Source organism: Ambystoma mexicanum, chromosome 11, assembly GCF_040938575.1.
Source record: "Ambystoma mexicanum isolate Mex_15411 chromosome 11, UKY_AmexF1_1, whole genome shotgun sequence".
In the NCBI taxonomy this organism is placed as follows: Eukaryota; Metazoa; Chordata; class Amphibia; order Caudata; family Ambystomatidae; genus Ambystoma; species Ambystoma mexicanum.
In genome coordinates, this window is record NC_090934.1 from 416,326,637 (window position 1) to 416,470,815 (window position 144,179).

The window sequence follows — 144,179 nt, forward strand, 5'->3', positions numbered from 1 at the left end:
GCGTGTCTCTGTGGTGCGTCTTATCCTTCCGTGCTTGTTAACACTGCCCCTTCCATAGCATATTTAGACAGTTTCTTCTGCACTAACTTCGCCTCCTCCTGCTTTCTTCGCCCTTTTTCCTTGCGCTTTCTTGCATTAACCTGCACTAATGTACTATTGTAAGTTGAATTTCTGACCATGCTTTAGCCTCTATCCCCACCAACTTCTTCAGTTGCTTTTGCACCTGCTCTGGTAACCCTTGACATCATACATGTTAAAATAAAGCCACGGTTTTGTCCCACGGTTCTCACGTTTCATGTCTCCATAACTCTTGAATAGCCTGAATATATTGCAGGGGGTCTTTGTCTTCCCCCATTTTGCGTGCCATCGTGGCGCTGATACCAGTGTCTGGGTGTGCCATGCCGCTGCTCTCAATTCCTGTATTGGGTATACTCCCTGTGCCCCTGCTGCTGCCCCTTTGTTCCCATGTTCAGGAGGAGGAGCAGAAATGGGGGGCAAGGGCTTTTCTCCTGGGGTCCCTTGTTGGCTCAGCATCCATTGATACTGCGCCACATCCCATCCTCCATCGTCTTGGAACATCTTCCAGAGCTTGAATATTGCCATACGATTGCTTAACTTTTTTCCCTTTTAAACCTCTTGTATGTGTGTGTGTGCGACGGTTGCTGCACATATTTGGAGAATCTCCTTCCATTTGGCCGTGGCTTAGACAATGTACCTTCTGTGCTTTGTGTCCATTCCATGCTATATTTACAGATCTTGTCCTTATATTGTGGAAAAGGCACTGCAAAGATGCTGTAGGGGCATGTCCCCTGCACCTTTTCCACAATACATTGCTTTAGTACTTACTTGACCTCAATTCGAGGTTTTCGACACTTCCGCTGTTATTCACATAATGAAATACAGTTTATCTTATTTTTCTTCAATTTTACAGATCCCAGTTCTTTTCACAACATCACGAGCCTCTCTGGCTCCCAACCAACTTCTTAGGGGGGCTACACACACCACCATTCTGAAATTCTCTGCCTCCTTCGGCACACCTACCAATCTTGTGCATGTGCCTTCCTTGCACCACCACAGACCAACCTACTCCATCACTCCTCGATTGTCAAAAATGAATTGTGCATCTCCTCGTGTTCTCCTAGTCCTATACACAGACTCTACTGGTGATGTCGCCTCTACTATGAGTAAGTGAAAGATAGAAATCGCTAACAGAGCTCACAACGACATTGTCACAGTATACTGATATTTTTAAAAACACACCCAACATATATCTGCAGCCGTCGTCCTGCCTCCTAACAGGGGATATCAATATTTTACATGCTCAATCTGTACCTACAGCGTCGCCTTGTAGAAAAAATGCCTCAGAGAGACTTAACCAGAAGAACAACTTCCACAGTTGAAGCTAGCCTCTATTGCTAAACCCTATGTACGGGGGTACCATCGTCTATGACCCGAGCTAAAACGCCCCATCCACAGGAAATCCAATATTTACAGAACTTCTGTCATCTGTACCCTTAAGTGAATAGTCTAGGCCAACTGACAGAACCTTTTACCTCAAGATCAAATGTTCCCTAACCATGAACAAATTACATCTACCTCTGCTCCGTTCCCAACTATACTTCACAATACTCAACAATACTTACAACAATGCTAAACAATACTCATGATCACCCCGCACCCAACATCCTTTTACCGCCCCCATTAATTGCTCTGTGACTGAGTCAATACTTACACTCTGTGATCCAATGAGGCTGCTCGGCTAACGGCTCTCCCCAAAACTGCCACACCGCCCTTCTAGTCTGCTGGGCTCCTCACAGACCGTAGGAAGGATATTTTCCAAGGTGGCTTCTGATGGCCTCTGCATGGAGTGCACCTCCATGTGTTTCTTGGGTCACCTCACAGCCATCCAGGCTTTGCGACGGATGAGGCGGCTCTATGCCGAAACAGGCACAGTGAAGCATCCCCTGCTACTAATTTGTAAACTATGGTATACTGGAGGACTGAGGTTCATGCTTCACAATTGCTGTTCAGCAAAGTACCAAGGGCCCAAGGAACCCTCCCCGGTAAATGACTGAGGACTCAGCCGAGGGCAAGTTAGAACTCTCCTTTATTTTCCATAACAGACAGGGATCATAAAGGAAAATAATTCTCGAGCAATCACAGCTCCTGAGCTCGTCTCAGGAGTTTTTGTTACCAATCGACGTCAAAACATAGAACCATTACCCAAAACCTACGAGCCCATACTATTGGGTGGCTAGGGTGGTAGTGCCTATAGACAGCACCTATAGAGGTTAGCTGACTGATCCTTGCATATCAGGTGGTCTCGCCTGAGACTTCCCCAAAAACAATCTATTACATTGTTGCAGGGTCACAGGACTACCATTGGCCCTTGCCCTTTGCCATCCACCCCTGGGAAATTCTTAGGTGCAAGGGAGGAAATGCGACTCTGGCACAACAAGTTGCCAGTATATACAGGAGAAAAAAGTGTCCTGAACTAATGGACGCTCGCATTCCCTGCACACCACATTTTGGCTGTGTCCAGGATCAGACATCCTATCAGACACAGGTGCCATACGCATAGCAGGACCAACAACAGGGGCCAGTGCAAATGCACCCACCGCAAGGGCAATCGCAAAAAGCACCTATGCAGATACAATGAACGGAGGGCAAACACTGTTCTAGGACCTAGCACCTAGGATAGTGGGTATCACTGTGGTAGGAGGGAACCCTTTTACAGGGACAGCTCACAGGGTTACTTGATGGGTTCAGTACAATCAGTAAGACCAGACCCCAAAGAGTCGATGTGATGATAGGAGGCAAATCTTTTTCTTTTCTTGTAGATACTGGGGTGACTTGCTCTTGTATAAGGGAGGGAAATTACCCAATGTCTGGTATTGCCAGGAATGCTCAAGGGTTCTCTGCAGCTACAAATGTAGTTCCTTTTACTAATAAATTACCTGTTTCTATAGGGGAATGTGACATGTCTGTCCCCGTGTTATATTTGCGACAATCGCCAGTTAAAATTCTGGGTAGAGATTTGATGATGAAACTTAACATGGCTATTTCATTCACTGATCAAGGAATAGTGTGCTCCACTCCAGGAATACACTATTTGAATGTAGGAGAGTTTATACTGGCATTTACAGGACAAGTGGCTCTACGACGTGTTACAGTAGATCCGGAACTTTTCATGTATGAGGTGAGCAGTTTATTAACATGACTACCTGGATTAGTAGTGAAGATTGTGAGGATACCTGATGACTTTTTATTTAGACCACAGGTACCTATGGATGAGGAAGAAGGGCAGAATATTCCAATATAATTTGAAGCAGCTATAGTACGAGGGGAAAAAGCAATGCTTGAAGGAGTAGATGACAAAGGCAGAGCATGGAGAACAGTGATAGCTCTTGAGGAAGGATACAGATTGACTGATATAACAGATAAAGATATGTTCCGAGATGAACGTATAGATGTTGAGCTAGTGTTTTTTATAAGCATTACATAATGGACAAAGAATAAAGTTTGATAAAAGGGAAGTTACACAGCGAATGGTACTGATGCGTCAAATACCAGTGTTTTTTCAGGAAGACATAGAAAAGGTGGCAAGTGTCCTTTGGACTACTGGCCCATATGACGTAGGCCTATTGAAGGGAATAGGGGAGGTTAAAATAAAACTCAAGCCAGGAGCAATTTTACCCTGAGCAAAACAGTACCCCATGTCTCAAGAAGCTGATGAAGGCATATTTGAGACTATCTCAGCATTGATGAAACACGGAATCCTGGTGCCATCAGACTCCTCATGCAATACTGCAGTGTATCCCAATAAAAAATCAAAAGGGGGGTCGTGGAGATTTATCCAGTACTTGCACCCTCTTAATCAGATTGTAGAAGCAGAATTTCCACTAGTTCCCAGCCCTTCAGCAATATTGTGAAGTATCCCAGTTAAAGCTAGGTATTTCACAGTGATCGATTTGGAGTATGCGTTTTTCTCAATCCCATTGCACAAAGACTCACAAGATCTTACTTACTTTTACGTTCATACAAAAAAGACCACAACATACTCATTTGCCTCAGGGCTACTTTCCGTCCCCGTTGATTTTCAATAGGGTCCTACAGATGGATTTTGGTAACATTGAATTCAAAAGTGCAGCAATTCAGTACGTAGATGACATATTAATCTGTAGTGAAACAGAGGATGAATGTAGGAAGGACTCTGTTCAGTTAATTACTGTATTGACAGACAAGGGATACAAAGTAGATCAGGAAAAATTACAGTATTGCCAAGAAGAGGTTTTTTTTACATAGGCCAGTTAATTTCACATAAAAGAACGAAAGTGACACCTGAGAGACCTGAGGCTATCATGAAAACAACAAAGCCAAATACAGTGAGGCAAATGCAGCAATTTCTGGGTCTATGCTATTAATGCGGGGCCTGGGTGTTGGATTACAGCACATGCACAACACCACTTTTTGCAAGCACTTAAGAAAGCACACGCTGGTACGGAAGAAATGGAGGAAGGTTTTGAGGAATTAAAAAGAGCAATGTATACAGCTCCAGTTTTGGGAATTCCCAATTATGGTGAAGAGTTCTATTTGTTTTAGCACACCAATGGATCAGTAATGACAGCAGTACTTGCACAAAGAAAAACACAAAGGTATTACAGTGGGATTTTAGACCGGTTATGAGAGGACATTTTCCATGCGAACAATCTTTGGCTGCTGCCGCATTTGCGATTGAGAAGCCCACAAGTATTACTATGGACTGCGCAATGCCGCTATATGTGGAGCACACCTTATTTGCCATTTTAGAGAATCCCAAAGGGGCATTGACAACACAAAGAGCTTCTGCATATGAAGTATTGATTTCTAATCCAGCGATTACAATTGTGAGATGTAAAATAGTGAATCCAGCCACGTTTGTAGCTGAACCTACAAAAGAAGGTGATCATGTACATGATTGCACTAACTATGTTGGATTTTATGATGATATAGCCTGTGTGAAAGAAAATGCTTTAATGGGGGGGAGATTCTTTTTATTGATGATTCATGAAAAATTGTTCAAAGTAGTGGGTAGAGGCATTCAGGATCCGCAGTTGTAAGATACAGATCAAATGGTGAATTTGAAGTAGTGTTGAGTGCAAGACTACCATCCCATTTTTCAGCACAGGCAGCAAAATTTGTAACGCTTATTGTTGCGCTCAAGAAACACAAAGGAAGTGATGGTGTACAGTGACTCTGCCTATGTGATGTCAACCTTACACGCACGGCTGTCATATTGGAAAAGGAGGGGTTATGTTATGCTCACCTGGTATCCATGTGGACGTCACGCAGCCGGGTGCTCGGTGGTATACTTCTCAGTGTTTCCCAGATGTGATCTGCAGGGACAGTTCTGCCTGAAAGTACAGGAGGACTGTGTTCAAGACTGACCGATCGAGGTAAGTATCCTCCCTCCACCCCATATGATCTCAGCTCTTCTGGACCCTTTCCTCACCTTGTGGTAGAATTAAGTGTGCTCTCCGTCCTGCCTTCTTTGCAGGGCCGCATTGTCTTTCATGGGCATGTGCGGTCTAGTTACTTCACTGACACCGGCCCGGTTGATGTATTTCAGGTAGTTCTTATTGCTGTTCTTTCGTATTGTTGTTATTCCTGCATGCCTTTCTTTGTTTAATAATGTCTCTTTTCTCCCTTAGCTATGCAGAGCTTCAGTGCGGCAAACTGGCTTTGTTGAGCCTCGCTGGTAAATGATGGCGCATAATGAGCACTATGATGCGGTAAGTAAGCGCTATGCGCAGCGCTGCGATGTCTTGCCTTTGCTAACCTGTTTTCTTTCTTTTCTTGTAGGTCGCAGTGTTCTCCCACCGCATGTGGAATTTCCAGTGTAATGCCAGACGAGAGGCGACCAACCAGGTAAGCCTTTTGAGCAGTTCGTAATTTGCAATGTCTCTAATTCCTTCTTTAATGTTGCCTCTACCTTCCTCTTTCAGGTCATTCGGTCCAGGAGGCGTGTGGATTCAAGGAAGCTGTTCACAGGAGCTGCGAGACGATAAAGATGAAGATTGCAGGTAAGATGCTGCTGCTAACGGTGTTCCTTTTGTCTCCTTGCAGGTTCTGCTTCTCCGAGGCTCGTGGGTATAACTGGAAACGGTGAGCGTCACGTTGCAAACTGCAAAGTAATACAAAGCGTGTTGTCTTGCTCGGGTGTGGTTTAAATAGCCCCAACAAAGTAGTCCAGGTAAAATAGTCCCTAGGCCACCACACCCAAAACACTATACCGCATAGCTTGGTTCCTAGGAACCAAGCTATGTGGATGCCTCCATGTTGGCTGAAAGCCTCAATAAAGTAGTTCCCTGAACACATGTCCTTCATGGTGTATGAGCCTGGCCCCAAGAGGGCTTTTGAAGTGGATGTCAGGCCCTAGAGACCCGAGTCCTGATTCCACCTGGCTGATGGGCTTGCCAGTGGGCGTCGTGACAGGTTATCACCATGCAGACGGCACTCCAGTGCAATATGCGTCTTTATTGTACAGGCTCATTAAGGCACTACAACTCCCAGTGGCCATAGCGATTGTAAAATGTGCAGCCCACACTAAACAAACAGACTTGATTTCTTGCGGAAACGAATCCGCAGATTTGGAAGCTAAACGGGTTGCGTATTCCTCAGCAATTTCAAGTTTCGAAACTGAAAATGTTAAAGAAGTATTCAATACAAAGCATGATGATGCTGTCAATTACGCAACTAATAGAGATACAGGGTAGAGCCCCACAAGAAGAGTGGGAGCTATGGAGGCATAGGCGGTATTCTTTAACCCCAGAGAATCACTATGGAGACAGGAAAGCACTGGAAAGCCAGTGATGCCAGTGGCTTTACTAAAAGATGCACTTGAGCAGCTGCATTACCCCATGCATGTAACCCGAGAAAGTCTTGCTGCCACTATATGCGGAGAACTGGTTTGTTCCCAATTTATTGGAATACGTTGCACAGTTCATTGTGAATTGCATTGTGTGTCAGAAGTTTATAGCTGGGCATACACTAAGAACAATCAGAGGAGTAATACCCCATCTGAATGGCCAGTTTCAGAGTTTGTATATTGACTACGTCGATATGCTGCAGACATGGACATGTAATGGATATAGGAATCTATTGGTGGTGGTGCGTCCCTTTTCTCGATTGATCAAAGCCGGTCCTTGTACATATCCTGATGCCACCTGTGCAGCAAAGTTCTGAGTGCATGAGGTATTTCCGAGATGGGGTGTGTGCGAAGTATTAAGGTCTGATAATCGGCCACCTTTGTCAATGACCTATTTGAAAAAGTAGGGCTTTTATTGAACATAAAGCATATGTTTTCTTCTGCTTATAACCCACAAGCTAACGGGAAATGTGAAACGCTCAATGGCCTTAAGGAAAGAATAGCAACGATCAGATTAACTTTGAAAAAGGGATGGCTATATTACCTACTCCTAGCCTTGTATACCCTTTGAAATCAACCAGGTACAGACCATCACTTTAAGCCCCATGAATTAGTAACAGGGTGCTGCATGAGGACGCCCCTCACACACCCATCTAGAGTCAGAAGTGATGCCCAGAGTGTAGCACAGACTCTTGGTGAGGAGATGCACGATTATATAGTCCATAAGAACCATAATGGGGTGCTCAGAAGACCATCTTGTAACTTCTAACAAGGTGACATTTATATGAGAATGCAGTCAAGTGGTCTAATCAGAATATACTCAAGCTAAATTCAAGGGTAAGGAGTGCCCTTGACCAGTCCTCCTATGAATGGAAGATGGGATGTTTTAACTCTATTGAGTTTCAAAACCTTTTGGAGGGCATAGTCACTGACTGATATTGGGGCTGCCCAGGGGAACAGATGTAAATCAGCGATTAGACATACCCATGTCTTTATTTCAGTAGCTGCTGAGGAAAAAGAATTTATGAGGAGAGAGATCCGTATGATAAGGATCAATCACCTTGAGCAAGCTATATGCAATGCCCTAATTAGAAAGGTGAGACAGGCTTACAGGGACCGTTGTTAATCACACAAGCATATTGTTTTACAACAGGACGCAGAATTGATGCTTGGTATACCAATGAAAGCTGTTGTGAGATTGTTTTGGTTTCTTGTGAATGGCTAAGACCCTAATTACGCTTGATCCCAGCTCAACTGCATTTCTGAATGTGCTTGGGTCAAGTTCTTTGAAGATATATTTGTGCCCCCTGTGTTGACTAGTGATATCCTAACTCTAACCTCAGCTAAGAAAAACGATGGCTGGGACCCTTATTTAGATCTGGCCATTATCCATGGTCTAATAACGAGATCAAAGTATTCCCGGGCACCCGGCCCTAATGGCCTAACTAATGCTACCTTTAAGGGTGACCGTAACCTCTGTTCCAATCTCCTGTTTTTGGAATTTAAGGATATCATCAGCACAGGAACTACTCCTATTTTATGGAATACGGCACACGTGGTCCCGATTTCCAATATCATTGAACGATGCTGACTGTAAAATCTTCTCGGCATTCCTGCTCTCACACTTGGAAAAATGGTCATCTATCCACCATCTGCTAAACCAATTCCAGACTGGTTTTAGAAAGGGCCACTCAACTAACATCAACGGATTGGCCCTGAAATGTATTCAAGAGGAGGCTTGGAATCTACCAAGGGGTTGCATGTTTATGGCATCAATTGATTTAACTGCCACATTTGATTCCATTGATTGAGAAAGGCTTTGGCCCAAACTAAAAAAGTGGGTGTTGCCGGAGGGTCTACTAAGATTTATTGTGGGGGTCTATGAAAACTGTGGTATCCAGGTCCGATTGAATCAGAAAGGGGATCTATCTTGAAGAATCCGTTCTTTCCGAGGGGTGAGACAAGGCTGTGTTTTAGTGCCTTGGCTCTTCAATCAGTATTTCTCGGAAGTAACTATATCCCTGGCCAATGAGGGCCTAGTTGTACCAAAAATTGGCAATGAGAAAATTGTTTGCTTAATTTATGCAGACGATATTTTGATCTTTGACTGGACTAAGGTAGGGCTACATAGATCGCTGAAGAAATTCAAAACTTTTGCTAATGATAAAGGGTTAGTTATCAATCCGACGAAAACAAAGATCCTTGCATTTAAAAAAAAGAAAGGCCCAACTAAAGGTTTTGTGTGTTCAGTGGGAGCTATGCCACTGAGGCTGGTTGAATCAATCCGGTACCTGGGCTTTCAGGTTTTTGCCTCTAGGTACATTAAATCTGCGAATGAGATCTTGTCACATAAGGCAAAAATCATGCAGTCCCAGGTTCTCCGAATTGATCGTAAGTTTGGTACATTTTCCTTGAAGCCTTCGAGGATGTTCTATGAAGGAAAAATAGTCCCTAAGATGATCTATGGACTGGAGCTAACATCTGAGAACCTCAGTAATGTGTTGAACAAAATTGAGGGGAAAAGCTGGAGGCACATCTTGGGAGTCCCGAATGCAGTACCAAACGCAGCCATTCGTTTTGAGTTGTGACTAGTGTCATTATGGGCTCGGGTTAAATGGGCTTTGCTGGTTCTTTACTCTAAAATTATTTCGCCCGTACCCGATTCTCTTTATCAGCTAATGTGGCGAAATCTCGATAATTCCCAGGTACTAAAGGCTTTAAGACTACGAGCAGACTTAATCCTGGCTGATATTGGGATGACGGTAGAAACCTTAATAATCCGGTGAGGACCAAGCGGGCCCATATTTGACCATGATTGGACAGTGAACACTGACCAATTCCACTCTTACCCATTGATGAGTCATCTGACAAATGAGCATGGAAGACGTGGTACTTTATCTAGGATACTGATACAATTCCCTAACAGATTCTATCGAGGTATTCTCCTGAGGGTAAAATGGAACCTGTTCCCCACTCGAGAAATCCAACTCAGGAGTATTTACGCTCTGGAGAATGCCTCCTGTAGGTTCTGCCGTGGTAAATTGGAAACTCGTAGGCACCTGGTCTTTGAATGCTCCTCCTTACAGGGCCTTAGAGCTAATTTCCTAAAGCAACTGGCTATGTCTCCTTATCTTCATGACGAAGACTTAATATGGAAACATTGCCTTCACAATTACAACATATGTGTAGGGCTGGCCTTAGCTGGGTTAATTAAGTCTTTGCATTTATAGGCTGGAAGAATTCGACCAGAAGTATTGGGACATGTTATTACAAAGCCTTTTTGTACCAGTTTGCTCTTTGATTATTTTTGGGAACTCTGGACTACAGAGCTCTGATTTTAGGGAATATTTCGATTGGTTGTACCACCGGATCAAATAATTGCTACTTTTTTAAATGTGAAATTTCTAATTTTTGGCTTTTTCCTTTTATTATGGTGGTATTTCCGTTTCTTTTATCTCAGTTATGAAACAGTTGTTGATTTTTTATGTGGTTTTCTGTTTGTTATTGATTCTAAGTTTTTTGTAAAGGTTTGAATTAACCAAATACAAATAAAAAAAAGCATCATCAGTACAACTCATTTGGACCCTGGCTGAAGGTACTGTCTGCCTTATGACTTCCACCAGTGAAGGAAGGCCAGGATTTCCAAAGAGGGAAGTAGGATCCCTCCCCTAAGCATCTGCCAGGTAACAAAGGGAGATACTGAATACAGAGGACACTCCAGCAGCTCCAGAACCGGTACCTAGCCAGCACCCAGCGTGCCCTGCAAGGCTCTGCAAGCAAGCTTCCTAGGTGGGAAGTGCCAGAGAGTCTCTGAACCAAACCAAGGACAAGGACGGTGCCAGAAACACCCTCCTCAGCTTTCTGCCGTTCGCCTTAAAGGACGACACAAGCCCAGTGAAAGCTAGGAGGAGTGCATTGACAAGCATCAACCAGTGTCCACCTTTAAGTACATTTTGGAACCAGTCGAGCCCCTCGGGCTGCAACTGACTGCACCGCTGACTGTTGTAACTCTGTAGTCGCTAATGTCATCCGAGACGCCTCGACCAGTGCTTCAGACTTGCCAATAAGCACTGACGCAATGATTCCTGACCCTGAGCCACCGTGTAGGCCAGCCTGCAGCTGTCTGCCCAGCCTCACTTGCCGAACTGCCTGCCGCCTGATACCCACAGCTGTCTTCATGTTTTGAACTCTGCGCAGGAGCCGCAAAGCGCCCTGAAACCGACTCCACCCTGCTGAGACACCAAGAGCTTCTACAAGCGCAAGGTACATTGTAGTTGTGTGCCCTTGGTCCTTCTCCGAAGGTCCCTAGTGACATTTTACGACCCATTGCTCTCTTTGTGTTGAAAAGAAGTATCCTTGAACTAGTGCGATTAATTAATTTACTGACTACCCACCTGCCAGAATCCAGAGTGCATCCCTTTTCCTTCTTGAAACTGTCTGTACCCTGCATTCCTTCACAGGGTAGGTTATGTTTTGTAGTGTGCTAGAATTGTCTGTTGGATAATAATAAAGTAGATATTTTTTATACAGCCTTGACTGGAGAGGTCTCATTACGAGGCTGGCGGTACCCGTGCCTGTAGTACAGGCACGGCTGCCTCCAGTATTCATTTTTTTACAGCACCCAGAAAACTGTAATTACCGGGTCATTATGACCTTGCCGGACCCGGTAATTGCCTTTTCTGGGCCCCGGAAAAAATTCTTCCCCAGTCCCATTTGAGCCCCGTAGAGCTTAATGGGAATGGAGAAAGTGGTAGCACCGGTACAGTTAATAACGGTACCGGTGCTACTGTCATGTTCTGCTCGCAGGTGCCGGTACGGCCACCAGGTCAGACCTGGAGGCTGCAAAGGCACCCGCGAGCAGAACTCGTAGTTTGCCGGTACGGTAACAACGGTACCGGCAAGCTTACCAGTACCATTGTTGCTGTACCGGCAAACTCGCAATGAGGCCATTGGGTTATAATTGTATTTTATCTGTGTTACAACGAACCAACGAGCCACGACGTTACGGAGATAAGCCTGTCCTTCTGTCCGGGTTACCAGAAAATGGAAAGGGAGGTTCATAATTTGCTTGTGTTTACAATGTGTTAGAATCCCTTCTGGTGTACTAGAGGTGTGGGGCTGATTGATGGTTTAGAAACTGATATTCAACCCTGGATCACTGGTGCACGGGAAGTTGATTCGTCACAAAGTGCCAGAAGGCAAAGTAAAAACTGGTACTGGATTATTATAGCCAAATTGAACGCAAAATGTTGGCATTTATGCTAAGGTTTTTTTTGTTGTATAATTATAGCTTCAATGTCAGCCTATTAGTGGCTGAGCGGCACATGCCAGTTCTCCGGTTTGTACTATGTACCAGCTGCCAGAGAAACGATGAGCTGGCAATGCCATCCCAAAGCGTGAGTAAGTGCCCTCTCTGAAGGGCAGACTCCCTCGGTTCCTCGTGTATTAATTGGGTTGTGCGCTGATGAGGTGCTGGGGTCAGAGGTCGGGCGCCATCTCATTGATTTCCCTGTAACTGAGGTAGAGTCCTGATGCGGGCGGGCAGTTCATCGCTGCTGCTATTTCCCAGACCGTATCTATCCACGGGTCAGACAAGGCTCATTAGGGCGCCAGCAAGGCTTCAAGGCATCAGGCTGACTAGGGTCTTTTTTTTCCAATTTGGAGCCGTTTAATGGGACGTACGGGCCGGATTGATAATAGGCGCAGAGGGAAAAGTCAGCTGATGGCGGTGGCCGTACTCTGGGATCTATCGCCTGAGCCATCCTCGCTGCCCATGAGTAGCCCTGAACATACAGGCCATAGTTGCCTTTCCAACCTCAAATGAGCGTGGCATTGGCAAGGTAGTAACTCTCTGAAAACATTTTGAAATTACATACCCTACCTATTGCAGACGAACAATGAATGAGGCGAGCACAGAGATAATTTTAAATGCTTTATTCACAGGTAAGCATGCACGACTGAAGAAGTGTGGGGTCACATTTCAACATGATTGGAGCACAGTTTGAGGCACCCGTGGGGTGCATACCTTATAATGGAGACGAAGAAATACAGCCGCCGATTATCATGAGAGGAGCAGCCACCAGCGAGTTGAAACACTAAATGCCTGCTGAAAAGCTGTACATTCTTCTTTGTCAGTAAGCGGCTGATGTGGAGGAACCGTTGTTAGAAAGCACTGAGGTGATATCACCTCTGTGCACGAGGGAAGTGACAATTGGAAGGGCTCCAGCAAATGCAGCTTATAAGACAAGAGCTGCAAATCACATTTTTAAAACCCCAGAACGAAAGTAATATAGAAAGTAATTATATTGCTGTGTTATAACACTGCTGACGCGCAACATGGGGGTAGTTGCTCATGCCCTCCCCCCTAGGCTCGAAGTCTCCTTCAACAGAAATTATTAAAAGACCTTGGCGCTGTCCATGCATGTAAGTAGCTTGTCGAGTTGCAGTGTTGCCGGACTCGCGAATGCTGGTTGACCCACTGCAACCATCACGCCTAGAATGAAGCCCGGCTGAAGATATGTGGGGGCGCACTCCAACATGATAGTTGGGGGCTCCCTTTGCTTAGAGCTGAAAACGGTCTGAATATAATTAAGATGAATAAATATAGCAGGTAGTCATAGCTGCCGTTTATCATGAGACGGCCAACTAGCAGGGAACTGAAAAACGAAAAGCCCACTGAAAGCTATAACTCCTTTGTAAGGAATTAGCTGATGTGGAGGAACCAGCGTTGAAAGGCAACGAGGTGGTAACACTTCTGCATACCCTGAGGGAGTGCCGCAAAGCACATATATAAAGCCCCAGAACAATAGTGATATATTGGAATATATTGATGCGATATGCCACGAGGTGTCATATCGCCATTAGCACCCATGTAGTGCGCTACACGCAGTGCTTAAAGTGGGCCGGGGCCTAGTGGGACTGAGCCGGGGACCTGCCGGGGCCCTGCCAGGGCCCCCGTCCTACAGCAACATTGGCGGGAATCGTGGGATGCATTATACCGTCGCGGCCGCAGCTGCGATGGAGATGTGCCTGCAATGAAGTCAGGCAAGCTGACAGAAGTGGCAGCCAGCCACAGCAACGCTGTGACTGGCTGCCACTTCCGTCAGTCATAGTAACTGCATCTGGTGACCCCTGGGGCGAGAGGTCACCACAGTCAGTTACTCACTTACTGTCCCTTTGTTTCCCCAGGTTGCCAAGGCGTCTTTAACTCTCGCGGAACCTGGGGATTCCTCGACATATTTCGAGGTTTATAAAAGATGGCTTTGAAAGTACACATTTCAAGCCATCTTTTATAAACCCGAAATATTTAAAAAAGATGGGCTGAAAACTAGTCAAACCGTAGGGTATGCACACAAATATATATAAATGTTATATATTTGTGTGCGTACCTTACTATGGTTTGTGTACTATGCAAGCCATCTTTTCTAAACGTAGAAATATATTTCTATGTTTAGAAAAGATAGCTTGCATAGTACACAAACCATAGTAAGATACGCACACAAATATATAACATTTATATATAGTTGTGTGTGTACCCTACGATTTGCGTACTTTTTAGGCCACGACCCTCCCCACAAGCCATGCCCCCAAATGAGAGCCCCCCCCGATTTCTTAGCCCACTCAAAGCCCTGGTTACACGGGTGCTAAATGGTTTAAAAAAAAATAATTTTCACTCGTGAACGGAACGCCTTGCGGTGTCCGGTTCTCATAGAGAAAATACTATACCAACATGGCCGCCAGGGGATTGGAAGGCAGGGCTCCATATGGAGCCCCTTTTTCATTTCCATGGAGGTCACTCGGGAAAGGGGCTGCAGCGGCAGATCCCCGCTGCCGCAATCAGGTAAGTGGGAGGGGGGAAGGGAGAGGGAACAAAAAAAAACAGGGTTTGCGGGGGAAGATGGCGAGCGGGGGTGCCAGCCATTAAGCGGCTTGCAACGTAGGTTTTTAGCCTGCGCTCCTAGCCACTTGATTGTCTGGCTCCCCCGCCTAGGGTGCTAATGCTGGGTAAAAAGACTGCGACTGGCAACATGGGCTTATCAAAAAGTGATACTATGGATACATCTTTATACACAAATACAATATCAATGTCTGATAAAACCTAAATAAAGGTCATTGCTAGTCTAAGAAAATATATGTGCTCAGAGATAGAATGCTGGATGCAATGTTCAAATATAGTCTGCTGGCTTAGTTTATTGATGATTTTATAGAGTATCTAAAAGCATTACATGGACATGAGTTGAATATCTTCAGACTCATATTAAACATAAAAACCACCAATATGTGTAATCGTATCCCACCACAAACTATAATACATATTGCTCAAGCCTGTAAGCAGCAAGGAATGTTCAGAAATAATGACAATCGTTCATAATCCAGGGTTGTTGAGGCCTTCTGGAGGTATTTTCAAACATAAACATTTTACACCAACTAGTGTCGGCTTTGCCCACTATATCTGGCTGACTTCCTCAGGAAGAAGCTGAAGAGGGAAGGTAAGCTCAGTGTGCAGATCCCAAAGTCCTCATTGAAAGTTCATAAGACAGCGTATTGATTTGGCTTAAAGTCCCAATTTATTGTTAACAAAACAGCCTACACGTGTTTCGACCCTTAAGGTCGTTATCATGGCTGTACATTAATCATAAAAATAAAAATAAAATGTTCGTGTATTGAAATAAAAGTACATGAACAGAAATATTTTTAACATATAACATAGTAAAGCACATGAAAAAATAATAACATACCAGTATTCAGTGAATGGTTGAAGCCAATGGAAAAGAACAATGTTGATCCAAAATAAAACAAAGGGAAAATCAAAATTAGTGTGAGCTTAATTAAGCATCATTGTTATTAAAAAGAAAAGAAAAATTAGGTTTTCACAATTAGTGATAGTGCGCATGTGGGAAACTGCAACATACCGTGGTTCCAAAGTCGTGACGAGCAGATTGGTATGTGAAGCAAAAGTTTGTTGCCTAAATCAATGGTGAAATAATATGACCCTTAATAGTGTGTACAAATGCGTAACTGATTCAATTAAAGTAATAAATATTATTGAACATTTATTTACGGTAAATTAAGGCAATATGCAATGTTACTGATGGAAGCAAATCGTCTTACCCTCCAATGGGTATGTGTCTTTAGACTGAATTGAAGTATCTAGGGAGTAAAATTGTTTATAACAATGTAAATGCTGGTCATAATGTATAATAAAAATCTGTCAATAATCAAAAAGTCAGAGAAATTGACTATACCTGAAGCTATTTGCTCTTGGATGTAAAGGGGTTAAATCCCAATAACAAAGTAGCAGCAAATAATCAGCTTGGGAGCCGTCCGGCAAACCCAGAGTATGGGGCTGCTAAAATGCGCTATGCGATTGCGCGTGTGACGTCACGTGTGCATGCACCGCGACTGACGTCACCGCACACGTCTTCAAGTGCAGCCCGTACATGTTATGTGTAAACAGAAAAGAAACATGAGAAAAGAATTAAGTATTAGTGTCTTCTCAAAGCTAAGTATAATAGAAGGTTCAAAGTCTCTGAAGTAAATGTTTCAAAAGCAACAGACATTGAGTGATTGATCTCAACTTGGACACAGTACGTAGCTAGTATAATTAGCATACTTCACGTATATTATGTAGCATTCAAGGCTAGTTAAATTCAATGTGAATGGTGAGGCCAGAAGTAAACGAAAATGAAAGGTAAATGTGCAGATTCCCAAAACACACTGTGGCCACAGTTGATTATGATAACAAAGATTTGCAACGAATGCAGGCGCTGATAAGACAAATCATACAATCTATACATGAGCTCTCATTGACAACATATGACGTGTGTTAAATACTAATGCCAAATGGTTCAAATGTGTACAGCTTGAACAGAGGCAGAACTGAAATTTGACATTATCACGTCATGGCAAATATAGTGAACATCCATAAATTACAGAAATGCTGAAGAACAAAGCATGTGATATCAGCTGGCAAGGCAAACAGAATAAAAAGTGAAATGCATAGAACAGTGTCAACAGTGGCATCTGGTACATACTCATAGAAAAACATGCATTTCATGATCCAAATTCAATCCAAGTGTAGTGCATCTGAAATGGCAAATAAGTTTGCATTCAAGCCTCCTGAGTTTCATACAAAGGTCGCCACCCCTTTTGCTAGTTGATGCTCTGGCTAGACCCAAAAACGTATATCTAATTTATTAGCTAATTGATGTTCTGTTTGCCAGTGCAAAGCTAATGGTAAGGTACCACCAGTTTGTTAAGGCTTGACAGATGTTCTCTTATACGAATTTTCAACTGCCTGATCGTGCTTCGTATATATAGTTTTTTACAGACACATATGATTGCGTAGACCACACATTTGGTTTTGCAATTAATGAGATCCCATTCTGATCTGCAAAAGTCTGACAGCTAGGATGGGCATACTGACACTGATTACAATTGCCACATTTGAAAAAATCCTTGTGGGTTGCAACCATGTTGTTTGTCTATGTATCTGTATCGGGAGGATCAAGAAAGGAAGGATTGAGTCTATTGCGAAGAGTATTGGCCTTAGTAAAGATGAAGTTGGGCCTGTCAGAGACATATGGTGTAAGATCTGGGTCCAATTTTAACAAATGCCAATGTTTAGAGGCAAGTTTGTACAAAGTTGAAGAGTCACTTGTATACTGAGTGATTAAAGAAACAGGTCTTTGCTTGATGTCCAAATGAGATTTGGTACCCAACAAATCCACCTGTTTAACAGATTGATATATCCAGAATGCTTTACTTAATAAAGAGGCTGGATAACCTTGTTACCTAAAATGAGTGGTGAGCTGTGTGCATTCAGTCTTGAAATCAATATACTTTGGGCAGTTCCTCCTGGCTCTATAAAACTCACCACATGGGATATTAAGTATAGTGTCTCTTTGATGACAGATTTTCGCATGCAATATGGCATCAATAGATGTAGGTTTGTGAAAAGTTCTGGTTTGCAATTTGTTTTCTTCGATAAAAATTTCCAAATCTAAAAAAATAATCATAGTGGGGATTGAGTGACCAGACAGAGTAATTCCAAAGTTGTTAATATTGATATGAATGACAAAATCTTCAAATGAGCTATTGGTGCCTTGCCAAATGATTAAAACATCGTCTATGTATCTTTTCCAACACACCAGTTTGTTTTTAAATTCAAGTTTGTCAAGAACACAAGTTTCTTCAAAGTGTGACATAAACAAGTTAGCCAAAGACGGTATAAATTTGGCGTCCATGGCAACACCTTTTGACTGTAAATAATACACATTATTAAAGAGACAAACATTGTTTGCGGGGGTAAATTTAAGAAATGATTTAACCATTTGAATATGACAATGGTAAGATGCTGATGCATTGCGGAAGATATAATCAATTACCTGAATGGCTAGATCATGTTTGATATTAGAATATAAGGCTGAGACATCAAGGGTAGCCAGACGAAAGGAGGGTTGCCATACAACAGTTTGCAGATATTGTAAAACTTATGCACTATCCCTAATTTAGGTACTCATTTTTATGACAAAAGGTTGAAAACTCTCATCAAGATACTGAGAAATAGCTTCAGTGACCCATCCGATGCTACTCATAATAGGCCTCACTTCCGGCAAGTCATTAAAATGCTTGTGTATTTTTGGCAAAAAATACAGAGTGGGCATCGCAGGGTCAGTGATGCTAAGGAATTTTTTCTCATCATCTGTTTGAAATCCTGATGCATGCCATTGATTAATTAGAGATTGAAGTTCCAATACAATTTGTTTTGTGGGATTTTTGCTAAATTTGACGTAGCAGCCTGGTATCTGTAAATGTTTCAATCCCATCTGAATATAATCCGCTGTATCTAGTATCACAATATTGCCACCTTTATTGGCTTCCTTGATGGTAATGGTAGGATTTTCCTCTAGTTGTTTCAAGGCTAATATCTCTCGTGTATCCAAATTACAACAGTGAACTTTTTTAGATGGATTATCCAAAAGACTATGTAAATCCTTAAGCATCGCCTTATGAAAAGTGTCAATGATATTGTCAGTGCCAAAGATAGGTGTACATTTGGATTTCGGTTTGAACTCCATGATGTCTAAATGTCTAGTTTGAACATGAATGTCTGACATGATTTGTTCTCTAACTGGAGGTGAATCTGTGGTGAGAGATACCAGTCTCTCAATATGATCAATATCCAGCATGGTACGTTGGCTAAGCGGAGGTACTGGTTGTTTGGGAACAAATGTTTTCACCTGAGTAGCAAAAACATTTTTTAATTTCCGTTTCCTAGTGAACTTAAAGCAGTCTATCTGTAATTGGATGAAGTCTGTACGTTTGGAAGGAGCAAATGAGAGTCCTTTGTTAAGAACCCTTATTTGATCATTAGTCAAATTGTGGTTGGACAGGTTGACAACTAGATTGGCCTAAGTCACCTGCTCAACTGTTTCTTGGCGTTGGCCCTTGTTAGAATTCCTGTCCGGCCTTATTCTAGATTTGCATTTACTTCCCTGCTACCCCTGGCATGGAAATAGGTATTTGCATATTTTGCAACGGGGGATCTCGAAATCTTACTTGTTTGGAGTTGGTAGTAGGTAGGCTGCCCTTTTTTGTAGCGTCTGATTTGCTCTAAAAAAAAAACTGCCACTGGTAGTGGCAGTATCGGATTTGGGAGTTTCAGGGCTGGAGGGTGAAATTTCTGCATCAGAATCAGGATCTCAGCTAGTCAGACTCGTATTGGTTGTGCTTCCTCGTGATCTAGATGGAACAGTATCATATATAGTTTGAAATGTGTACACTCCATCTTGCCTATAGTTTGATCTTGGAAAAACTGGCGGTCGTAAGTAGACAGTGCGCTAGTTGATACCACAACTATAGGGAGATAATATGGCCTGCTGCATTGGCACCCTTCCACTGGCGCCCCCTAGTGAACTTACGCCCCCCAGTTTTTCCTATTCGTCCTCAGGTTGCATCGCAATTACCTACCAAGACAACATGTATCCATTGTCAATAAAATGCATTAAAAAAGAATGAAATGCATTCAAATAATAAAAGCGCATTTGATGTATTCAGAGAATACGCTATCATGCAATATACCACCACCACCTGGTTACTCCCAGAGACCCGCTGTAACTTGTGCATTAAGAAATCAAGTGACTGGTCACCTCTGCGTGATGCATCAGACCAAAAAGTACCATGGACGACTCTCCATACCAAGTTTAATGTACAATGGTGTTTTCAATCAAATTATCACACTGAGAGACACATTCAAGTTGTTTCTGATACTGGCAACATGGGGGAAGTTGCAGGGGGCCATGCTGAGACCCCTTTCAAATGAAAAAGTTGAAAGGCTCTGATGCCACCCCTGCCTAGAATTCCCCAAATCCTAATGTTCTACGTGTGTGTGGAAGGAGTGTGGTTATACAATACAACAAAAATCTTTCTCCTTGTAGAAATTTTGCGAAATTGGTGCATTTTAAAACTCATTGAACCTGGTCAATGGCCAGCATGTAATACATCCTTATAGACGAGCAAGGGGGTCATTGGGCCTCGTTATAAATCTTCTGGTCCTGAAACCATGGTGCCGGTAAACTCCCCAGCACCCTTATTTCCAGACCGTCAAACTATGAGACTGCCTGCTGGAGCCGCTGTGCCCAATAAGTCTGACCCTACCAGGCACAGTGGGCCCGGTAGGCAGACAGGTCACGGAAGTAACGGTGCCGGTGCTTCCGTGTCCCCACTTCCATAGAGGCCTATGCGACTCTATGGGAATGGGGACTTAAATTTTCTTTTTCTTTTTTTTTCTTTATTGTGAATTAGCCAAGACAAATCTTGACTTTTTACACACATATCAATAATAGACAACTTCATAATAAACAATATAACATTCAATTATTTAAATTATTAAGAAATGCATCAATTCATGGTAAACGTAAATAAACATACAAAATATTCAAGTATAAACAACTGATGATTCTAAAAACAAATTAAACTCTCTACCTAAATGGACCAAAGGGTTCAAGTTAGAGGACTTTTTCCCTCACCTATTCTCACCATCATCTCGCTTTCGATTCTCTAATGAAATTCTACTCTTATTAGTAAGTTTTAAGACCTTGAAGATCACATTCCTGACAGATGTCCTTAGGGGATGCTTCCCTATCTTTCACATGCAGGATTTCTAGGATTGGGAGGATGTTCAGTCTAAATCTGAGGAAGTCAACCCTCACACTAAGATCTTGAGACCTCTTCAGATAAGTAGGCAATGAGGATCTAGGCTTGTCAAACTCAGAAAGGGAGGAAGACAGGTTTAGTGCTCTCATTCTCTCAATCAATCAGATCCAGTCTCCTTTTTCAAACTCTCTTTGGATTTTAACGGGTTATCACCAAACTATCTACATCAGAATCTACTTTAGATAGAATCTCAGTAGATCTATCCCTTGGTGTATTTAGAAATCCATTGTCTCCCTTCTGGAGCTGTGTTGCCACATTTTCGTAGAGAGATAAAGAGGGGGCTCAAGAACCTGTCTGAATTCGGAGATCCATCTCCATTCCATCCATGCCAAAAGTGATGTCAGGCCCAATTCATTGCAGATAGAGGCTATAGGGACTGAATTAGAAAGGTTGAGTGCTCTCTTCCACAATTTTGATTCCAATTTATCCCAGTCGATAGCGAAACTCTGGGGACTGCATTCCACACCAAATGTCAGGGAAGGGACTACTTTTCCTACATAGCATTTTATTAGGGGGATAGTTGAGAATTTACAGAATTTATCATGAATTTTAATCATCTGAGAACCTAGGTTCAAAATATTGATATCCAAATGATCAAAAAAGGACTTTTTGGAGGGATACGCACTAATCCTTGAGCCCAGATCCATGATCCCATTCACTATCGGCAAAGCTTGGTTATCCATCTGCCAAGTAAAGGATTTTATCCTCTTCCGAGGTTTTTTAAATATTACGATACTGGATTTACGTGGGTTTATTGTTAGTTGGTTTAATTTAGCATAATGTGCAAGAGCGTTAAGAAGACGCTGTAGACCAATTTGCGTGTAATCCAGGATGGCAATATCGTCAGCATAGGCTAACCAGGATATTTTTGTTGTTCCCAATTTGGGGCTGGCCAAGAGTAAATTCTGGAGCCAATAGAAGAGGCACACCAAGGACAGATTAAAGAGAAATGGGGCGACTAGGTAACCTTGATGAGCGATTCTATTTATCTCGATTTTTTGCGATAAATCGTCAGATTTAGATAATCTGACGCGAAGAGTAGAATTATGGTGGAGTTCAATCAAGATTGCCAACAAATTGTTGGGCAAACCCCAACTCTTCAATTTGCCCCAGAGCAGATCTCTATTGATGATGTGAAAAGCCTGGGATAAGTCCAACTAAGGCTCCGAACAAGGGATTCCCATTCTTCACAAAGCAGCCTGAGGTGGCACAACTGAAAACCAAACCATTAAGAGAGGTGGATAAACCTTTCCTAAATCCTGTTTGAAATTTTTTGATGATCCCTTTTGATTTTGCCCAACCTTCCAGATCTCTCAAGACAAGACCTGCAAATATTTTACCGTCTGCATGTAATAAAGAGATTGGCCAGTAAATAGATGAGGCTAAACGATCACCTCACTTATATATATGTAAGATGATTGAGCTTTTTCAAGAAAGCCGGGCTTCTTCTAGTCTCAACTATTTGATCGAAGAGGCCCTTAAGCATTCTCGCCCAGATTATGGTATTAGTCTTTAGTATTGCATTAGTGAGACCATTAGGTCCTGCGGCTCATGACACAGATGATTTAGTGAATAAATTCATGATCTCCTCTTTTTTGATAACTTTTTTTAAAGCGTTCACACAGCCCGTGGGCATCGAGGCGCTGTTACAGGAATTGTTTTGTTTTTTTAGTTGCGTAATTGTATATTTTTTTTTGTCTTAGTTGCATATTTATAACACGCCCAGAGGTTTCTAAGTGCGAACCCGGGGATCGAACCTGTGTTGCTTTGTGTCGTCTTGCTTCCAAGGTGTGCACGTTGCTGCTGAGCTATCCTCCTGGGATACTCAAAGCTCAGGGTGTTTCAATCTCATTCCTAGGTTCTATGTATTCAGGACAGACATACACTTTGTCGAAATGATCAACCAAGGCCTGTACTTGAATTATCGCATCCTGCGGTTGATTGACTTTGGGGTTTATCCATGTGACTAAAAATGCAGTGAATTTTTAAGGCATACAGCCTTTAGCATTTCCTCCCTGTCTTTCTGAAACCTTAGAGTCCTATGAGAACTCATCCAGTTCCTATATGAATTGTTGATCGCTCTGGCCTCATCCCTTCGTTGGATTCCATTGTTCTTAGAATGTCTTTTTATGAACCTCAGCAATTTTCTCCTCTCTCTCTTTTTTACCAAAATCTGTAGGTCGAAATGATGTCTATGGGGGTGGCCTATTCTTTGGGGAGCTGTGCTGGGGGAATAAAGTTTCCAAAGTAATTCCACAAAGGCCCAGGAACACATTGTAAAGACAGCTCTTGGTCAGAAAGGTTTTTGGCATAATTCACTAAGTTCTCATTCAAGGTTTGTCCCCCTTTACTAAATCTTACAAACCTATTTCCTGCCGAATTTAGGACTATCTTCTAGAATGATCATCGGACCCCATACTCCCGTGCCACCCCAAATGACGCCTCCATCATACCATGATCACTGAGTTCACCATCTGTAATTTTAAACTTAGTGCAGCTCTCAATCAGACCCCTAGAGACAAAAACGTATTCGATAATTGAGTGGAGCGTTCCCCTCCTCCAAGTTGGAGCCACATGGATATCACCACAGACATTTCCGTTTAGTGCCCGGAGGTCCCACTCCTCCATGAACTGACTCCAAACATTACCACCCAGTATCTTTTGATTGCCCTTGCCTTTTACCATGGGAAAAGTTCCCAGACAGTATGAATTAAAGTCACCCATGATGATTATGTCATCCATTGGGAAGCAAGCTGTAGCCATGATAAGTTATCCCACAGTGATTTGTACAAAAGCGGTAAGCGACGTTAGGGCAGGGTTCCAGTAAATATTTACTAGTAACTATCCTTGAGTACCAAATCTGTGCTTCATCATGGCTCCAACAATCATGATGCCTAGAACCTCCTCAGAGATGAGACCTGAAGCATCAAAAATCAAATTTCTACATAATATACAGAGGCCACCGGCAGGCCGCCCCACGCCTGATCCACTGGCCAACTGATGGTAAGAGGAAAAAACATCTATGTCAAAAGCAGATCTCAACCAAGATTCTTGGAAAAAAATGTAATCAAAAGATCCAAACACATGACATTTCATAGGTTAATTGCAAAAGGAGTTGAAACCTCTCGAATTCCAGGACAAAGTTCTTATCAACAAGTTGGTTAGAGATTCTTCTCAGCAAGCCCAAGTTTAAAAAAGATCTGAGACACTAACTCTGGTACCAATTCAAGTACTGTTGGAGGTAATGACAGGGCTTTAGCTTTCACCTGGGAATGAGCTGGTTGAGCTACATTGAGTTGGGGAACTGGGGTTAGCCCTTCAAAATCTCGCAGATCTTTTGTTATCATCAAACCCCTCTGGCACCACTCTGACTTTTCCCCTAGTATGGACTCCAACCCCAATCTTGATCTCAACACCAGTTCAGCAATATCAGTATTCGATAGGTGCAGGAAACCAACCCGCTCAATGTCTGCAGTAGTGATATATTTTAAACTTGGGATGGCTTTCATCTCAGAAAGAATAAGACAACGATTTAGAGGAGGTTTGTCTCCATTATTCAAAGTAGCACGTGACAAAAAAAGGATTAAACCTTGGGATAGCTCCTTCTGTTTGTCAGAAGTCTGAGGTAACGTTTGATTCCTACATATGGATCTAATAGTAGAAACCTTCCTTCTCAGTTCAATGCTTTGGTTATCTCCAGTGTGTCCAGTGGGGACTTACATTTTACTGGTGCCTGACTTTCCGGGCCGTCAGACTTGTAATCTCCCAGTGGCACCGGGAGGTCAGATGCTGGTAAAATGTCACGGGTCCGGCGGTAGCCCATCTGTAACACCGGCAGGGTTACTGCCGGACTCGTAATGAGGCCCATTATGACAGGATGCAAGGTCATTATCCCAAGCGAGGTCTATAAGGCTATTACCAGGATAACAATATAGGTTTCAGAGTTGTGGTTAAGTGGAAAATCTGTAATAGTGAGTCAAACAAATACTCAAACCGTGTTAGTAAATTAAAGAGCTTTTATTTTGCAATATTTAACGGTGTCTTCAGAAGTTAAGCACTTAAATTGTAAACTTGGATCAACTGGAAGAGTTTTGCCATGAACCTGCATTATGTCTAGGGTAAAAATAAACTGTTTCTCTATAAGAAAGTGTAGGAAACTGGATGTTGTAGTAGGGAAAAGATCCACACAGAAGAAAGAGTGTTTTTTTAAACAAAATACTACCTGGAAGTTGCATTGCTCTCTCCTTTTGAAGTCAGAATATTAAGAATGCAGTCAATACCAGTAGTTATTGACTGCACTCCAAGCATTCAGATTGACTGAGAGGGGGTCAATAACGACTTCCATGTGCTAATTATGCATTAGTGCCCTGCACCGCAGGCCATCAGGGTAGCCATGTGCCCGAAAGCCTGACTTAAGAGCCCAAGCAAAGTGAAGGTGCATAGGGAGATTTTGTGGAATGTAACTGCCTGTATTGCTTGTGGCTCTGGGTGATAATGCTTTTAGTACTCAGCCACTTGGCTGCGTGCTAGGCAAGCTATGGCTAGATAAATGGAAAGAAACATTCTGTCATGGCTGTGGAGCAACTGATACTTGGCAGCCTAAAGCGCGGATGGGCAACTGGGGCGCACGTGGGGAACATAAGGCAGACAGTAGAGGATGATGAATAAGGAGGCGGAAGATAAGAGGGGAGAGGTGGGGAGCTGCTGAACAACTTATTGGCCAAGCCATGCTGTTGGAATCCTGAGAACCAAACCAAAAGGTGATGGCCGGAAGGTTTATAATTAATCTTGACCACGGGCACAGCCGGGGGCAACCCTCCAGACCATCATTTTTCAGCCTGCCAAGCCACTACAGAAGGGGAAAGACCATATGCAAATCAGCCTTGGTGCCACCTCAAAAGGGGCAGTCAGCCTGAACTCCTAGGTCACATCCATTCTGCACAAGACCACACGCATCCCCACACATGTCTCAGCCTCAATGGTTGTTATCAGTGAGGAGTAGGGTGGGTCTCTAGTTTGCCTCCCTATGTGAGAGAGGGTATTCCCAGACGTGGGTCCATGCTGCACCATAGGGAACCAAGCTGCACCTCACTGATGAGGCCTGAAAAGGCAAAACATGTCTTGTGTCGCTTGTGTTTATTTGTGGGGGCGACCTGGCATAGTAGTTTGGGCTGGGCTGCTCCCATTGGTGTCAGTACCTGACTGATTTGCATATGGCTGGATCGCCTTTGCAGTGGGGCAGACGGGCTGAAAAAAAGGTGGTGTGCAAGGTTGTCGAGAGCAGTACCAGTGGTTCAGATGTATTCAAAACCTTCCATCTTGGTTATAGAATCCTGAGAGCCATCAGGATCCATGTTCACACCTGAGAATGCCTGAGTGGCATGGATCCTGATGGGCTCTCAGGATTCCAAAGTTCCAGTGCAGGTGCTAAAAGACCACTTAGCACCTACAGCCCACACATGCTCTCACCACAAAAAGCAACACAATGTCCCTTCCCACATTTGTTTTATAACACTGCCTCCCTTTCCCCAAACCGACCGTGTCCAATACCCTTCCTTTAAATGCTTTAAATGGGGCAAAAAGATCAGCTGCTAGATTGGCACATAAAATTACCTCAGCAATGCTTCATTTAGCAGTAGTTATCTTACAGGTAGGGGGTCCGTTTCATGCCACAGCCTCAGGATTCAGCGCTGGGAGCTGATGTCCTAATACTCACCCCTTCCCTGCTAGGACCCGATTGTTCCTTGTGTCTGAGGGGGTGGAGGGTCAAGGGGGGGTCTACGCTCCTAATACAAATGCCACCATGTCTACATTGTGTGTCTGCCTACAATAGGAAGTACGGTGTTAATAGGAAGTTCTCTGGCTGCACTAAGTACATGAAACTAGGGCATTATTTAGCATCAGTGTCTGCTTATACTAAGCATAGGGTAGAAACAGGGACCTTGTTGTCATCTGTGTGCCAACGCTATGCTCGCTATACAAAAAGAGTAGCATTTAGAGCAGCGTCTCCAACCTTTACGTTACCAAGAGCTACTTGTAGTTAATGGCCAATAGGCGGGAGCTACAGGCGATAGTTACTAGGGTGGTGATGTCCATGAGTATGAGAGTTTTTGTACCAAGATTTTTTAGAGTGGTTTATTTGCGTTTTGTATAAAAAAGAAAAACATATTATTGATAACATCAAAAACATCTTTATTTCATTATTTTGTATTAGTAGCTGTCTCCTAAAAATTGTCAAGCATGTCAGAATGTAGGAAACCAATCGAGACATTGAATGTGAAGGCTGACAGTACATGCTATCCACCAATGCTTAGTAATTATGTGTGTAGCTCGAAACAGCACTTGGATGCTTTTAGCCGGGATAAATGTTTTGATTTCAGGAAGTTAATGTCTGAAAAAGGCAGATTCTCAGAGATAGGCAATTTCATTGGCTGATGGTTCAGAGACCCTCCTTGTCTTAGTGTTTGCACCCAACTGCACAGCTGAAATGGCAGACAAATTCAGCACAGTGTTTAAAATCTCTTACAAGAGACTACGCTACATGAGGCATTGCGCCCTTTGCAATTACTGCATTGCCGTACTACAACTTGTGGTGAGGCGGAGGAAAAACCTCCAGCAAGCTCTTATTCTGCCAAAATCCTTGAGGAGTCCTATGGACTAAGACTGCCATACCATCACCGTTAACCTGATGGTAATTCCGCCGGACCAAGTGGCAGTACCAGTAATTCCATATGGCAGTATTCAAGCAGATTTACCACTGGAATATCGCCAAACTTGTAATGAGGCACATTTTTTGCAATGGCATCCACATTTGTTTTACAGTGGCAGTGCCGACACTTCCCACCAATTGTTGGTGACCAAGCATCTATTGGAATTTTCCATGTGTTAGAGAATTATTTGTAAATTTTCTAGTGCTTTGCCTAATTCTGAGCAAAAACAGTGCCTCTTAATTGCACCATTTCAAAGGCTGTCAATCGAGTCTGGCTGCATGGAGGGAAGTATTTGATATATGGTATTGTAAGTCATTTATAATGCATCTATACACAAGTGTTTCAAGTTAGCATCAGCGTCTGTTTATACTAAGCATCTAATCTAAAAATATAATAAAAGGGCAGATGTATGTTTGTCCAATCCAGTAGTTTCGTCTGTTGTCACTGCTAGAGAAAGCTGTTGCCTTAGGATGTATAGTGAAATCCTGCACTTTGGCCCCTTGTACACGGGCTCTTACACTATTAGTGTATGAACATGGACCTTGTTGCTATCTGTGTGCCTACACTAGGCTTGTGATACCAAAAGAGTAGCATTTTGAGGATGTGTGCTGCGCTTAACTTGTGTGGCTACATTTAACATACGATACACGTAGTGCTCATTAAGATACAAATTGAGCAGTGTTAGCACTCTTGCTGCCTTTGTATATGCAAAACACATGACGCAACAGGTCATATGCTGTGCAACAGGGGAGCACATAGTTAAGGGGGACTTGCTTGATATGCAAATGCTGAATTTCAGGGATTTTGTTGCATTAATTCATATTAATTAAGTCTTAAATGAAATTTGTTTCACAGAATTTCAAGGATTCTGTTATACTATAGTGTCTTTGGGGCCCCCCAATAGGTTTCTATATGGCCCACTGGCCATGGCCTTCGGCCGTGGCCATTGCACATGGTACAACAATACCTTTTTCACCAAAAACCATTTCCGCTGTCTAGTAGTTGTGATCTCTGCAGTTTTACATTTATTTTCACTCCGTATACTCCCCTCAGTTGCTTTTTCCCCCTCCCTGGCCCTCTCAAATTACCCCTGTTAACTCCTTGCTTCGTGTGACGCAGTTGCTTTTCTGAGCGTGTCTGACGGTATTCCTGCAGCATTCCCCGGATTAGCCAATAAAGTTGAAACTGGAATTCAATCCCCAGACCACCCTCAACTCCCAACTTCACATAGTATCTTCTTTTTCCCACCCCACCTCTAGCCTAATGCAATTAAATCAACTTTCATCTTCCAAATAACTTTTTGAGCACTTGTCATTTTTGGCTTTCCCAGATACTATCGCGGGCATTGCCCACATCAAAACAAAAGAAAATAGGGGTTTTTCATTTTTCAAATAGTCTCTCATCCTCTATGCTGCAAAGCACCATCAGAGATATGTATTAGCAATAGAACTTTGTGAAAAATCTCCTTAGCTATAGGGCGACGACTGCCACCCTATAATCTATGTACACATATATCATCCTTTTCAAAGCCTCCTGTTTAAATGATGAATTCACTTGTGTTTATTGCAATATGTGGAGTATTTCCTATTTAGTGAGTCACCTGAATGTCTGTTCGTGGCAGGAATATTTAGGGCACCTACCAGCCCACCATATGTATACTTGGTAGTAGGAGACACATGTTTAGTCATAATAGACCATTCCAACCTTTATTCCACTCCCCTGCTGAGACAGCGCCCTGTGTTTGTTGTAGGTAAACATCTCTTATGTTCAGGTGATGATGTGTACCCCTCTCCCGTTTTACCACACAGGTTAACGCTAATATGCCCCACTAAATCTGCAGGAACCTAATATCAAACATTTAGGAGCAATGATGCATCTTTACTATATCACTTTTCTAAATTCTGGTGCTTCATTATGTAGCCCCTGTTTTCTGGCCCTAATCCAAGCTAAGGAGCACCCATTCCTGGCCTATGTCAGGAACAGTCCCCATAGGTACCGCCACCCCCACTACCTTCTGGGTAGGTAGCGGCGCTGCACGCGCCAAAGAAAATCACTGTTAACAGGAGATGGGCCACATCCTGAGTTCTTAGATTACCAATGGATACCGAAAGCAGAGTTAATTTTATAGGGAGCCCAATGGGGACTCCCCTTTATTTATAAACCCCCCCCTCTTTTTTAAACGTACCCTCTTTTCTCTCCTAGGTTGTGTTATGTTATTGTAATTTATACCACACACTGCTGCCATTTTCATGGTCTTCATGTGCTCTGGTAGATGTGAAAAGGAAGGAGGATTGGGAGGCGGATTGAGAGGGAAAAGTGCAAGAGAACTTTGATGTGCTGTTGGTAGCTTCAGCTCAGAAAACACAGTCCCTTTTTTAGTTGCTAGACGTTATGTGGTGTTTGGTGCATAAATGTGTATGGGGTGATTTGCGTGTGATTGGTTTAGGTGATCTTTTATTTCTCGTATTTCCTTTAGGTTCCAAAAGTTCCAAAGTCTTGGTGCTCTGGAGGAGAATGCTGTTCCCCCATATTTACGCTTTCAGTATTGTTTAGGTTCGAGGCAAATGTTTTTCTGGACCTTAGTGTTCAGTTTGGTTTGTAGATGGACATTTTTCCCTGTATAAATATTGCCCATGGATTGCTCTGTGTGTTATGCAGAGTGTTTTGAAGAAAAAGTGTTTCTCGAACGGCAGCCAATGTAGGGTTCTCAGTGTGATGTGTACTCTAATAGTGAGTCTGAGGAGTAGTCTTGTTTCTGCGTTCTGTATTCGTTTTAGTTTTTGATAAGGTAGCCTGGCATTCCTAGATAGATGCTGTTGGCATAGTATATTCTTGACATGACGCGAGAAATGATGGCGAGTGTTCTATGTGGGAAGGTGAAAAAGGGAAGTGTCTTTTTGATTGTACGTAAGATTGTGCGGTTCGAGTGTTAAATTGTTGTCCATTAATATTCTGAGATTTTTGACCACTTTGGATGGTTCTGGTCGGTTTCCCAATTCAGTAGGTTGTGGACTGTGGTGATGGTTTGGCGGGTCATTGGGCGTGATCATGATTTCCGTTTTATCCATGTTGAGTTTACGGTTGTTGGCACTCATCCAATGGTTTATTCCCGTGAGGCAGTTGGCAAGGGTTGTTTTCTTTTCTTCGTTAGCGTTGATTCTGTACCATGTGTTTTGAACTATTGATTTGCAGGTGTTGGAAGTACTATATGTGAAAAGTGGATATAATTATTGAGGCAGAAAGGGAAGAGCCTTTTCCCTGAAAGGAACAGAAGTACCAAGAGAAGAAGCAAAATAGTGAAACCCTGGTAGGGAAGTAAACCAGGGGGAGAAGAACAAATAAATAAATAAGTTGTGGTATAGCGACACAAGGGGGGGACCATAACCCTTGAAAGAGGCAAGAAAGAGAGAGAAAGTGACAACGTGGATATAAAAGAAACCTCAAGGAGAGAAGCATTTTCTTGGGAAAAAATGGAACATTGGGTGCACCAGAAACACTGAACTGATTAAAAGAAACCAGAAGACAAATAGGGTCTTGGTGGAGAGTAAACTATTAAACTTGTGACTGTCTTTTTTTAATAGAATGGTTTTGTAGCTTGGTGCACTAGAAGCACCAAACTGACTGAGAGAATCCAGAAGAAACATAGGGGGAGGGAACAATATTTCCTTTTTCTTTTGTGCACTTTAGAGCTTTATGTTTGGAACTTCAAGAATAAGCTGTACATCTATAGCTGACAGAAATCCCCATTTACACTGTGTAAGTTCTTGCTGCTTTGAGACTTTTGCAATCGTGTGCATGTGGGTTTCTGGAATGGTACAGCTCAGAAGTTGGAGTATTGTTCTCCCAATTTGATTTAAATTGGTAGTAAACATTTTTTAGGGAGCAAAAAAAACATAATTCTTAATGGAGGGATTTACTTTACCTGAATGCAATTATATTTTAAATAACTGTCATTCATTTTGTAATTCATGCGTCTTTACACCTAGTAGTTCATGCAAATGTAAAGATACATTTCTACCTTACATTCCCTCTTCAGATTAGGCAGTGGTAATAGTAGGCCTCATTTCAGTGGCGCCGCTCTGCTGGTACCAATCATCCTAAAATAGCTGGAGAGATGTGGGGTGGCATCATGGGGGCAAGCTCTTACTTGTTTTGTGTTTCTTATTTTTTGTTGGAGTAGTTTTACTTCTTATTTTTTTCTTTTTTCTTTCCCTTGCAGTATTTGCCTGTCTTCGGGGAGTAAAACTGGTTGGTAGCCTGCTTATTGGTACAACTGGTTGCACCTAATGTACACCTTGATCTTCTCTAGAGGGAATGCATCATGTATCCATTTCCTATAGTTCTTATTTTGAACCCATACCTCATCAAGCTGGTGTTATATGGCAGTTGCTAAGAAACCCTTTAGGCAATGCAGAATATAGAAACCCTAAGAGAGCATGTCCAGAAGGCTCCTGATTGGGGTCAGTGCGTGCAAGAGAAACATAATCCATGCAGACGTCCACTGTGCAAGAACTGCACAGCGAGGGAGCCAAAGCCTTACAGAACATCAAGCATGAGAGAGATTTGGATCTTATTCTCCTGGCTGATCTCAGAGAGTGAGAACCTCATAAATAGTTTATGGCAACAGGCATGTTGGCGTAGGAGACTGCATGTACATTAGTCATATTCCTCCCTTTCTACCCATGAAATGTTGCATTTTAATCACTAAAGTGATTAGGACTTAACTGAACGTGCCTGTAATAAACACTCCAGGATGGATTGGAACATGGATCTCTAGTTCTGGAAAGGCTTCTTTGGTTTGCCATTGGCTGCCAGGATTATATAATTAAGGAGCCAACATTGGTTCAAAAGGTGAACCAACTATTTTCCGGGCCAAGAGCTGCGATCCTCTGGGAAATCCTGCTAGCAAAGTAAAGTCTCGAAGTTGCCAGAACAATGAATGTACAACTGCTTTTCTGATCAAATAGGTAACACTTCTCTTTTAAATTTTAGGAAGTGGATAAAATCATCTCTTCTGAACCCTCCCATCCTTATCAAATCCCCTCTTTTAAATCTTCTCATCCCTATCTCATATCTTAGCAATGGGAAACCTGCCTGAGGTTTTGGTGTTTTAAAAATGATTGTATAATAATGGAGTATTGTATACTATGAATTCCAATTGTCGTTGGAGTGTCTAGTTTGGGGAAAGTCTGGATATGGACTTTATGGAACAGCTTTATTCTGTTTCCTGCTGGCAAGTGTTCCACGCTGAGTTTATGACCCCTTGGAACGTGCATATGTAATGAATGGGATTACATCAGAATAATTCTGAGTCCAAATGACTGGACAAACTCAAGATGATGGCAAATTACTGTTTTATTAACAATGATCTAAAACAGGGAGGTTACAACAAACATCAACGGATGTATGCTCAGTCTCTCAGTAATCTCCACAAAAAATACAATTCCTATACTCAATTATGCATCAGAGTGACATCATACTACATGGCAATAGTGAAAAACAAGGGCTGGGATTGATGACTTGATCTACCTTGTGTTTCAGCTTGGTGCATTTATTGAACTTCTATTTTCTGCAGCACTTTGGTAACGTGTAATCTCTCCTTTTACATTTGAGAGTTCATTCAATCCTTTACTACATCATTTGTCCTTTAGGATCCATACATTGTCTCCATTCAGTGTCCCTGGACGTCGTGCACACTTTCTTATGACGTCAACAGTTCATTTTCTTTGCTCTTTCTCATATTCCTTCAGGGAGTTCCTCCTGTAGGTTGTCATCACTTTGAGGGTACATTCGATAGGGTTGTCTCAAAGAATGTCTTCTTCTAGATACTTACTGAGGTATTGTCACAAAATCTGGTGTCTGGAAAGGCACGGCCTCATGTCTCCAATACAAAGGAGGTAGGGGGCGGAATCTCCTGTGGATGTGTACATCTGCTCCTCTACATTCCCCCCTCTGGTTGAATCCTTGCCCACCTCCTCACGTTCTTCTGCTTCTTTGTATCTTCTCTTGAAGAAGTGTTTCTTGGGTGTCCATATCTTCATCACCCCCCTCAGGGTGCCTGCTGTTTTAATGTTTTCATCCACACTCCAGGTCATGTAATTGCTTTGTCCATTCAGGGTAACAGAGAGAGGAACAATGAAGATGATGACCATGTCTTTTGCAAAAACAACTGAGTGGTGGATGTACCTATTACCAGCAGAGGTCAATTAATCATGGAAAAAGATCGACATTTCAATCAATGTTCATGGAACTACCAGTAAGACTAAGGCAAATGTGATATATACCAAAAGCAAATTTAAGAACCAACCTGATAAATAACAAAATAGAAATATTTTATTTAATTCTCAGTAAAGCATATAAACAAATCAATATATTTTTTATAAGAAAAGATCTTTCACTGAAAAAACATTAAACAAAGCTAAGAATCAGACATAAGGTCTAGTAAAATAGCATTAAAAGGTGGGGTTAGTACGTGGATATTGTGTCTTATTTTTAATTAATAACCAAAATACAGGCACAAGAGCAGAGCACTGTTGTTAATTGTCAACAACTCTATCACAGAGAAAGCCTATTAGCACCCTTAGGCTTTTGCTGCGATGGTCGACATATGTTTCGGCTGAAGGTGGCAGAAAGAATCAGACAATTCCACAATATGTCCGTTGTCGCAAGTGTAGCCATCTTCAGGACAGAGAGAAGATGTTGTTTCAAAGGTGTTTCTTGTGGTAAGTACTTCTAAATTAGTCGTACATGTTGTAAGTGTTAACCCACTACAAATAAACATAAACAAATAAAAACAGGTTGGTAAAAAGAAGGCATAATCACATTTAGATGTTGTTAATGAGAGAAGACATTCCCTCATAGTATACATCACTTGCACCTATTTTACCGGTTATTGTGCAGAGACACGCATGATATTTCTATTTTATCGTGCATACTTAAGGAACAGTTGTGATTCCAGCTCCAAAAGATTCTTATTTAGTATTAAAACTGTTAATGTTGTCCAATGTTTACTATAAAAAACCTTTGTCTTAAGTGCTGTGAAGGTATACTATCAGTAAGTGCTAATAACTTTTGCTCACCTATTCAAGCAAGTTGTGGCAGAGAAGTTTTTTGTTGCGTGGTGCTGCCTTTTGTTGTTTCAATAGTACAATGTTTTACTTCTTTCAAGATGAATCTAGGCAAATAAGGGGAAACCACTAGTTTCTAATAGCGAAAGTCTAAGGTAATTACTACCAGAAAAAACAAGCATAGGGAAAGCCTGCGTCCAGGTTTTTAAGTTAAAATACCTGTTTGGAATTCTCATCAGCGAGGAGGTTCCTGGCTAGGTGGTGAGCCGGGGAGTGCTATTATATGTCTGTAAATGACAGGATGTTGTTTTCAAAGGTGCTCGATTCACAGTTGTAAAGTCTACATGGTGGGCGTTACACAAGAGAAAAGGAGGTGCCATAAAATTATTGTGAGCCCTTGTTTTTTCTAAATTGCACATAACCAAAAGTGAAAGACTGATGAAACTGAAGCATTTACCTTTAAACGTCTCGTTTTTATGTCACGTTGTGAATCGTGTGCTAAAAAACATGTTGTTGTGGAGTAGTCAGAAACTCTTTAGATTGTGGCTTGCGGAGTGCCTTTAGGTGTCTCGAGTTGGAAACAAAGGGGTGAGAGAGAGGGAGGTCACTATAGTGTATTGGGCGTGTGGAACGGATCTTAGATAAGGAAAGGGGAGCCGTTCTTACCTTTCTATTCCGAGTGCATGCGGGTAAAGTCTGCAAATGCGCAATGGAATCCTAATCGAGCAACGGCGAATGCTTCCTTATTAGGGGGCGTGAAACACTGTGGTTTTAAAAGCCTGAAGTGGCGTGCAGTGTTGGCAAAACACTAGACCTCCAAACTCTCATCCGTTCTGTCCTACATGTATGGCAAACCTGAACTGGGGTTGCATCAAACAAAGAGCGTAATATGATATATTCTTTCTTGTGAAATGCAGCACTATATTGCAGAAATGTTTCTGAGTTAGTGGGAAATTACTATGTGGCAAACAATAGGTTTTAAAAAACACCATTTTTTGAAACAATTTTTTTTATATATATATTAAAGTCCTGCATTTGCGGCTGTGGGGCAACATAATAGAGCCTAAGCAAAGCAATTGCCAAGCACAGACCAGCTGTTAATAAGTGGGTGAATGTGATATCCAGTCATGTACAGGAAAAGACTTGGCGTTAGATGAAATGATTTTCCAATTAAATACATGATTAGTTGTTCGTCCAATGATCACTATGTGTGTACATTGCCAAAAAGAGCCCAGAGCGCTGCTTACATGGGTATCATGCACATTATGATCCATGTGTGATGTTGCATAGAGGGCACCCTTATTATGAGGTGGTACAGATTTGAATGGCATCTCGATGAAATCAGGTTGTTACCAAAACAAAGACCACTCTACTGTGGAGTTTAAACCCTGTGTCGCTGTTTTTAAATTAAAGATCCATTTTTGTTCTTGTCTAGTGAGAATTAAGTCTCTGTTGTTGCCACTTGGTGGTGCAGGGATGGTTTGGATAATGAACCAAAAATGATTGTTGTGAAAGTGTTTCATCTCGGTGAAATGGGACACCATGGGTTTATTTTCTATTTATTTTTTAATACAGGAACGATGTTCACAGATTCTCTGTTTTACTGTACATTTGGTCTCTCCAATATAAATCAAGTCACAGAGGCACTTGATACCGTAAATGGCCCATGGGGTAGTGCAGTTGGTGAAAGATGTAAAAGTCCATTTTAATTCATACAATTCGATCCTTTTTAAATTTTTGGTCAAGGCACAGACAGAGCATGAGCCATATTTATAGTGGCCTATCACTGGTGGTAGGGACCAAAGGGTTGGCTGAGAATTTGGCAGATTTTTTGTGGGGGGTGGTACGTGTGTACAAGTTTATCCCTAAGGTTGGCTTGTCTTTTACATGCGAAGCGTGGAGTCGAAGTCAGGGGTTTTGACAATATGCCAGTTTTTTAGTATTAGTTTCCTTAAATTATGACTAATGGGTGAAAAGGTTGATACACATGTGAGCTTGTCTAGCTTATTTTTAGCCGATGGAGAAAGGCAAATCTGCCTATCAGTATGTTTGGCTCTTCTGTATGCCCTTTGAATGATTTTTTTGGGATACCTGCGATTTTGTAAGCAGGTTTTTAGAATTTTGCCATGTTTTTCAAACTCCGAAATATCGGTGCAATTCTGTCGGATTCTGAGAAATTGTCCTATCGGGAGATTCTCCTTTAGGCTAGAGTGGTGGAAGCTATCAAAGCGTAAAAGCATATTTTTATCGGTCTCTTTTCGATATAGCGTAGTTGCTAAACGTCCATCTTGGGATTTTTTAATTACAAGATCTAAAAAGGTGAACGAGTTGAAGTTGTTGGTCCCGGTGAATTGGATATGCGAGTTTCTTTGATTCAGCCATTCAGTAAAGGAACAAAGGTCAACTGCTGAGACCCTCCAGACCATAAAAACGTCATTGATATACCTATGCCAACACAAGATGTTATGTGTGCATGGATTGTCTAGATGGTATATCGAGTTGGTTTCTAGATTGTCCATGAAAAGATTAGCAAGATCAGGGGTGAACGTTGCCCCCATGCTTGTCCCGTGTTTCTGATTGTAGAAACGTCCGTCATATAGGAAAAAGTTTTCCATTAATGCAATTCTGGTACATTCTAGAAGAAAAGGAGTGGGTACCGTGTGTAGAGTCGAAGTTCTTTTGTTTAGGTATATTTCGATGACTTCAATACAGTCAAGTTGAGGAATACTGGTGTGCAAAGAGGTGACATCTAGGGTGACCAGGATGTCAGTACTCACAGTGTTCAGGCCTGCTATTATTTGGATCATATTGGTAGAGTCCTTAACAAAGGACCTCATTTCTTTGATGAATGGACGGAGAAACCAATCTACATATATCGATAGGGGCTCGAGAATAGAATTGAGAGCAGAGACTATCGGCCTCCCTGGTGGAATGCTTATGTACTTTGGGTAAAAAGTAGAAGGCTGGGATGGTCGGATTTTTTGCGATCAAGAACTGCTGTTCATCATTGCTTATCCACCCCTCAAGGTTAGCATGATTCATGAGGCTAGTAATGTCCTCAGTTAGTCTACGGGTGGGGTCTATGTCGATCTGGCGGTAGAAAATGGTATTGTCAAGTTGCTTCTTGACTTCTTCGTCATATGCTAGTTTGTCCCAAAGGACAATCCCTCCTCCCTTGTCTGCGGGCTTAATGATAAAAGAGTCATTGTTCTGCAGATTTCGGAGGGCTATGCCTTTTTTGTTAGAGAGATTATCTTGTTGATAATTTCTGTTCTGGAGAAGACATTCGCTTTCATGAGGAATCTTATTTTCAAATGCCAGGATGGCAGGGCTGACCATATTATTCAGTGGTGTGCAGGTGGAGGGAGGTTTGAAACCTGTGATATTATCATGATCATCCTTTGGTTCTGAATCTCTGAAGAAGTATTTGAGTCATACTAGTCTAAAGAACCTCTGTAGTTCCAGGGCTGTTTGGAAAGGGTCAGCTTTTCTGGTGGTGACGAAGGACAGGCCCTTACTTAGAATATCAGTTTCTTCTTGTGACAAGATGTAGTTGGTAAGGTTAAAGATAGGTATAGAGTTTACCAAGTCTGAGGAGGGCCCTGCCAGTTGCGAGTCCGCATTCGTGGGGGGCCCAATGTTCGGTTGCAGCCGCCTCTTCCCCGCCCTTGAAAAAACTGTTGTTGGTTTTGGGCATTGCTGCCATGTGTGTTATTAGTGCTATTGCTAGTAGTAAGATCTGGGTCGCTATTAGAGCTGGTTTTACTTGTGTTTGAAAAAGTAACAAAACGCTTCCTTGGAAATCCGTTGTTTCTTAGGGGATTCTGCGAGAGTTTATTTTGGTCCTCGTAATAGGATTCAATCAGATATGGATATGTTTTCGTTTCTTTATAGGTATCTATATCTTTTTTAAGTTTCCAGATTCTTTTATCTAAAGTTGTTTTTTTAAACTTACTCAGTTCATCTTCCATTTTTTCAAGGATTGTTTTGATGTCAGCAATGTCTTTATCAGCTTTGATTGTGTTTTCCATTGTCTCAATTTCTAGTTTTTGTGCAGTGGATTCTTCCTCTGCCGTTTGGATGATAAGGATCAAAAGATCATGAGAGCATTTATTGCTCAATCCACTGAAGGTGTTTTTAAATTTTGTATTGTCTGTAAAAACCCTAGGGATTATTCTAACTTGGAGGCCTAAGGGGATAATGCCGGCCTTCAAGTATGCTAGCATTAGTTGGCCGTGGCTATCGGTTCTAATCAATTTTTTCTTTTTCTGTGTCAATAAATCAACTTTGTTGTCACTGGGAGGGGCCTGAGCACCATCACCATTTGTGAAGGCTGACAGTAATTCCATCAGTCTTTTGCATAGTTCATCCAAGAAGGAGACTGTATTGACATCTTCCATTTTTTAACTGAGAAAGATGGCAGCAACTCAATTATATGCTATAATTTTTTGATATGCTATAAAAAGAACGTCACACTATTTTTAGTATTGGAAAACAATATGGTACTGTTCTAGGTACCATTTGTGTTTTGGCCCTAACAACCAAAGGGTTGTCCACACTGTGTGAAGGGAATAGGGGAGGATCCTGTTTCGGGAAAGAACACCTTCGGGATTGCGTAAAGGTAACAGAGAGAGGAACAATGAAGGTGATGACCCTGTCTTTTGTAAAAACAACCGAGCGGTGGATGTACCTATTACCAGAAGAGGTCAATTAATCATGGAAAAAGATTGACATTTCAATCAATGTTCATGGAACAACCAGTAAGACTAAGGCAAATGTGATATATACCAAAAGCAAATTTAAGAACCAACCTGATAAATAACAAAATAGAAATATTTTATTTAATTCTCAGTGAAGCATATAAACAAATCAATATATTTTTATAAAAAAGATCTTTGACTGAAAAGACATTAAACAAAGCTAAGAAACAGGCATAAGGTCTAGTAAAATAACATTAAAAGGTGGGGTTAGTACGTGGATATTGTGTCTTATTTTTAATTAATAACCAAAATACAGGCACAAGAGCAGAGCACTGTTGTTAATTGTCAACAACTCTATCATAGAAAAAGCCTATTAGAACCCTTAGGCTTTTGTTGTTGTTGTCCATTCAGGGTACAGACGACCCAACGTCCCACATACTTTTTATGATCCTTTCGGATACCAGAATTCTGTTCCTTCAAGTACCACAATACTTGCTTTTATATAGTCTCTGATGGCATCATCAGTCAGCACTTTGGCTTCTGGTTCATCCTTTGCGTCAATCTGGATCTTAATTGCCAGTACTTTCTTTGCCATTTTCTTACATTGCCCAATTATTATCCTGATCAAGTGACTTGAATAAGTTGGCCATCCAATAAGGAATCCATGACAACAGGCGTGCAAACCAACTGTCATCTCCAATGGCCTCTGTCACATCCACCATTTTCACATGTAGCTCTGTCAACATTGATATGGCCTCTGATAAAAAACCCGTTCTCGCCATCATGAGATGGTGTGAATGTGCAACATGATGGCCCGATTTTGGCGCAAACACCTCCTTCCATTGCTTTAATCATGTCAAGGACATATCTGTTCTGGAGGGTGATCAACCTTATGGCCCCCAGCTCTTCTTTTATGGCGTTAAATCCTTTTATTGTAGCATTGATTGTTTGCAGCAGGTCCCGTCTGGTGATCTGTAGCCATTTGGCATTCACCGCTGTTTGGATTCCATGCATAAACATAGATCTGAACATCACTGCCGTTCTGCTGATCAGTTTGTGGTCATACAGAATGTTTTCATAAGCCGTTAGTGATTTTTGTGAGAAATATTTTGATCTCTTCATCCGCCAGGGTTGACGTCCTTTTTCTTAGGTGATTGTCCACTTTTGGAAATTCTTCAATCTTCATGTCACTTTGTGGCATCACCAATGCTGGAACATGGATATGTACCAAGGAACACACTCCACCCCAATTGCTGGGCAGTTTCAAATATGCTTTAGATCTGCAGGCCCAAAATCTATCCATTAAGACAGCCGTCCCTCTCCTCATTCCTGGAATGTCAATTATTTTCTTGCACCTCTTGTGTCAAAAGTAATTTTTCCTTGGCTACGAAAGCACAGTGTCGAAATAACCAGTGGGACTACAGACGCCGGGCCTGCTTCATCTTGCACCCATGTCAGCAGTTTGGAGTACTTGGCCCAGTACCTCAGACACTCATCATTCGCCTTCTGTACTCCTGCAATGCTTCCTTCCTTAGCAGATAAGCTGCACAGGACATCATTCCATCTTCCCATACTTTGTTTGTACTCACTCATCCATAGATCAACAGTTGTGAACGTTCCCAGTTTCCAGGCATTCCAATCTTCTCCGTCATGTCAGAACAGTGCATTCTCTTCATTTTTTTAATGATCACCTTGTCTTGTTCTGCAGCAGGAAACACAAGCATCCTGTCTGTCCATACAAGCTCTTTCTACATTTGTGTTGTCTTGATATAATCATCCTGGTATGGAAATGACTGTCTTGATCTCCATCGCAAGGTTGCCCAGTTCCCTTGAAACTGTCCTCTAGTAGTACATGCTACTAGATGATTGAGGCACTTTGCATCGTATGCTGACATCTCCTTTGAAATGAAGTTTTTTACTGTATTCATGGAATAAGGGATGAGAGAGCAGACATAGCAATTCTCATCAGATGCTCTCTCCCCCACCTTTTTCATGTGCTGGTACCATATATTATTCCCCAGGTGAGCTGATTCATCAATATATGTATTTATCAGCTGGTTATTTTCTCTACATCCCTCTTATGTGGCCTGACATGCCCACAGAGGTTAAAGAAATTATCATTGTTTGTACTCATACTCGGAAAAATCATAGGTGTTGTTTTTTCAATGGGACCATTAGGATAATAGAGACTTCGAACTGTAAGGTACAGAAAGAAAAAGAAAATACACAAGCATATATAGATCAGGCATAGAAGTGCATTTCATCACCTAGAGTCTGTGCTACACTCTGGGCATCACTCCTGACTCTAGTTGGAGGTGTAAGAGTTGTCCTCATGCAACACCTTGTCATTAAATCATGGGGCATAAGACGATGGTCCGAACCTTGCTGATTTTGAAAGGCATATGAGGTTAGGGGTAGGCAATATATCCATCCCTTCTTTAGAGTTAATTTGATCTTGACTATCCTTTCCTTTAAGAGGCCGTTGAGTCTCTCACATATCCGTTTGCTTGTGGATGATAAGCAGAAGAAAACATATGCTTCATGCTTAATTGAAGTTCTATTTTTTCAAATAGCTCATTGACAAAATGTGTCCAATTATCATATCTTAGTACTTAACACACCCTATCTTGGAAATACTTTGCACACTAGAAACTACACTGTGCAAATTGCATCAGGGTCTGACCAAGTACCGGCTTTGATCCACCTGGTGAAGGGACACACCACCACTAATAGATACCTGTATCCACTACATGTCTGCAGCATATCAACGTAATCGATATGCAAATGTTGAAATGGACCATTCGGTCTAGGTATTACTCCTCTGATTGTTCTCATTGTATGCCCAGCAGTAAACTTCTGACACACGATGCAATTCACAATGAATTGTGCAACGGGTTCCAATAGATTGGGAACAAACCAGTCTTCTACAATGGTGGCAGCAAGACTTTCTCGCGTTATATGCGTGGTGTAATGCAATTGCTCAAGTGTGACTTTCAACAATGCCGCTGGCATCAGTGGCCTTCCAGTGCTTTCCTGCTTCCATAATGCTTCTGTGGGGGATAAAGAACACCAGCCATGTTTCCATAGCTGCTGCTCTTCTTGTGGTGCTCTACCCTGAATCTGTATTATTTGCCTAATTGACAGCATTTTAGATCCTTCTCGTACTAGCATGCTTCTATTCAATATTTCTGTCATGATCCATCGATCACGCCCCTTCTGGTCTTCCTGGTCCCTAGCACATCGGGGGTTACTCGCTGTAGTACACCCAACATGGCCGTATACACGGAACGCGGTCTATCGACCCTTACGTCCTATGCAGCACGTTCTATAAATTAGCCACTCCCCTGCGGTTCAGCGCGTCTCAACGCTACCGATAGCTGTGGCCTGACGTGCTCTGTAGTTCGTTCTCCTGAAATGTGTTGCTTTCTGGTTCCCGGACCTTCCTCCTTCTCCTTTCCTACTACCTTCCTTGATCCTGACTCTTCCGCGTTCCGCGCAGACCGCCTCCATGTGCTGCCTCCATTCCAAGCTTCCTGGAGTTTCCTAGATCCCGGACGAAGATGCTGAACGAATCCTGGAATCCGAAGACGGCCGAGCGGGCTTGTACAAGACCCGAACTGCTCGAAAGAAAACCCTGACAAAGAACTCCGCAAAACAGAGAAAACAGGTGAGAAAAGGGGAAACCTGTGACAGATTGAGACGCCACCTGACCGATCTCGATACAGACATGGAAGCGGCCGTCCAGGATCTTATGCGTGGCATGCAAGAGCTGACGACCGAAGTGCAAAACTTAAAGGCGGAAAACGCTGCGTTAAAACAATTGGTGTTATCCCGTGATTCCGCCACGAAGGAGAGTGTAATTCTAGGCAGCGTCGTTGATAAGTACGACGGTTCAGCAAAGAGCCTTCGTGGATTCCTAGATTCTTGTTTGGTCCACTTTACATTTAAGCCTTATTATTTTTCTATGCCCAGGGCTAAAGTGGGCGTAATCTCGCATCTTTCCAGGAATGCCTTGATCTGGGCCACCCCATTGGTTAATTGTTATTATTATTATTATTATTATTATTATTAACTCTGGTGATGCTCTCCTGGATGACTACGATGGCTTTATAGAGGCCCTGAAGACCATGTTCGAACGCCCGGAACAAGTTTATAGTGCCCAGGAACGTCTACTCGACTTTCATCAGGGTACCCAGGACTTGCTCACGTATGTCACATGCTTCAAACAGCTGGCTAAGGAAGCGGATTGGTCCCCTGAAGCTTGTTTTACTTAATTTCGAAGAGGGCTAAACAAAGAGATCAAGGACGAACTAGCCAGAGTGGCACACCCGGGTTCCTTTCAAGCCCTAATGGATCCCGCTCTACAGATTGACTTTCACATTCAGGAGAGAAAGGCAGAAAAGAAGAAAACCAAGTTACCACTCCAGAAAAACCCCATTGGAACCCCTTCGAGCTCAGAAGGCATTTCTACTCCAAGCAATGAGCCTGAACCTATGCAATTAGGGGCCTCCCGTGGGCCCATTACACCACAAGAGAGGATGCGAAGGATTCATACTAGATTATATATGTATTGTGCATCCGACAAACATTTAGTAAGAGAATGTCCGATTGCCCCCCCACAGTGCTCGGGAAACGCCAGCTCCCGATCCTAAACGGAGCGCAGGTTCGGGAGGGCGATGTCTGCTCCACCTCTATTCCATCCTTGAACTCTCCTGGAAAAAAATCCTTGGTAATCTTACAGGCCTTCTTGACAACATCCAAGAAAGAAATATACCCCATCCTGGCACTGGTCGACTGTGGAGCTATGGGGGTATTCATAGATCATGAATGGGTCTTAAAACACCATATTCCTTACGAATCCCGGACTATCATGCAACCTGTGGAAGCAATTGATGGAAGACCCCTTTCTTCCGGACCTATAACCCTGTAGACCAAGGAGATCGAGCTTGCTATAAATCAACATCGAGAAAGGATGAGATTTGACATCCTCAAGTCTGCCCATTACCCCGTGGTTTTGGGAATGCCCTGGCTTCAAAGACACAACCCCTATATCAATTGGGCAGCGGGATCCTTGTTCCTGGGTTCAGAGTTTTGTATGTCCCACTGCTTACATCCAGACCTTGATCCTACACCATCTAAGGAATTTCCTACAACTCATCAGAACACAATCTCAGTTTCAAACATCATCTGGGTCCCGGAGGCTTACCAGGAATATTCCAATGTTTTATCCTCCGCAATTGTTCAGGCCTTACCTCCCCACAGACCTGAAGATTGTGCTATTGAGACAGAACCTTCCGCGGTGATTCCATTTGGAAGGATGTTCATCCTATCAGACCCTGAAAAGAAAGCCCTTCGTGAATACCTGGATACTAATCTCGCAAATGGCACCATATGACCATCTAAATCTCCATCAGGGGCCTCCCTGTTCTTCGTTCCTAAAAAAGACACTAAAGAACTCAGACCGTGTCTGGATTATCGAGGTCTAAATCAATGTACTCTCAAGGACCGCTATCCGTTGCCCTTCATCTCAGACATCCTGGAGGCAGTACGAGGCGCAATTGTGTTCATCAAGCTGGATCTCAGGGGCGCCTATCATTTGATTCGTATCAGGGCAGGTGACGAGTGGAAGACAGCCTATAGAACACCCTTTGGGCATTTTGAATACTTAGTCATGCCCTTTGGACTTGCTAATGCCCCAGCGGTGTTCCAACGTTTCATGGATCGAGTGTTCTCTGACATGCTGTTCCTTTTTGTGATTGTCTATCTGGATGATTTTCTAATATTTTCTAAGGACCCTCTCAAGCACGAAGAACATGTGAAAGCAGTTTTACAACGCTTATGCGAAAATAAACTCCTGGCGAAGCCCGACAAATGCATCTTCCATACTTCTACTGTTCACTACCTAGGGTTTGTCCTTACTCCCGATGGTATCGGTATGGATCAGTCCAAGGTCAAGGCTATTTTATCCTGGCCTAGCCCCGCCTCAGTGAAACAGATACAATTCTTCCTGGGCTTGGCTAATTTTTATAGGAAATTCATACCTTCCTTTTCCGAGATTGTCCAACCAATAATTGCCTTATTGAAAAAAAGATGTTCCCTTTCATTGGACCATGGCCCAAGAGAAAGCCTTCTAACAGTTAAAGTCTGAATTTACACAAGCTCCCATTCTTGCTCAGCCTGATGTTAATCGACCATTCATAGTGGAGACAGATGTCTCCAATTATGCCATTGGAGCCGTTCTAAAACAGCAATTCGAGGATAGCTTGGAACATCCCATCGTCTACCTTTCTCGGACATTAACTCCTAGTGAAACCCATTACTCCGTCCTAGAGAAAGAGCTGCTAGCCATCCGTCAAGCCTTCACAGAGTGGCGTCATTTACTTCTAGGAGCCAAATTTCCGGTCCATGTCCGCACGGATCATCGAAAACTACAAGTATTGCAAGCCCTGGAATGTAGGAATAGTCGCCAAGCTCTGTGGGCCTTCTTTTTTGCCCAATATCAATTTCAGATTCACCATGTCCCTGGAACCCAAAATGTAATAGCTGATGCACTTTCTCGTCGTCCAGACTATGAACCTCCGGAGGATCGGACGTAGCCCAAGATGTTTCCTCATACCATATTTGTAGCTCAAGCAAACAATCTCCTGGAAGAGATTTGCGTGCAAACTCAGACTTCGGAACTTTGGAAAGGACTTTCAGAGAAGAATCAATGGGACTTAAGAATCAAGGACGGATACTTGTTCAAGGATACTAACCTGGTCATCCCCACACAGAAACTACAACAAAGAATAATAAATCTCTGCCATGATACTCTTCACTCCGGTCATCGTGGTATTTCCAACACCCTCAGTCTAATACAAACACAATTTTGGTGGCCCAAGATGAAGACAGACGTACAACTGTACATTCAATCTTGTTTCGTCTGTAATCAAAACAAACATGATACCCAGAAGCCAGCAGGTCTCTTATTACAGCCAACTCCACCGAGAAGACCTTGGGAAATCATAGCTACAGACTTCATTGTGGAATTGCCGCCTTCCAGAGGTTATACCACTATCATGGTCACCATCGACCTATTCACTCATGTGGCTCACTTTACTCCTCTGTATAAATTACCATCCTCATCAGAACTTGCTGGTATTTTCCTGGAACACATCTTCCGACTGCATGGACTTCCTTCCAAGATCATATCGGACAGAGGACCACAGTATATCTCTCAGTTTTGGAAACACCTCTGCAGGATATTAGGGATCCAACAAGCTCTTTCCTCGGGATATCATCCCGAAACCAATGGTATCACAGAACGAGTGAATCAAACCCTTGAACAATATCTTCGTTGCTTCTCTACCAAAGTCCAGGATGATTGGTCACTTTTAATACCAGTGGCCGAATTCGCCTACAATAATTCGGATCATTCAGCCGTTAAGACCAGCCCTTTTTTCTGCAGCCAAGGATTCCACCCTTCAGTCTTACCTTCTGTTCTTCCACACCCAACACCTGTTCCAACTGTCAATTCCTGGATCGAAACACTCATCAATGTACAGAAAGACGCCAAGGAACATCTTGAAAGTGTGTGCCAAAACCAAGCACTATGCAGATTCAAAGAGAAGACCAGGACCTTCTTACTCTATTGGGGATAAAGTATGGCTATCCTCGAAACTACTGCCCCGACATCTCAGACCGAATAAGTTGGCTCCCCGGTATTATGGGCCCTTCTCTATAAAAGAAATCATTAATCCTGTGGCCTTTCAACTCCAACTTCCGGACTCCTGTAAGAAGATACATCCAGTTTTTCACAAATCTCTGTTGAAGCCATTCATCCAAACCACCCGGACTACTCTTAGACCTAGTCCTGTGATTGTCGATGACCAGCTGGAATATGAAGTTTCTCGCATTTGTGACTCCCGATATAGACGAGGCCAACTTCAATACCTGGTGGAATGGAAGGGCTATCCACCCAGTGAACGTACCTGGGAACCAGTCTCGAATTTAAACTCCCCCAGCTTGCTCAGAAGGTTCCACCGAATACATCCAGGTAAACTCGGTGGAACGGGTTTTAGAAGGGGGCATGCTGTCATGATTCATCGATCACGCCCCTTTTGGTCTTCCTGGTCCCTGGCACATCGGGGGTTACTCGCTGTAGTACACCCGACATGGCCGTATACACGGAACGCGGTCTATCGACCCTTACGTCCTATGCAGCATGTTCTATAAATTAGCCACTCCTCTGCAGTTCCGCGCGTCTCAACGCTACCGATAGCTGTGGCCTGACGTGCTCCGTAGTTCATTCTCCTGAACTGTGTTGCTTTCTGGTTCCCGGACCTTCCTCCTTCTCCTTTCCTACTACATTACTTGATCCTGTCTCTTCTGCGTTCCACGCAGACTGCCTCCATGTGTTGCCTCCATTCCAAGCTTCCTGGAGTTTCCTAGATCCCGGACGAAGAAGCTGAACGAATCCTGGAATCCGAAGACGGCCAAGCGGGCTTGTACAAGACCCGAACTGCTTGAAAAAAAAAAACCAACAAAGGACTCCGCAAAACAGAGAAAACAGGTGAGAAAAGGGGAAACCTGTGACCATTTCTTTAGGATCTTCATTATCAAAACTGAAAATCTCTGAAGAATATGCAACTCTTTTGGCTTCCAAATCTGCGGCTTTGTTTCCGCAAGAGATAAAGTCTGTTAGTTTAGTATGGGCTGTGCATTTTATGACCACTATGGCTACTGGGAGTTGCAGTGCCGTAATGAGCCTGTCCAATAAGGACGCATGTAGCACTGGAGTGACGTCTGCACAGAGATAACGCCTCCGTTTTTGCAGCGTGACAGCCCTGCATGTACGGTTCACGTCACATAGGCGGAGTCACGGTACACCGTCACTTCCTGCCCTTCTTGTTTCTCAAGCGCAGCAATAAGCACTACCAATTCTGCTGCTTTTGCTGAAAAATTAGATGGTAGTCTTGCACTTGCCACTATCTCAAATTCACCATTTAATCTGTGCCTTACAACTCTGGAGCCTGAATGCCTCGCCCCACTAGTTTGGTCAATTTTCGAAGAGCCATCAATAAAAAATATCTCGCCTCCTGCAAGAGCAATCTCTTCCACACAGGGTATATCATCATAGAATTTGACATCATTTGACATCATTTGAACAGCCATGCACATGGTCCCCTTCTTCTATAGGTTCAGCTACAACCGTGGCTGGGTTCACTATTTTACAGCTCACTACCTTAGTTGCTGAATTAGAAATCATCACCTCATAAACTGAAGCTCTTCGTGACGTTACTGTAGCCTTGGATTTCTCTAAAATGACAAATAAGGCATGTTTATTTATTTGCATTTTTAAAGTGCTCACACAGCCCGGGGTCATCGAGGCGCTGTTACAGGAATATGTCTCTTAGTTGCGTATTTATAATGCACTTAATACCTGGAGGTTTCCAAGCGCATACCCGGGGATCGAACCTGTGTTGCTTTGTGTCGTCTTGTTTCCGAGGCGAGCATGTTGCCGCTGAGCTATCCTCCCGGGATGTTCCACATGGAACAGCCCATGGTAATACTTGTGGATTTCTCAATTGCAAATGCGGCAGCAGCCAACGATTGATTGCATGGAAAATGTCCTCTTATAACTGGGTCTAGAATCCCACTGTAATATGCCAAAGGTTTATACCCTAGTGTTTTTTTTTGTGTGAGTACTTCTGTCATTACTGACCCATTGGTGTGTGAGAACAAATGCAATTCCTCTCTATAGTTGGGGATCCCTAAAACTGGAGTTCTACAGATTGCTCTTTTTAATTCTTCAAATCCGTCCTTTCTTTCTTCAGTCCATTCTATCTTTGACTTACCAAGTTGTGCTTTCTTAAGTGCTTGCAAAAGCAGTTTGGTATATGTGCGGTAATCAAACATTCTGGCCCTGTAATAATTGCATACACCTTGAAAATGCTGCATCTGCCTCACTGTGTTTGGCTTTGGTGTCTTCATGATAGCCTCTGCTCTTTCAGGTGTCACTTTCTTTCTTTCATGCAAAATTAACTATCTGTCATGAACCGTCGTCTACGTCCCTTCTGGACCTCCTGGTCCCTGACTCGCAGGGGATTGAATGCAGTGATCCTTCCAACATGGCCGCCCGGAACAGAACGCTACTGGCCAGTCTATACGTTTCACGCTGCTCATCGTACAAGAGAGACACACCCCCGCGGCTCAGCGCATCTCAACGCTGCCGCTACCTGTAGTCGGACATGTTTAGCCGGAGTGCGATCAGGGCTCTCACTTCTATCCCTGTTCCCAGTTCCTTGAATCCCATCCTGTTCCTTTTCCCTCTCCAAAACTCCTGGAAACCCTTCCGCGCTCGAGTCACGGACCTCCGTGTCTCTGAGCGTATTTATTTACATCCTGGTATTACCCTGGACTTATGAAGACTCCTGGAAGCTGAACCGATATCCTCACACTGGACGCCGAGGACCAGCGTTCCGGTCTATACAAATCCCGGGCCGTGAAGAAGAAGAAAACGCAGAAGGTCGCAAGTACACAACAAAGACAGGTGAGAAGGGGAGAGACTTGTGACACTATCCTATGTACAACACCTCTTCCTGTTAATACTGTAATTTCTCCTTCTGTACCTTGCATCCCTTGTCTGCCAATATAGTCATTAACTGAACAGAGTCTTGTCAACATTCATCCTCTGTTTCACTGCTGACTAGTATGACATCTACATACTGAATTACCGCACTCTTGAGTTCAATGTTCCCTAGATCCATCTGTAGGACTCTGTTAAAGATCGATGGGGACTCACAATACCTTTGAGGTAAAGAAGTATGTTTTAGTCTCTTTTGTCTGAATGTAAAGGAAGTAAGGTCCTGTGAGTCCTTGTGCAATGTTTCGAGAAAAATGCTTTTTTCAAATCAATCAAGGTGAAATACTTAGCTTCAACTGGGATACTACACAATATTGTCGTAGGATTAAGAACTAATGGAAACTCAGCTTCTACAGCCTGATTAAGAGGGCACAAGTCATGGATAGGTCTCCACGACCCCCCTTTAGAGATCTTAATCGGCTACACTGCAGTATTGCATGGGGATTCAAATGGCACTAGGATTCCCTGATTCATCAGTGCTGAAATCGTCTTAAATATGCCTTCATCAAATTCTTGAGACATAGGGTACAGTTTTGCTCATGGTAAAATAGCTTGTGGCTTAAGTTTTATGTTAACCTCTCCTATTCCCTTCAATAGGACTACATCATATTGGCCCGTAGTACAAAGGACACTTGGCACCTTTTCTAGGTCTTCTTGAAAAAATGCTGGTCATTGCCACACTAGCGCCATTCGCTATGGGACTTCCCTCTTCTAGATCTTTATCATGTATGTAATGCATATAAAAACACTACCTCATTGTCTGTACGTTCATCTCTGAACATATCTTCATCTGTTATGTCAGTCAATCTGTATCCCTCCTCAAGCGCTTTCACTGTCCTCCGTGCTCTGCCTTTGTCATCTACTCCTTCAAGCATTGCCGTTTATCCTTGTACTATAGCTGCTTCCAATTCTATGGGAATAGTCTGTCCCTCTTCGTCATCCATAGGTACTTTTGGTCTGAATAAGAACTCATCAGGTATCCTCACACTCTTCCCTACTAATCCACGTAGCCATGTCAATAGAATGCTCACCCCATACAAGAAGACTTCCGGATCTACTGGGACTCCTCGTAGAACCACTTGCCCTGTAAATACCAATATAATCTTGCCTACGTTTAAATAGTGTATTCCTGGAGTGGAGTACACTATTCATTGTTCAGTGAATTAAATCGTCATGTTAAGTTTTGTCATTAAATCTCATCCTAGGATGTTAACTGGTATCTGTCATGAATATAGAAAGGGGACAGACATGTCACATTCCCCTATTGAAACAGGCAACTTATCAGTAAAAGGAACTAAATTCATAGCTCCAGAGAACCCTTGAGCATTCAGGACAATACATGACATTGGATATTTTCCCTCTCGGGTCACTCCAGTGTCTACAAGAAAAGAAAAGGATTTTCCTCCTATCGTCACATCGACCCTTGGTTCCTCTTGGGTGTCTGGTGTTACTGATAGTACTGAAAACATCAAGTCACCCTGTGAGCTGTCCTATTGAGGGTATACATTCATCCCTGGCCCCGTAAAAGGGTTCCCTCCGACCACAGCGACACCCCCTATCCTAGCTGTCAGTATTTGCCCTGTGTTCGCACTCTGTTGTGTTTGCATAGGTGCTTGTTGTGATTACCCTTGTCGTGGGTGCATTTGCTGTTGTGCCTGCTGGGATTGCAGCACCTGTGCCTGATTGGATGAGTGATCCTGGACAAAGCCCTCTTGTGTTTGTGTACTATATGGTGGTGGATAAGCTGTCCCCCCTCTTAAAGGTTGTCAATTTTGTTGCACATTTTCTCGGCGTCTACATATGCACACAATATGCCCTGTTATCCCACAATTCCAACATACTGGGGGTGGCCCTCTGGCAAACCCTCCATTATATCCTCCTTCTGTATTCTGACTTCCATTCTGAGTGTTCTGAAATCCACCTCCACTTTCTCTTAAACCTACACCTACACCACTACCTTGTGTCCAAAACCCATACCCACTTTGTTCCACTGGGTGTACATTATTCACCTGTAACGTACCCATTATTTCTTGCATTCCCACTCCTTCTCCACTTGTGAATAGTGCCCCTTCTATAGCAAACTTTGTAAATTTCTTCCGAACTAACTTGGCTTCCTCAATATTTCTTTTCTCATCTTTCTTTTTCTTCTTCTCTTGTAATAACCAACAATGATTCACAATAGTTTTTTTTTAAACAATTTTTATTGATTTTATTCAAACAACAAATAACAAACCCAACTCAACTTACAGTGGTTACATATCTTGCTCGTGGATACACATACATTGTTACTTTTTCTCCCACTGTATTTCCCGTACCACCCCCCACCCAAGCCTACTTTCTCCTATTGTTAGTCTCCACCTCTTGTGGTGAGGAGACCTCTCCCGCCATGCTTATTGAATCATCATCACTTGGTCCATCATACGTGGGCCCAAATAGCTCTGCTATTAGCTGTCTCCAACCCTCTAGGGCTCCGGCTTCACCCTCTATGTCCCCTTTGCACGCTTCCTGCCATGCCACTGTTTCTGCCTCCGCCCACTTCTGCAAGTCCCTCCACCACGTCTCCACTTTGGGCTTGTGGCACGCTTTCCATCCCATTGCAATCCTTCTCTTCGCCAATACATATGCCAGATCTTTCAATTTGCTCACATGTTTAAGCTTCCGCGGTCTGGGGAACCCTCCCAACAAACAAGCCCACGCTGTATCCACCTTCATGCGGATTCCCTTGTCTTCCATTTTCTGTGCTATATCTCTCTAATATTCCGCTATCTGTGGACATGCCCAGAACATATGCACCATTCCTGCGTTTTCCTCATTGCATTTGGGACACCCTTGGCTTCCAGCATTCTTAAATTTAGCTGCCTTCATTGGCGTCAGATATGCTCTGTGCGTTATATACAACTGTATTTGTTGCAGCCTAGCATTTCTCAACACTTTCTTATGATACCCCTGAGCCCTTTCCCACATCCTGTCACACATCACATCTCCTACTTCCTCCTCCCAGGCCAGTCTTAGTGGCGTCACCTCCTTGCCCACTTGAGTCATCATCATCTCGTACACTCTAGACATTTCATGCCCACCTTCCGCTATATCATATATCACATCTAATGTGGCGTCCGGTTCCTCTGCAAGTTCCACTTCGAACCAGGTATCTTTAATTTGTTGCACCATCCCATGGTATGTAATATATTGCCCAGTGCTCAATCCTGTTTGCTCCACCAGCTCCTCAAATTCCAGTATTTTCCCCTCTTGCCACACATCCCCCAATGTTGCTATTCCCACCGGTTCCCAATACTTCCTAATCATTAACCTAAGTTTCACATCTGTTCCCGTCATTGTAACCAGTGGGATTTGCGGCGAGCACAGGGCCGGCTTGTCCATCAACCGGCACGCCCTCTGCCACATCCCCCACCCCAGACCCAACATCCCCGGGCAGCCTCTTAGCTCCCTCTTGGGTAACCATATAATTTCTCTCAAAAAGTATGGGGTGCAATCACCCTGATGCAGCCTATGTTCTAAGGTGGACTCCGCAGAGAGCCATTTGGCTACATGTTGCAACTGGCTCACTACATAATATACTTCCCAGTTAGGTAATTTGATTCCTCCTTTCTCACGCGGGTTTTGGAGTTTCCATAGGGCTACCCTGTTCTTCATCCCGTGCCATAGGAATTCCCTGCATATGCTATCCAGCTTAGTAAAGAATTGCCGGGGTATTGAGTATGGGATGTTCACGAAGCAATGCAACAGTCTGGGCAATGCCACCATCTTGAGCATAGCCCCCCGTCCCATCATTGCCAAGGGGAGTTTCGCCCAGAAATTCATGCTATTTTCCAGTTTCCGAACCGTTCTAACTGTATTATGCCTATGTTCGTCTTCTACTGTATGATTTATACCTATCCCAAGATACCTAAAGGTTGTGGTCTCCCACGGTATCTGAAGTACCGGCAAATTCTCCGCCATGAGCCCTCTATATCTGCCCAGTGGAAACACACAGGATTTACTTGGGTTCACGGCTATACCTGAGAGTTATTCCGCAAACCTATCTACCACTTCTAATACATACTGCAGATTTTTCTCTGGGTAGCGCAAAACAATAACATATCGTCTGCGTATAGAGAAATTAAGTGTGATGTTTCCCCAACTACAATGCCTTTTTCGTCATATTGCTGCCTTAGATAAATCACCAGAGGTTCCAAAGCCAGAATATAGAACATGGGGGACCAGGGGCATCCCTGTCTGGTCCCTCTACCAAGTTGCCACCTTTCAGAAATCACAGTTCCTGTCTTCACTCTCGCTAATGGCTCGCTATATAGAAGTTCCACCCAGTGGAGATATCCTGGTCCCATACCATAGCTGGCTAGGGCCACCTTCAGTCAGGGCCACCTGACCTAGTCAAATGCCTTGATCAATATGTTCAATCACTCGGTGGAGTCGCCTCAAATTATTCAAAATACTCCGAGCGTTGGCTTGGGACTGCGGTGCTGGGTGCTGTTGCGGCCGCTCATTTTGATTGTCCTCCATCTGCTTTCCCTGCTCGCGCTGCTTGTGCAGCTGGTCCCGTGGGCCTCACCTGGATTCCTCGGGACGCTTCCGGGCGGAGCTGTTTTTCCCGCGGGACCTTGCCTAACCCGCTCAGAGTGAGTTGTGCTGCAGGGGGCCAGTGTGAAAGGCAGTAGGGCTGTTGATAACTACCAACTGCCAACTGACAACTGCTAACTATCTGCTGCTAATGGGTAACTGCTAATGGTTAACTGGTAAATAACAAAGGGTGAAGGATCAAGGCAAAGGTGGGGGGTGTGGGGTGTCTCTTACAGCCTTAAAAAAAAAAAACTTCTGTATCTGATAATGGCTGATAGATGGTGAAAAGAGTTTCTACAAAAGAAGCCGCCCTTTGCCCGATCCCCCCATATCTCTACATATTCCTACCTGACCCACTCTTACTTACCACCTCAACCCTACTCTAATCTAAATCACTTTGCGAACTGAGGTAATCAGTTTACCTCATTACTACCTTTGTGGCTATAATAAGTGACAAAGATGTTGAATAGGTGTTACCAGGAGTGGAGGGAGGTAGCGGATAGATAGCAGACAGGTTTCAAGTCTGCAAGCCGTCTGTTTACACTGGTGCTCCGCTCCTTTTTGCCCTTTGGGGGTGTCTGACCTAATTTTGAAGAAGTTCTACTTCCAGAAAAATCTAGCCATGAATCAAATAGGGGGACATGTATGATCTTCGTAGTGCGGCTGCTCCCTCAGAAGCTCTGAGACCATTACACTCTACTCCGGTGGATATAGGAAAGAAGGCACCACGTAAACAGAAGGCAAGAGCGAGGGAAACCTTTTTCAAATCCTATAAATCAGGTGGTGGAATTTTTCTTCCTCTGAGTGTGTACCCATCAGACGATCAGGTACCAGCAGGTTCGGCTTTGCCATATTCTGTATCGCACATGGAGGATCTGTCAACGCCCTTAAACCAACACACTGTACGCTCTTCCAAGGTGATATTGACTTCACCCTGAAGACCTCCACTATGAAGAACGTGATTCTAAATCAATTGGGCTCCTTGGATGACTCTCCCTTGACTAATATTATGCCTCACTTGTTAGTCCCTAGGATTGGTGTATTCCAATTAGAGTACTCTTCGATTGATCAGTGTGAGGTCTTTAATGAGCCTAGAGATGAGGATATGTTGGAGCTAGAAGCGGTAGTCTTGGCTCCTGATATGGGAAGGTCTTTGACACCGGTTGAAGTAACTTCTCGGGAGATCCTTCAGGAGCAGCCTACTTCTTCATCCAAACTAGAGGGGCCGGCTGCTTCTGCTCAGAATTCTCCCGAAGTACTTGTGCCACCGACAATAACAGCTTTAAACTTCGTTCTATCCTCCTTGGTTAAAGTCTTCCAAAATTTGAAAACTGAGGTCTACCAGCATACGGGTATACTAATGGAGATTAACAAGGATTTGGAACTAAATGAAATTGCCATGATAGCCTTAAAATCAGCAGTTAATGAATCATTGGGAGGGTTTTTGACTGAACTCCATAAAGAAGTAAAGGATCAATCATGTAAATTGGGCCATTTGACTGATTTATGTGGGGATTTAAAAAAGATGTCTCTGATCTTATTAGAAAAAGCCGATCGCTCTGACAATCAGACACAGGAAGGCCCGGTAGGTCCTCCCATTCTTCCTCTCGTTGAGGCCATGGTTGATGATACTCCCCTCTCGATATCTGTGATGGAGGAGTTTATGAGATTGCCTGCTTTGGCTGATAGTGACTTTCAAGTGGGGGTCCCACTTGAGGGTTCTCCAATAGATATTTCCTCTTCGGACTCGGTTTTAGTAGTCACTAGGAAAAAGAAATTAAACGGGAAGTCCAAAAAAAAGAGAAAAAATAGGAGGCTATTAGCCAACGAAGCCACCACCCCTATAATTAAAAAGGGAAAAGGAAAGAAAAATCAGTTTAATTCTGGATCTAATCAGCATCCACGAAAATCAAATGATGGCTCTGAAATCCTTGAAATATTCCAAAAGGGTTTGGCGAAGACTCCTTGCTCCAAAAAAGGGAAGAAAATTCCTAAATTAAAATCCCAAAAAGTACATTTTATGGATGAAACGATAGTGCCTGGAGGCAAATTTACTGTTGGAAGTCAAACTGACTATGTGTACCAACCAAAAAAAATTGCTCCAATCTTTTTAATGGCTAAACAAAAAAAGCTGCTGTCTAACACTTTGGTAAAAATCGCTCCTATCTTTTTGAAAATTCTCAAGCAAATATTGCTGCTGTAATAAAGCGCCCTTTTGACGGATCGGCTTGTCTTTTGTCTGATGGTGCACCACTGGCTGTAGGAATTGACGCTTCATCTGGTTTAGGTTCTTTGACGGAGAATGGAAATTTTCTTTCAGCATCCCAGATGCCTGATGAACTGTACAAACAGAACCTAGATCTAACAGTTTTTTTATCAAGAAAAATTGCATCTTCATGTGTTGACTCTCCATTAAATCGTTCTGCAATAATAATGGAATCAAAGATAATTCCAGCTTTGAAGCACTTTTCTTCAAATGATATTGAAGCAGTGAGCTTCCCATATGACACTGACACCAATATAGTTGCAATAGAACTGGAATCGAGACTGGGTTTGAATTTAATTATGGGTGAGGCGGTGGCATGGGAGCAGAGAGGTCTGAAGATCTCTCGGTCTTGCCTGACAATTACTGCCTCCGATTCCCACCAGTTAGTTAATCAAGATCACCGGCGGGGTGCAATCAGTAAGGATTTTTCCCCAACTGTTTCAACGAATATGTGGGAGATGTTACCTGAGGTGATTTCTCAAGTCTTTCTTAAGATGGGGATGACCCATCCGAAGCTCTAGGGTCGCCTCAGGTAAATGTTTTATCATGGAATACTAGAGGCTACACATCCTTTTCTGAGGAGCCCAGGCGATCGGAAATTTTTAAAACTTTCGATCTAATTCTTTTTCAAGAAACTTGGCTAACTGATTTACTGGGTATTGATGGTTACTCAATTTTTCAACAGTTGGCTCTGGCTCCTGGGAGGGGCAGACCAATGGGGGGTTTGTTGGTGGCCTCTAGTAATGAAATGTTTAAATCCTCGGTGAGTGTCTTAAATAGTACCCAAGGGATCTACATGGTGAGAGTATCTTTGAGAAACTCTAATGAATGTTCAAGTTGGATTGTAGTAAACCTTTATTGGAACCCGGGTGTCTTTCCACTTTGTGAGTTTCTGAGTGCTCTCTCGGAGGGTTTACTCGATTGCTCAATCCGTTACCCGGCGGATGAAATTCTTATCGCCGGGGACATAAATTCTCAATGTATCTACACTGTGGATCTTAGATCAGGCAATTGTAAGCAGAAGTCTATGAATGGAAAAATATGGTTAAAGTTTATGCAGGATTGGAATCTATCTATGTTGAATGGAAACATTAGTGGGGATATTCCTAATTCCCCCTCCTGGCACAGAGGTCCTTCTTTCTCCACGATAGATTATTTCTTTGTTTCTAGCAATATTTTTGAAAATTGTAACAGTTTGATAGTTGGAGACGGGAATCCTGATGACCATGCTATGCTGAAGGTGACTTTTCCTTATGATGGTGCTCCAGTAACTTCTAGTTATGATCATGAGCTCTTTGTTAATAACTCAGGTAATGCCATTAGAACATTTCAAAAAGGAGGTCAATTATTAAATAGTGAGCTGCGCTCTAGGACGAGCCATTTATCTAATCAGTCTCTGTCTGACTTCTGTATTCCTAGTGTCTTTTTGAATTTCCTGTCTGTACAGGCATTAGTGGAGCCCCCCGCGCAGAAAATTCACAAGCTGCATTAACACTCTTTTAATGTTCAAATTATAATTCGTAAAAAGGAATTGAGGTCCCAGATATCTATCCTAAAGAGAGCAGGCCTATGTGAGAAGGCCTTTGGGGAGGGGTTGGTTAAGCTGAAAAATAACTATAGGAATTGGCTTCGCGCACATAATCATCTGGTATTACAGCAGGACGCTGAGAGAATGCTATACGCCCTGTCTCTTAGGAATTCCCGAAATTTTTGGACTTTAGTCAATCTGAATGAGGTTTCTCAATATCATAAACAAGATTCTATTATTCCAGATGGGGTGTGGATTGACCATTTTTCAAAGGTTTATGGTTTTGACGCCTCAATATGCTCGGTTGCTGAAGTTATCCATAGTTGGGTTCTTGAGTTTAACGTGCTGGATATTGAATTGTTAATTAAAAAATCTTCAGCGTCCAGAGCTTCTGGTCCAAATGGTTTAAGTAATTCAATCCTCAAATCGGATCCAGAAACATGGGCGAAGGTCCTTAAAGCCCTTTTTGATAATATTATTGTCCAGAGGAAAATCCCTGATTCTTGGAGGCTTTCAATAGTCATTCCTATTTATAAGAAGGGTGATAGGTTATTGGCTTCTAATTATCATCCAATCTCTCTCCTAGACGCCGATAGCAAAATCTTTTCAGGCATTGTTTTAGGTGAGTTGGAACTCTGGGCAAAAACTAAGGGAATTATTCCGAAGCAGCAATCTGGATTCAGAAAGGGTCTGTCGACATCGCTGAATGGGTTAGTCTTGAGTTGCCTAACAGCGAAGTCTTTCACCAAGGGAGGCCCTCCTCTCTTTAGAGCCTGGATTGACCTATCCCAGGCATTTGATATGGTTGATAGAAATCTGTTATGGTGCAAATTGGCGGCCTGGGATATTCCCGCCGGCTTACTTTCTATCCTAATAGAGTTGCATTCTAACAACCATATGCGGGTTAGACTGGGTAGGTCCGGTTTCCTCTCTGACCAAATCAGGATATCTAGAGGGGTTCGCCAAGGCTGTTTATTAGCTCCCTTGCTTTTCATCCTTTTTATGGCGGACCTAGCTGCTTGGCTACAGAATATTGGGTTAATATCTCCTTCCATTGGTAATGCAAAAATTAATTGGCTAGCATATGCCGATGATTTAGTAGTGTTGGACTACTCACAAGTGGGGCTCCAGCGTCTGCTAAGTGCTCTAGAATCTTATGCTAGGATTAATAAATTAAGAATAAATCCCTCAAAATCTAAGATTCTCGTATTCAGGAGACCCAACAAAATAGTGAAGAATTTGAGTTGTAAGTTAGACTACTCTCAGGTAGAGGTTGTCTCCGAATTAACCTATTTGGGAGCTGAATTAAGATCTCTCCTATCTAGGTTTACTTTGATGGCTTCTATGGATTTAAAATTGATCAAATTGGGAGCCCAGATGAAAAAAATCCATTTTAAGTTTGGCAGATTTACCATCATTTCCCTTATAAGATTTTATATCGGGAAGGTAGTTCCCATAATTCTATATGGTATGGACTATAATCCTCTTGCCTTTGACCTAGACTGGGATGTTTTTGAATCAAAGATTTGGAAACATACTTTGGGACTCCCTGATTGTGTTCCGATTGCCTCCCTACGTTATGAGTTAGGTCTGTCCTCACTTAGATCATGGCTGGCCTGGAAATGGCTTACTCTCTATAGGTCAATTCTTGATCCCCCTAAGAATTCACTTTTTGAAGAAACTGATGTAGAGCGGGAACAAGGTAAAAATGTTTTTCTATGTAGGCTAGAATTAACATGTTTGGAACTATTGTCTTGCTGTGATTCTGATGTTGAGTCCCTCCTACAGAACCCTCTAAAAGTGAAAGAAAAATTGAAACTGGTTCATTGGATTTATACGATTGATGAGATAAGGAGAACTAAAAGATCAGCCTCCTTTACACTTTCAGACAAGCGTCTATCGTTCCTCCCGGCTTATCTCAAGAAGTCCCCTAGTTTTTGGTTTAGATCTGCTTTTTTGAGATTTCGTTTAAATGTACTCCCTACCCTGGAATTTCTTGCTATAAGGGATAAAGAAGGGGGCACTGCTCCAATATGTGATAGATGCTTAACTATGGAAGTTCAGACTACTAAGTATTTACTCTCTAAGTGCTCAGGGACTTGGAGGTTCAGGGCCAGTTCTTTTGGCAGATTGGTTCATAATGAGTCCCATTTAAATACTGATGATTTTTGGGCGAGGTTATCGTCTGGCAATGAGATGGCTTTATCAATTGAAGTGGGTAGAGTTTTAAAGGAATGGAAGCTAGTAACAACTTGAATCCTCTTTTTGTAAAATTTGTTGGTTAGAGTTTTTTTTTTCTCATTTCATGTTATTTTATTTTCTTTTTTCTTTTATTATGAGTTATGTGTACTTAAAAACTGCAAATGTCTGTTTTTATTGTTTACGTAATATATTGTGTGTGAAATGTGTTAAAAGTCAAATTTTGGCTAATGCACTTTAAATAAAATAAAAAAAAAACATATCCTGTTTGATCAGGGTGAATTAATTTGGTTATGATCTTTTTCAATCTGTTTGCTAACACCGCTGTTAAGATCTTACTATCTTGGTTTAACATCGATAGGGGTCTATAGGAACCACAGTCGCTACCAGGCCTGTCGGGCTTGGGGAGTGGTACAATAACCGCGTCGCGCAGTTATTCCGTTAGTCTCCCAACTTCATATACTTCGTTAAGCATTTCCAGCAGTGGGGAAGAATCTCTGCTTTATGTGCCTTATAAAATTCACACGGGAGTCCGTCAGTTCCCGGGGTTTTACACGTGGGCAGCTGCCTCACCACTTCTTCTAACTCTTCTACAGTGATCGGGGCATCTAGCTCCTCCCTCTCTTCTACACTAATTTGGGGTAGCCCAATATCTTCCAATATGTCTCCTATTTCCCCCCTTTTGCCTCCCGCCTCGTCTCCGTACAAGCGTCTATAATAGTCTACAACTTCTTGGTTATCCCCCTCCTGCGTATCCACTACATCACCATTATCTCTCACCATTGTTCTGATTGGGGTCCCAGGAGTCTCGTTTTTGTAAAGCCATATGAGGAGTCTTCCTGGTTTGTCGCCTCCAGCATGTTGTCTTTCTATGTATTTTTTATAATTAAAGATTGCATAATCTATCCCAGTATCCTGCACATTTCTGCTGCAGGCCCAGAGCCTTTTCTATATCTGCCTTAGTGTTACTGCCCCGTTCCAATACCCTCTCCAATTCCTTCTCAGAGTCCTGCAATTCGGTCAGAATCCCATCCTGCAGTCCTTTAGACTTGGCTATGGCTATTCCTCTCACTACCACTTTAAAGGCTTCCCAGAGTGTGCCTGCTGTCTTTACATTGCCAGTATTTATCTCGAAATAACGTATTATTTCCTCTCGCATATCGTCCCTAAATACGCTGTCTTTAAGAGCTTCTGCGCGCAATCGCCATGTGCGTATCCTTCCCCTAGGGGGTCGGTATTGCCATGTTAGCAACAGTGGCGAGTGGTCTGAGAGGACTCTAGCTTTGTATTCCGCCTGCGGTATTTCGGTCAGCAACTCCTGCGTTACAAATATATAGTCCAATCTTGTATGTAGGCCCTGTGGGGCCGCATAATGTGAATAGTGTCTATCCTGCGGATGGCATGTTCTCCATACATCTGTAAGCCCAAACTCTGCCAATAGTGCATGTAGTGCTTTTGCAGCTGGGGTGGGTCTAACTATTTTAGTGTCTGATCTATCGATGGTGGGCTTCAATACACAGTTGAAGTCTCCCCGCCACAATATGCCCCCCCCCATGCTGCCACTGATTTTACTATACAGGGTCCTAAAATATGCAGCTGTATCTTGGTTCGGAGCATAAGTATTCACAATGCAGATCTCTCTGTTTTCCACCATCCCTCTCATAATCACCATCCTACCATCCACCTCTACCTGCGAGCTCAGCAACTGAAACGGAACATGTGGGGCTACCCATGTGATTACCCCTCTTTCATAGGCGGAGTATGTTGTCCCCACCATTGTCCTTCTCCATTTTTTCCATATCACTTCTAGTTTGTCTTTCGTTAAATGAGTTTCTTGTAACAGGGCTATGTCCACTTTCTGTCTGCGTAGATACATCATTACCTTGTTCCGCTTTAGATAACTATTGAGCCCCCTAACGTTCCAAGTGACTATCTTAAGGTCTCCCATGGTTCATCTCGTTTTCCGTGAAGTGTAGGCTTACCCCATAACTCGTCCCCAACTATAACAAACCACAGCACACAACCCCTTCCCTCCCTCCTCCCCACCCTACCCCAACCACAACAGTTGCCCAGCTCCATCCCTGGATCTCAGGCTCCCCCGCGTTTGGGTCTACCCTGGTACCGCGGGCAAGACCACAGCAGGGCGTCACCGCACTATCGGCAACCTAACTAAACCTAAATGGGGGATGTACAGGTTGGTCCTGCAAGGCCCCTAGTTAAAGTCTAAATCGCAGTATTCACGGACCATGAGTAACTATATTCAAGTCCCATAGTCTTAAGTTCTGAGACCCCCTGGTGCCCCTCTCGTTCATTACTTATCCGCGTCACCTCCTTCTCCTGTCCGAACGTCCGACTCCTGGGGGCAACCCTGCGTGTCAAGCTATCCCATGGCTTCTTCCGGAGTTTCAAAAAACAAGGTTCTGTGCTTGTGAAAAACATTCAGTTTGGCCGGGTAAAGCAGCATGTATTTATGATCCGCTTCTCGCAATCTCCTTTTGACTGCCCCAAAGTTCATTCTGCTCCGCTGTACCGTCAGGGTGTAATCCGGGCAAGCCGTTATGTTTGCCAAACCTCTTTGTATTGTCCCACCTTTGCGGAAGTGTTCCAGGATCCTTTCTCGATCCCTGTAATTAAGTATTTTAGCGATCACCGGCCTAGGTGGGCCTCCTGGTGGCAGTCTCCTCGTTAGGGCCCTGTGTGCCCTTTCCACCGCGAACCCCTGAGACAGCACTCCTCCAGTGATTTCTTGTAGCAACATTGTTTCAACGCATTCCGTGGGGTTATGGCCTTCCGCTCCTTCTGGTAGTCCAACAATACGGATATTATTCCTCCGGGCCCGTCCTTCTGCCTCCTCCGCTCTACTTTCCAGATTACCCACTCATTGTACCAGGGCGTGAAGCTCCGACCGGTGGAAAACACAGTCCGCCGTGTTAGGGCCCATCTCCTTCTCGAGGTTCTCTGTGTGCTCCCCAGAGACCTTACGTCTTGCCGTAGCAGATTCACATCCTCCTGCACTGCCCCGACCTGGAGCTCCAGTGCTGTTTTTAGTTCTGCCACCGCCAGTTCGAGCTTGGTCTCCCAAGCCGCCTTCATATCGGCAATCGCTTTGAGGACCACCTGATTCGTGCCCATGGTGGCACTGCTCCCAACTTGGGCTTTGTCTTTGCTCCTGGCTCCCTCGGGGCCTGGTGGCGTCTTTGTGTATTCCTCTAATGTGGGTTGCTTACTCTACAGTCTAGGAGGTTTATTAGACATGGCGCTGTGCCTATGAGTCTTGGATCAGCCCCTTCACCCGTGGTTCTCAGTCCCAGCAAGGATGGGTTCTCACCTTCCTCAAAGGGCCGGTGATATCTGCTAGTTCCTTCGATCGTCCACTCTTCGTTCAGAGCACTGCACCAGCGTTTTTCCTTTTGCTTTTCTTTCTCCACGGCCACCCGGACTGGGCAATGTGATAAATATTTCGTATCCCTAGCGATCTTCCTCTGCTGTCGTCGAACGGAGACAGCTCCTCTGTCTCAGGGTTGCTCCCCTCGGGACCTCTTTGCTCTCGTCCGCGGCCATTTTGATGCCCTCTCTGCGGCCAGCCTCTCAGAACAAAGTAACAAAGCGGTCGTTCCTCCGCTGTAAATTTGCAGTCAACCTGCTCATGCTCTGCTCTGTGCCTTCCCACGCCTGCACATCCTTTTTGGGCCGCCACTGATCAAAAGAATATGCGTTTCTTGGTCGGATCAGGTTGTCGGATCACAGAGCTCGCAGGGTTTCCAGCCTATTCCATGGCTGCCAAGCCACGCCCCCTCACAATAGTTCACGGTATCTCGGCCCATGGCTTTGCTTCCATCCGTACCTGTTTTTTCATTTGTCTCTGTACCACTTCTGGCAATCGTTGACACAAAATATGATAAAATAGTGCCACTGTTTTTTCCAATGGTTCATGTGTTTCAAGCTGCCATTTCTTCTGAATATCCTGAATATAAGCAATAGGGTCTTAATCTTCCTTCATTTTACGTGTCATAATCAGACCTATATCTGATATGTCTGGATACTGTACCCTGAGAGCCCTCCAAACATTTGCCCTGCAATTGTTAAATGGTGCTCCATCATGCACCGTGTTCTGTGCTGTCACACCCGCATATCCCGCTCATCTCCAAATGTCGTCCGCTCTCTCTCCAAGAATAGCTGCCAATAGACCTGATGTCGCTTATGGCCAGCATGTTTCCTCCTGTCATTTTCTCTAATTCGTATATCCATTTCCCAACCCCCAAAGTCAAACGAGGGAGCTTGCATTTTAAGTTATCCTTAGCCATCTGAGGCCATGGAATATATTGCAGTTTTGCTCTTCCTTCCCTAACAAGGAGAATTGTGAGAACTCCATCCCAGATTCTCCTCTCTCACAACATGATCATCTTCTGGGAAATTCAGGATATGGTATAGGATCTGGTGTCCTTTCCTTACGGTGTTCCAGATCTGACAATTTTACCTCTTTATTCATCTGTTGACTTCCCAGGAGGATGCATATGCCCTCTACTTCTGTCTCACAACCTGACTCTCTTTCCTCGTCTGACATTGCTAGACCCCAACTGGTGTGACTATCATCCTCCTCTTCCCTATCTAAATTTAATCTGCTCAAAGACAGTGCTCAGCGTTCATCACTAAACATGTGTTCCTCCTCATCCCGTGGTTTAGGTACCGGGATTGGTTTATTTGTTATTTATTTTGCTATTTATATAGTGCACCTAACCCGTAGGCATCTGGGCGCTTATTTTACAGGGGTAAAGTACATACATTACTCAGTTACAGTGACTTAGTTACACATTTATTTGCCTCTTACAAATAGGTGAGTGGTACGCACGTTTCTTAGTTTCCATTACTTTTGGCATTTATATCAGTAGTAAATATACAAGACTCAGAAATAGTACTGTTATTCACATACATTCATGGCATAATTTCATACACAGGTATTATAATAATGCTGTTGTTCACATACATACGTGGGCAGAGCTTGCCACCTAGAGAGTACTGTTCAGTGATTAGGGGATCAAGCTGTTCACATGTTGTGTAGCATGAGTTAGTGATTTGTTCCCTGTGTGAAGAGCTGGGTTTTCACTAGTTTGCAAAAAGTCCAGAAGGAGTTTTAATTTCTAAATTTGGCTGGTAGGGCATTCCATTGTTTCACAGCTATTGTAAGGAAGCTGCTGCCACTGGCTTTTTGCAGTTTGAATCTAGGTGTGGCTAGACGGTTCAGATTAGCTGAGTGAGTGGGCCAGTTAGAATGGGCTCTGTTCATTGTGTCTGCTATGTTTGTAGGTATTACTTTGAACAGACATTTGTGTGTTAGTGTCAGGGTTTTGAAACTGATGCGTTGTTGCACCAAGAGCCAGCAAGCCTTTTGTCAGGTGGTGGATATGTGAGTAGATTTGGGAATGTTAAGCACCGCTCTCAAGGCATTATTTTGTAGGACCTGCAGTTTTTTTTATGTTTTGAGTTTTGATGCCAGCATAGAGGGTGTTACAGTAGTCCAATCTGGACAAGATAAGCGCTCTAGCCAACGTGATGCAACTTCCCGGTGACAAGAAGGGTCTACATGCGTTGATCAGCTTGCAAGTATAAGCTGTTGCTGACGCAGGGGCATTTACCTGTTTGTCTACAATTAAAGAGGAATCCAATTAAAAACAGAGGGGTTTTACTTCTTTAGATACTTTAATAATGTTACCATCAATCTCAAAGGATCGGAAGGCTTTATTTAGTTTGGTAAGGCGGAGTTGTGATCCTATGAAAAAGAGCTACGTCTTATCGTCATTAAGGCAGAGGCCATTGTGGGCCATCCAGGCTTGGATCATTAGGTAGATGGCATTAAGCGTGGCAGAGTCTATAGCATGGTCGCCTGTAATAGGTATTAGGATTTGGGTGTTATCTGCATAGTTAGTATAGGTGACACCCAAGTCGTCGAGATGATCAAAAAGGGGCTTGGTAAAAATATTGTATAGCGTAGGAGAGACGCATGAACCTTGGGGTACTCCACAGGTTACTCGGGTGGGTAATGCTTCCGCGCTAGGGGAGAAGACTCTCCTTGTTCGATCTGATGGGAATGATTTTATAGTGAGCTGCTGACTCTAGGTGTATGCCTAGGATATTGCAGTCAGCAAGATCAAATGCTGCTGACAGGTCAAGTAGGAGAAGTAAGGCTAGTTTGCATTTGTCCTTTAGTTCATCCATTTGGATATTTAGGTCCAAAAGAGATGTTTCCGTTCCATGTCTTAGACGGAAGCCCGATTGGCGAAGGCCAAGGGGATTATTAACTTCCAGGAAGTTTTGTATCTGCAGGTAAGCCACTATATCTATTATTTTCATCAGGAAAGGCACTGTTGTGATAGGGCGGTAGTTGGTTGGTGTATTAAAGTCCAGAAGTGGGAGTACCCATGCATTTTTTAGGTCAGTGGGTACCGTATTGTTAGCAAAGGAGGCGTTAATTTAGCTTGTAATAAAAGCAGTGAGTTCAGAAGCACAGTCATTAATGACTGTGGCTGGTTAGCGCCCCCTCATGTTCCATACTCGCTATCCTGTCTCATTTGCTGGTATATTTTATTGATCCTTTCTCCAATATTTTCCACATCATATTGTTCCTCTTCTAGTGCTACTCTGGGTGTTTCTGACGCTATTCTTTTATCGGGAGAATCTCTCTTGTTTTATCCCATCATTTTTTCTCACTCTGCCTTATTCGTTCTTTTAGAATGAGACTGGCATCCAGACCTTGCTGCCTTCTATTCTGTCTTATCTCTTCGCCCACTTCCCTTCTCTTTCTCGCATCCCTTCTTACCCTTTCTTCTTCTTGCCTTCGTTCTTACCATCTCATTTCCTGTCTTTGTTCTTCTTCTCTCCTCCTCTGTAATCTTTTGTCCTTCACATTTTGTGCCTCTTCTTCCTCTCTCTTTCTTTCTCTCCTATCTCTTTCTTCTATCTTTCTTTCTAGTGTCATACTTCTTTTTCTCCTCTACCCGTTTTTGGTGTTTTTCTTGTTCTTCTATGTATATCTGTTCCCATCGATCCCTGCCTCTTCTCCTTGCTCATCATCCCTCAATATCTTTCTACCTTCCCTATCCCTCTTTTCATGCTTGCCTTTGTCTTCTCTTTGCCTAACCTCCTCGATGCTTTTCCCATCTAACTTGAGTAATATCTGTCCTCCCATTCATTTGTTCTGTATGAGCGTTACCTCATCAGCCCTATCCCATTCTCCTTTCCATCTCTTAATTTCTCTGTCTATATCTGTCAATATATTCGATCTCTCGCCTTTTCTCGTACAGACTTACAGGCATCTTCCTTCCTTTTACTCTCTTCTGGACTGTCATCACTACTGTAAGTGGGGGGTTCATATGTTGGGTAACTGTACCCTGAAGGTGCTTTTAATTCCTTTAAAGGATAGACTCCTATCTCGTCTGTGTCTGCGCTTTTAATTTCGGGCAAAGTAAGAGGAGCTGAGGGTTCAATGTCTTATCCCTTTATGCTGATTAAGCGTCCACTTCTCCGGTGGCGTGTTCTCTTACTCCTCTTGGTACATTTTGCAAAGTTCTAAAACTGCCAGTCCTTTCTCTAATTTCCTCCCCGTGCACACAGCACGGACATATGTGGTCATGTGTTGTAATATTGCTTTTGACAATGATCCCCCCTTGTGGCCATGGCATGAACATTTTATCAGCTGTGCCCTTTACCCATTTTGCACTGTACTGTTTGAGCTTAGGAGCATGTCTTGGTAGTGTTTTACAAAGGTGTACAAGAGGAGTGTTCTCCATAATGACAAGTCGCAATTGACTGTTGATACTTAACAGATCGTTAATACATCTCTATCTATCACAATGCTTATTGGTCACCACTTTTAATCTCAAAACAACACATATGAGCAAGCACCATAAATCGCCGCTCATTCCTCTTTTGTTGTCACCACCTTTCTGTCTTCTGATTGGCGCCAATCGTTTATTAGACCTTAACTCAAAACATTGTCACTTCCAACATTTACAACTTCTTACCTCTCAAAACTTCATCCAACAAATGATACTCAAAATAATAACACAATACACATTAATAACCCTTGTGATCACCTTCCCTTTTTCTATAACCATTTACAGTTAGAGGTATACTTCCCCTGCCTTTAATTATATTACCCTACACAGGGTTTAAGACGCCACCTTTCACAATCGTGACTGTGCGTATACTCGCTCTTAATATTCTGATTGGAATTTGAAACGTCTTCTTCTATTTCCCTTGAAATAGGATTACTTAGGTGCTCTTTATCTACACAAAATTTCCTGTCACCCACAAATATCACAATCCCACCGCTTTATATTGCCATTTCCCTTAGTCTACTTACATCCGTTAATCAACTCGAGGCCTTCGGTATCGACGACTCCTCCAATCTGACCACTTTGCCTGCCGTCCCCAGAGTGCCCGTGGAAACCGAGCAAGGATTTCTTTAAAGAGGAACCTGTCCACCATCTTGGTTCTTCTTGCAAGTTTATTTCTATTGACCACTCTACACAGGAAACTCCACGATCTTCCAGCTAATGGCAGAGGATACCCGATCATCCAAAACTCTGGAGTCAAACTAGTTTGGATCTGGAAACATCCTTTGCTACTACATGAGTTTATGGCCCTTTGGAACGTGCATATGTAATAGATAGGATTACACCAGAATAATTCTGAGTCCAAATAACCAGACAAACTCAAGAAGATGGCAAATTACTGTTTTATTAACAATTATCTAAAACAGGGAGGTTACAACGAACATCAATGGACGTACGCTCAGTCTCTCATTGATCTCCACAAAAAATACAATTCTTATACTCAATTATGTGTCAATGTGTCGGAATGACATCATACTACGTGGCAATAGTGAAAAACAAGGGTCGGGTTTGGATAGGGAAAACATCTAGATATACACTTATATAGAAGCTAGGATTGTTATTGGCTGTCCAATATCAGGTTGACATCCTATACCTACCTCTTAAAACATGTAATTTCAGAAACATTAGATGCACAGTTTATCATTGGTCTTACAAGCTATAATGTCCTTCGTTATATGGACTAATGCCATTGGTTGCATGCTTGTGCCATGTCTGAAACATTTGGTTCATTTAGCAACACCTAAGTCCAGAACCAGGTGCAGGGGGATAGGACATAAAGCTACCTCACTACCCAATTAGCCTAGCATCTCTCATCAACCATGCCTTGTGCCATGAAATTCTCTTTGTACTTGGCCTTGCAGATTGTTCTTGTCTTGGAAATGCACGGGAGGGAGGGCATTTGCTATTGTGTCTGGAACTCCCAGTTCAAGCTCTATTTCCATCCTTGGCTCACGTGACAGGAGACCACAATCTGGTCCATTTAGCAGTTTTTAAATGCTCTAAATGAATTAAAACTTGGAATCCCTTGTGTTATTTCTTGCACCTTAATGTCAGAAGGTTTGTCCTCCGCACACTCATTCTTATTCAGAGTAGATAGCGGTCCTTGATTTCTAGAATCTTGTTTTCAGGCCAGGCAGCTTCGCCTGCTATTTTGCTGTGACACAGCTTTCCATCCGCCCTTCATGGTTTTTGGCTTACTTATTTCATGATTCCAACGTCCAGTTTCTGTACAATGGTGGCTTCGCCTGCATTCTATTCACTACACATTCAGTGTCTGTACATTTATTTAACTTCTGTTTTCTGCGTGTAATCGCCTCCTTTTTTCATTTGAGATTTCACTCAATCCTTTACTTCTCATTTGTCTTTTAGGATCCATACATTGTCTTCATTCAGTATCTTGGGACTTTGTGCACACTTTCTTATGACGTTGTCAGTTCATTTTCTTTGCTCTTTCTCATATTTCTTCAGGGAGTTCCTCCTGTAGGTTGTCATCACTTTGAGAATACATTTGATAGGGTTGTCTCAACAGATATCGTCTTCCAAATACTTTCTGCAGTATTGGCATGATAGCTGGTGTCCGGCAAGGAGGTAGGTGGTGGGATCTCCTGCAGATGTGTACATCTGCTCCTCTACAACTCTTTTGCAGATCGCAGTTGATTACCAGGCTGCTGATGCGTTGTAATGTTGGTTGACATGTACCTTCATTTTTTTACAATTTGTTTTCTTTTTCTTTAGAATATGGAGGTGGAGGATCCATCACAAAACCTAATTTTCTATCGTGGTTCATTTTATTTTACTCTCTGAATATGTTGTTGAGGCTGACTTAATGGATGCACTACATAAATAAGGAAACAAACACTCAGGGGAAGAAATTATTGTTTATAGCCCATCCTCAAGGGATGCATAGACTTTTCTGTCACTTTCAATCACGATATCACAAAAGACAGAAAAAAGGACTGTGATTATTGCCAGCATTTCTTGGAAGGAGCAATACTTGTATTGTGTTACCTATTCTAACTTTTGAACCAAACAAAAAGTAGTTGATGTATATTTTTTTTATACCTTTTGTTGCAATTGCAATTGAAACTTGCTTGATGCATGTTCATAGAAGGGTAGGGATAGCACACACTACGGAGGGTGACTGAAGCTTTGGAAATCCCCCGCCATGTGTCCTTTCCCAATTTACCCCTTTTTAACCCTATTTTGTGTGCTCTCGTCTGGGATAGTGCAGGCGAGACCTTGGCAATACTGACCATTTGCTCATTGTAGAGTAAAGGCCAGCTTCCCTCTTTCGTCTATCCCTTTTAGATAGGCGGTCCACCACACGCACACTAGGGACAGGATACTCTGCAGGGTCAGGGTGTCCTTCCAGTCAGGATTAGAATAGGTAACACAATACAAGTATTGCTCCTCCCAAGAAATGCTGGCAATAATCACAGTCCTTTTTTCTGTCTTGCGTGATATCCTACATAAATAAGGTACATGAATTTCAAAAGTAACCACATCTTTCTGGTAGAATCAGTGACTCAACCCCTTCTCCCCCTTCCCTACCTGCTGCTTGCCCACCCTACTCACTGCTGCATTCCCTGGATTTCCAGCTCCATGGTTGACATATTTGGTGTGTGACCCAGGAATCACTTTAGATCTCCTAACACTTTAGGTCAGCCTTGACCAGGCAGCTGGGGGACTGAAGTGGCGAAAGGTGATGCCTATTCACTGACTCGTCCCAGGCCTGCCACCCATTCTGCTACCACAAACCTCACTTACCATCTAAGGAACACTTCAATTAACGTAGTGCCTGTGATATTTCCATCTTGTAAGTGAGATACTTTATTGCCACCTGATATTCTGCACCACAATTGCACACTATACTATCAAGCTCCTTACACACACCCCTGTTATTCTGATACTGCATCATCAGTGACATCAATTCACCAAAATGGCAGGATTACCGAATGTGACATGATACACCCTGTGATATCACAGGAAGTGATGCCACATGACCTCTGATTACATCATAGGTAATAACATTAAATGGCTTTTAACCAGGCATCACTCACAGGTATACTAATGTGTCCCAGCTGCTTTTCTGTCTGGATTCCCTCATATCCGATCACCTTTCTAAACTCAGAAACCAAAAATAGGCTCAAGCTTAATGGAGAGGAAACAGAGATTATGATAGCTCTCTCTGTCTCTACGGAGACAGCCTGGACCACAGATTTTTGGCTGGTTTTCGTGGGACCTTGTCCCAAACATAGTACTTCAGTCAAGAGTCTTGGTGTCAAACTCTTACCTTCTGGTTCCTGGGAACGGCAAATTTTGTTTGCATGTAATACAGGCTTTCTGAAATTGAAAAAACTTTTTAAAAAGTAGCATTTTCATGATCATGTTTATTTCGGATATGTATGGAAACAATCCATAAAAGCCATAAAAACAATACAGAATACAAAAATACATTTCAATTATGACACAGTGGAATATGGCATAAAACCTCACAAAAATAGCAGCTTTTCTTCCATCTGGGTCCTGAGCTAAAGTGGCGACGGCATCAATTTTGCGGTCCTTGGATTACTGCAACGGGATCTATTTGTGTCAACCAGCTTTTTTGATTCAGCGGTTGCAGCTATTCCAAAATGCTGCAGCCCAGCTGGTTCTCGGAGCCAACCATCTTGTGCATTCCCAGGGACTTCTTCAGCAGCTTCATTGGCTTCCAGTGAGCAGTCGCATTAAATGCACGGTTTCTTTTTCTACCTTGCTTTTTTATTTTATTTGTATTTGTTTATTAAACATTTTATAAACATACAAACACACAACAGTAACATTACACTAATACATTTACGATAAGTAAGAATGTTCAGTGAGTGGGTTGTAAGAAGCATCCCATGTCAAGGTCAATTATTATGGTTCGCATTCCAATGCAGTGAATCTGTGGGGTGGTCCTTCACTTTGCAGGTTTTCACATTGTCCACGCCTTAGCAGGGTGTTTGGGGGACTGCGAACAGTTCAGCCTTCCGATCATAAATGGTAAGCGTTTGGGCATCTGAGTAGTGTTCTGATATAGGTTGTCCAGTTGTCCGCTAATTGGGGTGCCATACGATTACACATTGGATTGGCTCACTGCTGTTTGTGATTCTAGACCATCTGCGCCTGCTCGTTGCAGCAGATAATGAATGAATGGGTCCCATATCGTAGATGAAGCAGAACGGTATGACGTTAGACTCCGGTATCCTGCCTCAATATCATTACATCTCAGCCCATCTGTGTGCCAGTCCTCTATTCTGTTACATGCTGGGCCTTTCAAGTGCATAGAGACCCTTCTTTTGGCCAGTAACAGAAGCAACCCTGCTAGACACCGCCTGCCCGGGGGTATAATCTTGGTATATCCTAGGAGCGCTGTCATAGAGTTCATGTCAAGTAGCACCCCTATAATATCGCCAATGGTTTCGAGTGTACCTGTCCAATATGCGTGTACCGTGTGGCATTCCCACGCCATTTGTATGAAGTTGGCTCCTGGTGTGTTGCATCTAATACAGTTAGTAGGCGTCCCTTAGTAAAAGAAGCTATTAATCTGACTGGGTGTGTAGTAGAATTGGTGTAAAAACTTCCAGTTTATCAGTTTATATCTGGCATTTACTGCACATTTTTTAGTGCCCTCACAGGAATATTTCCACTCCTCATCGGTGATCTCATGCCCCAATGAGCGCTCCCACCGCCCCTTGGGTGGCGTCTCCTGTATTTTGGTTTCTTGACTCATGGCATACATGGTCCAGACCACTCTCCTTTGTTGCCCCCCAGTGATTATTCTGTCAAGTATCAGGGCTATCAATCGTTGTTTGGGGAAGGTTGGGAACATTGTCTGGAATGCTGTCCTCAGCCTGTAATACAGAAATACCTCTAGCAGGTTGAGGGCTCCTCTAGCTTTCAGCTCATCTAACTCAATGAACTTCCCCTCTGGGAACAGGTCGCTGCAGCTGCGTATCTCCAGCTTCCGCATGAGGCTTACAAAACCCCTCTCAGAGGTGAGTGCGATCCCTGGAGTGTACAGAATCGGCAGCTCAGGGTTGTAGAGGACTTCCGACTTTGTCCTCTGTTCTGTAGGTGGCCAAGCTTTACAGGTGAGATGAACCATGTTCGCCACTTTATGTCTCTGGCTAGGGGCCATGAGACTAATGGATCGCAACAAAAAGGGAGCAGCAAGTGCCCTCTCAACCTCCACGTGCCTCTGCTCACCCTGACCCCAAACCAGTATAGGGCATACCGAGCCTTGCCACTAGATAGTAGGTTTCAGATCCAGCAGCACCATCCCTTCCCTATGTACAGGTGCCGCCAGCCTATGCAATTCCACTCTTGGTTGCTTACCAGACTAGATAAATTGGGTGATTACGGTTTTTGCCTCCCAGAAATAATCTGTTGAGACCTGTATGGGGACATTGAGAAACACATATAAGAAACGGGGGAGTAACACCATTTTAATCAGAGACACCCTGTCGTATAAATTCAAAGGTAGACATTTCCACCTTGTGGGTGCCTCTATTGCCAGGTCAAGTACTTTAGCTTCGAATATTGTGGGCGCATCTCAGGCAATCATAACTCCCAGGTATCGGGTCTGTGTGATGTACCATTGGAACCCCCATTTGTCCTCATATTGCGCCATTCCGTCCTTTAGTGGGAAGAGAACCGATTTGGTCGCATTGATCCTGAGGCCCGAGAAAAGCCCAAACACTGCGACATCATTCATTAGGGTCTAGGTTCTGCTCTGGGTCCCTGATGAACAACACCATGTCATCAGCATACAGTGAGATGACCACTTGATGGGTGAAGAGCTGAATGCCCCTATGTGTGTGGACCTCACGAACCCTCTCTGCGAGCGGCTCAATGGCCAGGGTGAACAGGAGTGGAGACAGTGGGTAGCCTTGTCTCGTGCCTCTGCTAAGAATTATATTTTGGGTGAGCTGGCCATTCACCTTTACTTTAGCGGTGGGTGACTTGTATAGCAGCGCCACCGTGGCACTAAATTGGCTTCCAGCCCCATTCTGCATAGAACCGCAAAAATGAAGGGCCACTCCACCGAATCAAATGCCTTGGTGGCGTCGAGTAATACTGCGACCATGCGGTCTTCCTTATTGACCACCAAGATTATCCCAAACAGCCTCCTTATCCCGAAGGACGTGGATCTGCCCGGAACAAATCCTGCCTGGTCATCTTTTACCATCTTTGTCATCAAAGGCGCCACTCTGGACACCAGGATTTTCGCTAGTATCTTGTTATCCAGATTAATGAGGGCGATCGGCCTATATGATGCACAATCGTTTAACGGCTTGCCGGGTTTAGGCAGAACAGTGACTTAGAGCCTCCCTTAAGGAGACAGTGAGTCTGCCATCAAGGGTGCTCTGGTGGTACATTTGCAAGAGATATGGGCCTAATTTGGGGGCAAAGTATTTGTAAAACTTGGCACTGAACCTGCCAGGCCCAGACAACCTTTCCAGACGGCAAAGATTTAATGGCCACAGTCCCTTCTTCTAGGGTTATTTGGCAGTTCAGCCCTGCCCTGTACTCATCTGTGCACCAGTATAGGGCCGTCTGGTCTAGGTATGCCTCCAGTTGTGTGTGAGAGGCCGTTGCGTGGGATGAGTATAGGTCTGCATAGAAGTGGCCAAACCCCTGTGTGATCGCTGCATCATCAAAAGTTTCCACCCCCTGTGCATCTGGTATGGATGTGACCTGCCCCTTGTGCGCCTCAAATCTAGCCGCTCTTGCCAGCAGCCTCCCCGGTTTCTGTCCTTTTCCATATTGTCTCACAGTTGCCCCCCACCCCAGTAGTCTCACCTCCCTGTGCGCTAGTGTCTTGAACTGCTCCAAGAGTTGCTTAACTTCTTCTTGTTGCCCCGGGGTCCCTAGGTCTCCCAGCGTTTGTAGCTCACTTAATTATGACTCAACAGTGTTCAGTTCTTGTCTGACCTGTCTCAGTATCCCCATCTCCTTGGCAATACACTCCCCCCAAACTACACATTTAAAGCTTTCACAGAGAGTACCCGCTGACTCCACTGAGCCCTCATTAGTCTCAAAAAAGGTGTCTATAGCCTATGAGATTCCATCGCGGAACAATACGTCCACCAGGGCCTCCCCCTTAAACCTCCACAACCTCCTTCCCCTCTCTCTCCCCACCAGTTCAATGTCCATCAATACCGGGGCATGATCGGACAGAGTGCGAGCCAGGATAGTGACTTCTTTAACAGACCCCATAAGTGCCTGGGAAATCGTGAAGAAGTCCAGGCGAGATGCCGTACCATGGAATGAGGAGTGAAAGGTATATTGGCGTTCCGTTGGGTTCTTTAACATCCAGACATCTTCCAGTTCTCATGTCTGACTCTTTGCATTTATCTCATTTTGCCCTAATGTCGGGGACTGAATTGGGCCCGTTGTGTGGTCTAATGTGGGTGTCATGACCTCATTGAAATCCCCGGCTCATATTATATCCTCAGGTGATGCCCCCCCCCAGCTGACAGTTGAGCCACTCCAGTGTTGTTAGTGTGTCTTGGTTGGGACCATAGTAGTTAACCAAGCTGCATAGGCTACCCTGTATTGTACCCTGCACTATTAGTCCCCTCCCCTCACTATCTCTAATTACTGAGATAAAATTAAATCCCACTGTGCTGTGGATAAGCGTGCACACAGCCCTAGCATAGGACGAGTCAGAGGAGTAATGATGGCAGCCCCAGGACCTGCCAAAACTAGTTGCGGTTGTGGTCATGAGATGTGTCTCCTGTAAAAATGCTACTCCAAACTGGTGGTGTCGTAAGCAAAGCAGGACCCTATGGCATTTTGACGGGCAGTTCAGCCTGCGCACATTCCATGTCAGGTATCTGATCGACCCGGACATCCCATTCCTGCTATTCCCTGCCTGAATCTCTAGACACAGGCGTGTTCTGAGGCATGTTGCCCGACCTCTCTCATCGACCATACCTTGACCACTGATATATCGTGATGCTTCAACTTGATGTAAGCACCCCCCTGTTACCCTCCCCCACCAACAACCACAACCTGTCAGTTACACCCTTCCCCCCTCCTGCCCTTGGCTGGCCTCCCCAACTTGCCAGCGTACAGAGCTGTTAACTTGCTTCCGCCTGGGTTGCAGCTGGAAGCCCGACCACGACTCCACAACCCCATTCATAGGGCCCGTCGCTGTCCTCCAATCATTTCTCAATGATCCATTGTGTTCTTGACCCCTTGATACATGTTTTGGTTCGATACCTTTTCAGTCGTTGTTCCCCCTGTGCCTGGTGGGCAGATGCTCAAGGAATTCACCTGATTCTGCCGGGGTGGTGAAAAACAGCATGCACCCTCGTGTTCCACTCGTAGCTTGGCCGGGAACAGCATGGCATAGCGTAGCCCATGATCTTGCAGTCTTTTTTTCACGTCTTTAAAGGTTCTGCGTGGCACTTGTACTTTGTCGGAGAAGTCTGGGAAGATCTTTATCGTGTCTCCTTTGTATGCTAGCTGACCCTTTTCTCTTGCCTTCCACAGCGCTGTGTCCCGGTCTCGATAGTTCAGCATACATGCAATTATTGGCCGTGGTGGAGCCCCCGGTATTGGTCTCCGGCCCCTAGGGATACTGTGAGCTCTTTCCACTACGAATATGCTTGAGAGATCTTCCAGTCCCAGAGCCTCTCCCAGGATTTCCTGCACCATCGTTTCCATGTTTCGCTGGTCGAGTGCCTCGGAAACGCCAACAAGTCACAGGTTCATTCTTCTAGACCTGGACTCCAGGTCATCCTGGTTCTCTGTGAGGTCTTTGAGAGTCCTTTTCATCTGCTGCAGATCCTGTGATGTTGTAGTGGCCTCGTCTTCCACTACTGAGATTTGGCCTTCCACCTTGTCTAGTCTTTCCACATGCTTGTCCAAGCGGACCTGCATGTGATCCACTTTACAGGTCAATGTGTTTATCTTTCCATCCAGGGACTGTATACTGCTTTGCAGTTGACTAAACATTTCTTTTATGTTGTAGAATGCTGTTGCAGAGTCAAGTCTAGCCTGTGGGTTGTCACCCTCTGATGAATTCATCATCTCGGCCTGTCGGGGTGTGGAGCAGCCTCAAATCGAAGTTTGGCCTGGTGTTTGCTGCCTTTATTAGCCTTTGACATCTTCCTCCTTATTTCGATCCCCCAGTGACTCCTCTGATTCACAGTTCTCTCCCTTTAAGCACACCGTGCTTACGACCTGAGGTTTGAGTGTTTTTCGCTCAGAGTTAGCTGTGCGCCAGTATGGGTCTGATCAGTTGGCATTCCTGTGCACTCAGGGGGGGTAGCTGCTCTAACGTTCAGGGCACTCACCCCCTCCACTCTCATGACTGTATCGGGTGGAGTGAGAGGTTGCCCAGTTTATTTGGTTCCCTGTGTAAGTGTAGCGCCCCTGGTGTTCTTATAGGCCTTGAGACTGCAGGCCGAGGAGGCGAGCATCTCGTCTAATGACCCGCTATTGCCCCTCTGTTGCCTTCTGATGATATGACTTGTTGACCGGTTGTCGCGCCAGTCTTGGGTCCCATCCAGCTGTGCATCCAAGGAGGTGCTCTGTTGTAGTCGCCGAGGTCAGGCGCACCGGGAGACGCCGTCCAGCGAGCGCCTGCATTGTTTGAGTCTCCGAAGCAGGAGCTCCGGCCTGGTCCAGGCATGGAGTGTTGCTGCCACTGTGCCCTAGTGTATCAGCGCTGGTAACGTCCCCAGGCGGATGAGTGTGGGGATGTGCGGTTGTGCATGGGGGATTGGAGGTGGTAGGTGGGTCGTGCACACTCCGCGGTGGTGACTGGCTCCCAGTTTCCCAGTTTCCGGAGCCAGTCCTTGGTGCCAGCGAAGCCTGGCAGGGGTCCCCAGGGACAGCCTCCTCCTTCTACCAGCACTGGTAGCCGCAGAGGCGGGGCGGCCCCGACGTCTGCTCACAGTGTGCTGCGGATTCCCTCCCCCTCCAGCACTCGCGGTCTCAATCGGCCCATAGTGTAGAGGTCTTCGCCTCCAGCGCAGCCGTTGGGAGGAGTTGGAACTCCAGAGTTTCACTATTCTGTGCAGGGGGCCTTCACACACAGGGTGCCTGGCTCAGATTGCGAGTAGAAGGCAGTCGAACGGCCGGATTGTGCTCTGATATTCATGGTAGTGCAGAGCGCTCACGGGCGCACTGCCATCTTGATTGGGCGCTCTAGTGCCCCCCCCATTTTTCTACCTTGCTTGCTCAGCACCTAGATGCCTTTGTGCCGTAGTAAGAGCTTTATAAATGCTGTTACATTACATTACATAGGCTCATGAGTCATAAAATTCCAAATAGTTATATGTCTGCTTTAGATCCTTTTTTAGATACCAATCATATTTTAATTAAGTTACTGCCTTTACTGCCATTCACAGAGCATGACATGACAAGAATTCAACCAGCAGAACCATTATAGACCAGGGGCACCGCCATTCATATGCAACTCTAGTGTTATATGGCCATTTACTGCCATCTTGTTCCCATTATACCTACACGTCATAGTCATATGCTAAGTAATGCCCCACATTCCCATGTGCTGCCATAATACAGTATAGCAAGTGTAGCCTCCTATGTGCAGATACTACCATCTTATGCCTTTAACAGGCAGAATAAGTACGCTACAGCCTTACAGTTGCTTCCATCATGTGCCAAGCACAGCATCAAATGAACAGCCATGCCATCCAGTATCACTTAATATAAACACCATATGTAAGAGAGATTTCTAATTACTGCTGTTGTACATTATGTGAAGTGCAGTATCACATGCCCCAGAAATGGCATTCATTGAATAGCTTTTATGCATTGTGTAAGGCAATGTATGCGCAATCTGACTTCTGTGTAAATGCTGCCATCATGTGTCAAGTGCTGCCTCAAATACCTGAGTAATGCCATCTAGTGCCCTTACCTTTCATATGCATGGGTTAAGTCACTAATATCGGCTATTTTGCCCCACACGTCCAATTGCTGCCACAGTAAGCCAAATGAAGGCTCAGATAACCCAACAAAGGCATTCAAGGCTAGTTAGGGCATCATATACATGGTGTAAGGCATCAAATGCAGTGCTCAACCCTGCATGTTCAGTTGCTGCCATCACATGCCAAAAGCTACTTCAAATGCTCCAATAATGCCAATCAAAGCGCCTTAGGCTTTGTATGTTTGCTAAAAGTACCCATATGTATTAAACAGCCTAAATGTCTAATTGCTGCTACCATATGCCAGACACTGCCTCAAATAATCGAATGCAATTCAATGCCAGTTAATGTCCTTTATAGATGGCATAAGGCACCAGCATACTGTGTGTAGTTGCTTTAATTATATGCCAAGGACAGCCTCAAATGCACCAGTAATGCCATGAAATGCCCTTATGACCCCATATCAATGGTGTAAATCACCATATCTATCGTTCAATCTCAAATATATAATTTCTATCATAACCCGAACGCAAACCTATGTACCCAATATTGGCACTCAGTGCCAATTTATGCCTCAAATGGATGGTGTCAGGTACCAAATTTAGTGTTCAGCCTCTGAGGTGCAATTGCTGCCATCATAACCCAAACAAATCCAAAACCTGCATCCAGGCATGGCTGTCCCTGTTACAGTTGACTTACGGAAGACTAGATGGTGATGGCTGGAAGGTTTGGAATAAATCATAATCACAGGTATAGCTGTGGGCAACCTTTTAAACCATTGTTTTTCAACCTGCAAATCCATTATAAAACGGGAAAGACCATATGCAAATCAGGCTTGGTGACACTCCAAAACAGATAGTTTAGCCCGACTACCAGGTCACATCCCCACTGCATAATCCCACAAGCATCTTCAGAAATGATTCAGCTACTTTGGACATAATCAGTGAGGTGTAGCGTGGGTCTCTAGGCCCAGCAGGTTTAAGACCCATGTCCGAGCATACCTGTTCCTCTCAGGGTGACTTAAGCAAAACCAGAAGGTGATGGCTGGAAGATTTTTGAATCAATCATAATCATGAGCAGAGACCTGGGCATCCCTCCATACTATCGCTTTTCAGCCTGCCAAGCCTTTACAGAAGGGGACAAACCATATGTAAATCAGACTTGGTCCCACTGCAACAAGGATAGTCCAGCCCGAAATACTAGGCCACATACATTTTGCACAAGACCACAAGCATCCCCAGACATGTTTCAGCCTCACTGGTCATCAATGAGACATAGCTTGGGCCTCTAGGCTCGGGACACAAGTCTGGGCATACCTCTCCCAGTCAGGGTGACTTAAGCAAAACCTTAAGCAAAACCAAAGGGTGATGGCTAGGTAGTTTTAAATGGCTAGGTGGTTTTAAATCAGTCATAACCACAAGCATAGCTCTGGGCAACCCTCTGGGCAACCCTCCAGACAATCGTTTTTCAGCCTGCCAAGCCATTACAGAAGGGCACAGACCATATATAAATCAGGCTTGGTCCCACTCCAAAAAGGGCATGTAATATGCATTTGAATATGTTTTTGTGCTTCTGTATGCTGCTGCCATGTATGTTTCTGATTTCTGGTGCATACTGTAAGACAGGCCAGGTATCAAGAGACGACGCAGACAAGTGAAACACAGTTTCACAGTTTGAAAACCTTTATTCTCAATGGTCAGAATGGTGTAACGCCTCACTTGCCCTAACTCTAAGCTGAGAATGTTCCCTAACGGAAAGAAAACTAAAGGAAATCTAAGTGAGTCTGCCCAAAACAAAATACTGCCTATTTCAAAACCTATGCTTGTCCTCACTTCTACTGAATAATAGGTTGAATGGGATTTGGCCAACTTTTATCTTTTCCTTTATTAGATCATGCAGCTCCTTGCTTTCAATTGGGCTCCCCTGGTCGTGGCACAGTTGTCAGACCGCACGGTCCACTGTACCTGGTCGTGCAGCCAGGTGCTTTAACCTTAATAGAGTTCTCTTTTCCTTATACTTGGGTCTCTTGGGCCAACCGGAATCAATCTCCCAACTGGTGGCCACCCCAATGCATTTCCAACACTCTTTGCTTATTCTGGGGTCTCGCGGCCAGCCTGGATCAATCTAATGCCTGTTGGCCACCCCAATGCTTTTCTTTCCTTATTCTGGCATCTCTGTAGCTAGCCTGGATCAATCGCCCACCTGGTGAACACCCCAATTCTTTTCCAACACACTTTGTTTGTTGTCAACACTTTTCTATCAGTTTGGGGAATTTTGCTCCCACTTCATTTTTTGCGCAGCTCCCCCTTTTTAGGAGCTATATGTTGCTCACTTTTCGTTTCTGCGCACAGCTCACCTCTTTGCAGACAGTTGCTTCCTTTTCACAGAGTCATTCGAGAACATGTAATCCTACACGAGACCACTCTGCCACTATATATCCTTATAATTCCATTTGTCAATTTCACCCGACGCGTCTCCAGTCTTACGCATTCTGGCTGCAACTTTGTATCTTGCTCACTTACACACTGGGCTTTCACTGCACTTCACTCACCAGTGATGTTTTCTTCGTTTTTGGGTTAACGTCTTTGTTTTCTGAGGTCAGGGTCTCCCCACCTGCCCCTCAGACACTCCTGGTCTCCTGTCCTGGCCCAGGAGAACAAGCATTTAATTTTACCAATGTAATAAGGGATCAGCACGCCTCCTGGCTCCCTTCTTTGAATCTCTCTTCGTTGCTGGAACTAGGGGTTGTTAGACACGCTTCTCCCAGATGCTTCCTCACACAGACCTTCAGAGTCTGGGGTCCCTGTTTCTTCCAGCTGGTCCTGGGCAGCCACAGCTACTCAGTTCTTCTCCCAACTCTCTCTCTTTGCTAATTGCCAGTGTTCCTTTTGTACTCTCCTGAAGACTTGATAGGCGGCAGGTGGGTATGGTTGATTTCAATTGCCTGACCCCGCCTGGCCTTGGTAGTGGGACATGGCCTATGAAAATGTTGATATGCCTGTATCTGCATCTTCTTCGTTCCAGTACCAAAGTGGTGTTTCTCATTGGAAATCTGTACTCCTCTTCATTTCCTCTTCTTTGTCACAGTACTTGAGTGATACTCAGGGAAAAGAAGATTGTGGGCCTCATTCCGAGTTGGGCGCAAAGGGATTACCGGCACCAGTAAGGACACTGGTGCCGGTAATCCCTTTGTGCCCTATTCTGAGTTCCCTTAGCGGGTCCCTTCCTTAACGCCTGGTCTGACCAGGTGTTAAGGACGGGACCCGTTAAGGGACTTTAGAGCTAATAACGGTACCGCAATTTGCGGTAAGGTTATTAGCTACTTCTCCATTCCCATTGAGACCTATGGGGGCTCAAATGGGAATGGGGAATGGTTTGGTGAATGGAGACTTAGCGGTCCCGCCAAGGTCGGACTGGACCGGTAAGTCCCCCTTTCACCAAACCGGAGTCAGTACCAGTATGGGAGGCAGTCATGGCGCAAATAGCGCCACGACTACCTCCATACTCGGAATGAGGACCTGTGTGTCTTATGATAAGAAGGTGGTTCTGGTTCTTTTAGGGAATGAGGTTAGCAGGGAAGGAAAATATTGGGTCTCACAGTAGTTTATGATATTAAAGGGACAGGAGGATAAGTATGTGTTGTATTTAGAAAAATGGGGTGTATATTCCTTTGCTTTCCTCAGAGTGTGAGTGTTCAACAGAAGGTCTTGGGGTAGGGTAGGATATGCGTGACAATATCCTATGACACTAGAGGGGAGGTAGGATAGAACGGGATTAGGAAAAGGGATGATGCCACTCCTCCCCTCCCGCACAGTTCGCAATGTCATTCTTCTTCGCCTTGACTTCACCTTGCTTTATTATAACAACGTAGTACTTCAGCAAGTGCAAATTAAAAAGCAGGCATTTGAATGCGGAAAAGAGAAAGTCCCCAAGAGATAGTGGCTCGCTGCTTTAGCCTCATGCATGCAGCTTGTCACTGTATCTCATTGTGGGAAGCCCACCAGGGGAGTTTATCACACACAATCTGGCCACTACCCCAAAAATCCTGATGATCCATACTCACCAGCACCCTGATGCTAAGGCCCAGCATCTAATACTAAACCATGCAGCCCGGATAATGGCTGAGGCTTGCTCGTTTTTTATGTGGCCAGGCCAGTATATAGATTTGCCTCTGTCCATCCCCGGCCATTGCAGTGGTTTGCTCAGTTACTCCTCTTTGCATGAGCCACCAGTACCAGGTTCAAAAGTAGCACATAACAGAATTGAGACTAATGTTTAAAACCACAAAACCATTGATTTTGCTTCACAACCTTTCTTTCCTGGATAAACAACCCACACCCTCTCCTGCCTCTCGCTTACCTGCACAACACCTGGCACTCTGGATCTAAGTGGCCCGACAGCCACTTGGAGCTCCACCTCCCGGCCCCGGGTAACACCATCAGGCGTTACCTGGTTTCTTCTCTTCCATGGCCATTTTCTGCATGTTTTACGGAACAGGAATTGCCACCACTTTTCCTTCCCAACTCATTAGCGGCCAATAGGATCAAGCTCTGGGTTTTATGGGGGAAAGAGAAGAGGTTGGAATAATTGCTGAAGGTAAATAGGGCTCCAAAGATCCCTCTTTGCTTTCCATTTTGCACTAATTCTGTGAAATCTGGACCAGGAATTTAAGAGGCAGTGCCAGAGGTCGCAAGGGTCACCAGTGACGGGAGCTGCTACCTCTGGCAACCCCCAATTGTAATGATCTATGAGCCCTTTCTATGAGGAATTGTGGTGAGAACAGTGGGTCAGGTATCCAGCATTTACATATATTGTTGTGTCTTGACCTGGATTACAGGTCTACACATTTCATTTTGATGGTCGAAAATCCTTCTTAAGTGAACGTATGGTGGTGTCATGTATACTCCACATCTTCAATCATAGTTTTGGCCTGTGTGATGTGGCCCCTCTACTCCAATTTAGTGCATAGTGAGCTGATGTTGTCTGCTAGGTCATCCAGTTTATAGTTAAAAGATGCAAATCCATCTTGCATTGCTTCCATGGTTGGATTGAATTGATTCTGTGGTATAGCGCCACATGCCCTATCTTTATCTGTCACCATTGATGTGGAATATGTCTTGGCTGGTGTACTCCTGAAGGAATCCATTGGACCCTGTTTCTTACTTGACACCCTTGTCATGATGTGAAAGGACAAGGTGTGGAGTAGCAGGAAGGGTGCAGTCCAGTAGTTTTCAGACAAGTAATGAGAGGATATATTGATTCGCTAGCAGCTTTTGGTGCCAATAAGTCAGTATAGTGCATAGATTACCCTGCTATTTAAGCATTGAAAGGAGTTGGACTGGGCTGATCAACGGCACATCAGAGGTTGTAGTATATGCCTGGGGTGTGCCAGTCTACTGCTTGCCACACTGTTCAAATTCATGCACAGTTACAATGCTGGGGTCTGTTATATTCCATGGAGTTGCGTAGCCTCCCTGCTGCAGATGTCCACCCGCAGGGAAATCACAGGTCCGCTCATCCGATGAGGTGGGAAGGACCAGGAGTTCTTATGTCCTACTGCACTGGAGTGATGCACCAGGTGCAAGTATCCCTGTGGAATTAGTAAGGGTTAGTCGACGAAGCACCACAGAGGCTGCACTCACTCTCTGCCGGTGGGCCTGCCGCATGACCCCTTACATGCAGCTCCATTACTGAAGGACCTGGCCACTGATCTCATCCGGCGTTGCCAATTTAGTTTCATGTCCTCGGAGTTCACCAACAGCTCGACCGCAGCCGTATACAAACTATATGTGGCAAAGTTGTAGGTGTTGGTAGCTCAGTACTGAACACACATGTCACTGCTGTTTCTGGGCAAACTGGGCAGGAGGAGGGCTGCCCACTAGTTGCGCCAGCATTTTAGTATATACTTGAAGTGGTGACCCTAAGCCATAACATCTATCACCATGCAAAATCCAATGGGAGTTACAATAGTGGGGCCCTGAACCTACCAATGCGGGAGTATGAGGGTATGGTTGATCTGCAGCCTCACGGCTGTAGGGGTCCTCATCAGAGGTAATCGCTGTGCTGATCCCCTGTGGAGGAAGGACAAAGACTGCACCTCAGTAGCAGTAGTGGTCTGCTGAATCATCACAGGAGCCACCATAGTCCCCTGTTGCAAAGCGTGCAGTGCATCCCACATGGTGCAGCTCAGTTTCTAAGTGGCATGGCGAGGATCCGTTCACAGTTTGTGAGGCCGACTGTAAGGCCTAAGGGCACTCTGGCATTTTCTGTGGCCTTTTCTCACTAGCAATGTCGAGTCATCATGTACCGCTGCATGTACGTGATTATGTGATGCTACTGGAAGTTACCTTTTTACCTGCTTGTGTACAGTCCTACATGAGGTCCTGCTCCAGACTCATCATTGCGTGCATCCTTTTTATTATAACTGCGCCTTCCCTGCATTTTGTGATTTTTGGTTGTAAATGTAATTTGTAATTGTTTCTTTGTAAAGCGCTTATACACAAGTGAAGTGCTTCAAAATGCTTCAAGGCGGGAAGGGAACAAGGGAATACAGTCATTCTTTGGACTTTGAAGTTTCCGAATGATCTAACAAAAAATGACTAGCAAACTAGGCCTGACGGCATTACTAATAGTACAAGTGCATGACAAGAAGGAAGACCAGAAAGGGGGGAGGAGAGGGTGAAGAACATACGGTCCATAAACTACCATACTTGGCCAATGACGTTTCAGATAGTGCAAGTGCATGACAAAGAATGAGGTGATATGATATGATATGATATGATATGATATGGTATTTATAACGTGCCTATACACAAGTGTTTCAAGGCGCGACGAGGCAGGGGAGGGAAAAACAGTGGAAAGACAGACAAATGATCCTACTAGGCCAAGCGTCATTCAGATTGCGCAAGTGCAAGGGTAGGGAGAAGGGAAAAGTGCCTGGGGAAGGGAGAAGGGGAAGTGCAGTACATGGGATAGGGGAATAAATATGATAGGTAAAAGCGGCCCAATGGTGGCAAGTGCAAGGTAGAGCAGACAAGTGCTTGTGGGGGTGACTGAAGGATACAGAAAACATTCCTTAAGTGCGGGGGTTTCCAGGGAGGCAGGGCAGGAGTGCAAAGGGTAGGACCTGGCCCCAAGGTCAGAAGAGTGGCCAGGTAACCAGTGAAGATTCGGCCGGGGGGTTCAACAGGGGAGAGAGGTAGAGAAAGCAGAAGCAAAGAGGAAGGTTTTGAGGTGTTTCCGGAACCGGAGATGGTTCTCCTCAATTTTCAGGGAGGCAGGAAGGCTGTTCCAGAGGAAGGCCCCTGCGAAGAGAGAGATCGACCACCAACTTGTTGCTTGGAGAAGCGGCTGACCCTGAGGGAGTTGGAGGCAGATGAGCGGAGAGCCCGAGAAGGAAGGTATTCAGGAAGAGAGAGTTGAAGATAATGCGGCCCCAGGCCCCAGAAGGCCTTGTGGATAATGCAGAGAGTTTTGAACTTAATCCTTGCAGCCACTGGGAGCCAGTGCAGAGATTTCAGTCCTGGAGAGATACGATCCCTGGGCTTGAGGCCAAGGACAAGTCTTGCAGTCCTGTTTTGGATAAATTGCAGAGGGCGGAGAATAGAGGCAGGCAGGTTTAAATAGAGGCTGTTGCAACAGTCCAGCTTAGAGAGACCCAGGGCTCTGGAGACAGTGAGCTTCTGGGGGAAGGAGAGGAGAGGATAAGAGGGGGGAGGAGGAAGGAGAAGAACATACAGAAACAATAAACTACCATTCTAGGCCTGGCAAACCAGGCCTGTTGCATTCTAGGTAATGTAAGTGCGCAGACAGGGAGTGAATGGGAGGGGCAAGGGAACAAGTGCGCCCAGTCCAGCATGGCCCTGGGTTAAGTGCAGAGAGGTTACCTTCTCATGGAACGCATTCCAGAAGTGCAATAGTGATGAGCAGAGTGCAGAGGCCTAGGGGCAAGTGTGAGGACTGGCAGGGGAGCCTGATACCTCTGTGGCTCTGGAATTGCACCAGATGACCAGTCAGCAAAACGGAGCAGAGTTGGGGAAGAGAAGGAGGAGGGAAGTAGGTGAGAATAGAGAGGAGGTTAGCCAGGGAGAGGGAGAGAGAAAGAGGAAGAGAAGAGGAAGGTCTTCATGAGTTTCCTGAACTTAAGGAGATCTGGCTCAAGACAGAGAGAGAGGCAGGGAGGCTACAAAGGATAAAGATCTACCCTCAAATCTCTGTTTGTGAAAGCGGCTCACCCGCAGAGAGTTGGAGGAGGACGAGCGGTCGGCTCTAGAAGGAGAGTATTTAGCGAGAGAGAGTTGTAGATCGTGCAGCCCCCAGCCGCAGAAAGCCATCAGCCCACTGCCGTCCTCATCAACCCACTGCTAACCCTCAGGCACCTTGCCCATGCCTTATGAAAGTTACTGGTGTTTATTTTTATTTATTTTTTAAGATTAAAATGTATTTATATTTGTTTACCTTATGTTCACCCGTCGACACCTTCACATATTTGCTGCTGCTTTGTCTTTTGCAACTTACCTGCACTTTGAGATATCGGCTGATGTTTATTTTGCACTTTATCTGTATCAATCTGCACCTTTTATTTTGCAGCTGGTGATGTTTGCTGCTATTCTACATTTTATGGCTTGTCTGCCTCAGGTGTTTGGTACTGCTTTATATTTTACACCAATGACAGTGCAACGCAAATCATGATCCCTCTGCTGGACTGCTCCTTGTGGTATCATGTTCCATTTTATGTTTTACACCAGGACTGAGACTGCGGCTGCTCCGATTGCATGCCAGCTATATGTTGCTCGCTGTTGGTGTTTGGCTCCTCTCGTTTCACCCTCTGATGGTTTGCTCCTGTTTGACGTTTGCAGACTGTCTTTTGAAAATATTACAGACTGCAGGGCCAGCTGAGTACAGCATGATTGATTTCCTTGTCTCATCGTCGTCTTTGCCAATGGCGGATAGAAACATGTCCAGACGTTTTACCCAGGCAGACCATCGAGGACCGAGGGCTGGCGGAGCTCCAGAAACGTCAAATTCCTGAAAAGGTGCAAAATACACTGGTGTGCGAGGCACTCTGGCCGCAGCCGGGATAGCAGCAGCCTTGTCCACCATTATAGATGCTCACTTGCGTGGTGATCGTGGGCAGATTGAAGTAGGTAGGTCATTGGTTTGTCAACTCTTCAATGCCATGCACGTGTAGGCATGAGGCAGGTAGGGTGCACAAGCACTCTTGGTAGGAACTTTAACCCAACTGCTGGATCAGTGATGGTTATGAGTAATCATTTGGCGTGATTTACTGACATATGTGGGCAGGGTTCACTTTCAGAGATTAAGGGCACACAAGCACTCCAGATTGAAAGCTGCAATCCTTGTACCTGCTTTTTTTTTCTTGTTGCCCGAACTGGGTTCCCAGTTTTATATGGCAGTACCTTGTTTTTGGTTGCAGCAGATTGTCCTCAGGTTTAATGTGGGATGTTGAGGGCTGGTGGCCTTCACGCGGTCTCTTTGCCACTGTCTCTGATGTTGTCTCTCTTTTTTTTTCTTTTTTTTGGCCCGCTCGGCACTGCACTCTGCAGGCGACCAGAGCAAGGCCTTGGAACAGCTCGCTTCACCGGTGGCCCTGGATAAAGAGGGGGGCAGGCCTTCACTCCCCGTGGAGTGGTCAATGGTGCCAAGCCTTGATGCAGGCTCAGGCAGTGAGTGATGATCGCGCTATAAGGGGGAGGATGCACCCCTTGCAGAGCAGAAACGGTAAACGCCGAGTGAAGTGGCTTCACTACGGCAACCGGCTCATCGCCAGTGTAGTGGCGAATGGCCCGGACAGGGCTGGGCCTCCCCGCGTAACAACAAATACGGAGACAGTGATGCACTTGTCACTGAGTCCCCGTGTTGATTAACTCTCAGAACGGGCGGCCCCTATTTATTGTCTGCACCTTGTGACTTTCCATGTCACACATATTAAAGGGGCACACACCACACTCATCAGTATTTCGCTCCTTTGACTGTACCCCATCATTTTATGCTCCTGTTAATGATTGGTACCTAAACTGCACCTTACTAGTCACCTTGTTCAATTGCTAGCCATAGCCGATATTACTTAATCTACACATAACATAACGACCGTGACCCGGACCATAAAGCAGAGACCTGACACACATAATCCGATCGGGGTCCATACACAGTCCTGCGTACCCACTGACCATGTTTCACGACCATAAGACACAAACATACCATGCACACAGCAACCAGACAGACACAGTATGTGTCCACCTCAGGCTACAGCTAGGCAATGTCCCAATGGATTACTGGCCAAAAAGATCTGAAGCTTACCCTGCACACAGATCATGGTTCCTTCCAATCTGCACGCAACAACACAACAGCAAAGCAATCTTGCACCGCTCCCTCTCCTGCCAACCCAACCCATTCCCCTGCATGCGCCAAAGTGCCAAAATACCCTGCCAATGCCATCAGCTGCGTTATATGCAACCAATAACCTTCCATATGACAATAACGATCCGATCTCACTGTAGCACTTTGCGTTCCAGTCGAACCTTTGTTGTGGTAATGCAAATGTACCAGCACGCACACTTTTCTAGAGCTCTCATTTCCTGAATGATCGTAGCCAGTGTGTTACACTCATAAAGTTTAAATACTGAGTGCCATTCCTCCACCATTGAGTACAATTTTGTTTAATGAATAGCAAAAAATGCTTTTGAAAGCATCCTTCCTGAAACCTTTGAAACATGACTAGATAACAATAAACAACTTTGAAGCATTATAATGATACATGTCTGTCTCAGGCCTTTATGGTTAACCTCAATGGTTTTTAAGAGGTCATGCCTGATGAGCTATAGCAAGTAATTCTTACCCATTGGGACACCTTCCATGCGTTTTTACCTCTTTGTATATCTCCATATTTTTCATTTTTGAATTTTCCATTTTTCAGAGCAGCGGTACAATGCACATGGCAGCCCCCTTAGCCTCCCCATGTGCCCCCAACCAAACGCCTGAAAAATAATTTTTCCCTTTCCCTAACTAATCTGTACCTTTTTTAATTGTGTTTTGCTTTAAGTAAACCTTTCACATTTAACAGCAAAAAAGATGAATATCAAAACAATGAATAGCAGCATATTGAAGATCACATTCAAGCGTAGCTTACATTACACAATATGAATATTGTCTGGTTCAGTTAAAACCGCACCTAAACATTCTATGTCGCTATGCAGAGTGGAATGTGATTACCACGTATTAAGGATTTCAACATTTCTGAAGTCTCCATACACTGGAAGGTCTCTATATATTTTTTTAATTGCCTTGTGTATTGCTGAGTGAGATACAGACAAAATATGCAAAGCTGTTCCAGAGTTTCAACTTATGTGTATTGGCCATACTATCTACAAAGTTTTGGCGTTTCCCATAATTTAGATCTTATACATTTGATTTTATGTGTAAGCAGGTTTCCTAAGATCATTTCCTAAGATAATTTGGAAGAAAGCCAAGCCTTTTTTCTATTAGATGGGACAACTGACAATATTTATATTTCATAGAATCCTCACTTGTTTTGATCCATTCCCTTATACACAGCTTGTTTTTTTAATTTTATGTATTTATTTTATTTTGATTGTATATGGTTTACAAAAGAAACCTTTACAACATTTAGTATTGAATAAAATACATAAAGGAAATAAAAGGAAATAAATTATTACACAGTTTTACGAGACAAACATAGATATTAGAACAGTTACATGCATCTCAATTCATCATAGTTAGAGTTTTTGCACAGAAACAAACAATTTCATAAATACTATCGATTCATAGAACCTGAATAATAAAACAAATACAAACGTTTTCATAAATATTGCCAATTCCTAGGACCTGAATACTAAAACAATTGCATACAGCAATCATCAATTTTAACACATTTCACCTATGTTATCAATATCATACAATCAACATTTGTAAAGCAGATCATTAAATCCTATCCATTCTATCACAAATTACATTATTAACACATTTCACCAATTTTATCCATATCAAATAATCAACATTTATAAAAAACAAGTATTAAAAACCATTAAATTCCACCCATTCTATCACAAATTGCATAGGAACTAGCGATAAAAGATAAAAAAAAAGAGAAAAAAGTCATAGGAACAGAGTACAACAGTATTTCGGCCCCGATAAGGTTTCATAAAGGGAGCCAATACATTAATTACTGTGTTTTTAGGATAGAAGAGCATACTATATCCTGTTCATTATATAAGTCCAGGGATTTAATGAATGACGCAATCACTAAACCCTCTGAGGTGTTCTGAATGTTAATACACTGGGACCATATATAGTTATCCTCCCCCCTGACTCCCCATTTAGCAAATGTGGTCATATGGGTAGACCTTTATTCGCATAGTGCCGGACAAGAGAGTAGTAAGTGCCACACAATTTCAGTTTCACCCTCCTTCTCACAAAATCGGCAATATGAATCTTTCAAAACTATCGCTTTCCTGCACAGTAACACCTACCGGGTTGGCAAAATGTTCCAACGCAGTTTTAAAAGAATAGTCTGATACTATTGGTTTGGAAACTCTAGTAGAAGGGGTGAAATAACCCCACGTCTCTTATGATCCCACTGTAAATGACTCAAAGAGGGATAAGAGTGGAATCTATCTGTGGTTGTGATCCAGTCTTTATCATATAATAATTGTTTCACCCTTTCAGGATTTGTGACCAGTGTTTCCCTATCAGTATTAAGGTCACACACAGACTGGTCGCAGATATCCCGAATTACAGTAAAAAACGTACTTGAATCATGCACCGATCCACACATTGGCACCAATAAACCCAGATCAGCATAGAGCGTATTCAACAGTGGGTCTATCAAACTACAAAATAGGGATAACAATCTCCATCTCACCCAGGCCTCCAAGGATGCTATTCCCAATTCGTTTCCGATAGCCGACACTGGAATATTTTATACAGTGAGCTTTTGTGTTAGACAATAACTTATTAAATAATAAGGATTTCCATATACTATACAATTCTAGGGATTTAAGACCAGGTTCCAGCATAATGAGGTGGATCAGAACACCTCTAGGTAAGTTAAGAACCCTTTCCAGATCTTCCCTCCAACCTGTCCCATTGAATTCTTTTAAATTTCACCTCTGCACCATAGGATAAAGTCAGAACAACCATACCGTTGTAAAATTTAATCGGAGGCAAAACAGAGAACTTTCCATATCTATTATCAATTTTTTTTCAGTTAAGAAATGAATGGCTTTCTTTTCAACACCAATTCCTTATTCACTGCTCTCTGAGTGGATGTCATTTCAAAGTTAATAGCGGTATTCAGAGAGTGATGAAGACCCATGGGAGTTAAATCCACTAATATAATGTCATTTATAAGCCATATATTGTAAAGGCAAATGGCCCAACTTCGGAGGATAGGAGGCACTAGTTTCCAATGTCAGATATGTATAAATTGAAAATGGTGGGAGCTAAGATACATCCATGGTTGAGATCTCTATACTATGGTGTTGGTTCCGTCAATACACCTTTCAAATTCAAGTGGACTTGGATGGCTGTGTTAGTTTGGAGAAGCCTTAAAATGGTAATCAAATGCACTGGACAACCCATGGATCTGAATGCAATCCACAGCCTTTCACTGTTGACCTTATCAAAGGCATGGGATAGATGTAAGGCTGATGCTTTGTCTTAGCCTGAGTACTCTTTAAAAATAATAATAATTATTATTATATCTTGTAGGTGAAATTATTGGCTAAGAATATTCTGCACTGACACGTGTGGTGTGAATATTATCAATGAAATCACTGGGTACGGTAAGGAACGGATTCACCAGACTTTGCACAGGAATTCAAAGAAGCGAGACCCATCCAGAGGTTGTGACCGCTAACAGGAATGTCCGGGGAGCAGGAGGTGGGCAGGGTAACAGGTTATAGGCAGGAACCTGCAACTAGCTACAGCAGGATAGTAAACCAGACTGTGATTAGGGGTGCTGTGAAGACAGGGAGCAGAAAATTAGTACAGGTGCTGCCCACGATTCTCCTGTCCCTTCCTCTGTGTCCCGGGGAGAGTTTCTGACTTAGAGTGGTGGTCCAGCGGGTGACTCCACTACCTAGACAGGTCCAAGCATAGGAAGGTATATGGAATTAAAGCACTGTACAGGACTCCACTTGGAACCTGTTGTGACCAGGACGTCCCACATCATGGGACGTGACCTTCGTCATCCCAAATTAATAAATGGGGTGGCCTCGGCTAAGGGCAGTCCCACACAGACAACCAGCGTGAATTGTGTCTTCATTCGGGCACTCATACAGGGCCCCTCAGAATTCTGTTGGACGCCCTATAGAGGACCTAAGGGAACCCACAGAATAGACACTCAGCAGGCACTAATGCAGGGTACCTACTGGTGGAAAGAAAGCAGTGGCTGTATCATAGATTGCTAGTAGAAAGTAAACAGGTGGGGAAAAACAGACGTTCGCAAATGTGAGAAGCAGTACAATCTACACACTTGTCCGTGGGCGTGTTGCTGGAGCAGTAAAGAAGAGTGCTGGCGGGAAGAACCCAGGATTAGCTTGCGACAGGGAAATCAGCGTGGAATGCTGGGTGTCCCAGGAACTCTGGAGGGGCAGACCGAATATACTGCCAGCGATTCACCCAGTGCTTTAAGTGGGAGGAGGAATGAAGGGGGTGCTCAATTAAGAGGGCATGTCCTACGTGGGAAGAGGGGCAAAACCTCTTGGCAGTGCGAGCCAAGCAAGGGAGATGGGGCTCACTAAGGTTCATTTTGGTTCGCCCTTGTCCTTTTGTTTTTTAAACACAGCCTCGGACCCCTGCAAGCCGTCTGCCTGCTGGGGTCGAATCCTGTGTTTAAGAAACTAAAGGAGAGGGACGCACACCAAAAGCAATGGTAACAACCTGCCCTGTCCCACCATTTATTTCTTCTGGAGAGGCACCGACCCCCTCGAACAGCCTTTTAGCTCCGCATAGCCAAGTGGTTAAAGAGGTGTGTGCGTGGTTGGCACATCTGCCTAAGAAACTAAATGAGATGTGGGCAATGTTATCATACTTTTGGTGCTCCCGTCTCTTTGTTTTTCTTAGCCCATACCTACCATAGCCCTCGCTATACCTACCAGAAATAAAAAAGATATCACCAGGGAGAAACTGCTTCCTCTTATCCTCCCTTGCCTGAACACTCTTGCTGCACAACAGAAGGACAAGGACCCCACTGTCCTAGTAGACACTTATAACAGCCTAATGACCAATGCCATTGAGAGCCTAGCTCCACTAAAAATCCGTAAAGCCAAACAACAGTCCCACCTGAACACCTGGTTCACCCCGCAGCTCAACGTGCTACGCAAAGAAAAGCGCAAGGCTGAAGCCCTTTGGAAAAGCCACCCTAATGCTGCCAATAAAGCCTCCCTTCTAATCACCTCTCTTAACTACAAGGAGGCCATATTACAAGCCAAAAAGGAGACATACAACTCACGAATATCCCAGGCAGAATCGAACACTAGAGAATTATTCAAAATCCTCAAAGAGCTAGAATCCCCCTCCCCTGCCCCGGACACGTGCACCAAGGACAGCACCTGGTGCAACAATATACAAAATGCCCTTCTCAACAAAATATCCACCTTGCAATCCAAAATCAACGCCAAACAAAATACCCTCCACACCCTTACATTTAGTAATACCAGGCCACCTAAATTAACAACCCCCGACTCCCTTGTGCCGTTCAGCTTTACACCACTCACTGTTCTGGAGGTTGAAAAAATCATCTGCAACTTAAAACCCTCAAACTGCCAAGGGGACACCTGTCCAGCCCCGATCATTAAGGAGTCTGCTCACGACCTCGCTCCTTTTATCACCTCTTTCATCAACGCCTCCTTTCAATCGGGAGTGGTCCCCAATAACCTAAAGGATGCTTGGGTTATCCCTCTCCTAAAAAAACCCACCTTAGACCCGGAGGTTCCAACCAATTATAGGCCTATCACAACGGTCCTATTTCTGCTAAAGATCCTAGATAGAGCAGCATATCTTCAGATACAGAACTATCTGGAATCAAACAACCTTCTAGGCACGAGACAATCCGGCTTTAGACCGAAGCACGGTACGGAGACAGCCCTCCTCGATCTCAAGACCCAAATTGAGGATCTGAAAGACAAAGGTAAACTAGCCCTGTTACTACTATTAGACCTATCTGCTGCCTTTGATCTGGTTAATCACCAAATCCCCTGTCACCACCTGAAAACTGCAGCTCACTTTTCCGACATGGCCTCAAACTGGATTCAATCCTTCCTGGATAACAGACAGATGAGGGTATTTTTGCCCACTTCCGCGGCTGACCCTGCACCAGTCCCTTGCGGAGTCCCCCAAGGATCGTGTGTATCCCCGACCCTTTACAATGTATTTACTAAACCCTTATTTGATGTTCTCGACTATCTGGGTGTCACCTACACAAACTATGCGGATGACACCCAGATACTCATCCCCATCACGGGTGATTACACATTAGACTCAAAAGCCTTGAACGACATTTACCATGTCATTCAAACATGGATGGCCTAACATGAGCTCTGTCTCAATGACGACAAGACAGAGCTCCTCATCCTAGGTACTCAGCAAAGACTAAACAAGCTGAACCCTATGTTCAGCTCCTTTAACATCGATGGAAATATAATAAAAGTCTCCAAAGACACAAAAACGCTTGGAATTTACCTCGACTCCACCCTCTCCCTTCACAGACAAACTAATGCAGTTGCGGCCGCCGCCGCCTATACCTGCAAGCTGATCACAGCATGTCGCCCTTTCCTCTCCTCGCACAACTGTACTACCCTTGCTAGGACCCTGGTCATGTCCAAACTAGACTATTGCAATGCATTGTACAGGGGCACTAATCAGGGTAACCTAGACAAGCTCCAAATCATACAAAATAACGCCATCAGGGCAGCCCTCAATATCCCCAGATCCGCACACATTTCGGATACCAGGAAGAACCTTCATTGGTTGTCAGTCACCCAAAGGATCTCACTAAAATCGCTTGCCCTTACCTACAAATGCATGAACAACCTGGCCCCCACTTATCTCTCCTCACGATTCACGCTGTACACTCCAGTTCGCTAACTTAGATCTACCCCACCAGAGCCTACGGCTACCTAGATACAAGCTCCAAACACCTGGTGGTTCTAGCTTCCCAGTCCTGGCAGCCAAACTGTGGAATGCTGTCCCCTTGACTATCAGAAACCTCCCCTCCCTCAACCTTTTCAAACATAGAGCCAAACGTTGGCTTGCCTCTTCCAATGCCTAAGCTACACTCTGAAAACGTGTTGCAATAACCTATGTAGGGATGTACTACTTGACAAACCATGTATCGTATGTCTATCTCTATGCCATACTTATTGTTTGATATATTATCATTGTATGCAACTTATGTAACCATTGCCTTAAGAAATGCACCCGGTAGCCTCCGGGCCTGGTCTGCGCTATACAAATAAAATAAATACCAATAAAAATACCAGAAGCACCGACCCCCACAAACAGCCTTTTAATCATGCGGCTCTGTGATGGCAAAGGGCTGCCTTATAGGGGTGGCGCGTCAAGGGCTAGTTGGGGGATCCCGGAACAGCCCCGGATCAGGAGTACATTATGGAGACTACCAGCTAGACTACAAGACTACAACTAGCTGACGACTGTAATAGAGCCCAGAAGGCTTTTGCTGAGAAGCTCCTGAAGGCTCAAAATAAAATCAGACAGCAGACACAAACACTCCCACTGTTATATCTCCCACCTAAACCTAACCCGTCTAAAACAGCCACCTTTATTAACCTGTTAGCCGGTTTCAATTTTAAAGAATCCACTCTAACTGAAATGTTGGTCTTACTTAAAAATATGCAGCCTACAAACTGCCCGGGGGAAATTTTACCTTCCAAATACGTACTGGAGCATCGGGATTTGTTTGCGCCCTTTATTATTATTCCCCACTCCATTAAAAATGTGGCGGTTACCCCCTGCTAAAAAAGCCAGGCCTGGACCCACTGGATGCAGCAAATTTAAGACCAATCACCAATATCCTATTTTTCCTCAAACTTATTGACAATGCAGCTACCGTACAATTGCAATCATATAATATGTACTGGACACTGGTAAACTGCACGTGAACTAATCTGGCTTCCGTAGTTTTCATGGCACCGTGACCGCATTGTTAGATCTGCAAACGTATATGCTTTCTAAATTGGAACAGAGCAAGTCGGGGCTGCTGATGCTGTTAGATCTATCAGCAGCCTTTGACTTGCTGGACCATAAAATCCTGCTTGACCGGATGTCCACTGTCGGCAGACTCTCCAAAAATGCCATCACCTGGCTCAGATCCTTCTTGGAGGGCCGCCAGTCACCTGTCTATTGGGGCGATTGTGCCTCAGAGTCATAGACCACAACATGTGGAGTCCCGCAGGGGGCATGTCTTTCCGCCTTGCTGTTCAACATTTACATCTTTCCTCTGTGTGTTGAACTAGAATCCTTGGGGATTTTCTTTTGTAACTACGCTGATGATTTCCAGTAGGTATTGAACATTACTCGGAATCACGATGTAGACCAACAAAACATAGCAGCAGCCTACCATGTTATAAAGCAATGGATGTCCCTGAATTGGCTTAGTTTAAATGCTGCCAAAACTGAAATAATGCTCTGCGGCCCCCAACATACCCAATCTAAACTAGGCCATATATATGCCTATTTCACCATTGAGGGCATTCAAATTAAAATTGTGCAGAAAGTCAAGACTTTAGGTACACACATGGAGGAAAGTCTGGACTGCGCGGCACACGTCACAGAAATTTCTACCAACACTATCACCTCAAGGTAGTTAGACAAGTGGCCCGATTAATCTCGATGGAAAACCGTATAAAACTTGTAAGGGCAGTGATTTTGCCACGCCTGGACTATTGTAATGCCTTATTGGGAGGTGCCAATAAGGCCGACATCCAACAGTTACAGACGATACAAAATGCTGCTGCACGGATCATCTTTCAGATGAAACATTCAGAACCCACTAGTGCTGCCAGGAAAAAACTCCACTGGCTCCCGGTGGCAGCTCGCATTCAATTTAAACTGCTCACGACTTGTCACAAATGTATCTTTGCAAACGCCCCCCTATACTTGAAGGAGAAGATCAGCATTTACCGACCTAAGAGATTCTTAAGATCCACTGAAGGCTCCCTGCTGGTTCTGCCGCGGATAAAACAATCTCGTGGTTTAGGTCGTGCCTTCCATGTTCAGGGTGCTCTCCCACCTCAGCTACGAAAGACAGAGGACCATTTCGCCTTTCGCAAACAGCTGAAGACAATGCTGTTCTATTAGAATGATTTGCTCAGCTTCCTGCCCTATATCTGTCTCTCGCCACCTGGATGCCTGCAGGCTTTGGCACGCTACAAATCTAATTAACATAACATAACATACCAGGGCTTCTCCCCGGTTAGCCCCGGCCCACTTAAATCTCTGCAGCCACCTGAAAAAGATGGCAAGCGGTAAGGTTCTGGAGCTCTGGAAGGTGCACCACATGAGGCAAAAAAAGCCTGCCAGTTGTGAGGCGCTTTTGTGGAGCTGAGCAATGGGGCCAATGGTGGAGTGCTGGTGGAAGGAGCCTGATGACTGTGCCAGAGCAAAGGTGTTGCCACGGAGTGTGTGCTCTCTCCCTCTGCACTCTACACCTGGTCCACCCCTCCAGATGTGCTCATTGTAGAGATGGCCTCCATCGCCCAGGACACTATACTGCACTGCACAGGTTCATGGGAGGCCTGGCATCTAGCGGGAGCAATTGACAATCCCTTTTATTCCTGCATGCTTCCGACACTAAGCACATTGGGCCTCATCACGAGTTGGGCGGTAGCCCTTAAATGTGGCATTAACTGTATTACCGCCACATTTAAGGGCTGGCCCTATCACGAGTTGGCCGCTAAATGGGCTGTTTTACCTCCAGCTTTTTCTTGGAGCTGAAACTGCCATTTAGCGTCCTGTATTCGGCATAATTACTGCTGGCTGTACTAGCGTTTGGTATTAGCACCGAAAATGGGGATTTACACCTAACGGCCAACCCTTGATCCATTGGTAATACCGCCGGACCGCTTGGTGCTAACACTATTTCAGTTGAGCGGTATTACAGCCGGGCTGAGGCCCATTATCTAAATGGTGCAGGTTGCAATCTGTGTGTGTATCGGGCTGAAAATACTATGGCCTCATCAGAAGTCTGGCTGTACCGCAGCAGAAATACTGCCAGGATACCGTCAGCAGAAATAGTGTTGCCGCTACTCGGTCTGGTGCTATTAGCGCCAGATCACTAGTAGCGGTACAGTGATAAGTTCCCATTCCATCGGACCCAATGGGGTTGGAGGCAATATAACCTACGACAGTAATTGTGCCAGCGGTAATAATGCAGAAAACGGGCAATAAGAGGACATTTTTACCTCCAGCAAAAAGCTGGAGGTGAAACCCCCACTTACTGCCAACTCATGATTAGGCCATCCATTAAATGCAGCGGTAATAGCGTTCCCACCACATTTAAGGGCTAATGAGGCCCTATGTGTGTTCATTAAAGTAGTAGTGTTAAAATCAAAAACACAAAGCCAAATACATTGTTTTTTTCAATGCTTGCATATGTTATGTTACTATGGGCTTCACTATGAATTCAGCAGAGCAGTAAAAACGTGGTGGTGATTCCGTTACCGCAACTTTTATTGATAGTAGCAGAATTACTGCTCTTTTTACTGCACAGTTGAAATTCAGAGTTTGGAAAAAAAATATATAAAATTGGCATAATTTCCAACATAGGGATTTACACCACTCTACCACCACTTGTAATCCTGCTGTAAATCCGCAGGACCAAGTGGCGGTACCGCCAAAATACCGCCAAATTAGTAATGAGGCCTTTATGTCTTTTTCTTGGCCTCTTGTTGCTTATTGCATCTTCCCTTCTCTGCTAATTAGCTAATTACACTCTCTTCCTCTCAGTGCCCTTGAGTGTTCCAATGGGGGATATGTTGTGTGTATATATATATAAGGTGATCAGATTTAACGCATCAAAACTTTTGAAATTCAGCGGATGTCAGAAGTTAGAGCTATATATGTGTCCCTAAAGGCATCAAGGAGGATTTTCAGAAATGAAAAATCCACCATTTGTTTTTTGCTTGATGGGAGAGATAACTGCAGTTATAAGCTGGTTAAGCCGAAAATGAAAAGTGCACAAAAGGGTGAACTGGCACCAGGCTAGAGGTTGGCATGGGGAAAGAGGATACCGTGTGAAATTGAGGGCGTTGGGATGGTCAGGGTACAGAGTCAAATATTTGAACAGTTACTGGACGTAATAACCCCAGACCCTTCTCCAAAATTGAGTCAGGGGTTTGTGCCCAAGATGTTTCGTATCTGGTCCAATTGTATCCAGTGGTTTTTGCTGTGCGCTGTGCAGACATTTGGACTTTTTCTGTATGGGAAAAGTAATGAGAGTAGGCTGAAAACAGTGGGTTTTTTTTGCTATCTTAATAACTTTTTCATTTTTTAAAAGATCTTTCCCAAAATGTCCAGCCTGGGTGGGGGGGACTGATAAAGAGGACACCATGTAATGTAATTGCCATTTTTATAGCTCCTTTCACCATTTTTATGATCTCAATGCGTTTTAGGTTGAACGCTCTTGGAGGACAGAAGTCCAGGTATGGGAAATTCGTCAGAGATGTATAGAATGTGTGTGTGCATTTTATCCAACATGAAGGTAAAAAGGGTTGGCCAAGTCCTTGCTAGTCACCCATTTCGAGCATGAATGTGGATGGGTGTAGAGTGGGTGTCTGGAGTGTATGCACAAAGACATTGGGCCTCATCAGGGGTTGGGCGGAGCAGTAAAAATGTGGCGTTAATGCTATTACCACTGCATTACCGCTCTGCCCAATCCCGAGTTTGGGTGGAAAGTTGGAGATTTACCGCTAGCTTTTAGCCACTTTTTCTGCCTGATTTCAACGCCAGGCTCATATAGAAATGTAAGCAGGAACACTTTATTTCAGTGCAGGAGTGCTTTTACTTTATTTCAGTGCAGGATTGCAGGAGTGCTTTTATTTTACAAGAACTTTCCAGGAGTTGAAAGGAGCTGAAAGCCTTTATTCCAGATCCTTATGTGCTGACTCATCGGGTGTGGCTCCCTAGGCCTGGTCTTCATGTACAGACTCCTCAGGTGTGGCAGGGTGTGGCAGGCAGGCTGAATTTGGTGGGCGTGGCTTCAGAAGCTCTGCTATATAAGCTGCTCCATCCTTAAGGCTGGTGCTTCGTGTTACTGTGCACTCGTGTGCAACGTGACGCTCACTGCCGCTTGGACCAGTTTACTTACCTTTGAAACCAGGCGTTCTCCTGCATACTCACCTCCAGGAAACCGGTTCCTCATCTGCAGACTCATCTCCTGACATCCAGTGATCTTGAGCCCGACACCGCAGCACCGCACTCCGCATCCACGAACTCGGACCCTGTGAAGAAGAAGAAAGACAAAGTTAGAACATGCGTCCTAGGGCCGCACCGCATTTGAACCCTGCGTGTCCCCTAGTTAACAATTTACCAGCTACTTTACCGCTGCAGCTTCATTTCTCATTCCCGCCGGCTGTCGCCTCGAGCACCGCAGCTTCTGCCGGGCCTGCAACATCACCTGCAAGGGAAGAAAGCAAAAGAGCAAACATCAAAAGTGGAACAGACAGCAATGCAAGACAACAAACTTTACAATACAACAGAAACAGACGAGGAAAGACAAAGGCAAACAGGAACACTTACCTGAAGTATAGTGGCTTAGTCGCAGCAGGACTGGACTACCACGTACAAGGGACCAGTGAAGGAACTCAGTCCAGACCATACAAGCGCCCCTGCCAGAAGCAGCAGGACGGAGTGCTCGCCAAAACTAATCAACAGGTGAGCTTTCCAGGTACAGCGCATCCCATGGGTAACACGGTTTGGGAGCAGGGGTCCGGAAGGGGATCAGGCGCACAAGCTGGCATACTCACGCCCCCTATTCTCCACACAGGAGCAGTCCAGAGCAGCATCACCTATTACCACCAGTCATCACATAAGCGCAGAGGGCGAAGTCGGACCCGAGCAACCTTACCCCCGTGAGGGCTGCAACCATGCCCCAAAGCCTCTGCAGAGACCAGGTGAGTGTAACAGAACGCAAAGCCTCTTCGAATCTCTGCCTGGGCATTATGGAAACTTCTGAAACAGACCAGTTGGCCCAATTACTGGGAGAGTTACGGGCTGAAGTTCATGCCTCACGACAGGAAACCAATGCCCTAAGGAGGGATCTAATTGTGAACCTGGAGCGGACAGATGAACTAGCAAGGCAAATGCTCCAGGCACAGGCAGGTCAGGTCCCACTGCCGGGGTATGCCCCTCCTGCTGCACCTCCACAGCCCACGCCAGTACAGGTGGTTCTTCCAGGGGGGGTTCCCCTGGCCTCACCAGAACGCTTCACAGGCGATCCGAATAAGTACGCCATCTTTATGAATCAATGTCGCCTACATTTCTTGTGCAGACCTGGGGCATTCCCCAACGATCAAGTGAGAGGGGCATTTGTACTCTCATATTTGGGAGGTAGTGCAGCGGACCAGGATGATCCTTTGCTTGGAGACTTAGGAGGATTCCAGCGTGAAATGGAGAAACTATTTGCATGGCATACTCAAGGGCGGGCTCTGGACAATGAACTGTTATCATTACGGCAAGGTAATCAAGACCTACTAACATATATCATTTCCTTCAATTGTCTAATAGCACAAACTAACTGGCCAGAGGAGAAAATAACTACGCTCTTTTACTGAGGCTTGCAAGAGGAACTTAAGGACGTATTAGCCCAAGTAGTAAATCCCAGGAAAGATGTGCTGAATACATAGACCTGACAGTGCAGCTCGATCACAGATTGCAGGATCGGAAGATGGATCGGGCCAAGGCTGAGGGGCGGTCGGTCTACGTGCGACCCCTTGAGAATCAAACCAAATCACACAATCATTCCGGGCCAATGCAAATCGGAAGCTTGCGGAGCCCACTCACCAAGGCAGAAAGGGAGAAAAGGAGACAGCAGCAGCTTTGTTTGTACTCTGGTAAGGCAGGTCACTATCTCCGAGAATGCCAGGTGAAACCACCCAGGAAAGCAGTTGGAGCAACTGACAAGGGTGAAGAAGAAGAACAGGACTCGGGAACTCCAATGCCCGGCAAGCGTAGGGGTCCACTTGTCGAGCGGTGAAAAAGAACCTATACAGACCTCACATCTAGTTATCCCAGTGCTCCTGGTAAACCACAAGCAACCGTCGAAAATACATGCCTTGCAGGTATACATTGACAGTGGGGTGTGAGAAATTACATGGACCAAGATCTCGCTACCCGGATAGGCCTTCCTCTCCGACTGAAGCAGGTGTCGGAAAACGTCACAGCAGTTGATGGATCTCAGCTATCATCCGGCCCAGTGACGCATTACAATGAGAAGGTCACGCTTCTGTGTCAGGACGGTCACCAAGAGGACATCACCTTCGATCACCTCGGTGCTCCTCAGTTCCAGATGATATTGGGAATACCCTGGCTGGAGACCCACAAACCCAGGACTGACTGGCATTAACGAGTTCTGACCTTTCCCCAAGACTGTGCCAACACCTGTTATAGCAAGGGATTCTCATTAAAAGGTCTTACCAACCCAGGCTTGTTGAAGAAAGAAACCATACTGGGCCTCACCAGTTCACCACCACCTGAATACCTGGATTACCAAATTGTCTTTCAAAAAGAGCAAGCAGACACCCTACCTCTGCACAGACCGTATGACTGCCAAATTGATCTGGTACCTGGAGCTCAAGTTCCCTGGAGCTGGATTTATGTCCTAACAGAACAGGAAAACCAGCATCTAAAAACCTCGATCAGTATCTGGCAAATGGCTTCATTCGTCCGTCCAAGTCCCCTGCATCCTCGCCCCTCTTTTTTGTGGCTAAAAAGGAGGGAGACCTGTGAACTTGCATTGACTACAAAGCACTTAACCAGATCACGGTAAAAAACGGGTACCCGTTACCGCTTATCCCGGAGCTCTTGGATCAAGTCAAAAACGCTCATATATATACAAAACTAGACTTACGAGGGGCCTGCCATGTAGTAAGAGTAAAAAAAGGAGACGAGTGGAACACTGCCTTTCGCATGAAATATGGCCTTTATGACTATCAGGTTATGCCTGTTGGACTATGTAATGCCCCGGCGACGTTCCAATTTTTCATGAATGACGTGCTCCGCGAACTGTTGGACGTCTGCGCTCTTGTCTATATTGATGACATTCTTATCTATTCGACCACCAAGGAGGACCACATCAACCATGTCCGGGCAGTTTTGGAGAAACTGCGGCAACACCGGCTATATGCCAAATTGGAGAAATGCTTCTTTCATGTGACAGGGGTAGAATTCCTCAGCTTCATTCTCACACCACGGGGCGTACGCATGGACACACGCAAGGTAGACACTATCCTTAACTGGCCCTCACCGACATCCATAAAGGGAGAACAGAGTGTACTCGGGTTCGCCAACTTTTATTGCCGGTTCATTCCCGGGTTCTCCCAGATCGTCCACCCAACCACTTTTTTACTACGGAAAAATAAATAATTTAATTGGTCCGCAGAGGCAGATAAAGCCTCCCAGGAGCTAAAACAAGCATTTACCACAGCACCAATTCTAGGGCATCCTCGACCAGAACTACCATATGTGGTCAAAACTGATGCTTCCAACATAGCAATGGGAGCAGCCCTGTCACAACGAGACCCCGAAACAGGTCAGTTGCATCCTGTGGCATTCTGGTCTTGCAAGTTCTCAGCCCCTGAAATGAATTATGCAATCACTGATAAAGAACTGCTAGCAATTAAGGCAGCGTTCAAAGCCTGGAGACATTATCTTCTTGGAGCTAGACATGCAGTCACCGCCATCACGGATCATCGCAGTCTACAATAACTGACGACCGCTAAAGCGCAATCATCACGCCAACTCTGCTGGGCTCTCTTCTTTCCAGAATACGACTTTGTCATCACCTATAGACCCGGAGTACACAATGGAAAAGCGGGCACGCTGTTTCACATGAGTGAGGGAGAAAAGGAATTCACTACACCAGACCCCGTGGCCATCATCCCTGAAGGACGAATCCAAGGCATGATTGCCGCAACCACCACTCGAGACAACTTAAAATCTGACCTGCAACACTTCATGAGTCGACCAGCGCAACAGGAATGGTTAGTGAAGGGAGACCGGTATACAATCGTGCACAACTTACCATACTACCAAGGACGATTGTACATCCCAGATAAGAAATTACAGAATCAAATAATCGCAAACTATCATGATTCATTAGTAGAAGGGCATCCCGGAATGGCCAAAACCCAAGCTTAAATAAAGAAAAATTGCTGGTGGCCAGCTTGGTGAAAGGACATTATCCAGTTCATCGCAACCTGTGGCACCTGTGCACAACACAAGTCCTGCAGGTCTGTTACATCCTTTAGAAGTACCCCCAGCACCTTGGCATACGCTATCAATGGATTTTATTACAGACCTTCCCTCCTGTAATGGATACAATACCATCTTAGTCGTCGTAGATCTGTTTTCCAAAATGGCCCTCTTTATTCCCCTGAAAGGTCTCCCAACTGCTTCTACTCTGGCTACACGGGTTCCCATCAATATTGATATCAGACCGAGGAACTCAGTTTGTCTCTGCATTCTGGAAAAGGTTTAATAAAATTGCCAAAATCGACCTCTGGTTATCTACAAGCCATCACCCCCAAACCGAAGGCCAGACCAAACGGACTAACCAGACCTTCAAGCAAAACATAAGATGTATGCTGCAACAAACCGAGGATACCTTTGGAACCTTTGGTTAGCAGAATATGCATATAACAACTCCATTGACACCAGTACAGGACAAAGCCCATTCTACATAGTGTACGGTCGGCATCCACGGACATCCGTTTTCGACCCACTTGAATCATTAGAAATGCCCGCTGTAGCAACCTTACACAAAACCATCACCAAGGTTTCTAATGAAGCAGCAGAGCATCTTGCCAGAGTCAAAGAGAAACAGAAGCAGTTTGCGGACCAACACCAAAGGGAAGCTCCCAACTACCAAGTCAGAGACAAGGTTTGGCTAGCATCCAAAAACATCCCCCTGAAAGGACACAGGCCTTCCATCCCAGATATCTGGGACCCTATACTATCAAGGCTGTGCTCAGCCCTGTGGCCATGAAATTAGAATTACCGGCCCACATGCGGATCCACCTGGTGTTTCATGTCTCCCACCTAAAACCATTGAGACCAGGTACGCAGATCAATTCTCCACCGGATCCCGAAATAGTTGAAGGAGAACTAGAATACGAAGTTCAAAGAATCCTAGACTCTAAGATGGTCCGGTCCAAGTTATACTACCGTATAGACTGGAAAGGTTATGGACCCCAAGATCGGACCTGGGAACCCAGTGAGCATGTCCATGCTCCACGATTAATCAGGCAGTTCCACCGCAATAACCTCACTAAACCAGGGCCAGGGGGGAAACCACCCATGAGAGGGGCCTTAAGGGGGAGTGATTTCATGGCCACAGGCCCTAGAACACAAAAACCACACCATCTAGTGATGGGGGCAATGGGTCACTTTACTCACTTATGTCCCTTTGGGACCTATAAACACAGAGGCCCTGGCTGGACCCAGTCCTGGCGCCTTTGGTGCCAGGCTCATATAGATATGTGAGCAGGAACACTTTATTTCAGTGCAGAAGTGCTTTTACTTTATTTCAGTGCAGGAGTGCTTTTATTTTACAAGAACTTTCCAGGAGCTGAAAGCCTTTATTCCAGAGAACATCCTCATGTGCTGACTCATCGGGTGTGGCTCCCTAGCCCTGGTCTTCATATGCTGACTCATCGGTGTGGCAGGGTGTGGCAGGCAGGCTGAACCTGGTGGGCTTGGCTTCAGAAGCTCAGCTATATATGCTGCTCCATCCTTAAGGCCGGTGCTTCGCGTTACTGGGTTGAAAATAAATATATTGGGGGAACATGTTCGGCCATGGCCAGTGGCTAGTGGCCAGGTAATATTTTAAAATATACAGTGGACACAGTCGAAGGACATGCTCACTGGCCAGGGCCAAAGGCCCTAGCTAGTGGGACTGAAAGATATGTATACTGGCCACGGCCAAAGGCTTTGGTGACTCAGTGGGTCTAAAATAAATATATTGGGGGTAAATGTACAGTGGATACGGCTCAAGGCCATGGCTAGTGACCCGGTAGTCTTTTAAAATATACAGGCGGCACAAAAGACATGTATAGTGGCCACGGCTGAAGACCATGGCCACCTAGTGGGCCCAAAAGAAACATATTGTGGGAATATGGAACAAGTTACTTACCTGTAACTGTTGTTCTCCAGCATGGGTCTGGCATGGATTCACATGCTCATGAATATTCCCCGTCGTCAGGCTGGGAATCCTCGAGAGAGAAAAAATCATTTTCAGTTTCGTTTCTCCTAACAACCAATCACTGGTCTCTGGGTCATACTGCCCCCAGCCAATGACTGCCCTCTCCCTAAGCCCCTCCTCTGGCAGCCATCCTCAGATTTGGTAGCACGTAAAAGTGGCAGTAGGACCAAGTGAAGAGCAGCAGAGGGGTAGGAGGGAGGGTTTGCATGTGAATCCATGCCAGACCCATGCTGAAGAACAACAGTTACAGGTAAGTAACTTGTTCCTTCCCCAGCATGGGGTCCGGCATGGATTCACATGCTCATGAATACAAGAATACATAGCAGTACACACATGCACAACCACGGGAGGTGGCAAGGCTCAACATTAAGCATTTCCTCAACTCAACATTAAGCATCTCTTACCTCCTCACCAGGCCCACCTTCAGGCGAACAGGTTGCGCAGCACTGCCTGGCCGACTCTGGACTCCTCCCTGGAATCCCAGTCGACGCAGTAGAATTTCGTGAAGGTGTGCGTCGACCTCCACGTAGCAGCTCTGCAGATGTTCAGCAGGGGCACACCAGACAGGAACACCGTGGTAGCAGCGATCGCTCTGGTCGAATGGGCTCTCGGACGGCCAGGCAACGGTCGGTTTGCCAACCAGTGACAATGCATGATGCAGCCGGAGAGCCATCTGGAAATGGAAGCCTTCGAGATGGCCTTCCCTTGGGTCACAGGTCCAAAGTTCACAAACAGCTGTGAAGTCTTCTGAGAACTCTTTGTGGGGTCCACGTAGAACTTCAGCGCTCTAGCTACATCCAGCAAGTGCAAAGTTCTCTCGGCCGGCGACGAAGGCGATGGGAAGAAAACAGGTAACACCAAGGGCTCGTTGAGATGGAAGTCCGACGGCACCTTGGGCATGAAGGAGGGTTGTGTCCTCAGCGCCACCCTCGTCTCGTGGAAAGTCAGGTATGGGGGCTTGCAGGAGAGGGCCTGGATCTCTCCCACTCGTCGTGCAGAGGTGATGGCCACAAGAAACGCTGTTTTCCACGACAGGAACTTCAACGGTGCTGAATGCAGAGGCTCGAATGGCAGCCCCATGATCCTGGTCAGCACCACGATGAGCTCCCATCCCGGGGCCGGAGCCTTCACCGGCGGGAACAATCGTAACAGTCCCTTGATGAACTCCTTCACCAGGCGATGGGACAACAGGCATGAGCGGCCCAGAGTTCTGGTGTAGCGTGAGATAGCAGCCAGATGGATCTTGATGGAGGCATGGGCCAGCCCTGCCTTGGCCAGCGATAGCAAGTACGGCAGCACTTGAGGGGCCGTAATCCGCAAAGGGTTAATCTTCTGTGCCCGGCATCCAGACAGAAAACCTCTTCCATTTGTGTCCATAGCACTTGAGAGTTGAGGACGCCCTAGCCTTTGCAAGCACCTCCTTGCAGTCCACCGGGATATCATACCTTCCAAACTCTAGTGCTGCAGGAGCCAGGCCTGCAAGTTCAGCGACCTCGGGTCGTGGTAGAGGATCGTGCCTCCTTCTCTGGAGAGGAGATCCACGTCCGTCGGCAGTTTGACTGGGAGGAAGATCATATGTCCAGAAGGTCCGGGAACCAGATCTGTCTCGGCCATGCCGGTGCGACAAGGATCATCCTGCACCGGGACCATCTGAGTTGGGTGATGAGTCACAGCAGCAATGGCGGGAACGCATACAGGAACAGGAACAGGCCGTCCTAGGGGAATGAGAAGGCATCGTCCATGCTCCCCGGCTGGGGAAACTTGCTGGCAAACCTCCGGCACTTGGTGTTCGTCGCTGTCGCGAATAGGTTGATCTGGGGATTGCCCCATCGTTGGAATAGCAGATCCACTCGATCCTGCCACAGTTCCAACTTGTGCAGTTCCCTGCTGAGTGAGTCGGCGATGGTGTTCTTTATTCTTGCCAGGTGGAGGGGTACCAGAAACATCCCCTGGGCGACGGCCCAGTGCCACAGATCCTTGGATAGGGATGGGGATCTGGTGCTTCCCTGCTTCCGGATGTAGAACATGTGGTGGTGTTCTCGGTGAAGATCCTCAACACCTTGCCCTTGAGGGACGGGAGGAATGACCTGAGGGCCCAGAACACGACTCGGAGCTCCAGGACATTGATGTGTAGTGACCTCTCCTCCGGGAGCCAAGGGCCTCTTGCGTGGAGATCTCCGGTGTGCACTCTCCATCCCTCCACGGGGGCGTCCGTCGTCATCGTCTCCTGATATACCGGGGTCTGGAAGTCTGTACCCGTCGCCAGATGCGCGCAGGTGCCCCACCACCGGATCGCTTGTCGAAAGGTCTTGTTGAGCGAGATCCTGTCTTCGAAGCTGCCCGTCGCTTGCATCCAACGGGCGTCGAGGAACTCTTGCAGAGGACATCATGCCGAGAAGGGACTTGATGGACCTCACCCTCGCCACGTCCATGGCCAACAGCCGCTGCACCTTGCCCAGGATGGCCTTTGTCCTTTCCTCCGACGGAGAGGCCAGTTGCGCCACCGTGTCGATCTTGGCTCCCAGAAACAGTGCAACCTGCGACGGAACCAAGTGGGATTTCGAGAAGTTGATGGAAAATCCCCGATCCGTGAGCAGTTGGACGGTCTTTGCTGTGTGTCCGACGGCGGGTTCTCTTGTCCTTGCTCGGATGAGCTACTCATCCAAGTAGGGGTAGACGTGGATCCCCTGCAGGTGCAGCCGCACCGCCACTGGTGCTAGGCACTTGGTGAATACCCTGGGCGCCGACTTCAATCTGAAAGGAAGGGCCTTGAACTGGTAGTGCCGCCCTTGGACTACGAATCTGAGAAACTTTCGATGTCCTTTTAGAATGGGGATGTGAAAGTAGGCATCCTCCAAGTCCAGCAACGATAGGAAGTCGCCTTCCTCCAGCTGCCGCAGTACGTGCTGGAGGGTGACCATCCGGAATTTCTGGGCCTTGATGTACTGGTTTAAACGACGAAGGTCCAGGATGGGTCGCCAACCGCAGGTCTTCTTTCTTACAAGTAAGTATTGTGAGTACACTCCGGAGCCTCTTTGGGACGAGCTCTATGGCTCCTTTCTTTAGCATCGCCCTTACTTCCAAAGTTAAAATGAATAGCAAAGTAAAGCCTATTTACATCTACATCAGCAGCGTCAAACAATCTTGCACATGAAAATTCACCTCATAATAATGTTGTGGCTGGTGGAGTGGTGTAGATTGCTGCAAACAGGCAAAGTGAGCAAACCTAAGACCACGCAGGGGGGCTGGTGCGGTCCCCACAAGATCAGTTTGTAAACAATAGGTGGCTATGGTACATTTCAAATCCTCCCTCTTGCTCCCCCTCCCCCCCGGCCAAGGGCACTCACCCCCATACGCTTGCAATAAACACTGCTCGACTTCACCCATCCAACACACATCACTACCTCCAATAGAATAGAAGTGGAGCCCCACAAGAAATATGGTCCAGCTGTGCAAATAATCTGTCTCCTTGATTCGCCTTCTGCCCTGACAGTTCGGCACAGTACCCACCCTCTATTCTGATAGGCTGGCAACACACACCTAGCCAGTCCCCAATTGCCTTTGGTATGCACACACGCATTTCATATTGGTGACCTAGCCACTCCCTACCTACATTCGTGCTGGCTAGAAATGCACAAATGGATTTCAAAATGGCAGCTGAGAAGAAAAGAGTTTAGTTAGTCAAGCTCCGTCCCCACCGGGGCCTGTAAACACTGGGGAGGCGAAATTAATGCAATAACAAACACTGTGGGGATGAACGGCATAGAATGAGGCACTGAGACCCGACACACATCGACGTGCAATTGCCAATACCGAGACGGCAGTTCAGCGAGCAGGATCACAGGGAAGCAGGAATATTGGCTGCGATCCAACCTGAGTGCTCCGGAGTGAGGCGGCATACAAGAAAGTCGCACAGTGAGGCATGCATCCAAAAGAGCTATACTGCACAGCCCAGTCGGAGGATATCACATGAAAGGCGGCTGGCAGCCCAGCGGCGGTGAGATGGAGAGCAGTGCCCCAGAGTAGTACAGTAAGTCAGGGGCCTGGGGGAACAATGGACTGGCACCCATCCCCCCCGGATCTGGGATGATATCCTCACCTATACAAGGACAAAAGCAGGGGGAGAGTGGGGAAGACCGCATAGCAGAAACAGCCCAGCTGGACAGCAGCAGATGAACAGGGGCTCCCCTCACCCTGGGTTTGAAGCGTAGAGACCACCCTCCATCCAGGGCCAAACATCAGGGCCAGGGAAGAATAGGTGGGCACGCTGAGCAGCACAAAGAGCACTTGGACTGGCCACCCAGAAACCTAAGACCACTGTACCCTCCAGGTGGGGCCTCCCTGATCAGATAAACGGGAAGGTACTGCGGGTACGATGCCCTACCACCACTGGGAGGGAGAAGGTGCCACATTGTTCCACCCAAGGAAAGGGAGGTGGAGCTTCGTAATATAAAAGGCATGACCTGGCCCTAATACCCACAAATGGTTCAGGCTCCAAACCGGATGGAAAAGCTGGGTGAGAAACTCAAAATAATCTGTGAAAGGAGTGCCGGGTATCAATAGTAGAGACAACCAGGCCCCCCTGTTTGGCATTTGAAGTGGCACAGTTGTAACCCCCGGAACACGAGACACACTCAATTAGGCATATAAAGTGTTTGTAAGGAGTCCAATGCTGGGGGGTAAAGGAAAGGCACTCCCAGTAAACGGCTTTTGACGATGTCACTACGCAATAATACAATTAAACACTGCCGGTCTAAAGAACCCGACTCCTCTTAGGAGCAAGTAGAAAATACAGGGGACGGGCCTGATCAGGACACAACGGTGTCCAAAGCGGATCTAGAGGCATGCTTCAATGGCTTCCCATCTTCCTTTCAAGTGCAGTTCACAACCTTCACCACACAGGTTAAACAAGCTCTCAATGAGATGAAGAAGGACATCGCCCCCTTGGACCAACGCACAGACACCATGGAAAAGGTGCTCCAAGAGCTGGTAGAGGATAATAGGAAAACATATGAGACAGTGGAAGACCTAGTAAGGATTTCCTGTAATATAGAACTGCAATGCGTAGAACTGGAAAATAGGTGCCGCAGATCAAACATTCCAAACAGAAATCTGCCAGAAACAGTAGGGGACTCAGAGCTAACAGATGCAGTATTACAGGTCTTCACTGATTTTCTTGGGGCAGATGAACAATCGGTCATCCTTATAGACAGGGTTCACAGAACAGACCCTACAAGACAAGAACCGGGCACATGGCCAAGAGATACGCTAGCAGCATTAGCAAGTTACCCGCAAAAATATTTTATCCTGCAAGCAGACCGGGCAACCACTGGAATCATGACTTGGGTCTTGGAGTACCCAGCAGGAGGATCCTGGAGTTTTAGGGGAGCCTAGGCCCAAGGCGTATCGCCTGTGGACAATTTAGGGACTTCGGCCTGCACCAGGAGGGTGTGGCGGGGTAAAGGGTGGTTTGAGGGGGTTGGAGAGTGAGGTGGGAATCCGAGGTGGAGAGAGGAGGTTTGGGGCAAAGGGAGGAAGGGGGTCCTGTGGGCTTCAACAGACCAAGGAAGGTTCTCAAGATACAGCTGCGGCCTAGAGGGCACTTAAATTCCAAACATAGATACCGTTTTTATTAAAGGGTTAACACTTAATATACGGGGGCTCAAAGGAAGAAACTAGAACAGCTCCTATCGAACCACCATCCAGACCTTCTAGCCCTGCAAGAAACCCACTTTAGGAAACAGGACAGATCGAAACTTAAATTGAGACACTACCTGCAAATAATCCAGGCAAATGCCCATGGGAAGTAGCATGAGTCATTATCGCCTGCCAGAAGGGGTTCATGGTACATATACAGAACACACAGGCAGACAAAGAGGGGAGGTACCTGTTTGTAACCTTCAAGGTGGGGGACACCACATATATATTAGTTTTGGCCTACACCCCAAACACTGGCCAAGATGGGTTCCTGAGAGATACGCTTACAAAGCTATAAACATTTGCTGTGGGTGAAACCCCGGTGATGGGGGATTTAGCATGGGACCCCCAAAAAGATAGGAGCGCAAAGACAACATATGGGCAAACACCTCCCTCGCAGGCGCTCAAGGACATGATAGGGCTCCTGACCCTGACAGATGTGTGGGTATCGCTAAGAGGGAATGAAACAGGTTATACGTTTTTTTCGCATGTCCACAACTCTTTCTCCTGGATTGACTACATTTCGGCGTCAGCCACACTAACGGGAAATATTACGCAAATAGATCTGCATAATATCACAATCTCTGATCATACCCCTATAACATTGACAATAGGACCCGGGCAAAAAAATAACTGGTCTGTGAAAGTGGGTACTCCCGAATGATGTACTCACTGACCCAGTAATGCGGGGCGAAAAAGACCTAAAAATAAGAGTATTTCACTATGAATATAGCTGCGAATATGGAAGGGGGTATAATTTGGGACGTCTTTAAGGCCACTTGTAGAGGGGACCTGATAGCTATGACGGCCCGCCTGCGGAAACAAAAGAGGACCCTAGATATAGAATAAGAACAAGAACTGCAGGCGGTGTTTTCAAAAATGGAAACTAATGCAGGGGTAAAGCTCCACAAACAATATAGGAATATCAAAGGAAATGTAAAGCTTCTACATATGAAGCGAGCTGAGAAATGCTTGCTGTGGACGCAACAAAAGTACTATATAAAAGCTAATAAGGCTGACCGTCTCGTAGCTAGACAATTAAAACAAAAAGATGACATCGCAAACGATCCAAGCGATCGTGGACTCCGAAGGGGTCAAAGTGACTACCACCCCTGAAATCAAATCACAGTTTGTCTTCTTTTACTCTGCGCTCTATCAGTCAGACTGCCCTGCACAGCCCCTGCAAAGGGCATACTTGCAATCGGTCCTGCTTCCCAGATCTCCCCTGAAGAGAGAACTGCACTAGAGGCAGACATAACGACTGAAGAAGTGCGACACGTGAACATACACCTCCCTCTAAACAAATCCCTGGGTCCGGACGGGTTCTCAGCATTATTCTACAAGACCTTTCAATCAGTCCTGGCCCCCATCTGACCAACTTATACAACTCCTTCGGTAAAAGAAGCCAGATTACCCCCATGATGGAAGAGGCAAAACTGGTCCTCTTCCCCAAACCGGCAAAGGACCCAACATTATGTGGCTCGTACCTCTCAATCGCCCTTATAAATGTCGACACTAAAATGTATTTGAAAGAACCAGAGACAATAATGCTAATAAGAATATACCTTGTTCAGGCTGACTTCATCAAGCAATGGCAGACACACGCTAACATACAGAGAGCATCTCACCTCATAGGAAAATGCGGTCCTCCTCTCACTGGACGCGGAAAAAGCATCAAATCTATTTGAGATCATGGATAAAATGGGGTTTGGGCCGGCATTCATGAGCAAAGTTTGCGCAAATTATAAAGACATGCGGGTCAGACTATGCATTAACAACCAACTATCCCAATTGGCCCCGCTGAATAAAGGTACAAAACAGGGATTCCCCCATTCGCCACTACTATATGCCATACATCAGGAACCCTTTATGGCCAAAATAAGAGCCACACGGCCAATTCAAAGTATATCCTTCAGGGGAGGCCCATAAAATTATGGCATATGCTGATGACATGCTCCTCTCGCTGACGGAACCCGAGGACTTGCTTCCAGCAGTAATCAAGGAGCTGGACGCAGTCGGTACAGTAGCAGGGTTAAAGATTAATATCAATAAATCTGAAATGCTAAACTTGTCACTAGAGGGAGATGGCTTAAGGCGAACCAATGCTGCCACACATTTTAGATGGGTGCTGGGGGCATAAAATGTATGGGGATTAGACTAACACAAAATTTGACAGAACTATTCAACGCTAATTACTCGACCCTGCTAGCAACATTTAAACAGCAACTAAATACTTTGGGGGCCGCTCTCCTTCTCGTGGATAGGCCAGATCTATACAAAATTCTGTATTACTTCCAGGCACTCCCCACTACTGTCCTGCACTCTTTTTTTCAGACACTCAATAAATTGATCACTACTTTTATCTGGAACAATAAACCCTTGTGAGTAGCGCTCAAGACGCTGATGCCCCCGATACGAACTTACTACCATACTAATGGTGGCCGCACAGCGATTTCGTTTTATTCGCCATCTTGGATGCAATGTTCAGTTCAGTTCCCTGCTCATTTTGCCTTCCTCACTCGAACGCGGTAAACGACTGTGGCATGAACTTTCTGTTAATTACGAGACAGGAATGCACATTCTGCTGAGAGTTTTAGTTGTCTTACACTGTAGAACTTTGAAGTCTCTGCAGAAGCATTGCTAATCTATAAGTTAGGTGCCTGCCTGTCTCAACCATGTGTCCTCCACTGAACTAGTCATTGCAGTAATGTGGAGCTGCTATGTGCTTTTCTAGAGAAAAACCTATTCCCAGACTGTAGAGCAGACTGACCTTAGGCCTTGGGAGCAATACAGATAAACTGTACAGCAAATGTTACCTTGTACCACGGAACACGATATGCCGCCACGCACTGTTTTGCCCTCTCCCAGACAGTAAATTGTCAATAGGAGGACGGGAGAAATGCAGACTTGTTGCTTTAGTAACATTACCTACGTGGAAAAGTCATGAACCCTATGGATCCTATTGCATGAGGGGGCTGGACAAATGTATTGCATGCTATTCCTGTATTGCATATATGCAAAAGACTTTGGTTGTTCGGGGCTTTCTCCCACCACAGTGTCTGCACGCATGCATCATGGGGCGCTGAGACCCCAGTCCGGGCTGTAATAAATGATATTGTAAAACCTTGTGACTGGCTATTTCCATTTCTTTGTAGTAAGCCTGATTTTGTGGTATTTCAGATGGTGCCCGAACAGGGACCTCCCGTTGATGTTCCATTCGTGTTGGACGAAGGCGAAGCTGTCGGATCGAGATCAGTGAGTAAAAGGGGCCCCTGCACAAGAGATGTGTTTCCCCGCACACTGCTATGCCTGATCTCTGGCCGATCGCAGCGCCGACGGGACGTTGCAGCGAGGGTTCTGGAATCGAGGCATGTTCGGCTTGACTGGAGAAATTGCCAGCCGCAACGATTGTCCATTGGACTTGTTTGGAAATCAGGTGAGCATGTTTCAGTAAGGGAACGGCCTGGTGATTTTGAATTGATTGGTAGTATATTTTTGCGTAAATATTTTGGTCAGGTAAGACAGTGATTTTAGTATGCCTGGTAAATTGTTATCCTGTTTTGCAATGTTTTGTAGCAGAGGAAGACAATTAAAGAATTTGAAACACAGTCAACCTGCCCCACTTGCGGGGTCGTCAGCGTATGCCATGTATATTTCGTTTGTATTTAATGATGTTTGGCATCGACGAACCAGACATGCACCGGACCTTCAGTGGCCAGTACTGGGATATTTCAAGTTGACAAGAATAGAATATTTGGAATCTGTATTATTGCGTAAGAAAGTTAGACCAGCTGCGTTTGACGCTATTAGAGATTGGAAGAAGGAAGCGAATAAGCGACTCAGAAGTAGAGAGAAGCATGCAGGTAGATATATGACAAATGCTGAAAAGGCTTTAGTACATTATTAGCAGAAACGGAGCAAGGCTATTAGGAGCATGGATAGGGCCTTTCAATTAGACATTCAGAAAATATATCCATCACAAGACTTGCATGTATCAGATGAGTTGCTGAATACGTTACTGAATGAGTGGAGATCTGATTCAGGAGCAGATTCAACTGCACCGCCTCCTTATGTACTTCCCCCCGCATCTATACCCGGTTCAATTGTAACAGCTGCCGCTACACAGATTGTTCCCACTCTACCAGCATTTCCTCCACACCCGAGCACGCATGACTTATTTTTACTTTCTTTAGCGGCTGCCTCCACTTCCACTCCCCTACCAGTGATTGATACTGAATTGAGAATAGAGACGTGTAGTACGATATCTGCAGAGAAAAATGAGGAGCTGCGTGAGTGGGCTGAAACATATATGGGGGGGTGTGATGAAACTGCTGCCGTAAGTGCAATGTCTGACCCTGGGGGTATTCCTGAACAGAAAGTGTTGATAGAACAAATGGTAGTGTATCTTGCTGAAATATGGAGTGATTTGACTGGTTCAGCTATTCCACAAGAATTGCAGGATTTACATTTTTTGGCTCGCTCAAGGGATACCACGACTAAAATACACGAGCATGTTGCGAAACTGTTTGTATATAAGAGAGAACTCAATTGCTTACACAAAGCAGAATTGAATAGGGATAAGCAACCCACATCGTATGTACAGAAGCGATTCTTGCCTCCATTGAAACCTGTTAGTGAAGAAATGCGCATTTGCACAAGGGACGCACTTAGATGCATTTCAGATGCCTCTAGTCCCCCTATTGAAGTGAATGATACATTTAGCCAGTATACTCCGGATATGCAACGGAAGGTGTTACAAGTGATGGTTGATTATTTACAAGATGAATGCATGAAAAGAAATTTGTGTTGTCCTGCAGACATGATGGTGAGTTACAAAAGTGCATTTTTACCTGACACCACGTTAACCTCGTTGTCACTAGATATATGGGACAAATTAACAGCATGCATGCAAGGTAAAACTGAGGGTGCAACTGAATTTTTCAACATGTTTGAACAAGTATTTTCAGATTTTAGTGGGCAAGATTTAAGTACAAATTTGTACGAGGATTGTTTCCTGTCATTCATACTCATATTATGACATCTGAAAGTGTATGGCAAGCAAAATCGCAATCTGAAGTGCTACGCATGGTCCAGTATTATGAGAACAGGGTAAACATGGAGTAGGAAAAGGTGGAAAAGAAGAAAGGTGATCTGAAGACTAGTATCCTTTTACAGCAAATAGCACGGGGCTCAAGGGGTGGAAACACGCAACCGAGAGGTCAGTTTGTGCCACAAATGGGAGCAACATTGTTTCCGTCACACATGAATCAATGTGCGTATTGTAGACAGGAAGGCCATTGGAGGGCACAGTGTCCGTCCCTCCAACAGCAAGCTAATAACCGATATGGAACAATGAGCAGGCGATCAAGGGGTCACCCTGGAATTACGGGTCCTGGTAAATACCAATTTGCACAGAATTAGCTGAGCCAACTGCAAGATACGAATGTGGGTATTCAGGGAGGGGGACAGCCACAAAATGCGAATAGTGGAAACGTTTTGGATAATTCTACTCACACGTATTTCACTGAAGATTTCACATCTGACAATGTACTCTTTCGCTAGGACAGCCCGAAGCAGAATCTGGAACCAATACCTATTCCCGTAGATCAAAAGGGACCCTACGTTGAGATGAAGGTGGGGAATAGAGAGCATATCATTCTAGTGGATAACGGGCACAGAAGTGCTCCATTGATCATATGCGGGTTCCAGATATCCCACTGTCAGGGCAGAGCAACACTTCAGTAGGGTTCTCCGGTACGCCTTGACTGGTACCGATTGCATTGGGACCGTATACTGATTCATGTCCATTCTTGCTGACAACGAATTGCGGTGAAAATTTGTTGGGATTAAATCTGTTGAAGAAATTGAATGCTGTGATTTATTGCTCCCCAGATGGAGTGTACTTGACGATTCCTCCCCAACAAAATTCTGCTTCACATTTTTGTCTACGCCTTTGCCAAGTGAGTTCAGTAAGGTGCCAACACACTTATGGGCAGTGAATGATAACGATGTCGGGATTTTGAACGTTGAGTCAGTACGAATAATTTAGAAAGCAGGTATTACACGGCCTCGTATTCTACAATACAAAATATTAGTAGAGGGTGAGCGTGCATTGAAGAGCATTGTTTCAGACTTTATACCCCAAGGTGTGATTGAAAAGATTTCAGGGGGTGTGTGTAATAGTCAGATTCTTCCTCTATGTAAGAAAGGGGATAATGTCTTACCCTACCATGTTATAATTGATTTACGCACAATTAACAAGACTGTTGTGCCGCAGTTTCCGATTGTTCCTGATGTTACGACTGTTTTAACTATGATTCTGGCTACGGCCACACATTTCAGTGTTATTGATTTGAAAAATGCTTTCTTTAGTATTCCTGTACATGCAGATAGTAGGTATTTGTTCGCGTTTACCTTAGGTGGACGCTCTTTCACATTCACACGCGTTCCACAGGGTTACACTGAAAGTCCGAGCGTATACAGTAGGGCATTGAAAGAACAGCTTGACATGCTTGAGCTGCCATCAACCTGCACATTGCTGCAGTACATTGACGACCTGCTCATTGCTGCAGATTCTGAGGACGCTTGTAAGGAGGGTACTGTTTTATTGCTTATTCATTTAGCTACGCATGGACACAAAGCATAATTGAAGAAGTTTTAGTATTATAGACAGGAGTTGCCTATTTAGGCTCTCTCCTGTTAAAGGAGGGAAGATGTCTGACACCTGAATGTATACAGAGCATCTCTGACATGACTGTTCCAAACGCACAGAAGGAAGTCAGAGCCCTGATTGGCATGGCTTCTTACTGTAGACAGTGGATCTTTATTTTTTCGCTTTTGATCAAACCTATATTGGCATTGACAAAGAAGGATGTTCCTTTGCCGTGGGACATGGATTGCCAGAATGCTTCTGATCTGCTTAAGGCTGTGTCGTGTTCAGCACCAGTTTTGGGCACACCAAATTCTGACAAGAATTTTTATTTGTATGTGCATGAGCGAGAGGGTTGCACTTTGGCTGTATTGACACAGGAACATGGGGGAAAGAGCAGACCGTGCGGCTACTTTTCCTCCATGTTAGACCCTGTTGCATGCGCTTTGCTGAAATGTTTGTGAGCTGAGGCTGCTGCTGCTGCATCAGTAAAACGAAGTGAGGGTATGGATTTAGGTAATTCTTTAACTGTGATGGTACCTCACTCTGTTGATGTTCTATTAATCAGAACACAAACACAGCATCTCACCTCTGCTCAATTAACGAGATACGAGTTCATTCTATTTGCACCACACATCCAAATTAAGAGATGCTGTACTTTGAATCCGGTGGAACTTCTGCTGTCTCCACAAGAGGATGACCGCACCAATGACATGTCCCATGATTTCCTATATGTTACAGAACAAGAAACAAAATGCAGAATTGATTTGAGCGATACACCTTTGAAGTCTCCGGATGGGGAACTATTTTGTGATGGTTCTTGTTTTAAGCTACCTCATGGTACCTCCCCCACTGCCTATGCAATTACCACATTAGACACTAAGGTTGAGAGCAGAAAGATATCGCATAATTCCACCCAGGCAGCAGAGATTGTTGCATTGACTAGGGCGTGCAAACTCTCTGAGGTACTTAGTGTAAACATCTATACCGATAGCCAGTATGCATTTGGAGTGGTTAGCAATTTTGGACGACTATGGGCAGAGAGGGGATTTATGACATCACATGGCACCAAAATTCAACACGGTACTCTGATAGTACAATTGTTGTCAGCATTAGCGCTTCCGACACAGTTAGCGATAATGAAACGCACCACACACCAGAAAGTGATGGACGATGTAGGAAAAGCAAACGCTTTTGCCGACAGAATTGCCAAACAGACTGCCACCGATCCACACTCAGGAATGGTTGTGTTGGATGTGGCTAAATGGGTTACTGACACTAATTCAATCGAAGAAGGGGTCAATATCGTGAAAGACATTCAGGGTGAAGCAACAGCAGAAGAGATCAAACAATGAGGGAATGGTCTGGCAGGATTGGATGTTGAGGGGTGTTTGGTGGACAATGAAAAGCTAAGATGGATGCTGCCCAATGCTTATGTCACTGCTGTAGTCACTATGGCTCATGTTCCAGCGCACATATGTGCTAAAAAGATATGCCAGCATTTAGACCATGTTTGGTACAATAACAACATCCCGAAAATTTCAAAACATTTAGTTCAGAATTGTATGATATGTCTGCAACACAACATTGGGAAGGGCACAGCAACACCAAAAAGGTAGTTTTGGACCTCCCTCCATGGCATTCAAAGTAATTCATTTTGACTTTACCAAGATGGAATGCTGCCAAAATTACAGATGCATTAGTTGTGATTTGTGCCTTTAGCAAATGGGTTGAAGCTTTCCCCCTGAAAGACAATACTCCTCTGTCGACGGCCAAAGCCATGTTAAAGAAATATTTTCCTAGGTTTGGTCTGCCAAGAGTCATTTGGTCCGAAACGGGCCGCACTTTATCGCTGATGTCATTCTGCAAATCTGTTCGGGATTACAGATCGATAAACGTTTTCTCTCAGCGAGACATCCTCAGAGTGCCGGTTTGGTGGCCATAATAGTATTTTGAAGAATGAAGTAGCGAAGGTGTGTGCACACAGCAATTTGAAATGGCCTGACACTTTACCAATAGCCTTGCTCTCAATGCGGACATCCGCACAGTCGAAAACAGGACTTTCCCCATACGAAATCGTTATGGGAAGGCCTGCAAATGTATGGAATGTACCGAGACCTCGAAGGTGGCCGACATCGAGGATCCATTACTGTCTGATTTTTGTGACCAGTTGACTCAAAACTTGCATTTGATTCACCAACAGGTTTGAGCAGCCCTGCCTGAAAAATACGCGGGCCCAGGCCATCGAATCCAGCCTGGGGAATATGTTCTGTTGAAGGATTTCGAGAGGAAAACGTGTCTTGCAGCCCACTGGAAGGGGCCTTACCAAGAGCTATTGGCTACGCAGACAGCGGTACGTGTATTCGGCAAGAAACATTGTATACACACAAAGCACGTGAAACGAGTGCCATTGCCTCTCGATCAGAGCGATAAGAAGGAGACCAATCACCATGTGTTTATTCTAATCGACGCCAAGATCCTGGATCCGTGAGGCCTGGGGGAAAAGTTCTTTATTCTTCTTCTGAATTCTCTGACAATGTTCCTTCGGAAACAGGTGATCCTTTGTTCATCAACCATTCAGTACCTGGAGCTTTGAGGTTCAACCTTCAACCACTAAATCGGATTTAGTTCAGGGATTGACATTACATGTTGTAATAGAATAGGAAAGTGTGGTAGGGTTGCTGCACCAACGAAGAAACCAATGTGGTGCCATTCCCTCGTCATTCCCCTCCGGACAAGCTAAGGGGCAGGGATCGGCAAAGAAGACTACAATCAAGATTGGCCATGTGGTCAGGTGCCATCAATGAATGAACGTATAAAGCCTATCAGTGAGGCTTCTTAACGGACGCTGAAGGACTATGCCCGCGTTTGGGGCTGCTTGTTTAAATGAAGACATGATACATTTGCAGTTTGATTGGCCTGTATATCAAGGACCATGTTCCCCGAGGAAAAAATTGATAATTATTCTGGTGGTAACCTGTATTTTGTTCACATTGATACCAGTGCTATGGTATTTGGAAAATGCACATCCACTTAATACTCTATTGCCAACTGTCAGTGCATCTACAATGTCTCCCTTACATGTGTATGCACACACTCTTCGTCCACGTGTTCTCAAGCATAGAGGGGGTTATCATAACAAAACCCTCATGATGATTATGAATGCAACTCATGCTATTTTGAATAAAACCAACTGCTGGGTTTGCAGACATTTACCACAGCATGGTGAGAAGGGGATATGTTGGTATATTCATCCTCTCCCTTTGTCTACTGCATGTTATGCCACATTTAGGGCACTGTTCTTTGGACGATGGAACGACAGTGCCACTGGTAATGTTGATGGTACAAATATAAATGAATTTGATCGATTAGTATTATTGCCTCTGGGATGTTCAGTATTTGCAAACAAAAGTACACTCAATACTGCTATTGCAAAGCATTCCGACAAATATTCCAGACCTTACCAATCTATGATTTCTTTTAGAATGACTCCAGTAGGTAATAAGGAGGTTGCTCCACCATCATACACCATCAATCATGATCCTGATTCTGTCCCATTTTGTATACGGAAAGAAGGTTCCCGACTTATGGGCTTGTATGATAAATGTATGAACACAGCTGATCTAGTGAAGGAGGATGGGCCTCTGTATGTAGGGGGCTCAATCTATTTCATCTGTGGAAGTGAAGCTTATCCTTGGTTACCGAAAGATTGGCAGGGTACATGTTATTTGGGGATACTCTTGCTTGGGGTATATATCACTTCCACTGCTGATATCCTGAAAACTCGTCCTAGAAGGGAAATTGAAAGTGACACTCCCCTGCAAGTATTGTGGGACATTGCTAAATCCATGATTCCATTCTAGGGACAAATAATTAATTCTCAAGACATTAGAAAACTGGCTAGGATTTTGGAGAAAACTACCAATGAGACTACCAACATCATGCTCAATATGGCACTGGAGCAAAAGGCCATTAGACTAGTGGCCCTTCAGAACAGGATGGTGTTAGACGTCATCCTGGCTGAGCGTGGTGGTTTATGCAAAATGGTCGGGTCCACGTGTTGCGTTTACGTACCTGACTCCGCCCCCACCATTTTCCAAGCGATGAAGAGACTGCACATTTTGGGTTCAGAGGTACATATTCCCGAGGGGATTGGGATTTTAGCACATGGTTTGGGAGTCTACTACGAACTTGGGGTTGGAAGATATTCTCTGTCTTGACTATAATCCTTGGTATAGCTCTATTCTGTTGCTGCTGTATCCAATGTCTGCCTGTCCTGGGTTCCATAATAGGGGATTGCTGTGTACGTTCATTAGTCAAATTGAAACCAAACCCACACTTACTGGCACACATCACCAATGCACTGGTCATGCAGGAGGTTACTATAAAAGAGTTTATGGCCATCAATGTTTATGATAGTGATGGCTCTGGGTGTTCTGATGACGACTCTGCGACTTGGTCGTCTGAGGATGCCATGTTTGGATGATGCTCTTGGCTTAGGCCAAAAGCAGGGTTTGTGAAAATATATTTCGTTTCAGTGTCCTTCAGGTATGCATAATGGCCTAAGTACATTCGCATCGTGCTACGAACTTACTGCCATACTAATGGTGGCCATGCAGCCATTTTGTTTTATTTGCCATCTTGGATGCAATGTTCAGTTCAGTTTCCTGCTCATTTTGCCTTCTTCACTTTGAACATGGTGAAATACTGTGGCATGAACTTTCTGTTAATTACGAGACAGTAATGTACATTCTGCTGAGCATTTTGTTTTTCTTACACTGTAGAACCTTGAAGTCTCTGCAGAAGCATTGCTAATCTATAAGTTAGGTGTCCGCCTGTCTCAACCATGTTTCCTCCACTGAACTATTAATTGTAATTATGTGCAGCTGCTACGTGCTCTTCTAGAGAAAAACCCTATTGCCAGGCTGTAGAGCAGACTGACCTTAGTACTTGGGAGCAATACAGATAAGCTGTATAGCAAATTTGACCTTGTACCAGGGAACACGGTATGCCCCCACACACTGTTTTGCCCTGCTCCCAGACAGTAAATTTTCAATAGTAGGACGGGAGAAATGCAGACTACGTGGAAAGGTCATGAACCCTATGGACCCTATTGCATGAGGGGGCTGGACAAATGTATCGTATGCTATTCCTGTATTATATATATGCAAGAGACATTGGTTGTTCGGGGCTCTCTCCCACCACAGTGTCTGTACGCATGCATCATGGGGTGCTGAGACCCCAGTCCGGGCTGTAATAAATGATATTGTAAAACCTTGTGACTGGCTATTTCCATTTCTTTGTAGTAAGCCTAATTTTGTGGTCTTTCAGATGGTGCCCAAACAGGGACCCTCCCGTTGTTATTCCATTCATGTTGGATGAAGGCAAAGCTATCGGATCGAGATCAGTGAGCAAAAGGGGCCCCTGCACAAGAGACGTGATTCCTTGCAGACTGCTGCGCCTGATCTCTGGCCCATCGCAGCGCCGACGGGACTTTGCGGCGAGGGTTCCGGAATCGAGGCTTGTTCTGCCTGCTTGGAGAAATTGCCAGCCGCGACGATTGTTCATTGGACTTGTTTGGAAATCAGGTGAGCATGTTTCAGTAAGGGAACGGCCTGGTGATTTTGAATTGATTTGTAGAATATTTGCACATAAATATTTTGGCCAGGTAAGACTGTGATTTTAGTATGCCTGGTAAGTTGTCATCCTGTTTTGCAATGTTTTGTTGCCGAGGAAGACAATCGAAGAATTTGAAACATAGTCAACCTACACCACCCGCGGGGTCGGCAGCGTATGACATGTATATTTCGTATGGCCTAGGCGCGTTTGTATTTAATGATGTTTGGCATCGACAAACCAAACATGCACCGGACCTTCAGTGGCCAGTGCTGGGATGTTTTGAGTTGACGAGAATAGAATATTTGGAATCTGTATTATTGCATAAGAAAGTTAGACCAGCTACGTTTGACGCTGTTAGAGATTGGAAGAAGGAAGCGAATAAGCGACTCTGAAGTCAAGAGAAGCATGCACATAGATATATGACAAATGCTGAGAAGGTTTTAGTACATTATCAGCAGAAACAGGGCTAGGCCATTAGGAGCATGGGTAGGGCCTTTCAATTAGACGTGCAGAAAATATATCCATCACAAGACTTGCATGTATCAGATGAGTTGCTGAATAAATTACTGAATGAGCGGAGATCTGATTCAGCAGCTGATTCAACTGCACTGCCTCTTTATGTACATTCCCCCCGCATCTATGCCCGGTTCAATTGTAACAGCTGCCGCTACACCCATTGTTCCCACTGTACCAGCATTTTCTCCAACACCGAGTGCGCATTACTTATTTTTACTTTCTTTAGCGGCTGCCTCCACTTCCACTCCCCGACCAGTGATTGATACTGAATTGAGAAAAGGGACGCGTAGTACGATATCTGCAGAGAAAAAGGAGTAGCTGCGTGAGTGGGCTGAATCATATATGGAGGGGGGTGATGAAACTGCTGCCGTAAGTGCAATGTCTGACCCTGGGGGTATTCTTGAACAGAAAGTGTTGATAGAACAAATGGGAGTGTATCTTGCTGAAATATGGAGTGATTTGACTGGTTCAGCTATTCCACAAAAATTGCGGGATTTGAATTTTTTGGCTCTTTCAAAGGATACCGTGACTAAAATATGCAAGCATGTTGTGAAACTGTTTGTATATAGGAGATAACTCTATCGCTTACACAAAGCATAATTGAATATGGATAAGCAACACACATCGTATGCACAGAAGCGATTCTTGCCTCCATTGAAACCTGTTAGTGAAAGAATGCGTATTTGCACAAGGGACGCGCTTAGAAGGTTTTCAGATGCCTCTATTCCCCCTATTGAAGTGCACGATACATTTAGCCAGTATACTCTGGATATGCAACGGAAGGTGTTACAAGTGATGGTTAATTATTTACAAGATGAATGCATGAAAAGAAATTTGTGTTGTCCTGGAGACATGATGGTGATTTACAAAAGAGCATTTTCACCTGACACCACATTAACCTCGTGTCACTTGATATATGGGACATATTAACAGCATGCATGCAAGGTAAAACTGAGGGTGCAACTGAATATTTCAACAGGTTTGAACAAGTATTTTCAGATTATAGTGGGCAAGATTTAAGTACAGATTTGTACGGGGATTGTTGCCTGAGAGTCAAACTCAGATTATGACATCTGAAAGTGCATGGCAAGCAAAATCGCAATCCGAAGTGCTACACATGGCCCAGTATTATGAGGCCAGGGTAAACAGGCAGAGGGAAAAGGTGGAAAAGAAGAAAGGTGATCTGAAGACTAGGGTCCTTTTACACCAAATAGCACAGTGCTCAAACGGTGGGAACACGCAATCGAGAGGTTAGTTCGTGCCACAAGTGGGAGCGCCATTGGGTCCTCCACACATGAATCAATCTGCGTATTGTAGACAGGAAGGCCATTGGAGGGCAGAGTGTCCATCCCGCCAACAGCAAGCAAATTACCCATATGGCACAATGAGCAGGCGAGCAAGTGGTCGCCCTGGAATTAAGGGTCCTAGTAGACACCAATTCGCCCAGAATCAGCAGAGCCAACTGCAAGATACAAATGTGGGTAGTCAGGGGGGGGGGACAGCCACAAAATGCGAATAGTGGAAATGTTTTTGATAATCCTACTCATGCATATTTCTCTAAAGATTTCACATCTGATGATGTACTGTTTCGCTAGGACAGCCCGAAGCAGAGTCTGGAACCGAAACCTATTCCCGTAGATGAAAAGGGACCCTACATTGAGATGAAGGTGGGGAATAGAGAGCATATCATTCTAGTGGATACCGGGGCACAGAAGTGCTCCATTGATCATATGCGGGTTCCAGATATCCCACTGTCAGGGCAGAGGAACGTTTCAGTAGGGTTCTCCGGTATGCCAGTAGTTAGTCTGGTCTCTCGGCTGGTAACGATTGCATTGGGACCGTTTACCAATTAATTTCCATTCTAGCTGACTACGAATTGCAGCGAAAATTTGTTGGGTTTAAATCTGTTGAAGAAATTGAATGCTGTGATTTATTGTTCCCCAGATGGAGTGTACTTGACGATTTCTCCCCAACAAAATTCCGCTTCACAATTTTTGTCTATGCCTTTGCCAAGTGAGTTCAGTAAGGTGCCAACACTCTTATTGGCAGTGAATGATAGCGATGTCGGGATTTTGAACTTTGAGCCAGTCCGAATAATTTGGAAAGCAGGTATTACACTGCCTCGTATTCAACAATACAAAATATCAGTAGAGGGTGCGCGTGTGTTGAAGAGCATTGTTTCAGACTTTATACACCGAGGTGTGATTGACTAGATTTCTGGGAGTGTGTGTAATAGTCTGATTCATCCTGTATATAAGAAAGGGGATAATGTCTTACCCTACCGTATTATAATTGATTTGCTCACAATGAACAAGATTGTCATGCCACAGTTTCCGATTGTTCCTGATGTTACGACTATTTTAACTATGATTCCGGCTACGCCCACACATTTCAGTGTTATTGATTTGAAGAATGCTTTCTTTAGTATTCCTGTAAACGCAGATAGTAGGTATTTGTTCATGTTTACCTTAGGTGGACGCTCTTTCACATTCAGATGCGTTTCCCAGGATTACACTGAAAGTCTGAGCGTATACATTAGGGCATTGAAAGAACAGCTTGACATGCTTGAGCTGCCGTCAACCTGCAGATTGCTGCAGTACATTTACGACCTGCTCATTGCTGCAGATTCTGAGGACGCTTATAAGGAGGGTACTGTTTTATTGCTTATTCATTTAACTACGCATGGACACAAAGCATCATTGAAGAAGTTTCTGTATTGTAGACAGGAGTTGCCTATTTAGGCTACATCCTGTTAAAGGAGGGAAGACGTCTGACACCTGAACGTATACAGAGCATCTCTGACATGTCTGTTCCAAACACACAGAAGGAAGTCAGAGCCCTGATTGGCATGGCTTCTTACTGTAGACAGTGGATCTTTTATTTTTCGCCTTTGATCAAACCCATATTGGCATTGACAAAAAAGGGTGTTCCTTTGGGACATGGATTGCCAGAACTCTTTTGATCTGCTTAAGTCTGTGTTGTGTTCAGCACCAGTAGTGGGCACACCAAATTATGAGAAGAATTTTGTTTTGTATGTGCATGAGCGAGAGGGTTGCACTTTGGCTGTATTGACACAGGAACATGGGGCAAAGAGCAGAGCGTGCGGCTATGTTTCCTCAATGTTGAACCCTGTTGCATGCACTTTGCTAAAATGTTTGCGAGCTGCGGCTGCTGCATCAGTAAAACAAAGTGAGGATATGGTTTTAGGTCATTCTTTATTTTTTTTACTTTTTTTTTGGGTTTGCTTGTCATATCACAGCTGCTCCACAGTTCAACCAATAACAGGGTATACAAAATAATAATACAAAGCCCTTACATCTCATCCATCTAGACATCAATCAAGTACATGTTCACAGTCTCTGTGTTGTGAGCGATACCAGGATTGCGGGATTTCAGAACAAAGGTAGAGTCTATTCACTATTAGGGTTCTCTTTGTCAGATACAGATCTATTTAGGTATGTTCTGAACAGTACCAAAATATCTTTCGGTCTGCTTGTTGTAGGCGTCTTACCTATATAAGTTTCTTCACATTCATTAACATACGTTAGTCCTTTAAGGAAATGTTCTGTGCGTGGAGCATGACTGCTTTTCCATGCTTGAAGGATACATTTCTTTGCTACTGCGCATGCAACATTGAACAGCCTTCAAGTTTTCTCTGAGATTTTCCCTATATCTCCAAACAAGTATTTTTGGGGGCTGAGCTGTGCCGGAATCTGTGTTATGTCCTCTAGTATACTCGCGACTTCCCGCCAGAACCCAGCTATCAGGGGACACGCCCAGTACATGTGGAGCGCATCCGCTCCAGGAGTATCGCATTTTGAGCAATTTCCGGATATTGTGTTATAGAATTTCGCCATTTTAGCTGGGGTGTAGTGGAGCCTATTCAGTATTATAAATTGTATCAGCCTGAGGCCAGCATTCAATGAGACTTTTTTGGACAGAAGGCAATATCTCAACCATTTCCCCTCTTCTATGACTATGCCCATGTCCTTCTCCCATGAGGCTTTGATATTGTTTGACGATTGTGAATGGCTTTGGATTATGTTGTATAACTTAGACACCCCTGTACCAGTCTGTGAGTATAGTGATTGGAAGCATGCATGTTCAGGTGGTTCTTCTGGGTATGTTGGCCATCGTTTCTTGAATGCTGCCTTCATGCGGTGGTATTGTAGAGTCACCAATTGGATTCTCCCCACTGTGTATAGGAAATCTCCCATTTGGGAACATGTTTCTCATTTTGATTTCGTATTCCGGGACTCAGGTTTTATGTATGCTGGCATCGTATGTGGGTTTGATGCCTGGGAAGTTCCATAGCAGGGCCTGCGAATCATAAGGAGTGTCTTTTAGCAATTGTGGAGCTTGCTGGGTCGAAGTTACATTAATCTCTGTGGGTTTTCATGAATATTATGGAGCACAGGTCGGTAGGCCGAACCGAGTGTCGCTCAATAGGGACATGAGGTGTTCTGTCTGTTGGGTCCTGCCAGTACTTAGCATATTGTGCTTGCGCCACTAGGTAGTACAGCTCGAAATCGGGTACAGCAATGCCCCCCTTTTCATAGGGTTCCACCAGTTTCTCCCATTGCATTCTGTTAGTTCCGCCGTTCCATATAAATTGTGTTGCCATGGATCACAGGTTTTCAAAGAAGGGCCTGCCTGGCCATATTGTAACTTTGCTGAACACGTACAGGAGCTTCGGGAGAACCACCATTTTGAGTACTGCTCTGCGGCCGATGAGGGAGCCTGGCCCATAGCTGTAGTTTAGTGTCGATTGTCTGTAACAGGAATTCATAATTGTCTACATATAGGGACATTCTATCATGGGAAACGAGAATTCCTAGGTATCTGATATGGTTAGGAGACCATCTAAGGCCATGTGTACGCGTAGGGCAGGTAGTGGCTGGTGTTAGTGGAAAGATCTCCGATTTTGCAGAATTTACTTTGTAGCCTGAGTGTATAGTGAATTCTTCTATTACTGCCAGTGTGGGGGTAAGATTTTTCTCAGGTTTGCGTATATACAATAGTGTGTCATCCGCAAAAAGCGATATGGATTGAAGAATACCGGCCATCCTTATGCCCCTCTCCTCTTGATCTAGTCTAACTGCTGCTGCCACTGGTTCTATAATGAGAGCAAAAAGAATGGGAGAGAAGGGGCATCCCTGCCTGGTTCCCCTATTTAGTCTAAACTGGTCGAAGAGCGTATGGTTCGTGAGGACCATGGCTTTGGGCGAAGTGTAAAGTAGCCAAACACATTGTATAAAGTATGGGCCAAATCTGAATTTATTTAGGACCTCGAAGAAGTATGCCTCTGGTTTAATCTGTGCCATGATCCCAAATAATCTGCGCAGGTTTAGGGCCGTGGATCTTGTAGGAATGCAGCCGCATTAGTCGGGATGTATTAGGGTGGTCATTTTAGGTAATAATCTGGTTGCGAGCACTTTTGCATAGATTTTAGCGTCTGTGTTAATCAATGAGAGGGGCCGATAGGAGGACAGTTCATGGGATGGGCGCCTAGGCTTTAATAGCACCATGATGATAGCTTCCGTCATTGTGTCTGGGTGTGAGCCGGTACTCATGGCCTCTTCCCATACTAGAGTTAGCATTGAGGATAGTATTTTGGAATACTTTTTGTACAATTATGAGCTCAATCCATCCGTGCCCGGGGCTTTTCCGGTTGCCAGTGATTTGATTGCTTCAGCGATCTCTTCACTAATGATCTGTTGTTCAAGGGACCAGTTGTTGTCTGGCGAGAGTTTAGGGAGTGTGATCTTGTTCAGGTATCCCCTGATGTCTTCACGAGAACATGTATCATGGTTCACATATAGATCATCATAGAATTTGGTAAATATGTAATTTATTTCTTCTTCTCCATGTACAGTCTCCCCAGCTTCCGTAACAATGCCTGTGATAGGGGTATGGTTGTACTCACTTCTTAGTAAGTGTGCTAATAGATGACCTGCCTTATTACCTTCACCGTATCTGCGTGCCCTGACTGGTATGGCCATATATTGCTGTTCTTTTGTTGCCAGTTCATTACATTTCTGAAGGAGTGCGTTGATGTCAGCTAATGTCTGTTCGTTGTGTGTTGTGCTATAGTCATTTTCAAGTGTTTTCAGGCGTGTTTCCGTTTCGGTCAGTTCAGCTCTGACGCCTAAAGAAGTCCAGTTGTTTTAGAGATTATTTTGCATCCTATCCACACCTTGAATGTTTCCCATATGGTCGACCATTTGTCCACTGTCCCTTTGTTCAGTTGGAAAAAGTCCTCCATTTCAATATATAAGGATTCTACTACGTTTCTACTACGTTTGGGATATTAGGGGGGCATTCTCCACCTTCTGGTTGGTGGTCTTATGCTCTGGACCATCACTTCAAGCATGATTGGAGAGTGATCTGATAATGTGCGGGGTAGTATATCGCAACGCAGCACTGAGTTGATCAAGTGGGAGGAGATAAACCAGTAGTCTATTTTTGACTCTGTGCCATGTGCTGGCGAATAGAACGTGTATTGTCTGTCTATCGGGTGTATCCCTCTCCAGGTATCTATCAGGCCTAATTCCACTAGGGCTTGATTAAGGACAGTGGCCGATCTGGTGAGGTTCCTTTGTTTATCTGATGATCTGTTAAGGAGACATCGAGTATAGTGTTAAAGTCTCCTTCCCATAACACACACATGTCTATGGTGGGGCCAATTTCAGCTAATACATTGATATAAAATTTGGGGTCATCCGTGTTTGGCCCATAAGTGTTGACCAGTATCAGTTTCTCACCCGCCATTGTGCCCCAGACGACTACATATCTGCCCTGCGGATCGATTTTACTTTTCTCGGTTCCAAACCCCAGGGCAGGGTGTATCAGTGTAAGGACTCCCCTATTGTGGGATGAGTATTCAGTGTAATATTTGTTGCTCCCCCATTGTCGTAGAATACTATCGTTAACCCCTCGTAGTGCATGGGTTTCTTGTAGCATGGCTATGTGCGGGCGATGTCTATTGATATATGCCCCTACTTTATTGGCTTTTGCCCTGTTCAGCCCACGGATATTCCAGGTAAGTAGTTTGAGTTTCAACCCTGTGGATGTATCTGTAGTCTGTGCCATTTCTTCAAGATTAGACGATGTATGGAGAGAGGGGCCATTTGTTTGGGAGGTGCAGCTTGTGATAAAGTGATTGCAATTTTTAGGCCATCCAAACCAGTTAAACTGGACTCCTGGTGCCCAACTGGGGCTTTATCAGGAAGTGAATAGGTAATCAAACAACAAAACAGTCCCTTGTGTCCTGTGCCGACCCCCACCCACACCATCGACCCCAACATGATGATGATCATGAAGTTGTTGCAAACTTGTGGTTCTTCCCAGGGGCACGAGTGCTGCAGCACCGCCCTTGTGGCTGAGCGCATCTCATCCGGCTCAGTTAAAATTGTGGGAGCCGAGGCCCCATTTCCGCTACACTTGCATCATTGAGTGAATAACGGATACTGTAAAGCTGCCTTTAGTCGTTATGGTTTCTCAGTTCTTCCACTGGTTGTTGCAGGTCATTTTGATTGTGTTCATTTCTTCCGGGAGGAAGGGGGATTGAGGCTTCGACATAGGCCACTGCCTCTGCAGGGGATTCGAAGAAGTGCCCGTCCACCGTGTTGCATGCGCAGCTTTGAGGGGAACAATAGAGCATAAGGTACTCACCTTAACCTGAGTTGGCGTTTGATTGTTTCATAGGATTGCCTCTGACTTTGGACTCCAGCTGAAAAGTCGGGGTAAATATGGATATTGTCGTTACTGTGTCTCAGGGGGCCCATCTCTCTTGCCAGTCTCAAAGCAGTGTCTCTATCTCTCTATAGTTGAGTAATTTGGTGATGACCGTGCAAGGGGGGGCACCCGGTTTGGGTACCGGGGCAAGGTGCGATGCACCCGTTCAACCAAACCAAGAATTGTGGGGAAAAGGAGTCTTTGCCAAGCAGGGATTTCAGCAGGGTTTCAAATTGTGATTCCATTGGGCCCTTGCAGAAGGATTCAGAGCGCCCGAGGATCCGTATGTTGTTACTGCGCAATCTCGACTTCAAATCTTCACACTTGCCTCGGAGCTTGGTCATTTCACCTTTCAGGCTTGTTATGTCGTGGGTATTTTGGTGAGTCGAATCTTCGTTGGCGCTTATTCTGTTCTCAGTTTCCTTAATCCTGGAACTTTCTTTGTCGACACAGGCTTTGAGTGAGCCTATCGTTGAGACGATGTCGTCCAATTTGAAATTGACTGCTAGGAATCCGTTTTGCACCGTGGTGAGGAGATGGTCAAGTTTTGTGTCCTCTGCGGTCGCCGATGAGGTGGCAGTAGATGGGTCCGGGCCATCCGTGGGTGTTTGTGAGTTCGTGTAAGAGTCCATTGGGCCTGTCTTTCTGTTTTTGACCACATTTTTTCCCGGCATCCCGAGGATGTCTATGTTGTGTAATCCTGTTAGGATGCTGTGTTTGGGCGCCCTATTAAATCCATTTACACCTCTACCGGGATCTGGGTCGGTGTAGGTGCGTGCTGAAGGATGTGGTGATTTAGGGAGAACCAATTTTGACGTGATGGTCGTCTTCCCTTCCTCGTTGCGCTTGATCACCGGGTAGTTGATCCTCTGCCACTTAAGGAGTTCAGCGTCGGGTGGCTATTCACAGTCGTTTGTGGCTTTAGGGCCAGCATACTCCATGAGATGTTGGCGCTGTCGTTTGGCAAATGTCAGCAAGCCGTATGATTGAGGGTTCAGTTTGTCTGTCCCGTATTTATTTCCAGGAATGGACTGTGCCCTCCCACATAGTCACATGTCCTTGGTTTACTGTTCCACATAAAAGAATTATATCCGCGTATGGAACTGCCGTGGGCACGTTGGTTATAATTCAGGTGAATATTGGACCTGGTGTGCTTAGTTTGAGGGTAGGTGCGGGTTGTGAGGCTGTTCCGGAGGGTAGGCCTAGCGCTGATTCATGCTGCCTGTGGCATCGGGTCTGCACGGTGCCGGCTGGTCTCTGCGGGGCTCGGGTCAAGGCGACCCACCCCAGCCGCGTGTGTCGTTGTCTTTGTGTGGCACGGGCGGGCCTCAGTCCTCTTTTATTTATTGGTGTTCTTTTTATTTGCCATTTGGGTATGGTTCCCCTGTCGCCTGCCTTCTGTCGGGTGCTATTTCATGCGGTCGGAGGGCAGACGCAACTGCCAGTTTATGCAGGAGCCGCTTATGGCCCGAAGGAGGGGGGCGGCGAGGACCAGCCCCGGCGGACCGGATTCCCAGTAGGGTTGCTCTGTGCACGCGGTGCGGGTGCTGGCGCGTGTGGTCGGCGCTCAGTTTTCTCCACTTGTATTACAGGAAGAATGTCAGCATCCTTACCATCAGACTTGGGCACATGAATCCCTCCACAGGCAGCCAGGCTCGCCACTCACACCGCCGCCAGGGTCGTAGTTGTCCTTGGGCTGTCTCGGTCCTGGGATCTGCTCAAGCGGTCTGTAGTTTTCGCCGCTAACGAATGCAGCCCAGATCGCGGGCCCCGGCAACCTTGAGGCCTGCACCCGTCTTGGAGCCGCGGTCTTGGAGTTAGGATCTCGGGAGCTGTAGGGTGGTACGGAGCCTTTCGCTCGTGACCTCGGGTGGGAATTGTGTAATCCTGGTCCGATTTCTTCCGTTCTTCCTCTAGGGGTTTCAGGAGGTCTTGTAACTGCAGCTCTGCTATTTTAACGGTTCGGGGGGACTCAGCAGTTGGATATAATTTATAACAGAATTACTGCCGGAGAGGAGCTTGGCACTCAGGCGGCCATCTTTGTCACACAACAGTGCCCCCTCCAGTTTTAGGTCATTCTTTAACCGTGATGGTACCTCACTATGTTGATGTTCTATTAAACAGAACACAAACACAGCATCTCACCTCTGCTCGATTAACAAGATACGAGTTGATTCTATTTGCACCGCACATCCAAATTAAGAGATGCTGTACTTTGAATCCGGCTGAACTTTTGCTGTCTCCACAAGAGGATGACCGCACCAATGACATGTCCCATGATTGCCTATATGTTACAGAGCAAGAAACAAAAGGCAGAATTGATTTGAGGGATACACCTTTGAAGTCTCGGGATGGGGAACTAATTTGTGATGGTTCTTGTTTTAAGCAACTTGATGGTACCTCCACCGCTGCCTATGCAATTACCACATTAGACACTATCGGTGAAAGTAGAAAGATACTGCATATTTCTACCCAGGCGGCAGAGATTGTTGCATTGACTAGGGTGTGCGAACTCTCTGAGGGACTTAGTGTAAACATCTATACTGATAGCCAGTATGCGTTTGGAGTGGTTCACAATTTTGGGCGACTCTGGGCGGAGAGGGGATTTTTGGCATCACATGGCACCAAAATTCAACATGGTACTATATAGTACAATTGTTGTCAGCATTAGCGCTTCCTGCACAGTTAGCGATAATGAAATGCGCTGCACACCGGAAAGTGACGGACAATGTAAGAAAAGGAAACGCTTTTGCCAACAGAATTGCCAAACAGACTGCCACCGATCCACACTTAGGAATGTTTGTGTTGGATGTGGCTAAATGGGTTACTGACACTAATTCAGTGGAAGAAGGGGTCAACAGTGTGAAAGAAATTCAGGTTGAAGCAACAACAGAAGAGATCAAACAATGAGGGAATGGTCTGGCAGGATTGGATGTTGGTGAGTGTTGGGTGGACAATGAAAAGCAAAGATGGATGCTGCCCAATGCTTATGTCACTGCTGTAGTCACTATGGCTCATGGTCCAGTGCACATATGTGCGAAAAAGATATGCCAGCATTTAGACCACGTTTGGTACAATAACAATATCCTGAAAATTGCCAAACATTTAGTTAAGAATTGTATATGTCTGCAACACAACATTCGGAAGGGCACAGCAACACCGAAAAGGTAATTTTGGACCTCCCTCCATGGCATTTGAAGTAATTCATTTTGACTTTTTCGAGATGGAATGCTGCCCAAAGTACAGATATGTTAGTTGTGATTTGTGCCTTTAGCAAATGGGTTGAAGCTTTCCCCCAGAAAGACAATACTGCTCTGTCGACGGCCAAAGCCGTGTTAAAGAAATATTTTACTAGGTTTGGTCTGCCGAGAGTCATTTGGTCCGACAACGGACCGCACTTTATTGCTGATGTCATTCTGCAAATCTGTTCGGGATTACAGATTGATGAACGTTTTCACTCAGCGAGACATCCTCAGAGTGCCGGTTTGGTGGCCATAACGGTATTTTGAAGAATAAACTAGCGAAGGTGTGTGCGCACAGTAATTTGAAATGGCCTGACACTTTACCAATAGCCTTGCTCTCAATGCAGACATCCGCACAGTCGAAAATAGGACTTTCCCCATACGAAATCATTATGGGAAGACCTGCAAATGTATGGAATGCACTGAGACCTAGAAGGTGGCCGACATCGAGTATCCCTTACTGTCTGATTATTGTGACCAGTTGACTCAAAACTTGTGTTTGATTCACCAACAGGTTTGAGTAGCCCTGCCTGAAAAATACGCGGGCCCAGGCCATCGACTCCAGCCTGGGGAATATGTTCTGTTGAAGAATTTCGAGAGGAAAACGTGCCTTGCACCACTCTGGAAGGGGGCTTACCAAGTGCTATTGGCTACGCAGACAGCGGTACGTGTGTCTGGCAAGAAACATTGGATACACGCAACGCACATTGCCTCTCGATCAGAGCGATAAGAAGGAGACCGATCACCATGTGCCTATTCTGATCGACGCCAAGAGTGATACAAAACCACTTCCTGGATCCGTGGGACCTGGGGGGAAAAGTTATTCATTCTTCTTCTGAATCATCTGACATTGAGAGATGTCAGATGATTCAGAAGAAGAATAAATAAATGATCCTTTGTTCATCAACCATTCAGTACCTGGAGTTTTGAGGTACAACCTTCAACCACGAAATCGGATTTAGTTCAGGGATTGACATTACGTTTTGTAATAGAATAGGAAAGTGTGGTAGGATTGCTCGACCAACGAAGAAACCAACGTTGTGCCATTTCCTCGTCATTCCCCTCCAGACAAGCTAAGGGGCAGGGAGCAGCAAAGAAGACTACAATCAAGATTGGCCATGTGGTCAGGTGCCACCAATGGATGAACTTATAAAGCCTATCAGTGAGGCTTCTTAACGGATGCAGAAGGACTATGCCCTCATTTGGGCTGCTCGTTTAAATGAAGACTTGGTCCATTTGCAGTTTGATGAGCCTGTATATCAAGGACCATGGTCCCCAAGGACAAAAAGGATAATTACTCTGTTGATAACCTGTATTATGGACATATTGATACCGGTGCCATGGTATTTGGAAAATGCACATCCACTTAATACTCTATTGACAACTGTCAGTGCATCTACAAGTCTCCCTTACATGTGTACGCACACACTCTTCGTCCACGTGATCTCAATCATAGAGGGGGTTATCATAACAACACCCTCATGATGGTTATGAATGCAACTCATGCTATTGTAAATAAAACCAACTGCTGGGTTTGCAGACATTTACCACAGCATGGTGAGAAGGGGATAGGTTGGTATATTCATCCTTTCCCTTTGTCTACTGCATGTTATGCCACATTTAGGGCACTGTTCTTTGGACGATGGAACAACAGTTCCACTGGTAATTTTGATGGTACAAATATAAATGAATTTGATCGATTAGTATTATTACCTCTGGGATGTTCAGTATTTGCAAACAAAAGTACATTCAATACTGCTACTGCAAAGCATTCCGACAAATATTTCAGACCTTACCAATCTATGATTTCTTTTAGAATGGCTCCAGTAAGTAATATGGGGGTTGCTCCACCATCATACACCATCAATCCTGATTCGGTCCCATTTTGTATACGGAAAGAAGGCTCCCAACCTATGGGCTTGTATTATAAATGTATGAACACAGCTGTTCTAGTGAAGGAGGATAGGCCTCTGTATGTAGGGGACTCAGTCTATTTCATATGTGGAAGTGAAGCTTATCCTTGGTTACCAAAAGATTGGCAGGGTACATGTTATTTGGGGATTCTCTTGCCTGGGGTATATATCACTTCCACTGCTGATATCCTGAAAACTCGTCCTAGAAGGGAAATTGAAGGTGACACCCCCCTGCAAGTACTGGAGGACATTGCTAAATCCATGATTCCATTCTGGGGACAAATAATTAACTCTCAAGACATTAGAAAACTGGCTAGGATTTTGGAGAAAACTATCAATGAGACTACCAACATCATGTTCAGTATGAGTCTGGAGCAATAGGCCATTAGACTAGTGGTCCTTCAGAACAAGATGGTGTTAGACGTCATCCTGGCTGAGCGTGGTGGTGTACGCAAAATGGTCGGGTCCGCGTGTTGCATTTGCATACCTGACTGCACCCCCACCATTTTCTAAGCGATAAAGAGACTGCACATTTTGGGTTCAGAGGTACATATTCCCGAGGGGATTGGGATCTTAGTACATGGTTTGGGAGTCTACTACGAACTTGGGGTTGGAAGATATTCCCTGTCTTGGCTATAATCCTTGGTATAGTTCTATTCTGTTGCTGCTGTATCTAATGTCTGCCTGTCCTGGGTTCCATGGTAGGGGATTGCTGTGCACGTTCATTAGTCAAATTGAAACCGAACCCACACTTACCGGCACACATCACCAATGCACTGGTCATGCAGGAGGTTACTATAAAAGAGCTTATGGTCATCGATGTTTATGATAGTGATGGCTCAGGGTGTTCCGATGATGACTCTGCTACTTGGTCGTCTGAGGATGCCATGTTTGGATGATGCTCTTGGCTTAGGCCCAAAGGTTGGTTTGTGAAAATATATTTAGTTTCAGTGTCCTTCAGGTATGCATATTGACCTAAGCACATTCGCATCGCGCTACGAACTTACTGCCATACTTATGGTGGCCACGCAGCCATTTTGTTTTATTCGCCATCTTGGGTGCAATTTTCCATTCATTTCCTTGCTCATTTTGCCTTCCTCACTCTGAACGTGGTGAAAGACTGTGGCATGAACATTCTGTTAATTAGGAGTTTGGAATGCACATTCTGCTTAGCATTTTTTTTGTCTTACACTGTAGAACCTTGAAGTCTCTGCAGAAGCATTGCTAATCTATAAGTTAGGTGCCCGCCTGTCTCAACCATGTTTCCTCCACTGAACTATTAATTGTAATAATGTGCTGCTGCTATGTGCTCTTCTAGAGAAAAACCCTATTCCCAGGCTGTAGAGCAGACTGGCCTTAGGCCTTGGAAGCAATACAGATAAACTGTACAGTAAATGTTACCTTGTACCAGGGAACACAATATGCTCCCACGCACTGTTTTGCCCTGCTCCCAGACAGTAAATTGTCAATAGGAGGACGGAAGAAATGCAGACTTGTTGCTTTAGTAACATTACCTACGTGGAAAGGTCATCAACTGTATGGACCCTATTGCATGGAGGTGGGGAATTGGCTGCACATCTGGTCATCTGGTGGGAATGCTCAAAGTTAGTAGTTTTGGAAACTAATCAATAGGAACATGCAAGGCATACTTGGGACTCACCGTGTAAGTGGACCGAAAGAAAGTCTGCTGTGCCTGAGGGGCCAAGCCGATAGGACATGGTTGAAACCCAAAAGTAAAGCCTATATGATCCCAAGTTTAGCAGCACTACTAGTAGTTGCACAGAAATGGAAATTTTCTGAACCCGCACACGAGAATGACTGTTTACTAAAGCCTGGAACTTTGTTTCACTGGAGTGGGCCACGCGCCAGTTACAGGGAGATCAGCATAAATGTACGGAGGAATGAGAGATGGTATTAACTTTTCTTCATAATGACTACAGAATCGCCTACTGCCTGTAGAAGTTACGTATTTTGGGGATTATTTGAACATTACAGTTAGATGTTTTCTCCAGGTAATGGGGATAGGGGGCAAAGGGTTTTTGGGTCGGAGGGAGGGCGTGGGGTGTTCTTTTGGGTTGTTTCTTTATTTGGTTTGTCAGTTTGTACATTATCTCAAAATGTCAATAAAAAGATATTTTTTTAAATGCACACATGCAATTTAGAATCCTACATCCACATTTCACATCTCGGACCACGGCCCTCTAAAGGGTGTTCATCCCCACAGTGCTTTGTGGCCATACCAGTAGGCACTATACAAATGCCATATAACATAATACAACAACAACAAATGTAATGATATGTGGATAAAATTGGATAAAAAGCCAATTTACAGAAAGTCGTGTAGGGGATCACATTAAATATTCCAATACTTCAGACGCCAAGTGAACCATCTCACCGACCCTATTATGAATCACTGCCTCATGAAGATCTTAGAAGCCCAGATTAATGCTGTTGAGGACAAGAACATAAGTTATTTGAAGAGGCCCTGCCACCCCTGGTCTGCCTTAGAGGGTCCTAGTGACTTTAAAGTCCTGCATCTCTACCTTCTTCATGAACTTGACATTTTGCTGCTGAAATACTTGCCTGAGCATGGCTACCTACTAACCCAGATTGCCCATTTATTCTAAAGTCTGCTTTCTGATTGTTTTTCTTCACAGGAGTAGGATAGTACTCATTTTATTAGTTGTGTACATTTCTGTTGGTGTATTTCATTCATTCGTTTCAGCTTTATTTCAGTTAATATACCATAAAAACAAGTACAAATACATCATCAGAATTCATTAAGAAAATGTAAGTTTAACATTAATAAGTTACCACAATACAAACAAATAGAACTTCCCATCAACATTGCACATTAATAAAATCCTGTCAGAACCTTTGTAAAACAATTGTTCCGGTTAAAAAGATAAACTAGAATTTTCTTAAAAAAACAACAGATTCATCAGTTCAAAGAGCAAGTGCTCAAGGACACTGGTTAAAAAGACAGTTCTCCAGAACATATGAGCGAAGCATTCGGGCAGCAGAATATAGTCAAGGTGAGGAGCAAAGAACTCGCAGCCTCGCCAAAGCGTCAACAGTCTTCAGAGTTAGGGCTAGCCTGTTTCAGGGTCTTTGTTCTTAACAGCCATGCCCTATGAATATATTGGATAGATGCATAAACTTTGTGCAGATCTAGACATTGACCCCGGAATTTCAAACCCATAATAGGATAATGAATCCCAGTCCCCTTCAAAATTGGTTTCAAATACATTCTTCTTAAATGCACGGTCCTAGTAAAAATCAACATGAAGTGCTAGATTGTCTCCTTGTTAGGCCCAGATAGTGGGCACAAGCTCGCATTCGACGACCTCCAATTTTGGGTAAAGGACTCCATAGGAATTATACCTAATCTGAATGGCAAATAAAGAGCTTTCTGCAAAGGAGGAGACATGACGTGCACATGGGATATATAACCTGGTAGGGTCCTAATCTCTAGGAAATCGGGGCCCAGCTTCAGGTTAGTGGCTTCAACTATCAGTGGTTCAGAAGCTCTCAATTTAGCATTATCTTTCCGATTTGTATTCATAGATGGGGTAAAAATAAGGGGATTATCACCTGCCATAGCCATAAGGTGTAGCAGAACATCCCGATAAATTTGGAGATCGAGTTGTTTCCACAATCTGGCTCAAAATAGGGCTGGTTTAGCCGTTGGTTTATTTAAAAATCCTATTTTTATTGAAACATATCGAGACATTATTTTTTTAAGGTCCCCGTACTATTTTTTTATTTTATTGTGAGTTGATCAAACTTTTGCTCTTACAAACATTACAAAAGAGAGATATACACATAAAAACAAATATATTACACCTTCTTTACCTGATTAAAAAAACAATATTTAAGCAGTTAGAATCACCACAAAAGAGAAAAAAGATGTCACCAGAATAAAGAAAACAAGAAAAAAAGAAAGAGAATTTACATTCTTTTAAAAATCATCTCTTAAATTTAACAAGCCTAATTCATCCAGCATTTTTACAATGGCAAACGTTAAGAATAATTCAGAACCTGCACACATACGATTCCACAGATCGTCTAGAAGCACATATTCAATTTGATTACTAAAAAATACCCCATTTTCTTTCTTTAATTACGCCCAGATTAGGGCATTTCACCAACAGATGCTGCAAAGTTTGTAGCTTACTTGGGTTATTACAATGGGTACAGATGTTATTCAGATTATCT